General features: G+C 40.9%; 2 protein-coding genes across 6 annotated transcripts; both read left to right on the top strand.

Moving 5' to 3' along the window:
- The first annotated feature begins 40365 nt into the window (after positions 1-40365).
- LOC146555078 (uncharacterized) lies at positions 40366-133488 on the top strand. Of its 5 annotated transcripts, XM_085253009.1 has the most exons (8): positions 40366-40992; positions 87214-87515; positions 93764-93857; positions 114382-114454; positions 121475-121608; positions 122923-122989; positions 128045-128132; positions 132479-133488. In XM_085253009.1, the coding sequence occupies exons 1-4, from the start codon at positions 40985-40987 to the stop codon at positions 114398-114400; spliced, it is 423 nt and encodes a 140-aa protein (XP_085109135.1). In that variant the 5' UTR covers positions 40366-40984; the 3' UTR covers positions 114401-114454; positions 121475-121608; positions 122923-122989; positions 128045-128132; positions 132479-133488. The 5 variants fall into 5 exon arrangements, with proteins under 5 accessions (XP_085109135.1, XP_085109134.1, XP_085109137.1 ...); XM_085253008.1 differs by lacking the exon at positions 122923-122989; XM_085253011.1 differs by lacking the exons at positions 93764-93857; positions 122923-122989.
- On the top strand, positions 90941-93517 carry sox2 (SRY-box transcription factor 2). Its single transcript, XM_085253007.1, has one exon. It carries the CDS (start codon positions 91456-91458, stop codon positions 92416-92418), a length of 963 nt encoding a protein of 320 aa, XP_085109133.1. The 5' UTR covers positions 90941-91455; the 3' UTR covers positions 92419-93517.
- Positions 133489-144179: the final 10691 nt, after the last annotated feature.

Below are 144179 nucleotides of genomic sequence, written 5' to 3'. Positions count from 1 at the left end.
GTTTGGTTGGCTTTAAAAATGTTTCCATCATCACTGTAAGAAAAGTGGGGAAAAAGTGGATTTGATATTGATACAAAGACATCATATCACCACATTTGAAAAACATTTTAGATAGTAACATTCCAATAAACAAGATTGGGACACTGTCCAAAAAGTCTGTTGAGACACATTACAAGTAAATAATAATAATTTTAATAAAGTTTTATTAATTATCGATGACCTAGAACTTCTCTCTGTGCTTGTTGTTCCTAGGTTACAAATCGGTATTCTTGTTTATTAAATGAGTGGCTTATTTCTGAGAGTAAGAATAGTTTGTTTCTTCACTACAGTTGAAATACTCTCACTTTGCTAGGTACATCTGTTTAACTGCATTAAAGTAGAAATCCAACCAGCCAATCACATGGCAGCGACTCAATGCATTTAGACATGTAGACATGACCAAAACAACCCGCTGAAGTTCAACCTGAGCATCAAAATGGGGAAGAAAGGCGATCCATATTGGACAGACTGTTTTGAAATGATAGGAAAACAACAGCAATTCAAGTAACCACTCATTAAACCAAGATATGAAGAGCATCAACACATTAAACCTTGAAGTGGATGGGCTTGAAGAAGACCACCCTGGGTGCTGCTCCTGTCCGCTACAGGACAACACAACACAACAACAGGAAACTGAGACTACAGTTTACACAGCCTCACCAATACTGGGCAAACATTTCCTGGTGTGATACTACACCATTCAGATGGTAGGGTGGGATTTGGTATAAACAACACGAATGCATAAATCCATCCTGCCTTGTATCAGCAGTTCAGGCTGTTGGTGGTGGTGTAACGGTTTGAAGGATATTTTCTTGGCAAACTTTGGGCCCTTTAATGCCAACTGAACATTGTTTAAATACCACAGCTATGAATTTATTTATGAATAAGTTCACTGTACTCACATGGCCTCCACAGCCACCAGGTCTCAATCCAAGAGAGCACATTTTACAGGTAAATGAGCGAGAGGTTTGCATCATGGATGTGCAGCTGACGAATGTGCAGCTAGTGTGTGATGCCATCATGCCAATATGGATGTGCACAAAGTACTCTGAAGGAAAGCGGGTCAAACCGGACAATATTGAGGTGTACCAGAGAGTGTCCAGCAAGTGTATATGATTTTGATTGGTTGATGAAATGTGCCATTGATGAGTGCAGCTGTGTTGAATAATTACACAGTGAGAATGAAGGAAGCTTAGAAAATGCAGCTTTCTGTGGATACAGACTCTAAAAAATGTACATTTTATAATCCCTAGGTACGATTCCTTGCCATAGACACACACACACACACACACACACACACACACACACACACACACACACACACACACACACACACACACACACACACAGATATACTCTACCACATCTAGTTTAAATATTGAAGTTATCTCCATACTCCATATGATTGACCCAGAGGAGTTAGGTGATGTGGATAATTGCTTTGAGACAAACCAGCTGATTGTCTCCTGCCTAGTCTTGAGGCTTCAGTGTAAACCCATGCAGCGGCAGCAGATGTCTGCTGTTTGTATTCACTTTCGTGCCAGAAGCTTAATTATTCTATTGTCACGATAGTGAAGGCATATCTGGTATATTACTACAACAAGAGGCTCGTGCGGCACACATAGGGATGCTTAAGTTGAAAGTGTTGATGGATGATTACTGTGTGTCTTTATTGGTTGAGGAAGTAACTAATGGGGGGTGTTTAGCGGACTCTGTGATATCCTGGAACTTCGGTCTTGAGTGAGGATCTCAGTGGACTGGGTGGACCTACTTCTCATGTCTGCGAGAAAAAGCAAGCAGGAAGGTCAAGTTTCAGTCACGGTTCCACTTAAATTTTCAAAATGAAGAAATTCTGCACAGAAACTCCGGTGAATTTCTGTCCTATGAGTCTTGAGCAAAACAGCTGGTGGTGGAGTTTCTCCTTGCAGAGTCCATTAAAAGGATCACTGGAGAAAAGGCTGCAGTGAGATGTAATTAAGAGTGCCAGTCAAACATAAGGTGGTAGAAAACCACATAGAAAACCTGGTTTTGTGCCTTGACTGAAGAAGTTAATGTTTTTATCAGTCCACACACATCACATGTATTTGTTTGTCACTATTTTTTTTAATCCCTCCATTCGAGCAGGAAGTCGTGCATGTATTCTGCAAACACTGGTTTCCAGGTTGACCCATGACTCATTAGTGGAACATCAAGAAAGTATGTCCTTGTCGACTGTGTTACTTTCTGAGAAAGGCGTCACTCCAATGTCAAATTATATATATATAAAAAAAAAATCACTGATTATTTTATTTAATATTTGTTAATAAAATAAAAACAAACAAACAAAGCATTTTGTCAAAGAAACGTGATCTGGCATGAGTAGTTTTCTAGATACTTTGCACATTAGTTTATTCTCTCTGTTTGCATGCACAGGGGGTTTCTTAATAGTACAAACTGGATTTTTTTCTTCTTCTTCTTTTGTTATCTGGGTGGAAGAACCATTTTTGTTTAAAGGTCACCGGTTTTCTCAAATGTAGTAAGCAATTATCTGTGTCACAATGGGTTTATAACTAGGTGGGTGAGAGAGGTGTAGCCTCTTCAGTCCTGCTGTTAATTCGAAACCTTACACACCGCGTGGATAAAGAAGGTAAAAGAGAAGAAAAGTACGGAGAGGTTTTTTTTCTGTTCACAGACAAAGCAATTTTTGTCAAATTATGTATTTTGTCATTAAGTTCAGTCTCATGTGGATTTTTATGTACTATGAGTAAACAAGAGCATTGTTGGAGAGAAGCAGTGAAATTATGCTCATTGATCTGAGGCATGAGCACAGATTAAACTAATTAAACTCGTTCTTGTGAATTCTCAGTACAAAACCCTTGTTTTGGGGTTGTATTTATAAAGCCGAGGAGATATTCAAAACCAGCTTATGTATTCTTTGATTTTTTTTCTTTGACAACATTAAATTAGTTATTTTTTACGTCTTCCTGTGTTTTGTGTGTTTGTGTTTTTGAAATGTGTGATATTAAAGTAAACTATGGTGGTTAAATGATGTCAGGTCCTTGGTTGGCATGATAAATTGTGATTTTTTTGTAGTGTGCTTGTTTGTTTTCTGTGATCCAACATTAATTGGACTTCACAGGAGAGTAAAGGTACGAGCTGTTAATGTTAACGAACCAAGTGGAACAGCTATTGATGAGCTTTTTTCCCCCGTGTTTGTCCAGCCTTGGTCTAATTTTGATCTTTAGGTAATTATTTAGTTCAGCAAAGTACAAAAGATCATCTGTTTCTTTGGACTCTGATCCACTTTCTTTAGTTTCTTGAGCACATGCGCACACTGTGTGTAAAGCTTGGAATTTCCTTCCCTCTCTCCCTCAGTCTTTCCGTTTTCCACACTGGCTAATCTCTGCTCTTTCTCTCACTGCAGCCCTTACCATTACCCTCCCCTCGCCTCCCTCCAGTCGTGTCATCTTGTCCATACCCCACCTATCTGTTCGGCTACATCTCCAAGATGCTGTAATTTCCTTGGCCCGGCTTGATGTTTATTGTGAGGCTGAAATTGAAAATGGCCTGTAATGGAGCGAGCCTCGCAGCCCCGGGACCAATTCACAATCTAAATGACTTGCTTCTTTTCAATGGCATCGACTGGAGGGCTCTTTGTGCAGCCTCGTACCTAATCAACCTCCGGTGTGACCCCGAGCTCTCGGGGGCCGCTGTTGGATTAATGATAAAATCATTGGTTCAAACAATTATTCGACCTGAAATGGCTGGCCATTTTATTCTGAAAATTAAAGAATGTGAAATTAATTTTTTTTCCCTCTGCGCCGCGTTATAGCCGCGCCACTTATGGCTGAACTCTGCCCTCTAAACTCTTGATTTCAAATGAAAGAGTGCTGTTACTTTATCTAGTTTCTCTCTTTTAGCTTTTTTTTTTTTCAAATCCCCTCTCTGCGTATGTTGTTGCAAATAGCTTCCCGGGTGTCAGAGTAGCAAGGCTTCAGCTATGTGTTTGTCTTTCCGTCCTTCTGTCTCCCTGTCTAACTTTCTTTTCTATCTGTGCTAACCAACCTGTCTGCCTGAGTGTCTTTCCGCCTGGGTGTGTGCTTAATAGCTATTCTCAATAAATGACTGTATTAGTTGTTTAATCAGGAAAAATAGCAGATAGCATTGAATAATACCATGAATCAGAATCAAGTCTTCAAATGGAGGGTGAAATATGTTATTTTACTGACTGCGACTAACAGTCAGTAAAGTGAGATATATGAAACTATTTAATCTCGAGAGAGACCACTTCTTGGTCCCAAAATACATCAGAGATAATCTGTGAAGAGAAATGCAAAAACTATGGGGAAGGATGCAGTTCTTTGGTAACTCTTGCCTCTTGGGGGCACTCTGTCTGAGTACAGGCTCTTTGGAGCATCCAATGCAGGGGTGTTGCATTGACAAATAGAATTGCCTTTTGAGGAACTGAGACAATTCATCCATCCATCCATGCTCTGCTGTAGATTTTTTTGAACTTCGATTTAATTCTTTGCTTTAAAAAACTGTCTGAAATGAAACGACACAACAGAAAAAGAGATATTACATCTTAAGTTTGACATGAATAGCTGGATCTTTTTCTCATTTTCAGTTCTTTGCCTCAAAATACCTCCAGTGTGTCACTGAAACGTAACATTTTGGACTGCGGAAGTGTGACTTTTTGGAAGTGGTTGATAATGTGCGTTTCATCTCTGTTTTCCTGCTGGTCTGTCGAGTGTGTGCTGGGATAGTGAGTCCAACTGGATGGAAGCTGGATGGATTATAGATCGCCTGCCCGCGTGCAACTAAACTCTGATGAGCCCTGCTGTGCACTTGTGTCCGTCAAACACCACTTGATTACTGGCTGTGTATTTATCATCATCATCGTCGTCGTCATCATTATCATTATCAGTCTGCTCCCCTCTCTTAAGTCTGAGACAATGGCTTCTCCTTAAAGGCTCTTATTGAACTGGAGCTCGCTAGCCTTCACAGCCCCATCCCAGTCCTGCTCCTCCTCAGCAGTCTGCAGTGTGGCTAGGTAATTACCCGAGGATTGATTCCCCTTACAGAGACCATTTCTTCACCTCCTGCAGAATCACTAAGAGGCTTATAATAAGCCCTGCTCACCTCCATAGCTTCCTAGCTAATGTCTCGGTGAGCCAGAGGCTCTATTGACTTGTTGATGGAGATGCTAAATGCAGCCGAGAGAGGGGAGGAGACTGTTCGCTGTAGAGACTTGATTATTAAAAAGCCACCAAGTTCTGTTTTCATCACACCTAAGACGATACGTGTGTGTGTGTGTGTGTGTGTGTGTGTGTGCGTGTGTGTGTGTGTGTGTGTGTGTGTGTGTGTGTGTTTGTGTGTGTGTGTGTGGAGATGGGAAATTCACTAAAATACATCAATGGAAGGTTTTAGGGGACTTAAAACAATCCTACACCTTTTTGGCCCGTGGTTCACAGTAGATGTTGGTGATTTACTGAAGGGCAGCATGAGAGATAGCTGACAGATCTGTATGCATTTTATACTTGACAACAAAAGCCAAAGTTTCAGTCCAAAGTGAAGTTTTATTTGTGAAGTTTAAGGGTATCAGAAGTCAGTGAGGTGACTAGAAAGTTTGGCTTCATTACGTCCCTTTAAACAAAACCGCCTTCATGGCTTTGCTAATTATCATTCTGGGAACGCAGCAATTTGTTACTTCCAATCTGCCAGTCAGCAGCGGGGCATGAAGAGGGCTGTGAGCCAGCGAGAACAAAGACTTTCATTCATTCAGTGGAAACAGGAACCTCTGGCACAGAAGTTTCTTTTTTCTTCAGTGTGTCCGTGTGTGTATATGTCCACTAGAGATAAAGCTATCTTCTTGTACATCTTCATCACTCATATCAGTCAGTTGTTAGCCACTGAATCCTTGTAGCACCTGTAGTAAAATGCTGCAACTAATTATTATTTCCTTATTGATCAAGTTCTTAGTAGACTAATTGTTCACTAATTCTTCATCTGTCATGTTGCTTACTGAGCTGAACAATGATCCACAACCCAAATATTTTTATTCTATCTTAAAAGTCTATGAAAACTAGCAGATATTCACATTTGCAACCATAGTTCAAGTTTGAGCTGGTTGATTGCAGGTCAGTCGATGTCATCTGTGGTTACTATGCCTTCAGACCGTAGACTGTTTATAAATGATGACACGTGTCACTGTGACATCACCTACCTTTGAATCCTCAATTATAACATATTAGATGCCACCATGGTGTTTATTTGGAGTCAGAAGGAAAATGAGAATTAGATGAGAGGTTGGTGTTATCTACTAATTGCATTAAAAACCTGAGTTGCTTTAATCTTGTTTAGTGAGTCAACTGACTCCTGACCGGTCATGGCAAATGGCAGCCCCACACTGAGCCTGGTTCTGTTGGAGGTTTCTTCCTGTTAAAAGGAGAAAGGTGAGGCCATCTGATTTTGGGGGTTTTCTTTGTATTATTGTAGGGTCTTTACCTTACAGTATAAAGCTATACAGTATAATGCTCCCACAAAGAACCCAGAGTGATGTTAAAGTTGAGTGAATGCCCAGCAGCCAGACCCTGAACTTAAAGAGGTGACAAAGTGATGAGAAGTCAGGCAGTAGCCTTCGTTTCTATCTGTGTTTAGTAGCATGACTGTGGCAACTGCTTTGAAGTCTCTTTGTGCTGGTTTTCAACTTTGCTTTGTGCTGTTAGCCTTGTGCTCTACTCAGAGTTACTTTGTGTAATACTGACAGCATGATCATATGTGTGTCCTCATTAGGTTAGGTGTCCTCAAGTAACAGCAATGTTAAAGCAAGGTAATGAGTAGTATATTTTCCTGGGAGTAATTAAGTAACAACTTTTACTTACTTGTAAGAAAGGTGTTCTGTGTAATATGTGTAACAATAACAATTTTTTTTTAGAGGAACGAGCCCAACACTGTTCACAGCGAAGAGGGCAAATACTTCCAACGTGCACAAACTTTGGACCACAGAGCATGCAGTCAATTTGCACTAATATAATACTTTGATATGCTGCTTAGTGGTGGTGGTGACTCTGAAAGCGGAGCCAGTGAGAATCGATAAGGCATTGAATTGATAAGTGACATCAATAATGGAATCGGTATCACTCAATTCTTGTTAATTCCCATCCCTGACTGAGCACATGAACTCAGCAGGACAATCAAGACAGAGCGGCATTTTCCCATAGACTGCTGTACAGATATAACGCCCTTTTGCACTGGCTTTATTTTACTGACCCAGAAGAGCCCCCCCACCCCCCAATAAAGTCATCTAAATAGCTAAGTATTCACAAGAATGGGTGGACAAAATCCTTCCTTTGTTTGTTCCCTTCTCTGAGGACAGCAGACCAGCATTTCTGTACGACTTTTACAACTCACGAACTGCTCCCATCCACCTAAAGATGAAGACTCATGAATAACACTTTCATTAAATCGTTTACTTTGAAATTGCGAAAATGCAAATGATGCGTGCATCCATACAAGCTTTTAAAGTGTTTTCATTCCTGCATTTGGCTCTGCTGTATTCTGAAAGGTAAACACTTTTTTGCCAAGCTCACCCCAATTTTGCGAGCACACTGCAAACTGCTGACTGTCAGTTTGTTTGTGTGTGTGGCTGCGTGGTTGTGATGAATATGACTGAGCACAAACATGGTGCGCCTTAGAAATAAGACTTGTTAACCACAGTTGTAGTCTTTGTGTGGGAGAGAACTTGAATTTTCATGAGATTTCTTTCTCACTGCTTAAAAGTCTATAACCTCTTGTGGAAGCTTGAAGTGACAAAATTTGGCAAGAAAGTAGGCAGCTGCAATTACTCATTGAAGTCTCTAACTCTTCAGTGCCCTCCCTGTCTTTTTTCATTTGCTGTTTCTCACCCTTCCCACCTTCCCAACTGGGACAAACATTTCCCTAATGAGGAGATTGATTGGGAAAGCTGTGGGGAGTGGAGCGTGGATGTGACCTCTGGCATAGTTGGACACTTATTATTCATGGGACCGTGTGCTGTAGAAATGTGTCAGCGAGTGTTGGAACATGGTGTTACAATCTGTGTGTGAGGCTGCATTTATTATATAACTAACTGGAATCATATATTCATATTTAGCTTTTTTGTGTTTGAATGGAAGAGTGGTAGTGGGTTAGGAGTGGGTTGAAACTGGCTGGGAAGTGTGTGTGTGCGCTGTGTGTCTGTGTGTGCGTTCAGGGCACCCAGTTTCTAAGGCGGCTCTGTCTCTCTCTCTCTCTCTGACTGAAGCACATTGTTCCAGATCAAGGGATGGGAATGGGGCCTTTGGCATCAGGCGAAAGATGAACACACATGCACTAAAGACACACATACAGTGTGAACAAGAGGAGCAACTCTTTGTGACACTGCCCAGAGTCTATTAATAGTGTGTGATAGTTCAGTCAGACCCAGTGTTTGTAGAAAACACTGATTTTCTGACTGACTCTCCCAGCTCCACAGACTGCTCTCAAACTGTAAGCTCAAGAGCACAAAATCCAAAGCCTCACTTCTTTCCTCACAGCTCCTTACTTTAACTCCCAAAGCTTATTCATAATAAAATAAGGTTCAAAATTCAAAGGATAGCTTTTGCCGTTGTAATTCACAGATACACCTGCTCAAATGGTTGTTAATGCGGTTGCCTAATGAGTCAGTCATTTGCCAGCAAATCTGCACATGGACATGGTCAGGACAACCTGCTATTATTCAAACTGAGCATCACAATGGGAAAGAAAGGTGATTTTAGCACTGTTGTTCAAGTAATCCAGTAACTCCTCCAGCCAACCTTACAAGCAAGGTATGCAGAAGAGCATCTCTGAATGCACAGCAGAAGACAACAGTTGGTACCACTTATGTCATCTCCAGGAAGGAACAGGATACTGAGGCTCTGCCCCCTCCACCTTTATGAAAGCACTTTACCAAGTGTTGTTAAGTGTTAAGTGTTGCGTTGTTTTCTTTCATTGCGGTCTTTAGATTGTTTTTCTTTGTCTTTTTATTTTAAACTTAAAAAATAGAAAGATGGGGCTAAATAACCGCTCTAGTTTTGGAGACAACCATAATTTTTTTTGCATGTTTTAGCACTACAACAAAATCCTGCCAAACTTTGAAAAACGTTTAACAACCTATGATGAGCTATAAAGTTTACACTTTATTATGTCACAGACTACCAGGTAATACTTGCTCAAATTTAGCATAAATTATTCGTTATGGTTACAAACCTGTAACATGTAGCTACCATACCATGTCAAAAGCAAGAGTTTAATAACATCATTGTATGTAATCACTGGCTCTCTGCTCTGGTCTGCTCTATTGAAGTCAATGTGGAATAAAACCGTATAAAAGATGGACAAAACCTCCCAATGTGAAAAGTAAAGCCATGTCCAGCATGTCCAGCAGAGGGACAACTGCCCAGGGTGCGATAAGAATTATTTGTATAAAAGGCTAGGGAAAAATTATCCCACTGCTCACGTAATTTATTACTTCAATAAGCACTCTAATGATGAATTTGTGATCTTAAATGCTAGACTCAAATCTGCTTCGATAAAGCATGGCTTTCATTTAGTGAATTATGGTTCCATGTAAAGTAAAATAGATGATAAAGCAAGATATGATGCTTCAAACAACACTTCAATTTGGGACTTCACATACTGAGCGTCTGGGTGAAGTCACAGCGGCTACGTCCATCTTTTAAATAATAGTTCCAAATCATTTTCTAAGTGCACTACAGAGTTTTTAAAATAGCTCACAAGATCCTGAGATATGTTTGCCATCTAAAATAGCTTTGATATGATTATGTGTGAGCTCAGGGGTTGTGTATGTGTCTAGTAGATTTGGCCACCTACTGCATCACATGGTGGTGGACTGGTCATCTGTGGGCGGCCTGTGTAAAGGTCAGCTGGCTTAGCAAGTAACCAGGATGCGTGTGTGTGTGTGTCAGAGCTTGGAACACAGTGCTTCCTTTCTCCTCCTGGAGCTGCAGGGGTTTCTGGGTAAAGCCTGACTCAACACACACACACACACACACACACACACACACACACACACACACACACACACACACACACACACACACACACACTTCCTTTCCAGTAAACCATCTCTCACAGCTACCACGACTACCACCATGGCAGCGAATTCAGTGTTGCCATGGGAATGCCAGTGTTTTAATGGCACCCCCTCTGACCTGTGACATCACCAGAGGAACCGTTATTTCATTGACGCGCCAGTGACCATGACGCATGATGAACAAGGTTGACTTTAACTAGTTTGGGTAGGACTGGATCATTAACTGTGGGAATGACACATCGAAGTGGAATTACAGGACATTAAAGCAGATAAAAACACAAAGAATACACACAGTTCACTGCTTGTTACAAGAAAAATTTTAAATGTTAATTCTTAAAATATTAGAACTGACTTTACTGTCTATTACTTTAGAAATCTAGTCAAGGATCATTGCAACTGGTACCTGATTGTTTTTTGATCCAGACAAGCTAATATCACTTTGTATCTTAGTAATACGATTTCCTACAACCATAAACATCACATTTATTTCTGTGGCAGCCAGTAAGATTAACTAAACTAAATAAGATTAACAAAAATTTGTCTTGTGTTTAAAACCAGACACATCAAGAAGTGTTAGATTTGAAGATTAATAATAAAATTAGTAATAAAATGATCAAAGTAGTAGTTGTTATGGAGGACAAGCGAGCATCAGTGACATTTTTAAAGAGCCTACAAGTTTCTGGAACTTTACCAGAGGGATGGAGGGAGCATCGTTCTTCTAAAAGGTTTTCCTTTCGTTTGTCGACCATCTGTAGGCAGCATGCAGCGCAGAGACACGCTGTCATTTTCAAGCCCTCAGTTTTCATCCCTCTCACCATCTTTTCCCAAACCCGATCAACATGGCTGTGCCTTCCCTCTCCCTGAATCTGTTTGTCTGACTCTGCCTGTCTCCTTGGCTGTGTTGATGGCGACAGGAGACAGTGGCGTGCTGGCAGGTGCATGCCACTAAATTACCATCCGCACACGTACACACAAACACGCACACATACACACACGCACACACAAAGCAGGCCTCTCCTGTGCTGAGAAGGCTGCCATTATCATATCAAAGCGTCTCTCAGAGAGACGTGGCAGCGCTTCAATTTAAGCAATTAATGCAGAGAGAGACTCTGTCACACAGCCCAGCATCCCCCCACTCCCCACGTACTCTCCCCCCAACCACACACACACACGCATACACATGTACACATGCAGGGCTCTCTTGTGGCACTCTGAGACAAACAAAGGTGTTGGGAAGCGAGGATCCATTTTCTCAAGGCCATCGTGCTGCTGTTCTCCTCTAGATGCCCCCCACCCCTCAGTCTGCCTTAAAATGAAAGAGTGTTTTTCATACTTTGTTCTGGGTTTCTCCACCTGTAATCGTAAAACATGTTTGCTAAGGTGTGCTTGATTTTAGTATGTGCTTTGTGTAGAGATTCTTTCAGGAATGGACACATATAACATGCATGCTTTGACCGGGAGTTGAACAGCAAGCAAGTAATCGTCCAGTTTGTTTTAAAGTTGTTGTTGTTGTTGTGTTTTTTTGGGGGGGTTTTTGATAAATTTGGGCAAAGTCTGATTTGTGGGGAAATATATAAAGGTATGGTAGCCTTTCAGGAGGGCTGTTAAAAGCCTAAATGATTTCAGAATGGGATGTTATGACAAGGCCAGCAGTGCACAGGGTCTTAAAGGAAAAAAAATACTAGCAATGGTGTGTCCTTGTGTCAAGAATAATAAAATAACGAGTCTTTAATTGAAATATATAACTCAGCCCATTTATTTCTATTGATGAATAGAAATAATCTAGATTCAGTGTTCTTGACTTGTGCATTGGGGCAGAAGGCATTAATTGTACTGGCTGTTTGAAATAGAAATAAAAAGAGTAGAAAAGAATCAAGTGCGCCTTTTTACAAGATATTTACAATGTTGTGCAAGAGGGACAGACCCATCCATCTATGTAAACTCACCCTGCAACATCCTGAACGGAAAACAAACCCATAAAAATCACGTGACCCATGATTAAAGAATTGTAAATCTAATGACTATAAGAAGGTATTGATTTGTAAATAACTCGACATGAATATCCTGATCATATTATTTAATATTATAGCCCAGTATATTTGTAACTTATTAGGCAGCTTATTGTAACAATATAATGCATTTTGGGGTCAACGTAAAAGAAAGGCAGATGCGAAATGTAAAAGTGAGGTCAGAGGTCATATGTGACATAGATGCAAACTACAATGTGATATTTAGGATCCCCGAACACCAGCATCATGTCCTACATGTGGCCAATACAAACAAAGGCAAAGGCAGCAGTTTAAATCAGTTTTAAAGATAAGAGACATTTCACGAAAGTTTGACCTTTGACCTTGAAGAAGAGGTCGAACATCCAAAGTAAGGTGATATTTAGAATCCCTATATAACATTCGCTATATGCCAATATGTTACAATACAAGCTATGGCCGTAAGAAACATTTTAAATAGCTTGCGATATAACCTTATTATACCTTCAGATCAATCTATTGAATGAGAGGTCAGAGGTCAAATGTAACATATTTTATGTCTTTATACAGTACTTCCTATAGGCTGATGATACAAACCACACTTGTAAGAATCATAGTTTCTAACTATAAGGCTTTTTGTCCATACTTTCATTAATTACAGAAATTCTATCATACATAAAAAAGATATGCTTGTTCTGAAAGGGTCAGGTGGGGACTTTTTTTGTATATAGAACGAAGTAACATACAAACCATTAATAATTACCTTGAATTTATTTAGCAGGTTCCAGTTTCCAAGGAGAGCAGGTTGATTTTGCAGCTATTCCACACAGAAAGATTTGTATTTTTAAATGCCTCTTTTCCCAGTCCAGCACTGGCTTTAGGCAATATATAGGTTACTTTTTTTACATTGAGATGATTTTTATGTTTAATGTTATTAATATGTTCATTATAACAATTTTCCGTCTGGCATCCTTTGTTGTCTTCATCCATGTCAGTATGACCTTCTGAGATACAGGGCCCACCACCAGCATACTTCTGCATTAAAAGGCGAATACAGAATACAAACGCACATGTTTGTATGGATCTGCATTTTACACACAGCAGATTAAAAACCTTTTTTTACAGCATGTAGAGCTCTTCATTGCGGTGATCTGTGGCTTAAAAGGATCCACCTTCAGCAGCACACTGCTTTCTGCGACAAATGCTACAGTCTCGGTACACGACGCATGAGGGACAGATGCAGTTTGGAAGGACTTTCAATGTGCTATCGATCTAAACAGGCACAGGCGGATCCTCTTCAAATCAAACAGTCTGCTCTTAAACCTGAGTATCCACCAATCAGTGGACTCATTGTACCTTATCCCCCTGTCATTTAAGCTTTTATCAAAATCTCTTCATCATCCATCCCCCTCTTCCTCCTCTGCTGCCTTTCTCTTAGTGTTGGATTGTTGTGAAGTACTCCGTTTCCCCCCCCGTTTTTCTTTGAGGCGAGACACTTTATTAGACACAGCTGTTCAACCGAACCCAGCAAGGCCTGGATTCACTGCCAAGTGCCTCTCTGTGCCTCTGTGCCTGGTCTGTGCTTCTCTCTCTCTCTCACTCTCTCTGTCAGGTGGGATGCAGAGGGATGAATAGGCAGTGATGGGGAGCAGCTATATGAGGCTGTTTGCTCTGGAAACCTTGGCTCTGGGCCCTGATTCTCTCCACAGCAACCCTACTGATGAGCCATGGTTTTGCCGTGAATGAAGAGACTTACAGAGTCTTTGCTGATCATGGTCAGTACTCTAGTATTTTTTTTATGTGACAAATCATCGATAGACAAAACCAATAGTTACTTCAGCTTTAAAGTAGAAGATGTCCAGCTACCAGTTGCTACCCTTGACTTTGTCTCAGCTGCCAATTTCTCAGTGCCGTAATGTTTCAACCAAACGCTTGTCAGTGAAAACAGAATATCCTGTTCATATCTGGTCATATCCACCAATGATTCATAGATACTGAAGATCCCATTCTTATAGCTTTTGTGGCATCTTGTCATTTTACATCATCAGACATGACTTGTTCACAACAAACATACAGAAAACCTGTTTTTGCAAAATACTGAGCAAGCTCTCCTGCAGCTTAACTGAGCCACATGTGGGTACTGTGTGACTCTGGGCTGTTCATTATGATAGATGACCTGTGTGAATGTGTCAACAACTATACACACTCAAAGAGGTTCAAAGTTGGCTGTAATGGTCTTGTGATCAATGTTTGTTAATGCTAATTGCACACTAAGGAAAACAGTGACCAGAGAACATGGTACAACCAAAAAAAACCCCAAAAAATGTGACCATGCACACTGAACTTGCACTCTTGTTGCCTTTGAACTGGTTGCTTCACAGACAGGGACCCTGTGACCACTTGCAGCTCTTGCTATCTTGAGAGGAACTTTGGTGTGTCAAGACGGCCATAAAACAGATTCAGCCTGCTCTCAGTTTGTGAATAAACGGGGTCAAGCCTGCATTTACAGGCAGTCTACTTATATACTATAATCTACAGATAATATGTCCCTTAACTGAGATAAATTGATGAAAATTGCAAACTTTGCCAAATTCAATTTAGCAAGTTCAGCCAGAAGCTCACAGATTTTGTTTCTTGTGTCATTTTGCACAAACATTAGCAAAATATCACAAGCAGTCTGCAATTCTTCTTTTATGCAGCAATAAAAACAGAATACTACAACTTGGCAACCACTTAATCTCATCAGCACAAACTAACTCAGACTGACTGCAACATGCTACCATTTAGATTTGAGAGGGCAGTTATTTACAAGCTTTCTTCAATCTGTCTGCAAGTGATTGCAGCCAGTCTGAGTTAAACCGTGATAGCTTGGAGACAGTTTGCCTTCTGAGAAATGATCTGTTCAGTTGCCAGGTGATTGAAAAAGGTCGCCCAGGGTTTGAGCTTGCATCACCCTCAACCCCTGGGCGACCTTTTGGTCAACACAACTGTTTGGAAAAAACAAACAAACAAAGCCTTACAAACTCATTAATACATACACAACACAATATTTAATCTACATACATGAAAGTTGACAACAGAGGTTCTGCTCAGTTTGGCAGCTCGAATGTTCACTTGTTACCATTCAAGATTATTGAAAGTGAAGACCACTGTGAGCAATTTAAAGACTAATAAGTAGTGATTTTCTCCTTTTTATTAAGGCTGATTGATACTGTGATCTAACAAAGGCTACAAAATGAAATATTTAAAAACACAACTTGAAGGTCAGTGTGACAAGAGTCATCTTTCAATGAAATGAAATTCAGTAAAAACATTCAGTTCAATTCAATTTTATTCATATTGTACCTAATCACAACAACCATGCGTCAAGGTACTTGATATTGTAAGAAAAATATTCTACAATAACACAGAGATAAAGCCCCAAATAAGACAACCCCCTCTAAGAAAGCACTTGGCAACAGTGGGAAGGAAAACTCCCTTTTAACAGGAAGACGCCTCCAGCAGAACCAGGCTCAGGGAGGGGCGGGGCCATCTGCCGCGACCGGTTGGTGATGAGAAAGAAAAAAACTCCAAAAGCTGCTCAGACGTGTGTCATCAACACTCCTCTGCCTCAGTCGAACATGTTTTATACGTATCATTGTGATGACTTTCTCCCTGCTGTCTTTAAGAGGTTACACTTGTAACTGACTTTCACCCCATAGTGCTTCATTGGTGCTGGAGCGCCAAATCCAACAAACCATGAGGTCTGAACCTTCACTTGACCCTTGTGACCCTTGTAGCTCTTTGCCAATCATGAAAGTCTGACTCTGCAGTCATTCGCCGAAAATCAACGATGTGAAACAATAAATGTGAAAAATCGTTTTTAAACTGATGCTGCTTAAATAAGGGTAAGTAGGGCTGGTGAGTGCTTGACAGCTGCAGATCAGGTGGTGAAACAGACTTCATGTTTCTCATTCCTTGACCTTTTCCACGCCTGCCACTCTCTCTCTCTCTCTTTTATATTACTACTTAATGGTAATCCATTTGTTGTTTTTCTTCCTTTATTTGGGATTAGCTGTATCTGTCTCCTCACCACTTGTCTGTCCTTTGGCCTGTCTCCCTTTCTCTATCTCCATCTCTGTCTAAGTCGCTCTCTGGTCGCTACAGCTGCTTGATGTTTGTGACAGGCAGTGCGATAGCGCTGACAGGCTGGAGACGGTTATCAGGGGGGCGAGAGGCTCCGTCTGGATAAATTGAAAATTGCAAATGAAAATCCTGCTCAGCACGTTTTTTCTTTTTTTTTTTTAATTCATCAGCCATTATGTCAGATGACCTTTTGGGCATCAGGCTCTGCAGATAAAACTCCAAATGACAACACTCGGCTCTGATCCAATTTCCGACACTGTCCCCTTCCTCCCGTCCTTCATCCCTCCTCCTCCTCCTCCCTCGCTCCGTCACCGTTCGACCCAGTGCCAGTGAAAATGATAGGCTTTCGGGAGAGCCTCCTTTGTGCTATAGATGAAGAGGTTTTGTTTGGAGGAGATGGCTTTGCAGTCTTTGTGTGTGTGTGTGTGTGTGTGTGTGTGTGTGCGCGCGCTGAAGGGAGTGTGAGAGTATGGGGGCACTGAGCATGACCTGGCCTGGCCTTGTTTTGGTCTCACTGTTGTTGTCCAATCACAGTGGAGATCACAGGCCAGGAACCTGCAAGCATTTAGAAACACATCCGGGCTATGAGGACAGAGAGAAAGGTGTAAGGGTATAATAGACACTGAGAGTAGATGTCACTCTAAATGGCTTTTCCTGGGTGGGTCAATGTGTGCCAATATTGACTGACACATATGTGTGTGTGTGTGTGTGTGTGTGTGTGTGTGTGTGTGTGTGTGTGTGTGTGATCTCAGGAAAAGGAAGGAATAGAGCTGATCCTTTATCTGTCTGTAATTGAATTCTCTCTCTTCCATTGTTGTTGTCTTTGTCTCTGGGGAGTGGCTGGTCAGATTTTTCTTATTCTTGCTCAGGTGGTGCTATATTACATCGTCTATGCCTTCCCTTACAGACACATCATTTAAAATGATCTGTGGCCTTTTCTTTTTAACATTAGTGCAAAGGTCAAGTGACCCTAAAATTTCAGCTCCATGCAGACACTTTAACGATACACATAGATGTTTTCAGGTTTGCTAACACCACTACATTTTTCCATCTAAGCTGTGGATGTTAATTTGCTTTATTCCTGCTACATAACAATTTTGGCATTGTGTGATTCTGTAGCGTGTCTTATCCAGTAGTAGAAGAAGAAGTGCAAAGAGGATAGTCCACATTAAGATGAGGTTGTAGTGGATGAAATCTGAATCAGGAAGACTTTATTGATCCCAAAGGAAAAACTTTCACCCACAAAACTGGAGTTAGTGTCCTGACACCACCATTAGAGTCACCGATAATTCTACCAAATTTGATGCAGGTGTGAATGTGACTGTGTTTTTGTTATACTAGTTGGCTTTCTGTGCTAGCCCCATGAGAGTCTGGCAACCTACCCAGTGGGTACCCCACTTCTCACCCTGTGACAGCTGGGATAGGCTCCAGCAACCCTGTCAGTGAAACTTTCTTTAAAGCGAATCTCAGTTTGCTGAACTGGGACACTTGGCAAATAAACTTGCCCATAGTATTTGAGAACATTATCAAAGTTTATTGGAGCATTTTCAGGACACACGGGCCTAATATTACCTGTTATAACGTTAGCTTATAACCAGCTATTGTTGGTATTAACTGGCTTGTTGTCCAAACAGCTGACATCTAATCTGCTGACAGTAAGTAAGTGCATTTGGGAATAAATAACCATGTTTGTGAGCATTTAGTTGTTCATAAACATGGTTTAGTTCAGGAGAGGTTTGAGGTGAAGAGGAAGACGATAATGTGGAAATGTGATGAATATACTGAAAGAACTATTTGTATCCATTAAATTAAAAGTACTGCATATGTGTCTGTCTGCCACTGTATTCAAAATGGCGCGGCAACATGGTGGCTTCCACAAACTAGCACCTGCTTCCCTGCATTTTCGATAAGTAAGCATAGGTTTGGACGACAGTTACACATGAGTCAATATATATTAATGAGCAAAATGTTCTCTATTTCTGTTAAATGAACTCAAAAACAACTGGCTGCACCTTTAAAGTATCATGTATGACATAACATTATAACATGAAATTCATAATAGTACAGTTTAACTAATGAACCAGGGTGTGTACCTGTGCTGTTCACATAATGGGTAAACATTTTTTAAAAAGGCATAAAAATGTTTCTCTTGTTCTAATTGATGAAACTTAAAATTCTTTTCTAACATGGAAGTTGCTTTTCTGAAATTTGTGGGATTCTTTTTGGAGTTTGGCTCCAAATTCACAATCTGAATGCATATAATTGTGTGTGTGTGCATGCAGAGGGTAAGTGCAATCATCAGCATGTGCGAGTACTTGCATATGCATTGATGATGTGTTGGCTCTTTCTCTGTTTACAAGTGTGTCTCAGCATGTGCCTACATCTGCGTGTGAGAGTGTGTGTATGCCTGTGTGTGTGTGTGTGTGTGTGCAGCTGTCCCAGGTGTGCGTTATTAATCAGTTATCAGGGCAGTTTATTTGCTGGGTGACAAGTTGCAATTTCCCCCCTGATTCAAGGCCTTTTTGTCAGGTGGGAATTATGCTGAGAGCACATGACAAAACACTTCACCTCTCTGCTCCATTCTCTCGCTTCTTCTCTCTCCCTCTGGATTTTGCTGTCTTTTCCTCTCTTTCTCTCCACTCTTCCCTCCCCTCATATTAGCATCCCTTCCTCTGCTCACCACCTCTCACTTCTTCATCTCCATCTGTTTTTCCCTCTCTTTTCCTCGTCTGATCTCCCTCCATCTTTGTCCCCCCCCTTTTTCATCTTCTATATTTATTTCTCCTCCCATCAACAACACCATCCTCAGGCCTTGGAGTAAAAAAGGCGGACTGTATAATTAATCACACAGCTTGGTCTAATTAGAGATGAATACACGCTGTCCCTCTAGTGACACACACACACACACACACTCACCTCTCAGTTTCCCGGACCTAATAGCAGCTGATGCTGTATTAACGGCAAATGGTGCAATCCCCATGAGAGCCCCTCTTGCCTTGATGAATCTGATGAATGTGACAATAATTAGTGAAGACAGATGAGAGTTAAATTACCACTGACAATGTAATGCTATCCTGTCTGCAACTAGAGAGAGAGAGAGCACGAGAGAGGGGGACAGATTGCCAGGACATGACACAGACGTGAGAGGGAGTAACAGACAGTGAGAGATGCAGAGCATAGTTTAGTTTCATGCAAATTTAGCTTAATGGACAGCCTAATAGAAAAATGTGTAAATGCCTTCAACATGCAAAAAGTTTTTTTTAAAATATGGATCCTAAATAGGTGCTAAAAGATTACAAAGATTACATTAAATAGGTGTTAAAAGATGTAGTAGAAATGACATCCAGGCCTTTTTGAGACCTGTTAACAGTTTGTGTCTGTATGTCTTAGATAACAGCACCATAATGTAAGACATGAACCATTCAGACTGTGGTTTGAATTGTGACAAGGTCACAGCCAGGTGTAAATGGAAGCTGTAAAACTTGGCCTTATCCTTAAGAAACTAACCTTAATTTCAGTATTGTTGAAAGGCTGGTTTCTGTTATGTCTCCCTAAACGGTGCGCACAGTCCTTTTTGACATATATTGAAATAATGCCATCACCCACCTTTATGACTGGAGTAGACAAAAGAAAAAAAAGGGCTCAGGAATAGTTGCAATGCAGGAAGCCTTTGTTTTCGTTGCCTTGTGACATGTGCAATAACAATAAAGTCGAATTCTGTTCTATTCTATTCGAATTCTAATGTTCTTTTATGTATGTATATATATAAAAATGCATTAAATCCAGAGGAAAATGTATTAGAACGGAGATATATTACTAAAACGTGTTTGTTTTAATCCCACAAACTGTCTTTGGTCTTGACTTTTTCTCACCTCAGAAGATCTTACAGAGTCTTGATAGTTAGATAGTAATGTTGAAAGCCTCTAAGAGAGGCAGAACGACACATAGGAAGTGTAGCAGCAGCAAAGCCTCAGGACTAATTAGTGCTCTCTGCCAAAAGAGAAAGAGCAAGGATGATGAGGGAGAGGAGAGAAAGAGGTGGAGGGGGAAGAGATGGTAATTGTTTTTGTCAGAGGCAGTGGGGAGCTATCAGGGTAATAAAGTTAATTAGCAGAACAAACAAGGAGAGAGAGAGAGAGAGAGGGTTGGAGCGAAGGAGAAGGACAGAGAGATAGATTTGATGATGATAAACGGAGCAGATCTGACACCAGAAGAAAACAGTGAAATCAATTATTCTTATTTTCTCCCTGCGGTGGGGAAGAACACACAAGAGCCACTGTAGAGCTCAACTGAATGGAACCAAAACTCCTCCTCCTCCTCACTTATCTGAAGCTCATTTACCCTTCATACTCTGCAGCTCTGTGTGATCAGTTCCCTTTGTTGTGTCTGTATTTACTACACATTTCCTATCAGAGCAGCATAAATATTAACATATATACACGTGCGTATGTCTTTTTTTTCTTTCAGAGACTACACGTTTCATCTTGTGACCTTTAGCCAAGTGAAATCGGAAATTCATTTTCTGTAAATTATTTTTGCATTACACCTCTGAGAAACAAATAATTTTACTGTTACCACAATTTTACTCACTTATCACAATAATCTCAGCAATTCATAAGGACAGAGCACACCCGTGGAGCACATCAGATTAGCCATTCTCAAAAAAACCCACTTTCCATTAAATAACAGTAAAGTTCTGCCAGCTAGATTTGCTAACAGTGTACCTACTCTGATCTTAATTGTTTTTCTTACTGTAAAAGTATTGTAAGCTGTGCTTTACAGAACAATACTGGCAGCTGTGTTGTTGCAGTTATACTGGGAAATAAATGTTCTACTGTAATATCCTCAATCTGTTTTAAACTGTAGTTTTATCTGAAAACAACATTTCTCATGCTCTTGTCCTTGCACGCTGGATTAATTTCCTTTTTTTTCCTTCAGCTATAAAAATATATCAGGTTTGTTATTATTCCTTTAACCCTTGCGTTTTATGGTTATGGAAATGTGCTTGATCAGCCATCATGAAGATGAAAGCCAAGCCTCAATCATGGTTCTCCATTGCTAGCTTTTTGGATGTTACATTTATCATTGAAAGTGAATCATAAACGCACAACAACAAATTGTAAGTGCAAAAGAATTTAAATAACATCAAAGAATCATACTGAATTGAATTTTTTTAATTCGTGCATATACTTGCACAGTGCTATTATAACTTTGTACTGACAATATTGTGAACACATTATTATGATTATATATTTTTTTAGTATTATAATTGTAGTAATATTGCTGTAGTTGTAATGCATACTTCTTACGTCCTGCATGAGGTAGTGAGACCTGCGCCAATATAATTCTGCTCAGCAGTCTTACTTGATGGAAAAAAACTGTCTAAAAAACATAAAATTGTGCAGTGTCTTTCTGTGAGCAGAGGCATTTATCTCCTTTATCTCCTTACAGTATTCAGCCATAATGGTACTGATACAGCAAGTACACTATACTTATAAACGCAAGGAATAGTAGTTGTTAGTTTTTCAGTAGCTTTTAAGGTCCAAAAAACAGTAAACTACTGTATAAAATACTCTGTGCTTTTGAAGTTAGTTTATAATAAAAAACTCAAATTCAGCTCTCATAGCCTGAAATATGAGAAGAATAAAAGTTCAAATACTGCCGTGCTTGGGAATAGGCATCATTTCCCAAAAGCTAAACCAATCAGTGTTGTATTATTGAATCATGTGGATTCCTGTGCCTCTCCTCATAGCAACCAAACAGTATCTGACAGGCTGTCACCACGGCAATGTGGTGACAGGTCAGGTAATGGAACCTGTGTCACTGACATCACACGCACGGGAGACACTTCATTATGGGATGGCACTGTACGTGTGTGCGTGTGAGTGTCAGAGAGAGAGAGAGCTGAGTGAAAGAAAACAGCTCTCTACATTACTAGCATCCTTACTCTGTCATGTCTCATTTCCAAGATGCTGTAATTCTGTAATTGTACATGGTGCGCTTTCTCTCTCTCTCTCCCTCTCTCTCTCTCTGTGTGTGTGTGTGTGTGTGTGTGTGTGTGTGTGTGTGTGTGTGTGTGTGTATGAGAGAGACAGAGAGACCCTGAACTACACTGAATGTTCATTTGATTTCCTGTTTGTGTGGATGCCAGCTACATTGGGAGGCAATTACAAAACTTGTGAAAATCAATTTAATTCTTTAATTTTCATTTCAGCTCTACTTTAAGAGCTTAACTGCCAATCTAAATCCCTTCATTACTGTGTATTTTACTATGTAATGCTATGTTGTTATGACCAGAGATGGGCAGTAACGCGTTACTTGTAACGCGTTACTGTAATCTGATTACTTTTTTCAAGTAACGAGTAAAGTAAGGGATTACTATTGCAAAATCGGTAATTAGATTACCGTTACTTTCCCGTAGGAACGCTGCGTTACTGCGTTACTAAAACCGTGATTTTTTTTTGCGAGAATGTCTCATGACAGTGACGTAAGCAAGTGCGACGTTGGTGACAGCAGCTGTGTGCAGATCAACAATGGATAATATATCGAGTGCGGGAGAGAGTATGAGCGTGCAGCGTTTAAAGTGTGGAAGTACTGACCTTACTTTGAGTTTGATTCCATAAAAAGTGACAAAAACATTAGCGTCCATCGTGCGTGGGAAGAAAACTTCTTTTTACAGCGAAAAAAACCCCTAAACTTCCGAGCAAGCACCGAGTAGCTACGACGTGATGGGAAACTCACAGAGACACTCGCGCGGATTCTTCAACTGACCGCAGCACACCTACACCAGGGTAACCCTCCGCCTACCCTGCTCCTGCTTTACAGGTGAAAATAGAGCAAAAGGACCGCTGAGTCTTTGACTTTATTTATTTTCTGCTGTGTTTTACTTGCATCTGTTTGAAAGAGTGAGTGAAAACACAAAAAATATTTTATTTTATGTGCTGGAATGTGTAGAAAATAGGTTTAAATGTTAAACTAATTTATTCAAGTCAGAGAATGTTGCATATAATTAAATGTTTTGCTTGATGCATAAAGTTAAAAGATTAAAACTGATAAAACAAGTTAAAAAAAGAGACTTTTCCATTTGATTACATTTTGTATGATGGATTATGTAGAAAAAGTAGAATTGGGTTGAAAGATCTATCACTTTATCACCTCTTCAGGTTGTAAATCGTGTTTTAAAAAGTAACTAAGTAACTAAGTAACTAAGTAATTAATTACTTTTGAAAATAAGTAATCAGTAAAGTAACGGGATTACTTTTTGGGGGGAGTAATCAGTAATTAATTACTGATTACTTTTTTCAAGTAACTTGACCAACACTGGTTATGACAAGTGTAGATTCAGGTTGTAAAATATAACACAACTTTCAGTTGAGTTTCAACAGCCAACCAACTTTGCACAATGTCAGTCTTAGTTTGTACTCTTATTTAACTAACTTCATTTTTATTTTGTATTTTCTTTGTTATTTTTTCATCACTGCTGTAAATGTAAAACTTTTCTCTCGTTATACGTCTGTGGCACTTTAACTATGTTGTTTATTTATTGTGGACTGTACTATTGTTAATCTTTATCCTGATGCTGTAACCCAATAATTTCCCTTGTGGAGGCTATCTATTATCTGTATTATAATACATAATACATTATGTATTATGTATTATTGCTTAGGCAATGATCGGGATGTTTTTTATTTCATCAGATACCGGATCAGCAAATAAAAGCTATTAGTTCCTGTAACTACAGGACATGTTTTCTTTATCAATACAATGCAGATCTGCACATTTGCTCCCTTAGAAACCTTTCACAGGTGGAAGCTTGACAATCACTTCCATTATTTTTGCTGGGAGTTTCCACAAAAACAAACTCAAGCCTCCCAATATCTAGATCTATGGTACTATAACCATACACAGCCCAACTATTTTTATACCCCCTTTGACAACAGTTATGCATTTACCTCCATATTTATGGAGACCGAAGGAGCAGCCTCAACAAAATGAACAGAAATCACTGCCAGCACAAACACATCCACAGCACAGTTTTTAATAACAAACTGCTAGCCTTGGCTTTGTCTGCTTTCTTCTTCTACAGTAGCCTTCATGTGAGCTTGCTCTAGAGTAATCTACAGTGCCCACTATAGTGTCAGAGTAAAATGGCAACAAGCACATTAAGTAGCCTACATTTGCTGCACTGAAAGTACACATGCACATACAAATGCAGATTAGTTGGGTTGCTGCAGTGACAGATTTTTTTGGATTTTTAAGGATATGTATAAAATGCTAAATTGTTTTAGAGGTTTGTTTATTTATCCGTCCACTGTTGCGCCCTCTGTCTGGCAAGACTGATTCGAAATGTTCTTTAGAAACTGCACTGTAGTAACACCGCAGAGCTGAAAGCGTGGTCTCAAAGTGGCGTACTGTGCTTTAAGGCCCTCCAGTGGCTCTCTGGGCCAACATGGTGAACCACCTGTGGGTTCCTAAAATATACTTTCTTATCAGGGATCCTGTTTCCCTTTTTGAGAAACTAGTCGCAAATAAAAGCCTCTCCTTTTTGTTAGTGTGTTTCAAGGAAACGTATGTATGATGTATATTGTCGGGTTTGGTTTGTTTGATTTGGGTTGCTAGGATGTCTGGTCTGGGTGCAGTTGATTTGGTTGTCAGGCAGTGCCTTTGGACTGATGTGCTGTTAGAGACCATCACCTGGGACATGTGATAGCTTATCAAAGTCTGAGCAGCCCTTCGGCTACACACACACACACACACACACGCGCACACCTTTCACCTACCACTAGAAAAGGGTGTATTTAGTGTGTGTTCACTATGTGTCTTTGTGTGATAGTGTGTGTGTGTGTGTGTGTGTGTGTGTGTGTGTGTGTGTGTGTGTGTGTTTTTCTAGTCGTCAAGGGAACCCTGGTTGGAAAGACAGTTTGACGTCTCGCTTGGCATCATGGGATACGACTGTCACCTGACGATGCTGCCACCACGGAGATAACCTTCAGGGTGACAGTCGAGACAAAGACACACACACACACACACACACACACACAACACACACAACACACACACACACACACACACACACAAGAATGTATATGGACAAACACACACACAAACGGAGGCACATACATGCATGACTGCACAAATGCGTATAGCAGACTCCACCTGCTGAGCTAACCACAGTGGGACTGTTCCTAATTAGTGCTAATCAATATGTTGATTGATACTTTCTCTTGAAAGAAATTGTTCAACCTCCAACAAAGAGAGGGCGGGGCAGCATCTTTTAATTCATTTCATAATCTGAATCAGGGGCACGATAAAAAAGGTTTCTATCATCCTGCAGCATCTCTTTGAATGAAGTCAGGACAGGATGATTTTAATGTGGAAACCCTGGAAAAATTATTTGTTTTGACATGGGAAAATGTGACATTTTCATAGCTTTTGTAGTTTTGCAGGGACTGTGTAAAACCACATATATAAGGTACCAGTGATTTTAAAAGCAATTTTTAAATAAAGGAGCTTTTATAGGATAAATGTTTGTTTTGGCATCAACTAGAGTATCAAGTATTTCAACTAGTATTGATACCAACCACTAAATTTCTAGTATTATGATGTTCCTACTGCGAAATACTGAGTATGAGTGTCTGGCACTGGAACATTGGCAGCATATTCTTTGGGTTCTGTGTGTTATTAAGTGGGGTTGTCATTTATCAGATTTGCTCCATCACATCCTGCAAATTCTCCACTGGATTGGGAGCTGTTGGGTTTGGAGGTCAGGCTGGTTGTTGTGTCCTTCTGACTGCCCCTGAATAGTTTTTGTGGTGTGTCCCAGAGATGAAAAAAATGAAGGTGATGCGTCAAAACCACTGTTGCTCTAATGGCCACAAGGGATTTAATCCCTTTATAATGCCCATGTTAAAATGTTACTGTATTAAAAAGCATGCTAATAGCCTAATACATTGGACATTTTTGGGCAGTAAAGATAGCTTTCTCTTTTTTAACTCTGAGTGGGGTAATTTAAAATATCTCTTTTTAATTTAGATACTGGCTGACTGGTTTCCTGTCTGGTGGGCCTCTGCTTCATTAATTTGGGTCATTAAATTCAATTGTTGTGTTTGTGTTGTTTGTGTTTTGGGGATACTTAAATTTAGTGCATTTTCTGCCGAATATTATGGCTTGCTGTTTGGTACAGAGGTACGGAGCCCCGCAGGGGACATGGGAGAAAAAAATAATTAAGACGGACAAAAGTTTTGCGAGATCTCGCAAAACAAACTCGGGATCTCGCAAAAGTTTTGGTCGCATTCTTCAGAGGCCGCCGGCTTGAAGCTGACCGGGAGGTCGAGGCACGATGTGCCGGGAAAGCGGTGTTCCTCCTGGCTGTAGTAGGTCTCGACCTCCCGTTAGCGTCAAGATAGTGGGTGTAGATCTCCGAAAAATGTCGGAGCACTTTTGCAAATATGTGATGTCTTGTTAACCGAGCAGGTATCTGACGTTTACACAACTACATTCACGCCTCAAACTATCTTAAAAGTGTATTTTGTGACCCAGAAAGAGTAATATTACAACTAAGTAGCTGCCGCCATTGTTGGAATTCAACTTTTGCGAGATCTCGAGTTTGTTTTGCGAGATCCCGAGTTTGTTTTGCGAGATCTCGCAAAACTTTTGCAAGATCTCGCAAAAGTCCGTCTTAATTTTTTTTTCTCCCATGTCCCCTGCGGGGCTCCGTACAGAGGATCCAAGAAGTCTGTGCTTTAGTGAGTAAAATTCAGTTTTTTTAGTCCATTACTAGTTCAAATAGATATGTGCATGTGTATTTGTGAGTGTGTGTTTGTGTCACACACTTTATATTTGCATCTTGCTAACCAACTTAGCTAGCATTAGCTAACAACTTAGAGTGTCACCATTTCACCAAAATAAAAAATGGCCTAATAACCAGTGGGTTATATGACAGTGGCCAAGTTCTGTCTGTGGTTTCAGCCCATTGTCCTATTGGTAAGACAACTGTTGCCATGGATGAGGGGTATGCTTTGTCTGCTGTAATGTTTACGTGGGTGGTACGACTCAAAATAACAACAACAAAATGAAGAAGATGCGGGAAGTTTCCTAGCAATCTTATTAATGTTAGCCTGGTTTTAATCTTGTAGTTCAATACTGAATTAAAGTATTAGTGCAGATAGAGACCAGAAAGATACTTTAAGATACTTCCTTGTTTCCCAAAGGGTCGCCACAGCGTGTGACCAGCATATTCACACACTATGAATATGTGGGTATTTTATATTATTGTCATTGTCATGTGTTCAGACTCCTGCTGAGCTTTCTTGTTACTTTAGAAAATCAGCAATGAAACAACTTAAATATGGAAAGCGTTTGCATTACCCACTAAAGGTGCTTACAAAGTTAAATGGTAATAATGATCGTTCCCTCGCACAAATCCCTCGCACAGGCGACTGTCCCACTCTGCCTGAAGTCCTCCACCATAGTCCCCTTGCCTAAGAAGCCCCACATCACCGGCCTGAATGACTACAGACCGGTGGCACTCACCCCAGTGGTAATGAAATGCTTTGAGAAGCTGGTCCGCAGACACATCACAGCAGCCCTGCCCCGCAGCCTGGATCCACACCAGTTTGCCTACAGAGCAAACCGATCCACGGAAGACGCTGTAGCCACAGCACTCCATGCTGCATTAACTCACCTGGAAGAGCATGGTAGCTATGTGCGGATGCTCTTCGTGGATTACTGCTCAGCTTTTAACACCATCCTTCCACACAAACTGGTGGCCAAGCTACAAGACCTGGGGCTTCCATACAGCACCTGCATGTGGATCAATAGCTTCCTCTCGGGCCGTAGACAGAGAGTCAGAGTTGGCCATCACACATCCTCAGCCCTGAGTCTCAGCACTGGCTCACCCCAGGGCTGTGTACTCAGTCCACTGCTCTACTCTCTCTACACACACGACTGCACTCCTCGCCACCACAGCAACATCTTTGTGAAATTTGCAGATGACACCACAGTGGTGGGGCTCATTTCCAAGGGAGACGAGTCTACGTACAGAGACGAGGTGGAGCAGCTGACGTCATGGTGTAAGGCCAATAACCTCCTCCTCAACACTTCAAAAACCAAAGAACTCATAATAGACTTCAGAAGGAAAAAGGCAGAGATCCAACCACTATTCATAAATGGGGACTGTGTAGAAAGGGTGGCAAGCTTCCGCTTCCTGGGAGTCAATATAGAGGAGAACCTTTCCTGGAGTGTGAACACCTCCGAGCTGCTGAAAAAGGCCCAACAGAGACTGTACTTCCTGAGAATTCTCAGGAGGAATAACATCACACAGAGACTGCTGGTGTCCTTCTACAGAGCCACCATTGAGAGTGTTCTAACTTACTGCATATGCATCTGGTACACTAGCTGCACAGGGGCTCAGAGGAAAGCACTCCAAGGGATCATTAACACCGCCCAAAAGATCACTGGCTGCCCTCTCCCCACACTGGAAGTTCTACACAACGCCCACTGTTTTAAAAAGGCCCAAAACATCATAAAAGACACCTCACATCCTGGCCACTCCCTGTTCGAACTGTTGCCCTCAGGCAGACGGTACAGGGCAATCAGAGCAAGGACTAATAGACTCAAACACAGCTGTTATCCAACTGCAATAACACATCTGAATACTACAAAAAAAATGTCCATCACGCCACTCTTGTGTTAATCTATGCACGGTCTGAAGCATGTGTGTGGGAATGTATGTGAATGTTTTACTGTTATATCTTATTAGTATTTTAAGTATTCTATCTATTTTATTTATTGAATTTTATTGTTTTATTTATATTTTGATATTGCTAGGGATGATGCAATGATCGGGGACCATTCTTAATTTCGTTGTTCTCATGACAATGACAATAAAGTTTCTGATTCTGATTCTGATATGATGAGCTGACTTGTCTTAAAATTCTTAAGCACGGGTCTGTGGTTTCCTGTATCCACTTTTTACACTGGTGTCAGCTCTTGGTTCTCCAATAATGGCTATGTTTTTGCTAACCTGTCTGTGTGGCTGAAGCCACTAGCAGCTGCCTGGGAAGAAGCAGGTTAACCACATCTGCGTGAGTGTATATGTGGATGCATGTGAACGTAGACGTTGCTACTGAGAACAGTTAGTTGTTTCTTAGGCAATCCAACTGTTCATACTCTTTGTCCAATTGCAGTCTTTATAAAAAGGAGTTTGATCCTGAAAATGCAGATGCACGTCCCCTCAGATGGTGAGGGGCAGACTGATTCAGAGGCAAAAAAAAGTTGTTGTAAGAGTTTCAATTCGATTACACATGATCTTTGACTACCCTCTTGTTTTCTTATCACATCATATTAGACTTTAAGTTTCCTCTTTCGTTTTTTTGTTCTGTCAAGCTGTGATGAATTTTCTTCTTGTCTCGTGTGTTTAGTTCCATCTGTCTGCGTATATTTCTGTCATGTGGATTTTCCCGTCACGCTGACAGGTTATCATCTGACCTTTTGTCCCAAACTCTGATAATTTCCCCTTTTCGCACCATTTATGACAGAACAATCAGTACAGTAGGAGTTCTTTAATTGGCACAACTGGGTTTTTGAACAAGCAGCTTTTATTTCAGTATTACTGTGCCTGTGAGGAGCTGACTGACTTTTTCAACCAGCATTGTTTAATTGATGCTAAAAATTGACATTCTCACCCTTGAATTTGCATGAACTCTGTTTCACCGAATGATTTAGCAGATAATAAACATTATTAGTTATATTTCTCACTATATTCATGTCAGATAACCGCAGAATCCTAAACAAAGCATCAATGCATTTGTTTGAATCTCTTACAGCTGCAGTCAATTCATTTTAAACAGTTAAAGTTTCATCAGGTGTTAATGTAACTGATTTATGCGCTGTTAATTTTAGCAGCTAGGATAATTAGAATTGTAAATGTGTTATTCTTTAGCTAACACACACGCACACACACACACACACACTCTCACACATGGGTTATTGTCCCGAGGGGCGAACAGAAGTCCTTAAACAGAAGGTTTAGGAAGCCCCGTCGTTTTCCTGCAGAGCTGCACTGTCATGTAGATGCACCCCAATGATCATCTCTCCCATTCAGCACGCTGTCTTTGTTTTAAGTCCCCGGCCTTTGTGTTCACACGTGCATATGTGTGTGTGCCTGTGTGTGAGAGAGAGAGAGTGAGTCAGTGTGGGTGAGTAAGTAGGTAAGTATCCCTCCCAGCATTTCCTGTCTTAGAAGCTCAGGCAGCGTTAACCAGGGTTAGCTGCAGCTTTAGCACCTGCTGTCACTGCTGCAGTCCCACTCACTTGTCCAGACACAATGCGTTTAGCTTGGAGATTTGTGCTAGTAATCTGTGTTAAGAGCATTAGCTTGGCCCTGGGTGGGGTAATAGATTGCTAGAAAGTAGCAGACAATAACCAGGAACTGCCATTAATTGAGTTGGTAAGACCAAGTAAAGCAAAGCCTGAGGTTTTCTGGATAAAACTCACGTAGGACAAGGAATGTTTGTCTAGGTGAAAAATTCATGAAACTTGGAGCCTGCGTTGTAAGTGAATGTCACGGTCTTAATCAGTGAAACAACGGAAGAAAGTGGACTTCATCAGCTTATCCAAAACCCCGGAAACAGAGGTCATTAACAGAGATTTTGATGACTGTGGTTTTTCTTTAATAATGTGGACATGTGTTACTCAAATGTGCGTTTCATCAGTTTTGACAATGATGTTTTTAGCTTGTTTGCATGCACTGCAAAAGCTGTACAGTTAAATAATCCCGTAATTATTCAGAGTGAATAACATCATCTACTCATCATAATATCATAACACTGTAATCATGATATATCTTCCTCTTCAGTTGACCACATATAGTGTGAAAAAGTATTTGCTCACTTTCTAATTCAAATTTTTTTGTGGCATATTTGGCATGCTTAAATGTTTCTGATTATCAAACAATTTTCAATATTAGAGAAAGACAACCTGAGTAAACAGTAAATGCAGTTTTAAATGGTGATTTTACTTTAGGGAAAAGCTATCCAAACCTACCCGACCCTATATTAAAAAGTAATACCTCCCTTGTTAAATCATAAATGAACTGAGGCTAACCACAGTTTTTGGAGAGCCGAGTTCATTTCCAGTAGCCAAACGCAGGTCTGATTATTGCCAGACCGGTTGAATCAAGAAATTACTTCAATAGAACCTGTCTGACAAAATAGGCTGAAAGATCTCAAAATGCAGCACATCCTGCCACGATCTAAATAAAGTCAAGAACAGATGAGAAACAAAGTCACTGGCATCTATCAGTCTGGAAAGCGTTACAAAGCCATTTCTAAGGCTTTGGGCCTCCAGTGAACCAAGATGAGAACCATTACCCACAAAATGAGAAAACTTGAAACAGTGGTGAACCCTCCCAGCAGTGGACAGACTACCAAAATTACTCTAAGACTGCATCAATGAGGCCACAAAAGAACCTAGAACAAAACCTACAGAACTGCAGACCTCACTTGCCTGCAGTTGGTCAGAGTTCATGACACAACAATAAGAAAGAGACTGGGCACAAATAGCTTCCATTGAAGAATTCCAAGTGTTATTATTATTATTATTAGTGGCACAGTGGCAAACATTATAATTGGGTGGTGGTCTCATAAACATTAAGGATTGTATTAAAATATTATCAGGGCTCGCAAAATTTCAAAATCCCTGGTAGCCCTTTGGGCAGGGACTCTTCAGTTTTTGGTAGCCCAAAATAAATTTAAGTAGCCCAAATAAAAAAGAGAGTGATTTGATTGATGTTTTGTTTCCTGTTTTGTTTCCGTTACAATATTATACATTAAAGTATAATATTGTAACGGAAACAAAACACTAATCAAAAAATTGTTGAAAAACAAATTACAACATTGTACAAAAATTACAATCATCAACTCAAATACTTGGTTCTAATTGAACAGAAATTTCTATGAACTTGTAAGAACTGTGTAGGACATGAATCAGTCTGTGTCAGATCCTGAATTTGAAATTTCCACTGAAGTCACGAGTAAGAGGCAAGTGGAACCAAGATCTAGGCCATTTGCTTTTTGAAGCTTGCAAAGACTGCTAAATTTTACCAGTGGTAGTTCACTCTTTGCAACATAGTACGCTGTTCTAAACAGATTTTTCAGGTTTATTTTTAGTATGTTATTTGCAATTGGTGTTTGTTCTGGGAAAGATATTGCAGACTGAGCAATAATGCATTTCTAATGGGGGCCTTTCTTAAAATTACTGGTCCCAGTAACAAAGGCGCTTGTTGACTCAGAAATCGAGGGAAAACCAACAACACACCTGGCAGAACATTATGTTATTTACACGGGTGCACATAAGTGGTCCGCATGCGCGCATTCACTGTCAAAATAAAAGACGCGCACCAGATAAGAAGTTGCAACGCACGTTTGCGTCCATATAAAAAGCACTGTTTTTGTCCGCTAGAGTGGGATTTTCACGGCACATTCTGCACCACATCTCTGTGCGTTCATCATTTGTTTGAAGCCAGCTCACTTCTTGCAACCACTTTTCCGAGAATACATGCTTCTTTTGTGGTTCGGACTCCTTCTGATATTTCTTTGGAGGTGGAGGAACACCAAAGTAATTGGTTAAAGGAGCTTGCTTCTTCGACATCTTTAAGAGTTCTAAACAAATGTCTGTCCTCCTCCAGAAAATCTTATGTACGCAAACACGTGTTGCAACTTCTTATCTTGCGCGCTCTTTTTATTTTGACAGCGACTGCGCACCTGCGGACCACTTATGTGCAGCCCTGGTTATTTAGCTCGTCATATTGCAGCCACAGAAATTCTTTTGTTCATGAAACCATAAAGCTGCACTTTCTTTTTGCCGTATAGTCTGATTTGTCATAACTTTTCTGTTTTGTGGTCACTTCTTCACCCTGACCTGTCTTATTTGGCTCAGCAGAACTAAAATATATATCCTGCTGCTTTTACACACGCACTCACATAAGCTCAGCGATTCTCTGCGCTATCAACCTCTCACATGTTTAAGTTTGCTGCGGTAGATTTCACTTGTCATGTTTGCATAGTAAGCTAACGATTGATAAGACGATGTCAGAGGAATTGGTGCGCAAATTATCGTCACTCACCAGTCAGTGCTGTCGCTCTCTATACACAGTTCGCGCGATTGCAAAGTGAAAGCAAAAAACAAGCGTAAATTCAAACGCGATTTCAATATGTCACATATTGACAGTGGCTCACAGATGCCAATGACATAATTACCCAGCTACATTTCCGAAAGAATGCAAAAGCATTGACATATATTTTCCCTTCCTATAACAGCCTGACGGGCAGGGCAGAGATAGATTTTGGTAGCCCGACTGGGGCTAAGGAGTATGCTAAGAGGCATCGCACATACACCACTCTGGCTGGTGAGCACTGGTCTTCAAACCTTCTGTTTGTTTGGGGCAGCCAATCTGAAGAAAGTAAGGGGTGGAAAGAGCTTAAATCGTAACTTCAGCCAGTGCAGGAACTGGGTGCCAAGCTGAGACCCAGTATAAGGTAAAGAAGGATCATTCCAAACTGTGAGTCATGGAGAGCTACTCTAATAGTCCAAGAATAAAAACATGTAGTTGGAAATGAGGATAATTGGTCCCCTTTAATCCAAGTGCTTTTGTTGCCTAAATCAAGCTAAAAGGTAGAATAAAGGATCCAATGCTCTCAGTGTACCACAGCTATCTTCCTTTAAAATTTTCACAGTAACTATATAGTCTTTGATCAAACAAAAACTGGCACATTAAAGTAGACAATTTTCCCATCAAAGGTGAGCATTTGTTTGGCCTTGACTGTGGCCTTTCAGTAAATGGTATGTTAATTTCATCGGGAAAATGAAACTCTGTACACTCAGTGCAGTAGTGCAACCTTGAGTTGTTTTTATACATTTTTAAAAACACTTTATAACCTACAGTGAAAGCTGTATGTGTTTGTAGGATGAATCATATTGTTCTTCCACTGATTAGCATCCGTCCTGCTCTAGTAAGAAATATTATGATCACTGGTCTTCTGCGGTCCACTGATTTGACTGACATGCACACATACACAGACCTCTCAGCGGGTGCCAACAGCGGGACCAGGTAATGATGGCTATTTCAGTTTCTCTACTCCTGATGTTCACTGGCAGCGTCACACTGAGACAGATTATCTCCTCTCCTCTCCTTGGTTTGGTATCAGTTGTATGCCACTCAGCTCTATAGGATCCTCACATATACACAGATATACACACATGCAGCAGCATAGACGAGTACAGGAGGCAGTGCAGGAAAAGAACAAACACAATTTTGGGGAAACTGGGCAGTGAACTTAAAAAAGCAGAAAAAAGGGATAACGTAAAGAAAGTAAACACAACAAAAAAGATACAAAGATACAAAGCCAAATAAGCAAATAAAAAAGAAAAAAAGAGAGAGATATAAACTAACTGGCATCAGCTTGCAGCAAATCTCCACAAAGACAAATGAACTCTTTGGCTCAGTGAAGGAAAGAAGAAGCATCAGCAAAAGATGCCTTGGTGACTGAAAAGGTTGTCATAGAAACTTGTGGTGAGAGAGAAGCATCTGAGAGCATCTGTTGGTGTAGCAAACAAAAGTAAACTAAAGATGAAACTGATATCTTTTCTGACAGCTATAAATATCTCCTTATCGGGCTTGTACCTGAAAGGGTTCACTGCCCATTCAGATAAGAAAAAGAGTAACGAAAAAACCGCCTTGATACATAATCACTGTTAATTATACCCGAGGATGCTCTTTGTACTGTTACTCCTACTGTAATAAAATACTATTTGACGTGAGGCTGACGGAGAAAGAGGGAACGAAAGAGGCTTTCCATGTTTCCCGCTGAACTGGAGGAACTGCACCGTGTCTCGGTGTGTAAAAGACACAAGACTAATCACTCTCATTGTGGCCTATTTCCATGGTAACTCTGCACCCAGTGGTAATTTAGCCTCACTAGCTAAAGACACAGAGCGAGTCATTATCTTAGCGCCAGGCTAGGGCCCCCCATTTAAAGATTCACACCATGAATGAACAATTAGAGACCAGATTGCTGGCCCAAGTGGCGGCGAAAGGAGACCAGGCCAGTATGTGGTCACCCCTTTGGTTGTCTGTTCATCCATCCTTCCTGCTATCCAGCAAAGGTCTTGTTACTTCAACAGTATATGACACAAGCATTCATTTTCTCATCCTCCGAACGTCTGAGCTCAAGGACAAACAATCATCCTTGCTCAGAGTAGATAAACGGTGCAGACAATAATATATATAATACGTAGCGCAGAAGAAGAAGTAGAAAATGGGGCACTCATGGCCTGAGTGATAGAATAACTATGCATTCCTCTCTGGCCAATGCGTTATGACATTCACCTTTTTACGTGGATTTAATTATTGAAGCGCTCCGTGCTGTAGGCTCTCTGCCTGAGAACACTGCTTTCATTAAAATGAATAAGACGGTAGCATTTACTTATTCATTGGTAAAGTGGTGTTCTCGTGAAAAATGTGTACGTGGTTGTTGAATCAAAAAAGGGTGGATGCTGAAAAGGAAGACTGCTGTTTGTATCTCGTGTTGACTGTGATCTTCTCCTAACCTCAGCCGAGCGCTTAAAAGCCCGAGTTTGCTTGAAGCTTGTTTGTGTAAAGTGTTGAGCAAACGCGTCTGAGGGGTCACGGTGGCAGGACAACATGAATCATAGTAATGTGAATATCGCTGCAGAGGTTTCAAACTTACTCACATTTTCGAGCATCTTTATCTCCTCTCATCTACATATTTTTATGTGAAACAGAATATGTGAGGCTTGTTCGGCTGCCTGGGATTTAAATCAAGCCTTTCAGGTATGATTGAATTGCTGACAAGCAGATGTGGCTTAGCAGACCTTCCTCACCTGTGTGGTTAGAGCAGCAGGAGGATAATGCTTAAATTAAAAAGTTTTAGCTTTTGAAATCCAAGAACATTCTCCTAAATTGCTGTCAATTTGCTAGCAACCCATGTGTAAAGCTTGTTTTTAATACCTAGTTAGCAATTTTTATTTTATTGTTTTTAATTCTTCAACCATCTTGGAAACACCTCTGAGCAGTTTTGGACATCCATCCATCTGCTTCATCTTATCCTTTTCTTGGGGGTGGTGGAGACTACCCTAGCTGAGAGGCGGGGTACACCCTGGACAAGTCGCTAACACACAGGGACAGACAACCATTCGCACTCACAGCAATTTAGATTCAAATAACATATTCAATTAACAAAGTGCATGTCTTTGGACTGTGGGAGGAAGCCGGAGTACCCAGGGAGAACACAGCACAGGGGAGAACACAGAAAGACTCTGCCCTGATGGTGGAATTGAACTCAGGACCTTCTTGCTGTGAGGCAACAGTGCTAACCACCGTTCCACCGTGCCGCCCCAGTTCTGGATAGGTCTGACCAAATTCTGAGTGAATGCAATGACAATCCAAACAGATCTAAAAATACTTTAGACATCTTCGACATTACAGAACTATCCAATAAACTCAGTATCACTGAATATTATTCTAATATTATTCTAACACTGTGGGGTCAAATGTATAAGGCCCCAGTCACAAAGACTTAGAGACCAGTTGGAGACCAACTAGAAACCACAAGTCAGGAGGGAAAAAATATATATTCCCCAACTAGTTGGTGAGAGGTTGCTGGCAGTCGTTGGGAAACTGATTGCTAAAGACCGAGTCATACTCACTGACTGGCAACCACCAGTCACCAGTGTTTATTCCCTGACCAGTTGGTGAGTGGTTGCAGGAAGTTGTTTACTGTCACTGAGAGAAATTGGCTGGTCGTTTTTGTTCTTCTTCTTCTTTTTCTGCTCTGACCTTTAGCACAGCAGATTACCTGCCTCCATCTCACCCTATCTTTATCCTCTTTTGTCACACCAACCCTCATCTTTAACCATGAACCTTCCCCTTTTCTTCCTCCATCTTCAACATCCTGAATACTAAATACGAGAAACCTGAATAGTGTCTGTGGCTGAGATGGAGATCAGTTCAGAAAAAACTAACATGGAAGGAAAGTGCAAAGTTTTGGGCACCGGTAGCTTGAATTAGATTTCAGATGAAGAATATCTTAAACACTTAGAACAAGGCTGTGGTCTGAATGCTGGCAATCAATTTACAGTTCACACTCCTCAACTAGACATACATTGTGAGAGCCATCCCAAACAACAGCACACACAAACCCTCACCAAGGTCAATGTCTTATTCACATTGTACTGTGCTGTTTCTCTTTCAGCCTCTCTCTCTCTCTCACTGTCAGGCCTTTTGTGTGCCTCCTTCTAAAGAAGCTGTCAAGCTGCACTGTTTAAGGGCTCACACGAGGGACAAAAAGCATACTTTGTTTTGTTTTGTTTGCCTGCCGTAGTGTTGGGCTGAATGAGTGAGTGGAGTGGGAGAGGGAGAGAGTGAGAGTGAGGGAGAGGTACAGAGAAGGGAGTGAGAGCTGAGTGGGGGGTAACATGTAATTTACTGTTTGCCCCACTCTACTGTACATTGCTTTAGTTATGCTAATGCTACTCATTGTCAGGCTGAAGAGATAGCCATCAATCACCTGTCAATTGGTCAATTGGAAGAAAAGAGAGAGAAAGAAAGCGAGAGTGAGAGAGAGAGAGAGGGCCCCTGTCCCCTCCCTCCTCGTCCTCCTCTTCTTCTCCTTCTTCTCCTCTGCTACCTAGCGGACTTGGGGGTCCAGGGAAAGCCCGGCAGCTGGATCTGGATCTGGATTTGGAGTCCAGGTGGAAAGCAGAAGGAAGACCTGTGACAGCGCCATGAGAAAAATAAACATTTAAAAAATACATTTGAGAATCTGTTTTCAGGTCTTTGCATTTAGTCGTCTGCGTGACAAAAAGTCCTCCGAGTCTTTGTTTTCCTGTTGTTGTTGACATCTGAAGGCTTTTTCTAAAAAGCGTCTAATTCTAATGTGACACCTCCAGAAACTTGCAGTGCCACTCACAGTCGTCAGCCGCTGTCAGCAGAAGACAAACCCTTTATTATGCTAGCTGATGTTAGCGCTAAGATAAGCTAACGGGCCCATTAGTGCCAGTTCATTTAGCTCGTTAGCCGGAGCCTCGGGGCTGATGACATTCATTACATATCATTAGTGCACAATTAACATGTCTCACTCTGACACCGTTGCTCCCAGTGTTACATGACACTTTTAATCATGTTTTATGAAATGTTTCCGCCGGCGTGACTTGATTTATGAGTTTTACATGACATGGCATTCATTACATTAACCAGCTGTAATCATAAATGCTTGTTCAGACTGATTCCATGCTCAGAGTTGGAATCCAGCAGCTGTCCTTGTGGCTGAAAATTGGGCAGTGCTTTATTTTTTAAAAAATGTCCTCTTTCATTCTCACACTTCAGTACCTCCTTGCTGTTCATCTTTAAGGAATGCAGTTAAAATTCTCTGCAGCGTTCCACTGTGTCAAGGTAAAAAAATTTAAAGCTGGCCCAGCTCTCACCGTTGGAAGATATTTATAACCCAGTTATGTTGTGATTAGTTGGACTGAAGACCCAGAGATTCTAGCTCAAGTGTGTCTCCCACATGTGGATTTTTAAAAGGGTGTTATGTCTATTAAAGGGCTGCTCTCTCATCAGATTCAGGTCACTTGTTGCTGGGAGCACCACCTGGTTTCTTTAAAACTATTGATTATTTGGGATGGTAAGTTGCACTAGAATAAAAGTCTGGGTTCTTTGATGTTTACAGGTTTAAACCACTGAAATAGCCTTTTATTCATCAACTGTGAGGCCATAGACTGTATGTAAAAAATGGACATGTACTTAAAGCAAATTTTATGCCCAGAGTCATTGCTGTCATTTCATTACAGGCAAATTTTCCATGTAATCTTATTACGTAAGTACATGCGAAATGTTAAATTCAAAGGATTCTACTTAAATGACATTTACCTGATTTTTTAATGAGGAATTATTATCATTTTATATACTTCATTTGCATTTTTCTCCAAATTATCGCTTCATTTTTATTGAGGATTAAAAGTAATTTATTTGAGTGCAGTGATCATGACCCATTAGTAAGCGAAGTCCAAAGTCCAGTGGCCAGTCATACAGCATATCCTGCTTTATCCTACTTTTCATTTTCATGTGAACCATAAATCATGATATCAATACAATTTTGTGTTAAATAAGATATAAAAGTAGCAAATGATAGAGAGATGTAAAAAAACATAGTGGCCTTGTTTTTAAGTCAGAAGTGATTTCTTGAATAAAGCCATATCTACATTAAAGTTAGATTTCACTTTAATTCATATGAAAATGGTGTTTGTTACTATAATGCTTAAAGTTCGGCCAAGTTTGCAGAATTTGCAGAGTGGATAGATACTGTTTTTTAACATGAGGTGTGCTGTATTGTTTTATTTTATTGATGAAATTAACCCATTTTGGTCCTTTGTGAGGCACTTAAACAGCAGGATTGTGTTGTGACCATACAATTCCACTGAGAGTTGACTGTATTGACTGTATTTTAGGTAGAAATCTTTCTCGGGTTTAAATTAGGTGGCTGCTTAACAGATCTCTAAATGTTTTGTGTCAGTTTCATTAAAAAACAACAATCTTTACTGTTTTAAATTAGTTTGTAGTACAGTTGTCATCACATTGCTTCAGTTAGTTCCTGTGCAAGAAAACCTTGAGAAATCTTATATCTTATACAAAGATCTAAGAATGCTCAAGACAGTCCGACACCACCCACACACACAGACACACACACGCTCACACAAACAGTATACTCTTTTTTCTTCCTATCACACTCATCCACCCACTGATCCACACTCGGACAGAGACAGAGCGAGCAGTATTGATTTTGCTGTCTCCAGTCTGTTGAGAGTGTGTACACTTGCGTGAGTGTGTGTGTGTGTATAAAAGGGATTAAGGCCTCGCTCAGCTGAGATACCATCAGCCATCAGCCCTGCTAGTCCGCTTCGGGCTTTCCCGGCTGCCGCATTGTCTATTCTGCTCCGCTATGTGAAAAATGTTGAATATCAACAATGGCTTTCAGTGGTGTATTGTTGAGTTTTTGTATGAACTAATCTTGCCTCAGTGAAAGAGACCTAGGGCTTGGACAAAACGTCTAGAGCCACAGCATTCCTAGCTGGCTCTCCCCTTGAACACTGAGCAGAAGGCTGGGGCTCAGGGAGGCAGAGTGGAGGGGAAGGCAGGCTGGAGGCGAGGCAGGGAGAGGGAGAGCTGAGGCCGGGCTACGAGCTCCAAGGCTGGGGGGGATAAGGGGACGGCAAGCCAGGGGATGCTGGGTGGAGGGAGGCGGGGGAGAAAGTGAGAAGGTGGGAGGGCAGGGGATGCAGCCCAGCCCCAGCTAAGGTGAGAAAAGGTAAGGCAGTGGTGACTGATAACAGGCCGCACTGAATGCTAGTAGAATTAGGTGACCAGGTAGGGAAGATGGAGTGTTAGTGAAGAAATAAATGACTTGTCACAGAAATAGTGCAGGTCATAGTGTAGGAGGACATTTAATCTGCAGAAGTGTGAAGCCTGTTAGGAGGCTAGGCTGGAGGATGGAGCGAAAAAAGAGAAACAAGACGCTTGCAACAAGACCAAAAGAAAAAAAAAGGAGAGCCAGAAAATCAGTATTAGAGTTTTGTGAGTGTGGAGTCTCCTTTCCTTTCCCTGCCATGGATGTAATGCTGGTTTGGATTACATCCAATCAGATGAGAGGACTGTGGCCCTTGTCATAATGACAAGCATGACATCATGGCAAGGTAAGCTGACTGAAAAGATCGGGCTGGATGATTTACTGACTCCCTGATTCCCTGTTACCGGCTGGCTGAGCGATGCGGAGTTGTACGATTGGCTGTGCGAATATCTTCATATCCTTTCTCCTTCGTTTTTTTGTCTTCTTCCTCTTTCTCTCTCACTCTTATTAAAAGCTGGCTATGCCATGAGAGAGCCCAGGTGCGGGTGCAGATGTAGAGGGAGTGAGGAATAAGTGTCTCTAAAGCAGGCCTTCCTGGCTGTGCTAGTGTTTTCATGCAGGTTTATCTGGTAGCAAAACGCTGGCGCTGCTGTGTGTGTCTCTGTGTGTGTTGCCATCTCTCTCGGCATGCATCCTTCCTGTCCTGCTGTGTCTGAGGGTCCCCCTGCGGGGAGAGGAAGACAGCTAGACGTGGGTTGCAGGAAATGGTTATTTTTTTCTGTTTTTTGGCTCTGTTTGGAGCTGTGTGTGTTCATTTCAGAGTTGTGGTAGAGTAACATTATAGTGAATTATCAGCTGAACACAGCAGCTGTACAGAAGTCCTGCAGGCATTCTCTCAAGCAGCTGACCAGGACTTCCATACATGTCTCAAGAGCAGATACCTTGCTAAAGGGCACTGCAGAAGATTGTGTCCCAGTTCTTTTCTGCTCTGTTAGTGTTTTTGCAGTTAGTTTAAGATTATGAGTATTCTTGTATGCTAACATTTGTTATGCTGTTACCATAAAGCTGTAATTTTTACGGTAACTCACCGCAATCTCAAAACCTACTTAAATTGTGGATTTTAGGCTGCAGCGACCATATGCACTTTTCCTGCTCACATTTGACAAAAGGTCAAAGCTCAAAGGTGAAAAGTCTCTCTTGCTCTTGTCTTTATCCTCTAACTTGAAGCCTGCATTTCTGTGCACGTTAAGATGTATTACACAATGCACACAAGCATGAAGAAGATATGAGAAGTTGTAAAAAAAGTTCAATTTTTCTCATTTTTCTGTCATTTCCTTTCAGAGAGATAAATGCATCCAGCAGAGCTGTAGTTTTCTCTTTTGTAGTAAATCGCAAGTAGGCTCTCAAATTATTCTCAACAGCCTGGTGTGTAGCACCGTGGAGTCTGCAGGGGTCAACTTGGTGTGCCTGTGTGTCTGTGTGTGTGCACGTGTGCCTCTTTGGGGTCACTGCCACAGAAACTTGGAAGTGAGAGATGGTTGGCTTAACCCCTCACCCCCAATACATACATAGTCTCTCTCTCTCTCTCTCACACACACACACACACAGATATGTGAACATTGGTGCAGTCTAATCGCTGGCCTCTGGTGATTTGTCCTCTCAGCTTGAAGCCATGTCATTCCTCCCAGCTCTCCTCACAATTACAGCCCTGAACTGAACTAGAAAATCTGCTCCAATCTAGCAATTAGTCCTGAGGCCACTGACTGTGTGTGTGTCTGTCTGTGTGTGTGTGTGTGTGTGTCCTGAAGACCGAGCAGGATCACTGAAGTTGACGACAGGCCAAATAGCGATTCTTTTCATCTGAGTCGGAGACATGTGTGGGCAAGTTAATATTCCTACCTTTTCTTGTAATTGTTGTAAACAAATCGGTGCAAGATGATTGTTGGGCTCACACCAATGACAGTATTCCTCAAAATTAAGACCGCTTTCATTCCCGAGACCCTTTTAAAAGATGCTGCTGCAAGTTATTAGTCACCTTCTTTGTGTCTCTGCCTGCTGCGAAATTAAGCAACTTTTAATTTGAGCTCCATTTGTACTCAATGAACTGATCCACCTTCACAATGTGTGCCTCTAAAGCGCCACAGAGTGTTTTGTCACAGGACGTTAAAAGATACATTAGCATGACCCATTGGGTTGTGAAAGAAGGTGTTGACTCGGTGTACTTTTCGGGAAGATTTTGAAACTTTTCCATCTTTGAAAATCTCTTTTCCACCTTTTAGATTGCCTTTAATACCCTCTTCAGATTTTCTTCATACAAAGAAATTGCTCCAAAGAAATGTGCAGTGCAGAGACTGCTGCTCTTTTTATGAGTTTATCTTCATTGATAATTGTTTTAATTTTTCAACTGCATTATGGTGGAGTTCAAATGGGGCCTTTTAAACCGTCTGCCCTCTGGGTGCACACTACAGAAAAACACAATCTTCTACAGTTCTTCACATGCTATTTTGGATATGAAAAGTATTTTTATTTTCACATACTTTGTCATTAAAATAGCCTAGAGCTTGTACGGTACTCTGACCTCACAGAGACATGTAGTGACCATGTTGTAAGTGTCTGAACCGAATGAGAGATGGCCTCGGGTTCATAGGGGTAAAGCATGGAGCTGGAAAGTCCTTATAAGAGTAGCAAATCTGAATGAAAGTGGGAGTGTGTGAGGTGGAATGAGAAGAGGAAGTGGGCAAAGGAGGAGAGGAGGAGGCTGCGGCCAGAGAGGGATGTGGTGCGGGGGAAGGAGGTGGGGATGGAAAGGTTTTCATTGCCAGGGGGGCAGGCAGGCCTGACTGCTCAGCAACAGAGATGCTTAGTGCCGCCTGGCTTCCTCCTAAAGACTCGGCCTCCTTTCCCCCCAACCCACCACCCCCTTCTGTCCATCTCGCTCCTGTGTCCCCTCTTTCTGCTCTGCCACCACTTTTCCCATCACTTCCCTCTCTCCTCCTTTTGTACCTTCTCTCCTTCACCCTCCAGTTGCTCCTGCTCGGTCTCTTTTTCTTCCTCCATTTCTCTCACTTCCTTAGTTTCTCTCCCGCCTCCCCACCTACCCCACTCCACGTCTGGGCCATTACAGACACTCAGCAATGGGCTGAGGAGGGGTGGGGGTGGTTGTGGCGGTTGGATGGAGAGATTGAGGGGGGCACAAAAGGCCTGAGATGCAGCGGCCCGACGAGAGTGGCTGGCTTTGAAAAGAAGCCGGGCAGCTTCTTAATGCAGCGAGTGGATGGACAGACTCGGGCAGACAGACAGAGCGGACTCAGCCCTTTATTCCCGTCCTTTAGTTGATGCCTGTTTTCGGCCAAAAAAGCACATCATCTGCTGTGTGCCCTTCCCTCTGCGCCTGATGTTTTATCAAACACATTAAGATGAGATGGAGGGATAGGAGGGAGGGAGGAGGAAACGAGGGTAATATAGCTGAAGGCCAGCCACTTAAGAGGCTGACAGAGAAAAACTTTTTTTCCGCTCCCTGAAGCAGAGGAGAGGCGCACGCACGTGTATGGGATAGAAGTGCGTGTGTTCGCTTCTTTTAGAGGTCGCTCCTCTTTTATTGTACATTAAGACATTACGCATTAGTGTCTGTGTGTTTTTAGGGTTAATGCTGAGGAGGAAAATATTGACAGTGCAGCACAGTAAGAGAGCTGAAAGCGCTGCTCGATGTTTTTCTTTTTTTAATTTGTTCCAAAAACAGCTTTTGAAGATGGAGCTTAACTGACAGACCAACTGCAGTAAAATGCTAACATAATCAAACATATCTTGGTATGACGTTGGTGATGGGGTTTTTTCAGTCAGAAACCTAAAGCTTTTCACTTTTTTTTTCTTTTTTTTCTTGCTGTTAAGAGATCAATGAACAATAAATACAAAATAAATACAAACGCACAACTCTTTGAGACACTTATCTTTGTGACACACTATCAAACCAGAACAACAGTTTTGTTTAAAAGGCTTCGGCAGTAAACAGATGAGCTGAATGGATTTAGTGTCCAGGTTCCATCTTTTATCAACCTAATTCTTCAACCAATTATGGAGGTTTGTATTCGGCAGTATTATTTCACTGAGATGGGAGGGGTCCTCAAATGATATTTTCTGCCTGCATTTATTTACTTGCGTTGGCTGTCTCTTTGTTGTGGGTGGTGTAGGAGTGTTATTATGGATTTGGCTCTAAGAGCTTAGCTGCTCCGTGATTCTGATATCAGCTGGACTTTGATCAAATGCAACGAGCTTGAAATCCACTTTAATCGGCACTGCTGTGTTGGTTTAGCAACAAGGAGACTTCACAGCAACATTTCTGAGGAGCTGAGGAATAAATGCACGCTTGTTGACACTTGTTTGTGCTCAAAACTTTAAGCTAAGTCGCACTAAAGACACATTTTGATGATCAAGGTTGTAATCTGGATGCAAGGGCTAGGATGACAAGCAGTAAGTAAGTGAATCATATATTTTTCCTTGCAGTTTGGCTTTCATGATGAAGTTAGGGTTTCGTTTGGGTTCTATCAGTCAAAGTGACTGCCTATTAATTAAGTCAGAGTTGGGCTGCTGCAGTTTTTCTGGTATTTAACTTATATGAAACTCCATCAACATTTTGGTATGGTCAGGTTTTTTTAAAATGTTTATTTAATAGAAAGAAAGAATGTTGTACTCATAACCATACATTGTGTGTAATTGTGTGTGTCATTCAACAACTGATGCAGTCACATGTAATTGTAATTAATCTGTTAGAAATGCATAAGAATAAGCACGGGTCTGTGGAAGCTGCTTTATTGCTCCGCCATATTTGAATACCGTTACTGGAAAGGACATCTCCCTTTTTACTAGTTTTAGATATGTAGCAAGACACCGGCTACATAGGTGGAGGAGAAGAGAATTCATAGGCATTAATGTGCCGTGGAGGGACATTTTAATCTGCGTCTGCACCTTCAGACTCGAAATATGAAGAATAATATCTAAGTTTTGTCATCTAATAAGAGGTGTCCTTCAACAAAGAAGTGACAACACAAAGGAAAGACGCAACGCCACCGACATCTTAATAAAATGTCGCCCTTCTTTCATGCTCATTTATTCCTGATATTGCGACAGTTATTCTCTGTCAGCAGATGACGTGTGACCTTCCTGTCTCCGGACAATGAACTGGGTAAGCAGCTAAGTTAGCTTTTTGAAAGCTATCATTAGGCTTCAGTGTCTGACAAATCACATTTTCCCTATGATAAACAATTTGAATAAATGAGTTTATTCACTAAGTGTCACTTCAAAGAGGGTTTCACTACATTAGCTAACAGCAGCTAACAGAGTCTAACAGCGACCTTTATCAAAGGAAAAGTTTATCCTAACAGTTCACTTCAGCATCACTGTCGTCAGACAAAAGTGAACTTCAGTGACTCACTGACTTGTATTGGATTCCTTTTGCAACGTTTTTTCCTCCAGAGTAAATAGACACACATGCTCCTCAGCATTCACCATGTCGACAGCAGAGGTAAACAGTGAACTGACAGTCTACCCAGACAGAAAAAGACCCGAGGGTGGGTCCAGTCCAGAGTCAATTTGCAATCTGAGTAGACTCACCACAGATGGAGCAGTGGCCAGATATTTTGATGTGATTTGGGGGTAAAAACATAAAATGCCACAGAGTATTCTGTTGACACGTTTTTTTATTCCACATTTATTTATAGTTTATTATTGTTAAGTGTTGATGTGATTCAAATATGTTCAAATGTATTTCAATTCAATACAATTCAGTTTTATTTATACAGCACCAAATCACAACAACAGCTGCCCCAAGGCACTTTATATTGTAAGATAGACCCTACAATAATACATAATAATACATTGGGAAAACCCAACAATCATATGACCACCTATGAGCAAGCACTTTGGCGACAGTGGGAAGGAAAAACTTCCTTTTAACAGGAAGAAACCTCCGTCAGAACCATGCTCAGGGAGGGGCGGCCATCTGCTGGGTGAGAGAAGGAAGACAGGATATATAATGCGTTTCTTACACAATCAGTAGTAGAAACATGCTGGCTGGCAGTCTAAATCTAATGTTTTCTCTCTCTTGGCTGACTAAAAATGTTTGGCCCACGGCAGCCACAGTAGCTAGGGTTATGCACATAAATTGGGAGGATAGGAAAAGAGAACTCATTTGACTGAAGTCTACAATCTACGGACTTCTTCTGAAAATATCACACACTATAACTTTAAAATTTCCCATTTGTTTTTGTTTTCACTACAAGACACCCAAAGAATGAGTCGTGAGTTACTATACAAAATTAATATGTATACTTAATCATGGGAGCCATTCCTGAATTAAAGAAACGGGCTGATTTCTTTGACCTTTGGACCCTGAATTCATTGTCTACCCACTCACATTTGTGGCACTTGAACTGACACTGACCTTCAATTTAACTGACGTCAGTGGGATGTCAGTGGGATCTGTGACCTGTATTGACAAGTGTGTTGTATTCACTTCTTGAAGCTCCCTGTTGGAAGAATAGCTACGCAAGTCAAACATCATAATTGATCTTTGGAACAACATGCTGTAAAACCGTATTCCAACCTGAAGTGTCCTAGAAATTGCTGAAAAATAAATCTGTTCATACTTGATTTGATACTTTTTGGTATGAAATTACTATCTTATGCACCTTATGAACATGCACATTAGTTTGGTCAGTGTTGGGTTAAAAAAAGCACATCGTGATATCATAACAAAGAAAGAAAAAAAAAGGCTTTGGGGAACACCCATAATCCATTTTTAAAAAGTCATACCTTTTGAGTGGGCTCTCCTACACTCTAAAAATATTCGTGGTGTTTGTCGGTAGAACTTAACAAAAAAGCAATTTTCTGCTTAAAAAAAAGTAAGTTGTCTACATGTACATGTTTCAGTGAGTTGACTAATCAATGTTAAAGTCAGTGCAACACAAAAATTAAAAAACAGCTCCTTAAATGTTTGAGTATATTGAACAAAATACTTTTGTAATCAATCAACAACAGAAAATATTAAGTTTGTGTAACATGTAAAAATGAGTTTCAACATCCTTCCTGTTTGAATTTCCCGTACACTGGACCATAACGAAAAAACAATTATAACTGCCATAAATAACAGAAGAAGAAACAGAAAAAAAAACAGAGTTTGGCAACACCACCTGGTAAGTTCCTTATTTTATTGTCTTTTATTAATATATACTGGCTATATAAGTTTACTATGCAAAATATATTCGTCACGCTACAAAGAATTTGTATTAATGCAATTCAGCATTATAAAATTAATTTTAAAAATGAGATATCTGGTCATTTTAGCCAGCTAATACAGTGCTTAATATTGTTTTTCTCTATATCTGTGTAGATTTTTATTTTTTTATTTTTTTAGTCTGAAAATGGCAGCTACATGCTGTGAATTGGCTGTGTCTCTCCGTGTGTTATGCTAGTTGTTATGCTACAAAAGAAAAAGGGATGTATTTTTTTCTGCTGTTATTTAAATATGTCACTCTGGTCGTTACTTTGGTTAGACATAGGTGTGTGTGAGACCATGCAGAAAGCAGAGGGCAACCCCGTAGCATATGTTCGTATCGTACGCAACAGTTTCTGGATTCTTGTGGCCTCGTGGGAGAAGAGGTGTGTTTGCCCTGGTCAGTAGCTGCCTGCATTTTTATCATGGTGTCAGAGTAAATTCGTGTTTCCACAAGATGGTCTCGGGTGAGGTAACTAATTACTGACAAAGTAAAATGTGGTGAATTTATCCCTGACTAAAAGTATTTTTATCAATCGTGTTGATGTTCTAAGCTTGACTGCGAACTCTGCCTGAGGTTAAAGTTGGTTGACCTAGACTAGCAACAAAAAAACAATATTGTGTGTGCATACGTCTTCCATTTGCTTTCTGTAAATGTAAGCATAATGTAAAGTGTGGGATTGTGGCATAACCACAGTTGTATTTAAACAGTTAAAAAGAAATTTCTCTTACAGATTTGGATTTGACACCTTATTGCAAGTTTAAACTGCAGTCTGTAGATGTACACTTAAAATTTCAATTTTGTTCAGTCTTTATGATTCATCTTTTAAGTGTTGCATTGTAGTGTTTTAGAGAAGGTTTTATACTTAAAATAGCTTGTTAACTCAAAAGCTTCAATAATTCTTTGCAAATATGAAAAGGTGGACAGTAAAAATTTGCTAAAATGCACATCACTCAAAACATGTTTTTTTGTTGTTGTTGTTGTTGTTGTTGTTTTTTGGGTTGTCCAAGTCAAAATTACAGTGATATACTTGTAACTTAATGGGTAACTGAGCTTCGAGAGAAAAAATAAAACTTCAGAAATCAGAAAGGGTTTTATTGCCAAATGTTGAGCAGGTTTACAACATTAGGAAATTGCTGCGGTACTTAGTGCAAAACATACTGTCAGATAACGCTGACCTCCTCATAAGTGTGTTAAAAGGCCAGTAATATAACTTTTGGTCACATTGTTGCAAACTGAGGTTGGTAAATTTAAATAGGTACTTTTCATGTAAGGTAACTTGAGAATACATTAATGTAAGTATTGGTCATGTTGCAGATAACCTGAGGAGACTAACCTGAGTTGTCTGTGAAGGTTCTCAGTCATCCAGGTCATCGTAGTCAAAGGAGCTTGCAAAGAAAAGCGTCTGGACTTCTTTAAGTTGCTTGAAGACGTTTCACCTCTCATCCGAGAAGCTTCTTCAGTTCTAAGGTCAAATGGTGGAGAGTCCCAGATATAACCTAGTGGGTTACTCCCACTAGGTTATATCTGGGACTCTAAAATGAATGTGAATGAATGTGAATTGGAATTGGAGTGTAGCATTCTGATATGCCTCTTGTGTATGCAGTCCACTCATGTAGGACTGTATGCAGTCCTACATGAGTGTAGTTTTGAGAGAAGTTCGTATTACATATAACCTTTGCTTTGGATTGTTCCGTTGTTGAACATTAAAATCTTTTGTCATTTCCTTGATTCTGTGACAAGTTGACTAAGTTAATACCAATTTAAGTTAATGTTAATGTACATGAAGTACTTTTTTTTTGCTTAGTCATTTGGTGGTCCCCTGCAGTTTACTTTGGTTAAAGTTTTGTTCACTTCGTGAATATAGCTATGAGTATGTGTGTGACTATTTGCCTGGTCCGGTGTGGGTGTGTTGTACATGCATGAAACGGACGGGCTCATAACTGGACATATGGGGGGCTGACAAGCCTGACTCCAGTAAGGACCAAGAACACTGGAATGATTCCTGGGCGGTCAGCTGGTGAATGTCTTTTTAATTTAATTTAATTTTGTCATTTAAGATATTTAGATTATGTTTTTGATATTTGTGATCAGTTCAATGAAAAGAAATTCTGTTTAATCCCCTTCAAACTAACTCTGTTTTCATCATTCTCCCATTTTCTCATTTCTGTCCTGCATAGTGGATCCATGTTTCATGACAAAATGTCATTGCTTGGTCCCGACTGATATATTATATACTATTAGTCCAAAGTGTGTTTGCATATTAACAGGAACATGGATAGAATATCAAACAAAGGGGTTATGACAAATCAAAAAGGATGGTTTTATTTCACAACAATGGGTTTATAAGGCTTAAACTGATCTGCTGCATACCTATGCCAACTGCCAAGCATACACACACGCACACACACACACACACACACACACACACACAGATGCAGCCATGCACATGTATGCATACTGCAGCCCAATTCAATATAAGTGCCAACAAGTTACACAGACAATGTGAATGACAAAATCCGGCTAGACCTCTCCCAAGTCTGGCCAAGTTCATCATCTGTAGCCATAAAAACACACACACACACACACACACACACACACACACACACGGCCAAAACCCAGTGACACCCAGGCCAACTCACAATTTAACACACACACATGTAAAATGTGACCACACAGCTAAGCCCCCCACTAAGACCCACAGAGCCGACCATAGCTCTGTGTGTTTGTGTATGTGTTTATGTGGCGGTCAGTACTGAGGCCTTTTCTGTGTGGTTGGGGAGAGCGTATGGAGGGATGGAGAGGCAGAAAAAGAGAAAGAGGATTAGAGCGATATGGAGACAAAGAACAACAATAGTTTGTCACATTTTGTCAGAGAGGATTTTATGGAAAAGCTGATTTAGAGTCTGCCACCAACAAACAATGATCGGAAATATGGGATTTATTACTAAATCAGTTTTGAGAATTTGCATGAAGTTTAACAGTGCTTAGGCGATAATTTCCAAACATAACTGTGCACGCAAACTCGATCAAAATCTTATCCAAATTCAATTTTAGCTGTAAAACGTGACATAAGAGTTATTTTAGTTTTCATTTGTTGGTATTTAGTAGATACTGTGGATACTGTGCTAATGTGATCTTTGTTCATTAATATTTTCTGCTGTGTGAAGATAATTTTCAATTAACAAGTCTTCAGTTAGTGTTAGAAGTACATGAAATGCTTTCTCAGACTGAAAGCGCCAACAAAAACAAGCTGCTGAGCTGGATACTTCCCACCCAAGCAAAACATGTGATTTAATATGGCTGTTTCATTTTAAATCAAGCAAAGTCAACTCAGTATTTCACTTATATTGTTAAGATTATGTCCTTATTGTTAGAAAGAAGCAAATTAAAACAAGTTTGAACAGTAGAAAGCATGATCTCCAGCCCATACAGTCTCTATAAATTAAAGTCTGCTTCAGAGTGGAGATGTTGAATTCAGTTTAGGAATGTCCTGTAAGTACTTGTGTTTAAATCAAGAATAAGGTCCACATACAAAAATAGTTACTCACACTTTGAACTGTGACCTAACCATCCATTTCAGTGGCATTAAAAGCTGTTAACTGTATTTAACAGTCACATATATTATAGTTTTTAAAAAAACAAAAAAAAAACAAAACCTTGTCAGGACACCAACAGTGAGACACCTGGTGCGCTGAACATTTTACAATATGCTAAATAAAACTGAACGAAGAGGTTCCAGCTGTGAGGTTATATATATTCTTCTGAATGTAACTAAAGCACTAGCAGAGTCATCCATAGTGATGATGAGGTTGACTATATGAAACTTTATGGGAGTTGAAGACTTCAGTATTGGATTACCATGCCTGCTGTAACGTGTGTTCACTTTGTCCTGCTGATATCAAGTGATGTTCCATAAGAAATATTAAATGCTAAAGTATATGCTATTCTGCACCACCTGGACAATTATTTCTCCATATGGTAAAACCTGATCTTAATCATCATAACTTCCATTTCCACTTGAGACAAAGCAAAAGTCTCCATGATTAGGATCCTAAGAGGTCATTTATACCACCATCATACCTTTGCAGTGTAAATTTCGGCTCAAAAATATATGTAAAAGAAACTTGTGGTTTAAAATGTATTTCATTCCTGCTGTTCCTTGAATTAAGCAAACAAGAAGGTTCACCCAATATCTGATAACTAAAACAGCCTTTCTTTTGGTCTTTTACCTCGTTGCCTTCTAAATGAGGCACCACTGCAGTATCACAGCCTCCGAGATCCGAGCTGCTTTCATCCAATCCACAGTTTAGTGAAAATGTCGCCAAAGCAGCAGGCAGTGGGAGATTTCGGGCACACAGGCAATGCTTGGGGGGGTGGGGGCAGCAGGATCGGTTTGAAGTGAATGAAATGATTTAATGTTTCAGAGTCGGCCTCGCCCCCAGGGAATGGAACGATATGGGCTCCTAATTGACACCAGGTCAACTGCCTCCCTCTCTCGCACTCTCACACTGCTTTCTGTTTCACACTGTTTCTGTTTCAGCTGTCTTTCTCTCAGACTCTCTCATACACACACATTACAGTCTCTCTGTTAGCCAGGCCAGTCCAGCGCTGGCCGGTGCTGGACAAACAAAGGCCTGTGCTGTCTGACTATAATGATGGATGACCACCAGTCTCGCATTTTATAGGGATTTCACAGGAGTCACTACATTCCCAGGCTAAGCTACAAGTCAATAGTCTTCTATCATGCTTCCCCAAATCTCTAAAACCATGTTTCTGAGTTCTTTGGCAAAAAAAAAAGATGATGAAGAAGAAATATTTCATGATTTTATTAGGCCTGAATTAGTCTTTGACAGAGCAGTGGTTAATGATGGCTGAATGTGATTAGCAGAGAGTGGAATGTTTTATAAGTGTCACTGTCAGCTGATTGACAGAGCCCTGGTGGTCATTATTGTTCGCTTTTGGAGTGTGTGGACATATTGTGCACAGTAGTTGTCATGTGAGAGCGTGTTTTTTGTGCTTTTAGTGGGACTGAATTGCCACGATACCTTTTATGAAGTAAATCTCTGTCTTAACAAGTCATTTAGTCTTTTATTGAGTCCTGAGATCTTGTTTTCCTAAACAGGCTACTAATGGATTGGCATTATTGCACTTTTGATTTGAACAATCTCATTTGAATCATTTTCACAAATGAAATGGAATTCGTCTTGATGCTAATGGACCGACCTCATTGCCTTCTCGATGTGTATTCTGATGAATACATATCGAGTCTTTTGGAACTAAAAACTTTCAAGATGGACCTTTTAAAGTGTACCGCACCAAAGAAACAGTTGATAACCATTATAAAATGCATCACAGAACACCAGTAAAAAGCAGTGATTGGCTTGTTTTTTTTCTTATCTGCTGCAGGTTTTAAAAACTATTCAAAATAGTATTTATATTGAATGAACTGAGTTCAGTAGATGACATTCAGGGACACTTAATTACACTATTAATTGATTGTGGCTCCACTCTATAGCTATTGCAGAAGCAGTTATTTGCAAAAAATGGTTCATGTTGAACTAAAGAGCAATGCAAAGACATATTCAGCCTGTCATGAGCAGTGGTGTCTTACCAAACCTACTGAAAAAGAAAGAAAGTGAAGTAGACAATGGTGTAAAACCTTATTACACTGAAGGATGTCAACAATATTTTGGAATAGCAGCTGCAAAAGGTTTTGGAACGAATGTGGTTGTGCCAGATATGCTATGAATGTGGTCTGATTAGGGTTAAACCACTTGATTACGGTCAGAGAAAATTGTGGATTGTTGTTAATAAAAACAGAATTAATTGCATGCCGGTTAATTACATGTCTGTAGTAAGACGGAAACTCTGTTCTACTGAATGAAAGTCACACGCACTTCATGCTCATCCACCCTGACCTATACGTCCCACATAGTATTCTACACTGGTAGTGCTGGAGGCACTTAAAAATTGGAGGTAGCCTCTGGGTCTGAATCAGGGGTATCATTTTTAAAAAAGAACTCTCTCCCTAATGACCAGCAGGGGGAAGTCTTTCTTTTTTCTTTCTTTCTTTAAAAAAGTTACATTTGTATAAAAATCTATGGGGAAACAATCCTTCTGCTCCCTTGAATTATGACCTCATGAAAAAAAATGCTGATAAGTTTATGAGGACAAAAATAATTATTCCCTGACTAGTTGGTGAGTGGTTGTGAAAGGTTACTTGTTGTCACTAAGTGAAAGTGGTCACAGTGAGGTATACTGTGTCTATAGCAGATTGCCAGAGTGGCTTGCAGGTTGCATGGAGGATGCTGATTTGTCTGCAAACACCCTCAGAGTAAAGGTTGTGCCTTAGAGCTGCATTCAACACATTTCAGCAAGTGCAACTCTCAGTTTTTGGACCAAAACGCTCTCTGTTACTGACTTTGTGTTGGCGGTGAAACTGGAATCTCCCATGCAAACTGCATTGCATGGCAATCCTCTGATAACCACAGCAATCCCAAGGAGTTTTCTTGGTACGGCACCCTTTTTGTGACTGATTTCACCTGGCAAAAACCACCAACCCCCAACGACCAATCACCAACCAATCAGGGAATACAAATCAGCGACTGGTCTCTAGGCCTGTGTGCCTAAAGCCTGACTTGCACTGAGATTTGACTTAAAACACAAATATAGGTTATACAAAGGTTATACAAGTATAATCTGTGTGGCGACTTTACTTTAAATCAAGGTTGAATAGGTTCAGTTCAGTTCAGTTTTATTTATATGGCGGCAAATAACAATAACAGTCGCCTCAAGGCGCTTGACCCCTTGGCGTCAGTTGGAAGGAAAAACTTCCCTTTTAACAGGAAGAAACCTCCAGCAGAACTAGGCTCAAAGCAGTGCCTGTGCTGTGTTTGATGAAGCCATTGTAACAGTGGCTGGATGTTCAGTTGTTTTCTATAATGGCCTTTGAATGCAATGTTTAGAACTCTGAATGAAACGTTAAATTTGGAGCTCTTCTTGGATTCACTCAGTTGTTAGATTTGACCTGACCTTGGTAAAGTTATACATAGCTCAGTCTGGGTGCTGCAAGCGTCTATATGTTTAATACCTGATTTATCTTTTAGCAGATGATAGTCATTATGGAAAAATGTGCTTTTTGACATGACAAAAAGAGTGCAAACAGGTAAAACAACAAATATTATTACTTTTTTTCTCTTCACTGGTAGCCAGCGCTCTTTCTATTGAGATCAGTTTGATCTGATACAGTCTGACTGGCTCTAATTATCCTTGGCTCTAATAGTATTTTAAGTCTTATGTAAACTGGGAGCTGACCGATACAGCCGGCAGCTCCACCTGCAGTTTGCTTATTTTATTATTATTATTATTTTTGTCAGTGGAAGATGACTTTGAAAGACTGCGGCGATTCACTGTTATATTACAACATTTTTTTAATTACCCTATGAATTCTGAAGCCAGCTCATAGGTGACCTTATAAACGTTTGTAGAGGTAGAAAGAGAAAACATGGTGCAAAAAAAATCAAATCTGCTCAAGTTAACAGACCCGCAGATGGAAGCAGAGAGAAAGGAGTGCAGGTGTCAGAGGCGACGCCAGCAGATGATCAGCTCCCTCCATGACATTTTCAACCCCTCTGATTTTGTAGCGTGCGAGCAAGAAAACACGTCTCGCGCATCTGAACAGCTCCGCAATGACATCTAATCAGATGCCAGAGGAGACGATTGGTGTCAGAGCTTAGAGAAAACACGCTGATTCCCCACCGGCTGTATTGTCACTAAACGCCGCTTCTCTCTATGGACTGTAAATGATTTAATTTGAGCGCCAGATGTGGTGTTTAGATGCTTCTAGCGCTCGTTGAGAGAGAGACAGAGGGAGGAAGAGAGCGTGAGAGAGGGAGGGAAAGAGAATGAGGAAATGACAGGAAGGAGAGAAACAGCTTGGCAGACCGACAGCCAACAGCAGCCCAGGCACTTGACAGAGCTCTCAAACACCATGATTGTGTGTGTGTGCTCGCCAGCGTGTGTATTTTCTTCCTCCACTTGTGTATCATGACAGCTGAATGAAAATCAATCTGCTTCTACATCTGCCATCTTGAGTGTCGGAGAGTGCAGATGGGCCTTCCCTGTTACACTGAGCTTGCTGGCAGCCGACCAACTCAGGTTTTCCACCTCTTCTTTGCTCTCTTTTCTAATCTCAATCTCTTCTTCTCTTGCCCCCTTCTACCCTCTCCTCTCCTCTCCTCTCCTCTCCTCTCCTCTCCTCTCCTCTCCTCTCCTCTCCTCTCCTCTCCTCTCCTCTCCTCTCCTCTCCTCTCTAATCAGATGCCAGCCTCTGAAGTGGAGTTTTTTCCTGCGTTGACATCTCCAAGTCACTCTGACAGCAGCTGTTTGGGACCTTTTCGAAGCTGCAATCGGGGGCTCTAATCACCCTCATTGACGGCTCCGAGGGCCCCTGTTGCAGCTCTGAATGGCAAATTAAAGCGTTTTTAGATAACGTTGGTAATTGGCTAAATCGTTTATAAGCCCGGAGATCACACTTTTAATCTTCAGCCTAACATGACGGATCATGAAACCGCGGGACAGATCTGGTCCGGGTGTCCTTGGCCCTGCATCCCCGTTTCGGTTTCTTTCCTCACGACGTGCTGCGGTAATGTTTGATGCTTAATGATTTGCCCATCAGATTAACAAACACTAATCGTTCTCTCTGCTGCGGCTTGTCTCACTGTCAGGATCCCCCCCCCCCCTCCACCACCACCACCACGCTATCCTTTCTCTCCTCTCATCTCCCAAGCTCATCTCATCTCTGGCATTAACTCCATTAGCCTGGTAATTGGCTCTCTTAAAGCAGCGGCCACAGACTCCGAAGGCCACTTAATGTCCATCTCCTTCCCTCCCTTCTCCTCTCTGCTCCGCAGTCGATCATCTACCTTCCTCAGTAAATAGCATTAACTAGTCCTGCATAGAAATCTGAGGCCACATTAGTGTTATCCTCCCCTCTCAGCCTATTGCCAGGCTTATGAGTCCCGATCGCTGGAGGTGATATGGCTAAGTGGATATTTTCTTTCTCACATCACTCCCAAATGGGACCCAAAATAACCCCCAACTGTCAAAGATGAATATGTAAATTCTGCATATGGAGATCTCCTTCCATTTTCTAACAGAGCCTAAGAAACTAAATCTGTATTTAAAAGATGTGGATGTGGAAACTCAGCTCATCATCACAGTCTGGGCCCCTCTGTGACGTGTAGGCCCCGCTTTCATTTCCACTTAGAAGATAAAATGTGTGGACTTTTCGAGCCAACGGTAAATAGTTTTCATTTGCATTTTTTTTTCTTTGTTGATTTTGTGTTCTCAAAATCAGGTTAAAGTCATCTGCACTTGCTTGATTTTACTTATTTAATACAAAGCACAGAAGTCAATCATTTCTTGGTTATTGTATGGTTTTTGTTGAATTTAATAGAGCCCTTACTTTACTTTTTATGTCTATGCATGGATAAAATAAATAGACACTAATCTTCCAACGTCCAGCTGGGTTCTTGATTGATTTTGAAACTTTCTGAGCCATTCTCAGGTCTTGATAGAGGCATTTACAGTAAGTGATGGATTTTGAGAAGTTTAGTAAAGTTTGGTGTAGAAACACAACCCATCATAAGTCTAACACCTCTAATAGTTGTTTACAGTCAGATCAACTGAAGCGGGTCATTGCAGAAGAGTGTTTGGTACTTTTGAATGTGACACGATTGTCTGTGTCAGATGGGCTGGACTGAGCATTTGAGAGAAACTAGGATTTTCCAACACAAGCACCTCTATACTTTACAGAGAATGATCAGAAAAAGGGAAAATAACCAGTGAGTGGCAGTTCTCTGCAGAGAAAATACCTTGTTGTTGGCAGAGGTGAGAAGAGAATGGCGAGACTGCTTCAAGCTGTTCCAAGGATGGGAACAATAACTTAAATTAATCATCATGTATTAAAACCAAGATATGCAGAAGAGCATCTTTGATCACACAACACGTTGAACCTTGAAGCAATTAGGCTACAGTAGCAAAATATCATACTGGGTTGCGCTTCTGTTAGGTAAGAAGAATAGGAAACTGAGGCTACAGTTTGCACAGGATCATTAAAGATGGACAACAGATTAGAGCAGGGCGATATGACCAAAAATATTTATCACGATATACATTTGAAAATACAAATCATTTAGCTTTTGTTTGAAAAAAAACCCCTGTGTAATTGTTTTAGGTCAATAAAAGTTTTAGCGCAGAAAACTACAATGTCATAAATAAAGGTAAGAATTCTGTTTCTGAGATCATAAAGAGAAACCTCGAGGTGGTAAAAGGTTATCGTACGTTTTGCAGCTGAGCACAAAATTAGTCAGCCAATATAAACACCAGACCACACCAGAAAAATGTGTCACATAAAAAGTTTCATTTATTATAGCGTGACTATTGAGAGCATGGTGTTTAATGTTGGTAACTGTCTTTCTCACGCTGGTTTATAGCCCTTTTTTTTAAGCTTTGGTGAGGAAGCTGTTCTAATTTTTTAAGTTAAGTTTAGAAGGTAAATGGTAAATGGCCTGTATTTATATAGCGCTTTTACTAGTCCCTAAGGACCCCAAAGCGCTTTACATATCCAGTCATCCACCCATTCACGCACACATTCACACACTGGTGATGGCAAGCTACATTGTAGCCACAGCCACCCTGGGGCGCACTGACAGAGGCGAGGCTGCCGGACACTGGCGCCACCGGGCCCTCTGACCACCACCAGTAGGCAACGGGTGAAGTGTCTTGCCCAAGGACACAACGACCGAGACTGTCCAAGCCGGGGCTCGAACTGGCAACCTTCCGATTACAAGGCGAACTCCCAACTCTTGAGCCACGATCGCCCCAAGGTTTATAGTGTAATGATGTATGAAACAGATGGGTTGAAATTACAGAGAAATTCCTGATTAGGCTCATTACGAATTGGTGGATCACGGATGAACGTATAGTAGTGCTTTCTTTACTTGTAAAAGCAACAGACACACAAATGCTTAATTTTGACCTTGAATAAAAAAACTTTGGTAATTTTAGACCTGCTGATGGAAGTGTGGACCGCGTTTTTCAGTTTTTACGTGGTATTACATTACATTATAATATTATGCTGTGATGCTTTTTCTCTTCTCTTTTTTCTTTGCCACTGAGTGGCAGTTTCTGTTTTTTGTGTTCAAGTATTTTTGTATTGCATGTTTTCTTTTTCTTTTTCTAGGAGTTTTCCTGAGAACAGCCAAACAAATGGAAGTAAGGTGAAATCAGTAAATCTTTTTCTTTGTACCACTGGTGCTCTGATCATGAAAGATCCTTATCATACAAGCATCCAGATTTCTCCTTGTGCTTACTTTGTGTCAGCTACGTTGTTTATATCTGCACATGCTCATTAACTGTGTGGCTTTGCTAGTCATTCATTCCTGTTGTATTTATAGACCTATTGCCCTGCAGCTTCTCTGGGCTGCTATGTGAGTATTGCTCAGATCAGTGGCTTTAAGACATTCTAAGAATTTCCACACCAACATGCATGAAAGCAACATCAGGCCCAACACCATAAAATCCTGTCGCTTGTTGCATGTGAAACGCTGAAGCTAACCAGCTTCTCTTGTTCTTTACACTCTCTGATGATTCCCTTCAGCCTTCAGATCTGTGCTTGTCCCTTTGCTTTTTCAAAGCTCTCCTGTTTGTTGTACGAAACCTCGGTGGCTCATCTGAGGGATTTAAAAACTAGAGTAATTAGTGACAGAGAAGCCATTGGCGTGGAATGATAGCTGCCGTCGCCCTCCAATGTACCCCACAACAAGAGGGAAGCAAATCAATCAATAAACTATTTCACGTCCTTATCATCTAATTTAAGTGCTTGGTCTTTTTGTATCTGTGGAGTCTGGAGAGGATGTTGATGGAGGGAAAAATGGAAGTGGTGAGCGGTTTTTTTTGTTTGTTTGCTTATTTTGTTTTTTCGGGAGGGGGGAGGTTATTTCATGTTCTTGTGTTTTTCGCCCATGCATGGCAGCAATTCGTGTTTTTCTGAAGCCACACCGTTCAGCAGCCTCTGCAGTCTATTCACTGCTGCAACACTGCCTCCGTTGGTTCACAACTCGCGAAGAAGCAAACACACGTGGGAGGGGAGGAAGGAGAGAGAAAAGCAATCCTTCCAATACAAATTATCAGAAAGAAAAAATTTAATTAGCAATATAAATGCCGGGCGGGCTACATTATGTGCAATTGTCTTGCTATCTTTCCAGAAATTAGTCTTTTAAAATGAATTTGCTGTATTAATCATCTCCTGAAATATTTTTGATCACTGAATTAATAGTTTTGCGTTGGGGGGCTGTGTTTTTTTTTTTAGGTATTCATTGACATAGGTGATTGCCTCTTAATTATGACAGCGTCCTCCTCCTATCCGCGCCTATTAATTCCTGTGTTGTGGCGTCGCCGCAGCCCGCTGCCTGGCCCTGTATCTACTAATTACTTCTCTAATTGAATTTGCTCTCTGTTGCCAGGCTGTTTTTTAAGTGGCTGTTTGTTGCCGGGCCTCATTGTGTCTTTGTGTGACAGCTAGCTGCTCGCTGCCATGCTGATGGGAGCGGGATGCACTCCCTCTCTCTCCCTCTCGTCTTTCTCCGTGTCTCTTCCCGCTCTCAGTATTCATGTCGCTCCTTCTGTATCATTGCCTATACCTCCCAGACCTATGTAGCATTTTCAGTTTAAATGAAGGAGGGAAATTAATTAATGAGAGCCGCCTGAAACAATTACACGCCCCTCCCAACCCGCTACTGTCTGCCCCTGCTGTCGTTGGTTCAAACCTCTGTAGGATTGTTGTGACTAAGAGCAACCGGCGTTTTAGCCTCCAGTTCAGGCTGGCATGTGTTTGGCAAGATGATAAGTTGCATAGAGGCTAGTTGTGTACTTTTCCATCAAAAGCACAGCTCATCAGGCATCAGGTGTGTATCCACTAGTAGTGTGCCATACTGCAGGTTTTGGTATCAATACCAAATAAATACCGATACCATTACTTTCAACCTATAAAGGCAGCATATGTAGGGTAGAGCAGTGTGTCATGACTCATGAGTTGAACTATCTTAAATTTGCTCTAAGTCACTGTGATTATTAGTGTCCACAATAATTAGTTAACGCAACAAAACACACCTTTCAGTTTTCTGTGAAACTGGGTTGTTTTTTGGAGACCTGAAATGAAAATGCGCCGGTTTCTAAAGCACTTTGGATCAACTTCTGTTGTTTACATGCCCTATTGGCTATACATACATAAAATAGATGTGACAACACAAAAATATATTTATTTAAACACAATTCAATGGGTTACATACTAAAGTTAGACGATAGAAACAAAGTACCAAAAGAAAAATTCAAATCCTGTCTATGACAGTAATGTTTTGGAGTATTTTAGGTAAACTACGTAGTGTCAGTTTATGTCTTCAAATTCTTTAAAAGGTCACCAAGAGATCAGAGTCCTTAACCAGTCCCAATGTCATATTATGCAATTTTGAATTAAGCCATCTGGATCCACCACATACATGCTCAAGCTTCATCAGGTTTTAATGAAGCTTGACCTGATCCTCAAAACAATCTTGCCTTAGTGCCATTTACAGTTTCATTACTTCCTTTATGATGAGCCATATTTGTAATATGAACGTCAACAACACGAAAAATACACTAACCTTTTTTTTTAACCACTTTAGCAATCATCGCGCTTTTGGCGGGGGGGGGGGTAATCCATGTTCCACGTTGCTTGGTGGTGTGCTGTTATGAAGTGGGGTACATCCTGGCTAGATCAAGGCTAACTCATAGAGACAGACAAGCATTCACACCTAACTTTGAATTACCAATTAAGCTGGCATGTCGTTGGACTGTGGGAGTGTGCAGAGAACCCACAAAGGCACAGGAAAACATGCAGACTCCACACAGAAAGACTCCAGCCCTGCAGTGCAGTCAAACACAGGACCTTCTTACTCCTTCTTTGCTAGTGTGCCAACCTGTTCAGAAACTACTTGTGATAAAATAATTCCTTTGCGTTGCATTGCCCGAGCAAAACTTGGCTGCAAAACTTAAGTGATTTTTACAGCACAGAAAGACAAACAGAGCTAAAAGTAAACACAGTAAAAGTAACACACATAGATATTTTGGTCATTAATGTTGAATGTTGGTGCTTTTGTCAGCTTTCTTAGCAAAAAAACCAAATACAAATATTCTTCTTTTTTTTGTTTTCACACCATTTTTCCTGTTAAACCTTGCTGTTAAATCTGTTGTGACATTGACAAAGTCTGTAAATTCACCAATTTCAAATTTCACATTTTAGAATGACCAAAATGTGACTGACTGACAAAACAGACCTTAATTCAAACACTGACTTCTTTTGGTGTTGGAGGAATATTTAAAGAGTTTTGTTGAGTTCTCAAAAAAACATGAATAATTTTTAGTAAAATACGACTGTAATATGTAAAATCAAGTTGATTTATTCAAATATTAAATCATTAAGGAAAATATGGTGGTATAAATTGAATGTATCAATAATTGGATGAGGTTTCATAAAATGCAACAATTTACATTATGTAACAAAATAAGAAAAAATTCACATGTATTCAAACTACGTAATGTCAGCATACTGGGCATAAATTACGGAAGCGTAGAGCTGCCACCCAGGCAAAAGAAAAATACAAGTGTATCACGTTATAAGGTGAAAGGTTTATTGTTCTAACAAGATACTTTTCCTGTTTGTACAATATACTATCATGTTTGTACAATATACTTTTCACGTTTGAACAACATAATATCACGTTATTACAATATACATAATTATCACGTTCGTACAATATAGGATCACGTTCGTACAATATAGGATCACGTTCGTACAATATAGGATCACGTTCGTACAATATAGGATCACGTTCGTACAATATAAATATTATATTGTACGAACGTGATAATTATGTATATTGTAATAACGTGATATTATGTTGTTCAAACGTGAAAAGTATATTGTACAAACATGATAGTATATTGTACAAACAGGAAAAGTATCTTGTTAGAACAATAAACCTTTCACCTTATAACGTGATACACTTGTATTTTTCTTTTGCCTGGGTGGCAGCTCTACGCTTCCGTAATAAATAGTTTTTGGAGAGTTGATTGAAAGTTTTTCAGGAGCGTTGAAATCTGCTAGATATTCTGCCCATTTTATTGTACCTTTCAGTGGGTGTTTGGGATAATTAGGAAATATATCAGGCATGCAGACCTGCATGGAATACATAGAGAAATCTAAAAATCTGAAAACTGTACTTGTTTGAGTTCCACGTAATGTTGCTGATACCACCACTGCTTGGTCTTAGTGGAACAAACTGGTGATGGACTAAATTAGGACCCTGGATCGTCTGCTGGGTTGCACACACTATAGATTGGGCCAAATTTTGTTCCTTTTCCTTTTATTTAGGCACCAGTTCCCAGTGTTCTGGAAAGGTTCTTCTTGTTAAAGGATTAGGGTTACAGGATTCTTTCAAAACCTGACAGACACGAATAGAAGGACACAATTTCACAAGGAAGTGAAAACATCTTTGGGTTATTTCTTAGTTTTATCAGTGGAATTGAAGTGACAGTAGAAATACAGATTCTTAGGCAGCCAAGCTCATAAAGACTAATCAACAACCTCACATCGAGCATTGACAGCCTCTCGTCAGTAAAAATGCTCAAAATAGCCTCAGATGTTTAGCTGCAGCAGGATGTAATACAACATTGCTGCTATCTTTATCGACCCGTCTGTCAATCTCTGCTTCCTACCTACATTCCACCTCTCAGCATCCTCTCCTGCATCCTCTCTCTCTGTCCTCACCCAACTCCACCCCTCCCTCGGTCTTTGTGCAAACTTTCTCCTCCTGCCTCTCTTGATATTGATCCTCTCTCTCTTTTCCTCTTAATCCATCCTTCTCTTTCTCATCCTCTTCTCTCTCTTCCTCTATCGATCCCTCCTTTACTCCATCTCTCTCTCTCTCACTCTCTGCTTGCTGCTATCTGGCTCGGCCTTTGTCTTCTTATCGAGGTTTTGGGGTTTATTCTGACTGCTGTTATTGACAGGCCTCTCGCTCCACGGCCAACTAATGCATCCCTAATCCCACCTTTGTTACTCTGGAATGTTCTCTCTCACACATACACATCCATACGTAGCACTATAAACCACACAAGCATGTGTAAGGTGAAAAAAAAACAAAAATGGGGGGGGGGCATTGATGTTGATCCCAGCCTTCTATTTGTTGGGGAAAGCCATCTATCAATCAAACAAGGCCCAGCTGTCTGTGTGCACTTTTGTGTTTGTGCGTGCGCACATGCGTGTGTGTGAGCGTGCACGCGGGTCTTGAGTGACAAGCCGAATCGTGGCTGAGGACGTTTGATAAGCTTGTATTGTCGGTCGTCTCTCTCCCCCCGCACACACCCCTCCGTTCCACCTCCCTCCACACCTCCACCTCGATAAGAAATACATTCGACTAGAGCTGATAACGGTGTCAGGAGCAGCAAAGCCCCACTCTGAAGAGACACACACACACTGTGCCATGGGAGAGGTGTCTTTCTTCAAACACCTTGGCTGTAAATGATACTCTCAACAAACAGCAATGACAACACCACTCAGGAAAAAAAAAAGATTCAGATATCGTTTGTGTCTGTGTGCGTGTTTGTGTGTGTTTGCAGTTTGATGTGTGGTACGGCTGGAGGATATCCAAGACTTATTGAATAAAGTCTTAGTGATAGCACTGGCATATGTGTGTGTATGTTGTGAACAGCGCAGAAAGAATATAGTAATAGGCTTAAAGCGGCTAAGGCAGAGTGTCAGACTTAACAAACAACACACTGATCTCAAAGACTGACTGACAGCTGTCTCTGTGTGTTTGATACGTGCGTGTCTCCCCGTAAACAGTTCACGTGATTCAGTGTGCAACAAGCTGTTTTTAACACGAGCGTGTCTTGTTGTACATTTGTCCCAGTCCACAGCAGGTTTTAAAATGAGATCAAGACCTTTGTGAACATCAGCTCTTCTGTTCAAAACGGCCCTCAATGAGTTTAAAAATGCCATCACCTGACCTAAAAAGGCCATCACCGGGCAACAAATGCTGGCACAAGTAACAGATGATTACATTAGAACAGGGGTCAGCAACCTTTAACACCCAAAGAGCTATTTGGACCCAAATGAAAACACTGGGAGCCGCAAATACTTTTTGACATCTAAAATGAAGATAACACTGTATATATTGTTTTTTTTACCTTTATGCTTTGTGTGAACAACTAAGGTGTGTTGCTTATGAAATCCTTGAAGTGCTACAGAGAAAATTACATTTTATTTATGTAATTAACACATTTTGAACTCTTAAAGAAATATAACAAAAGGAAAGACACCAACCTGAACTAAAATGATCCAGCAAACAAAAACTGTTGTGAGCCGCCATCTTTATATCGCCTTTGGGCTTTTGGAGCCTTGACCTGACTTTTAAAAAATAATTGGGAAAAAAAGCACTATGCTGCTGAAAAATGAAAAATTGATATTTGCAAAATTCTGCCTACATATGTATTTTACCTGGTTAATGTGTGTGACGGGGCATGGTCTGCAGCGCCGCTGCAGGGGAGGCGGACGCACCTGAGCGGCACCCGCAATCACGCCTCACCGCCTTAATGTCTGTGCTATCTATGCTCTTGTGTTGGCATGTGTCGGGCTGTGAGCTGAAAAGCTACAGCGGCTGTATGCGTACAGCAACCGTGTGTGAAAAGTGGTCAATAAAGAGATGCTGAAAAGCATGTTCATGCAAACAGCGTCGGGTCTGCTGTGGTATGTTTACAATGGGACTTCTGGTCCTGAACCTCTGCGCACAGCGTCTGCAAACAGCTGCTGACATAATGTGGATCCGAAGGTCCATAATTGGCCTACCTGGTGTCTCGATAAATGCACGGCGTTTCGGCGGGTACACCGGATTCCGCGAGTGTGACGCTTATTTTGAGCGATGAAAAAATAATAGAATATAATTGTATTTTTATATTTCAATATCACAATAATCTTCCAATTTAGAACTACAAGTTAAAAAAGAACTAACATAAATAAAATACACTTCAGCTAAATACTTCTAATTTATTTTCCCAAACCACGCGGAGCCGCACTATAAGGACTAAAGAGCCCCAGGTTGCCGACCCCTGCATTAGAAACATCACCAAGTGATGGAATGTCATCGATGTGGCCAGACACGTCATTGCTGGGTTTTGAAAGGTCATCGCTCTAAGCAGAAGCATCATCACAGAGATGTCACTGCCATGAGTGGAAACATCATCAGCTATGACAAAAATCTAAATGCAAAGAAATAATCAAAACAGACAGGTGTCACTCCCAACTTGTCACATAATGATGAGAACTATTCACAGATTCTTGAATATTCAAATAGTCACTAAGAGTGACTTTGTTTATGACACACTTCTTTTTCTTTTTGACCTAAAATATATATATATCTCACTTAGGAGGAGATATATATACTTAGAGGATTAAGGCCACTGGAAAAAAAAAGGGGGGCACTTTTTTTTCCTTCTTTTCCTGAATTCTGAGAAAAAAGTCAGAATTCTAACTTTAATCTCAGACTTCTGAATTTTTTCTCAGAATTCTGAGAAAAAAGTCAGAATTCTAACTTTAATCTCAGAATTCTGACTTTTTTCTCAGATTTTTTTTTCCAATGGCCCTAATCCTCTTCCGTACACTTGAGTACGGTCAAATAATCTAAAATATTACCCCCTTGTTGTCCTAATCACTTTTCTTTGTTCTTAGTGGAAAACTCAAAGCAATGTGTGAAGTACATTTTTTCAACAGCTTAAAAAAGGAAAGCTTGGTGCAGAGTGTTTGACTGCATCAACTGAACAGAAAGGGCCAAAAAAATATAATTTAATTATAGAGGTTTAATTTTAAAGGAAAAGGTATGTGGAGGCTTATGGAAAAGGAAAATACACTTATATTTCCACATTGTCTTGTCAAAAGTTGCTGTTTTGTAGTGGTCCAACATAAACAGATGCATGTGGCCACCATGATGTTACCCAATGGCTTTTGAACCCTGGTAGTGTGAAGTCTCAATGTTAGCATTTTTGATGTGCTGTCTTTTTTGGAGCTGAAGTGGCTGTGTTTTCATAGGAAGATGAAGTATTTTCAGCTAATGCTAGCAAGCCTGGCTAACAAGTTTGGCTGGCAAGCTGGATCTATAAACTGTTTGGGCAAAACATTTGGGCACATGTACCTGCTAGTTAGGGGGAAGTAACAGTCCACGTAAATGCTAAAAATTTCACTGACAAGCCTGGTTCCACTTTTCTGCTCAGAAAGACATCAACATCACAAACATGACAGAGAGGTGGAGATTAGCGCATTGAATTAGCCCAGGTGAGGACTAGCAGACAGTTACCGCCTAACCGCTATCTTTATGCCCTGTTATGCAGAGGAGGTTAGCTATAGACAGTGTTGGGCAAGTTACTCTGAAGAAGTAATTAATTATAGTTACTAGTTACTTCTTCAAAAAAGTAACTGCGTTAGTAACTGAGTTAGAAGAGTCTAAAAGTAATTAATTACTTGAAAAGTAACTATTGCGTTACTTAAAAAAAAATGTTTAACCCTCTGTGGTCCAGGGTATAATTGGTATAATTGGCCATTTTTAACTACTTTTGATTTTACCTCTACATTTCACCTTTAAAAACTATTTACTTTGCCTTGTTTGGTATCATCCTTTTCAGCACAACCTCACATGTCTGAATTTACAGTTATGTTTTCAGTTTGACATATTGTATTAACACAATTGATCTAAAATCAGACATTTTTCTGACACAAAACACAAAACTATCCACAACACTACACACTAACTACACAAGACAACACATTAACTACATACTCCAAACATGCTAAATGTCACAAATCTCTCACATCTCAAAACTCACTCTCTATCTTTTTCTGCTGTCTCTCTCTTTCTCTCTCCCTCTCTCTCTCTCTCTTTCTCGCCGTCACTCCTAAAACTTCCCCCTCTTCCTAAACAGCCAAATGTCATGTCACCTTATTATTTTTTGATTGGTCGACATGGTGCATTTTTCCACCAAAACGAACGGGCTGTTTTTTTGGGGGTTTTTTTGCTCATAAGCAGAGAGTGCTTGGTAGCACTGTCCTTAGACAGTAAACATGACAAAACTATTGAGGAAAAAACACTGCGTATATATTGTTTATCATGACTCTGGTTTTACGTGGCCTATCAACACAATTTAAAAACTGGTATCACCTTGTTGCTTTGTCATCTTGAAGTGGTCGTGTGATTGACTTACCACGACTACTTCTACTACTTCACGACTACTACTTCCTCAGTCAAACAGCAGCACTCCTGCGATTGTTTTGCCCCCTTAGCTCCAGGTGTTGTGCCAAAAAGCGATCCCTGCCAGAAAGCGATTGCCGTCCGCGAGAGCGTGCGCAGCTGCTTAAAGCTGTAGCGCCCAGATTACTTACAGCTACTTCCGTGCAACTGATATAAGATGCAGTGAGCTGAAGACCGCTTCCACCGTCTGTTTGTTGAAAAATAGTAACGCGACCGCACCGCATTTTCTTGTAGAAGTAGTAATTAGTTAAATCACTCGTTACTGAAAAATGTAATGCCGTTAGTAACGCCGTTACTTGTAACACCGTTATTCCCATGACTGGCTATAGACACCCAAAAAGAGTTGAGTTTTTTAATAAGGGAGTCCATGAAGCTGAAACTGTGCTTGGAGCTAATCTGAAGGGCTCAGATTAAATTTTGTGTTGGCCTAATTTTTATCCCTGGACATTGCGCTTGGTTTTATTACATTACAAACTTATAGACAGTCATAAATTACTACCTTAAAATGTTGCAGTGACATAAAGGATGGAAATGAAAGCTCAGACTTTAAACAGATGTGAAAAATGATATATTTTGAAGCTTAGTAAAAGGTTGTGGGCTGCATATTGCTTACAAGATATAGACGTGCTTAGAAGTGGTTGACAACATGTGGGACATTCACTTCAACAAAAGAAGAGAAGTAAAGAAATGAAAATAAAAGTAATAAAAAAATCAGATTGAAAACACACAGACACACACATACACAAACACACACATTTGTACAAGTCCATTATGGCAAAGAACAGTGACCTGTGAAGAGAGTTCAGCAGTAGGGCCGGAGCACAGAGTGCTGTGGACGAAGGAGATAAAGGAGGAAGGAGAGAGAAAGTGAAAAAGATAATGAAAGAGTGAAATTACCAGAGGGCAGGAGAAAAGAGGGTTATTGTGCATGTGCATTAACGGGGTGTATGATGAAGTTAGTTTTTTTGTGTTGTGTGCAGTGACTAGGGGCTAAGGAGTCGGTAAGGGAGTGAGAGGAGGGGGGAAATCAATGGCAAATTACATGCGCTCGGCTGGCCCATTGTACAGTATGGCTGCTATATTCTAAAGAAGGCACTTCCAAGATGATGCAGCCAAATGGTGGATGGACTCCAAGATCATTTTTATTGATTTTGAAGAGCCGTCAATAGAGGAGAATGAGGGGAGGGAAGGAGGAAGGAGTGTGTGTGTGTGTTTCGAGGTTCGGATGTGTGTCACATGGCCAATACAATACCCCGGCTTTTTGTCCCTGTCCAGACATTAGCAGCACACCCACTCCCACTGCTTTTCATTTACATTAGTGCCTGGATGGGCGAGCGAAGGACACTGACAGAGAGTGAGAGAGAGGGTTTTCCATAAAAGAATTGGTGTGGTAGCAGATGCCGGCATTGTTTGGGTTCGGGAACCAAGAAATATTTGGTATTGGGACTCCATCAGTGTGGTCATCCAGTTTTCCACATCAGAGCTAATAGGTGTGTAGCTGGTTGTCTGTCAGGGAAAGAAGAGGAGAGGGGTTTTGGGTAAGTGATAAAGTAAGGATTGTAGTCTAAAGCCCTTTAAATGGGCAAAAAGAGAAGTATTTCAGAATGACTCCTGACTGAGAGAATCTGTATGAAAAGGTTTGTTACATACGTGAACCTCCTGGAAAAACTCCAGCATCATAACAAATTTGAACTGAAAGAAAAAGAACGAAAAGCAATATCTAATGCTATATAATGACATCAATATTCACGCTTGCTGTTATTGAAATATTTAAGTATTGAAGAGGTAAAAATCCTTCGCTGCTATGCAACAGGTTTCAGTGTTTAAAAGGACAAGCAGCATGTGTGCGATACACTGGCGGACAGAATAATGAGGCTGTGTGTTGGTGTTACATGATAAACCTTGGCAGTGTGTGATCATTTGATTCTATCAGAGAGTGTGTGTGTCACAGAGCAGCATGGCAGCACTAAATGCAGCAGATGTTAGCTGCAGGAGGCCAAAGCATGACAGCTTGGAACTCTTTGGTGGATGGTGAACACACACACACACACACACACACACACACACACACACACACGCACACACACAGGCATACACTTGACTTACATGTACAATGATAATTAGCGGCAAAAAGCAAGTCGTGATGAGAAATATTAATATGTTCTACCCTAATAATGTGTCTGCTGGTGAACTCACACACAGACAGAAATGCATGCAGGACAGATTTCAACATCACAGGTGTTTCCAGCAACAGAGACTTGAATTACCTGAATGAAAATGGCTGTGAAATGAAAAATACAATTTTAAAAGTGATAGCACTGCAATTTCCCAAGAACAAAACTACTGATATATTTGTTGAAGTAGGCACAAAATTACAAAGTAGAAATATAAAGTATAATGTAGCCCAACTAAATGTATTTTTGCCAAAAACTGAGAGGATCAGAATGAAGAAAATACAATCACCTGGCCAGGTTTGTGCCAGCTGCAGGCCATCTGTAGGTCAGAATTTATGATGGTTTAGGTCGTGTGCAAGGACAGTTTACCTAGACCACACATGCAAATGAACACATGCTGCATCTCTGTGGAGAACCTAATGCACTCTGTCTCTGCTTTCACTTCAGATTATATATTGCTCTTGAATCAACTTGTACCAAGGCTTTTACAGTTTTTTACAGACGCTAGGACACATTTCTCAATACTTAGGTCACGTTTGCAAAACTCCTCACACAGTGAGCACAACAGAAGTCTATGTGGGCTAAACTGAGGACCAGTTATCATTGTTTTGGCACAAAATGCATTCAATGACTACATCTCTCAAATTTCATGAATTATCTTCTCACTCAGACACAACAACTGCCAAAAATCTTTGTATGGACAGGACATTTTGCATGTGCTTACATACTGTTGTCAAAACTGTTAAACTTATGGCCAAAACAATAACACAATGCAAAACTTAAAAAGACAGCAAAATCCAACAGCAATATTTTATTGAAACATATTTTAAATCTAAAAATGCAGTTTAACCAGCCACAGCTGATTCTCATTGTAGATGAACATCTACACAGGTGTTACTCCTTCAATTGTTCAACTCCTTCAATTCTGGCAGCCAGAAGATTCTTTCCTAGGTGTGTTGCCCTAGATGACATAAGATGTGATGTGGATGAGAACCTGTGGCCAAATGGAGAAGACCGAGTAGAATAGCATTACTATTGTATGTGTATCAGTGGATGGTGTGTATACAAATTCTTGTATTTTGGGATTACTTAGTGCAAAAAACTAAAAATACATAAACAAATATTAACGAATTCTGCATGTCTGATCCATTCCAGTAACATATATTGAAATTATAAACAGAGATGTGTCCTTGTTTTACACAAGAAAACACTGTGTAATGCTACATGTTGTTAGTGTTTTTTAGGTCATTGTTTTGTGGGTGACAAAGTGTGTTTGTCGGCTGTCAACCTTTGCTAGTGTTCTGGAAGAATGAGTTTATTTGAGACCTGAATGAAGTGTTTTGGTAGTTGTAGTGCATTTTGAATGTGAAATGAACTGCTTTGCCAAGCTGACGGTCAGTTAGGAGGATTGTGTGAAGAGTTTTGCAAAAGTGACCTAAGTATTGTGAAATGTGTCCTAGCGTCTGTAAAAAACTGTAAATAAAACTTAAGATGAAACTAAACAACATTTTTATATTAAAAGGTAACTGAAAAGTAACTCAAGGGAACACTCACAAATTGCAATACTATTGCAGTACTTTACCTGTCTAGCGGAAAATGTCGAATCTTTTAAATTTTTGGTTGATATTCTGTCTCTCTCCATCAAAGTAAAACTACCATAAAAATTAAAGACTGTTCAGTTCTTTGTAAGTGAGCAACCACACAAAGCAGCAGGGGATGAAATAATTATTTCCACCTGACTGTAGATATATACATTTATAGGGTAGATTAGAAAGAATTATCATTTCAAAAGGCTTTACTTTTTAAAGTGATTGTAAACTTTAAGTGTTCAACATCATTGGTCCATACTCATCCCATGCTTTTGTGATTATGTCTGAAGTTACTGCAGCCACTGCTGTTGCTATGCAACCTACCATCAACCACATGGAACTTACCAATACGCGCTTTCTAACAGTATGTGTTCCGTTAGTTATTAGTGAACAGCTGCAGAATTAAAGAACTTTGAAATCTGATGATTCTTTTTTACACCTTGTATATTGCATGAGCAAAAAGCCTATCTTGGAAGTGACACAAAGCAAAAGCCATACCGACTCAGACGTCACCCAGCTTAATAAGGTCCAGGTCAGGTCCTGGAGAACTAGGACATACTGATGAGATGTGGGCTACTGGAACCAGGCATACATGGAGAAGGACTGAGAACATGGAGTTGATGGAATGCTACGATGCACACTGACCAGGAAGCACCGTGTAGCTCAGTGCTATAATATCAAAAGAGCCAGAGGCTACAGCAAAATAAAAACACCAGTGAGCATTAGGGCCATATGCCAACCCTGGTTGAAGAGTGTAGTGGAACTGAAGCAGATGATGCCCAGCCACCTGCATTACTGACAGATGCATTACTGAGCTGAGGAGGAACATCATGGGTGAACACCTAAGGTAGCCACCCAGCCCAGAGCATGACTCTCCGAGCTTGCTGACAAGGTCCTGTCAGAGGAGATACTTCCAGACATGAACACAGCGCTGTTCATCATATCGCTGAAACCAATGAGTTCATGGACGCCACAGTAATCCTAGAAGCACTTGGATATGAGATCAAGAGAAAATCCCCCACGGAGACAAAGACCAGGAAGCAAAATCAAGGAAAGCCAGAAGAATGTTAGTGAGAGACAGGTCCAAACCCCGTCCACTAACCTGTCATTGAAATTGAAGGCAGAACGTGAATATTTATACGTAGTTATAATCTAGTTAGTCTATTTAGTTACTGATATAAAAATGTTGATTTCTAAAATATACCAATACTGCATAAGAAGTATGTCAATATACTCATAGACGCTAAGACATAATAGGCCTTATTTAGGCGGAAACAATAGTTCATACCCTAACGGGGTCTTAGGCCAATCAGAGATCTTTACCTTTCACACACTCTTTCATATATGTACACACGCATGTACACAAGAAGTGAGGCAAACAGTCCGGATTTATTTTCCCGCGGATCTTAACACATTTTTGCGTCCTTTATGAGCTGGTTGTGAAATTCAACAGATCCTGTTTAAACAGGACGGAGACAAACCAAGTGTACGCGTGTGAGCTCAGGGCACGTTAAGTCACGACTCGCTAAGACCGCAGTGTTTGAGTCTTTCCCGAAACGCACACATTATCAGTGAGGTGTGAGGTTTCTCAGCCTGAAGTTAAACACTGAGCGTTTATGGCTTTTACACTTTACAGCTTGTTGACTCTGTGATTCAAACTTAGACTGTCTGTAGGCCTGTCGTAGACACTGTAGGATGAAATGCCTGCGTCTGTGGACAGGCGTTACACAAGGAGCAAATACGCCTGTTCAATCAGTAACTTTGTGTGCTGTTCTTTTTTTATGCACTATATTTATGCCCAAAATGCTAACTTTAAGTATTTGGATTATATATAAATTTTCCATCTAATTTTGTTACAAAAGTACAACGTAAACTGTAAATTTAAAACTGTAAACTGTAATTAAATGGTTAAAAAAACCTTTTATTTGACATGTTTAAGTTGCATTTTTTTTTTCAAATTGATTGCTTTATATTTCTTATGTCATTGGTGTTTGTTACTTTACGTCTTCATGAGGACAAAGAATCACTTTTTTGAGTGTCAGTAAATGGTTCCTCGACTGTTGTTTCCAGCCTTGGTTAGTGTCATGGTCTTTACATCATTTCTTTAATAAAAACCAGGCTAATTTAGGAGGGGGGGAATCAATGGCACGTTAATTTTATTTCGTAGACTCGGTTTTAAAATGGTGTGCAGGTGGAGACAGGAAGTCTGAACCTGTCTGTGGTGGACTCAGGACTCAGTGGTGAGTCCTTATTCATTTTATAAGTAGCTGCTAAGCAGACAGGAAAAGATCTAGAAGAGATCAAACTTTCAACATTGACATGTGTGTGTGTGTGTGTGTGTGTGTGTGTGTGTGTGTGTGTGTGTGTGTGTGTGTGTGTGTGTGTGTGTGTGTAGGGACTATTAGTTTGTCAAGCTGCGTTGTGCCGAAAAGAAGACCCCTCCCTGTGAGCACTGACTGCCGTGTCCCACACCTGATAGGTGGCGAAGAAGTACCACATTGTGTTTTTGTTTCTTTTGTGTTTCTATATTTAATACCAGATTATTCCGTGTTTTCCCTTTTTGTCATTTGCAAATTAGAGCCGCAGTGATAAGCTGATTAACTGATTGGTAGATGAACAGAAATTATTTTGTGCAAAAATACAGAACGAGAGTGAGAGAGAGAATTAGATGTCTTTTCATGTCCTTTCAACACGGGTGGATTTAGGACTTCTTATTGTCATCTGTTGATGTTTCTTTTTGTTTGAGTAAGTAAGTAAAGTTTATTTATTAAGCGCTTTTCATAGACAGGTAGTCACAAAGCGCTGCACACAGAGATTAAAATAAACAGTACGATAAATAGCAAAATGCACAGTATACACAATATAGAGTTTAAATGTAAATTAAAAATATAAAAATGTAAAAAGCATTAGTCAATAGAAAACTTGTTTAAGCCAGAGACGGCGAGCAGTAGTGTATTTTGTGAGAAGCTTGGATAAATAATCTGGGGCTTGGCCATTTAGTGCTCTGTACGTTAAAACAATAATTTTAAAACAAATTCTAAAATCTATTGGGAGCCAATGTAAAGAACATAAAATAGGAGTGATGTGAGCTCGCTTGCTAGAGCGAGTTAGTAGTCTGGCTGCTGCGTTTTGTATAGGACAATTGAGGACAATCTGCTTCTTCCCCTTCACACACATACACACACAAACACACACACATTTTAAACTTTTTATTCGCCAAATCCATCAATGAATAAATCAAGAAAATAAACCCAAGAGCAAACACTTTTGAACAAGATAGCTTCAAGTGTGCACTATGTAGACGACAACAGAGTGATTATTGTGATCAAGAGTGCTAAATGTCATCAGAAGAGAGCAAATTAAATAAACATTACCACGCATGTTCTTCCTCTTCCCTTCATTAACCTTTGTTTAACCTTGCATGTGTTTGTGTGTGCGTGTGTTTGAGTGTGTACCCATACGTGTCACATATACCAGTGTGTAAGTAAAGGCCAGGGGAATGTCCTGGTATGTGACCAACATCGGGCCATTCCCTCGCTCACCATCCAAGTCAATCACAGAGCTCTGATCCTGCCATGCTCATCCACAAACCTGGATAAACATCAAAACTCTCCTCTCCACTCGGTCTCTGTCTCTCTCCTCACCTCTCTCTCTCTCTGCTAATCAGATGCCAGGCTCAGTCACTTTGTCAGAAGACACGCCAACATGCTCTCAGTGTGGACCGCTGCTATCTCTGTGTGTTTGTGCCAGGCTTAAATCTTCCTGATTCTCCTGTTGCCTTGACGCCTCTCTACCCTGGTGACCATGGCTTACCCCTCACCACACACACAAATACCAGTCAGTAAGCGTGAGCATAAATGTGTGTGTTTTGCATGTTTTACAGCAGTTACTGTGTGTTTGTTTGTTTTTTAAGGGAATGCTTCAGTTAGATTTCCAAATGTGTCAATGTACAGTCAGACTGAAAACAAGGTATAAGATAAGTTGAAGATAGCAAGTTATAGCATGTAATATGTACATGAATTAGAAAGCTTATCAGACAACAGCAAGAGACGGCATTAGTTAAAAAGGAATATAAGGCATGAAAGTATTCAGTTGTCTTAAATTCAATGTCTTTAGTTCATTTCCACCATAAATTTAAACCATCCCCTAAAATCTTTCATCACCCTGAAGATGAGAATGACGAAGAACATGTTGCTAGCTGGCCTGCTCATTAAGCTTCATCTGTAGAGCTGCAGTAAATATTAAATAATAATTACTTTGAATGAAACATAGGATAGAAAGAAGACTTCAGAGTGGCTGTACATGTATTGTCAGAGCTGTGAAAATATGAAATATCGTGCAGTTGTGCAGTCAGCAGGTTCCTAATCATTCTTTTACAAATGCTTGTAACGGTGAACTGCATGGCTAGGTGCTTATTGTTACACACCAATGATGATGAGAATAAAAACACTTGAACTCAAAGATTAGAAGTGTGGCCCACGTTTGTGCACGATCTGCACTGTCAAAATGCTATCCACTATATTAGCATAATGAGCATGCCAAGTGCAATTAAAGCCTAAAACATTCAGTTTTTACAGAGTGCTAACCAATATACTGAGTTTACGCTGCATATTAAAATCAAGCCATTAGTGGCAGTTGTTGAGGTCTGTGTTGCTGTGACATGCAGTTTGCAGTTATTGTCTGGGGGATATTGGAGAGATTTAATGCGTAACTATACAGCAAGTATTATGGGTGTCTGTGCCTTGTTGCATCCTTCCAAGGCACACTGGGAGAGTTTCTAAATTAAAGTGTGGATTAGAGTCTCTTATTTTGAAAATTGGTATGCCATTCTTGCATCTGATTTTCTGCCATGCAGCCATGCCCAGTATATTTCAGGAGGTTAGTCTATGGAAAGGGGAAGATGCAGGGCCTTGAAAATAATAATTATGCCTGGAATTGAAAGCCGTGTGGCCACAAACTTGAAGTGATGCCATATTGTTTAAATCAGCACATTTGGACTGTGTTTGAACAACGTTCACTGTTCATTTTGAGCTGACATAAAGCACATTTCTTTGCTGTTAAATTTTATTTAATATGGTTTGAAAATTCTCAAACTTATCTTGCAAATATATTGTGAAAGCATGAAACAAAGGTAGAACCCATAAATAGAAATAGAATTTTAGGTTCATATTGCAAACATAGAATAGGGTACAAAACAGGCCCAAAATCTTTAAAGAGATTCAGCATATTTTACTGAACTAATATTAAAATTGGCAAACCGCAAACAATTGTTGTCGCAACAGTGCAAAAACAGACATCTTAGGTTAGAACAATGAAAGCTTCATATAGCCTTGAACATATACATATGATCGAGGCTATGCATGGAAATTGTCAGAGAAGTTGTAGTCATGTCCTTTGTCGCACTTTCTAAATACTTCACAGTATTTAAGGTCAACACTTGAGATCGAGAGGCTCAGCGTGTGACCGAGGAACAAAAGCAAAGTGTCAACAGTTAGTGTCCTCACATGTGTAGAAATACAAATGCGTATATGTATCTGCGTGAGTGTGTGTGCGTGCAGGCACGTGTGAAGGTATCATCCTGGCTCGGTAGCAGCTAGCTACCGGCTAAATGACTCTCCACACTTCATTAGCAGAGATGAGGTGAGCTGCTCATCTCCTCATTGTTAGCTAGCGCTAAGCTGCAGTAATCCCAAACAAAGGGCCAGGGCCTCGCAGCAGCCGGCGTGGATTAGAGAGATTCATTCTCATTCAAATTGGCCTGTAAACAAAACCAGCGGTGGCTGGGAGTGAGATGAGAGTGGAGAGAGGAGAGAGATGAGTGTATGATGGAGTGAGCGTGAAGCATCTTATATGTATACATCTGTAATATAGCTGCAGTTTGTGTGTGTGTGTGTGTGTGTGTGTGTGTATGTGTGCGATATTACAGACAAATCTGTATTTTGCGTCTGTGAATATTTCAGTGTACAAAAGAGGCCAAGAAATTGTTGGAGTTTGAACTGGAGCCCATTGTGCATGCAAAGTGTGGAGAGCTTATTTTCTTAGTTCCCTTGACTGGTGTTCTTGCCATGCACTCATGTTGATTTGTACAGGTGAGGGAATGTCAATATGAGACGTTTGAAGTTAAGCCAATACACGGGAAGTCAGGTGTATTTCCGGTCTGTTCCCAAAAGCAATCATAAATCAGATTTAAACCAAGAGCACAGGTAAATTTCAATAATGGTGAGTGGTCTTATAGCACCTTTTACACTTCCCAGTATAAGAGAGTGCTTAACTGTATTTGTCACACACTCACCATGTGAGGTCCCTGCTGTTATCGGCCTTACTTCCCTCCTTTGCCTGAGCCTAATAACACACAGTGTGTATTTTTTGCCTACTTTTAATGAAGCTTTAATAAACTTCAGATTGCAATAGTCATTTGAGATGTGGCTCCACTTTTGGTTGGCTGGTGCAACCTACACCTTTAGCATTTTAGCATGAAGATGTCATGGACATTTTGACACATGGAGACAGACCAGGATTCATCTCTTTCCCCTTGTTGGGTTTTGTAATGCACAAGACATAATCTCAGTGTTTGTTTAAGAGTGGTGTCGTTGACATATATGCACTGAATTTACATTGACTGATATTAGAGCTTATATCAGTATGTATTGTACCTGCTTTAGTGTGACTGGATTTTCTGTTAACTTCAATCCTCTGGCTCTCCATGAGGCAGATGGCCCTAAAGCAGATTCCTATGATTTTATTTTCAGCTCCTTTCAGCATGCTGAAGTACATTTTTAACTGCAACTCAAACCATGGGAGTTGTCCTTTCACTCTGCCTGCTAATCTGACTTGATCACTAATAATCGTCAATCAGCTCAAGTTATTTCAAAGTAAAGTGTCCTTCCTCTGGCTTGATCCGTGACTGATGTTTGGGTTAGATTATCTTTTAGCTTAATGGTGAACTGCAGTCCCACCAGACGCCCTGACATATCAGATCAGCTGCATTTCCTGACACGCATCAATTTTTGCAAACGCCAATTTTGGCTGGGTGTGATCATTATTAGCTGTCAATCAAGCAAACTAGTTGGTTATTATAAAATCATAATTTTAATATGATGCCAGTAACTGAATATCTTACTTCACTTTTCCTCAGGCATTTGAATTTGATGCTTCTAATTTATGATATCGGTCATGTAGTCCTGTAATTCAAATGACGTTTGAGCATTTGTAACCAGCTGTTGTGGTTTGTTTAACATGATGAAGCCTTTAAGTTGTGCAAGTTAGCAATAAAAACATTATGAAAACTATCCATAAACACTAAATGAGCTAAAATGCCATTTTAATCATCATCCAGATAATTTGTAGTGGTGACAGCATTCACTTGTGCAGCCAGGCAAATGTCATGTTTAATCTGAAATCTAACCCTGTTTGGGTTTGTCATTCCTACACAGTGACATTTAACTGCTCGTTTAATTGGAGTTTTTATGTCATGCTGATCTCGGTATGTAGAGATGTAATCCACAGATAGCTTGTTCTAAATTCAGAGCGGTGTTGGTTTTTGTCAGGTCAGGCCATCCCCTGCACACAGATGCTTCTTTAATTCAGGAAAAGACGAACCACAGCAATTAAAAAGAACACAAAGAAATCTTAGATTATCTTTATCTCATTTTGCTGTTTGACATACTTGATCAACTTGACTTTGATCACTGTTATAAATAAATGTTATAAATATCTCTATCTATCTATCTATCTATCTATCTATCTATCTATCTATCTATCTATCTATCTATCTATCTATCTATCTATCTATCTATCTATATATATATATATATATATATATATATAGATGAATATATATATAGAGATGAATCCTATTCGGAGCACTAGGTGCGGTGACTCCCAAGATAGGCGAGTGGCTCCAGCAGATCCCGGGAACAACATCGGAGATCTCTGTCCAGAAGAGCGCAGTCCTGGGAACAGCTAAGATACTGCGCAGGACCCTCAAGCTCCCAGGCCTCTGGTAGAGGACCCGAGCTTGAAGGATAAACCGCCCGCAGGGGCGTGCTGGGTGTTGTTTATATATATATATATATATATATATATATATATATATATATATATATATATATATATGCATTATATATCGTGCTCCTTGGTGCAGACGGATTGCAACATGATGAAAATCTGTCTGCTTTTAGACAGCAAATATTTGCAAAGCTTTGTCATTCTGTCTGAGAGTGATTGCCATCACTCCAAGTGTAACCACGATTGTTTGGAGACAGGTTCCCTCACTACATGGCGACCTGTACAATCTCCTTGCAAACAAAAGTGGTCACCCAGAGGTTGAGCATGCAACACCCTCAACCCCTGGGAGACATGTTGGCCACTGTTTCAGTCGGTGTCAGGGAACAACAAAATTAAATGCAGCCAACTTTTTTTTTTTTACAAGAATGTGGTAGTCTTATTTTTGCATTGGTGTGATTGAGCCTTAACTTGTGTTGAAGAACAGGAAAGAAACTTATAAAGGGGAAATGGTGGACAGTGGGAAGAAAGCTAAAAAAACTGGACTGGCACATTATTAAAATGGATAGTAATGATAGCTCACACCAAAGTCCTTTTAGAGGCAAAACTCACAACTTAGTCACCAGCTTGGGTAATCCTAGGCTCATTTGAGCAGTTATCCACTTGTTAAGTGATGATGTAAGAACCCTGGGTCCAAATTACACTGTTTTTATTAAGGTTCTGTTTTTAACATGTTTTAATGCTTTTGTATCTTGTTCTATTTAATCTGCACAAAGTCAGTGATCACTGTCGGTCTCTATCGGTTTTTATTACACTATTCATCGACAGCATGTTTTAAAGCTCAGTTTTTAAAACTTTACGGTGTAACTACAGCCCAGCCCATGCAGCAGTATATTAATGACTAACCTTGCATTGTAAATAGATTATCTCAGTTGTTCTCCCGATTGAAGTTCAGTCCGTTTACAGCATCCTACCATGCAATTGCATTTGTCCCTAACCATCGGAAACCCTCATGTGGGTGGAAAAAACATTAGTGTTCATCCTCCAGCTTCACTGTGCTAATGTGTTTACATTATGCTAACCCTAGCTGTGGCGCTAGCAATGACGTAGCACATCATTATATACCAGCTAGTCCAACTTCAGTAACCCCACAAACGTCACTGCTGTTTAGTTTTCTGTCTGCATTTATGTCGAAAGTGATATCAGAGGTGTACATTTTAATTTTTCAGAAATCCTTCAGTCAGAACATGGAATATCATCTTTAGATGGAAAGTAGCGAGCTAACTCCCTGCTAACGTCAAACTAAAACATATCATTTTATTAAAGATTTCATTTTAGACAGTTTATAACTCACCGTGATGCCGCAGTGTTTGTTTGACTTTGGGACCAGAAGCGGAGTTTGGATGTTGACTTAATGATGTCAGACTTAAAGAGTGGATTGGGTAGTTAAGCGTCATCTAAATGAACTCTAATAATGCCAGTAACTAGGGCATGGAAACTATATAGACTCACCCATCTGTACAGTTTAGAATTTGTGACTTAAAATACAAAACAAGGTTTAAGAAACTTTTTTAACTGAAAGTTGACTTTTGAATATCGTCTTTGCTATGTAAGAATTCTCCAACAGGTATTATAATTCAGGTTTTTGTGAGTGTTTCCCTCGTATAATGAAACCATTTCTATGTTTTGCCTTCTTAGGGGTGTTTGTAATTTCTTCAGTGAAGTATTGTAATATAGCATAGACGATTGTTTTTCAGTGCATAGTTATTGCAGAATCATTGTCATGTCATGTCATGCACTCTGTCATTATCACCTCCATTTTCTGGATTAGCTTCTTGGCCATAGTTGGAACAACATTTCCAGCGTTTTCTACATCAGTGAAAGAGCCAGTGGGAGGCGAAAAATGAGCTTGGTGGTTTTGTTCAGAACAGTGATAATCATATAGGATAGTCTGTGACTGTAGAGAAACAAAACATGATCAGAATGAATAAACAGCAACGTTTCGGAAGTGAGTTTACAGCTGTACAAACTTGAGGCTAAGCTCAGCCTGCACAGCAGTGATTAGTGTTAATGCTAACACTGGTATGGTAATATGTTAGAGTGCGTAACTTATTCTAATAGTTTTGTTGCATTTTTAATTAGCTCCAAACAACCAGAGATTTAACATAAAGTCATTGGTTTGCACTGCTAGATCATGACTTTAAGAATCTAACTAGTGTTTTGGTTATCTTGTTTGACATCTGTTGCAATGCTTTTATTTATGTTAGAATGTTTACCTGTATGCACCCTGTTAAAGAAAAAATCTCAAATGAAGGTATTTGTTAATTAGCAGAGAATTATAGATTTTTAAAAAGTCTGTGACTCTCCAAAGTTATTATTATTCTTAGAATAGATATAATTGTGTTACATTTATTAAAATTGGCTGAAAGATATTTCATTCAAAACTGTGAGTGCAAACTGTCTTTCATGGTGGTTTAAGAGGAAGAGTCAGTTAATTACTAAATATCTAGAATACATCGTCTTAGAAACGACGATTTAGTGTTAAGAAGTCATTTCCTTGCTACCTCGAAGATATTAGCTGTCCAGTACTTTGACATGAACTCACTGACTCTAAACCTTTTATGCAGCTACAGAAGGCATTTTAACACCATCGCCATCCAGGTAACAAGGAAATGATGTCCTTCACAGACCTTCCTGATTGGCTGCTAGCTAGCTCAAAATTTCAACCCACTACCTGAAAAGCTGTTTTTTTTCAAATTTTTGACTTATTAACTCAAAATTTTTGTTATGGAAGCCTTTTTTTCCTTTCAGTGGGGGAAACGAGCTTCCACTGAGACTGCATTAATGCTGACACAGTCCTGTAACATGAGCTATAGCTAAAGAGCGTGGTGGCCTACAAAAGGACGCTCTTTGTGCTTCTGTGTTTAAACAGTTTGTGTTGCATTCTTCATTAATGAGATGCCACTATATTGTGTTGCTCAGCAAATATCTGACAGCTGTGTCCGTATGTGTTCCTGCCTGCCTCCTGAACAAACAGCTGCAGGACTGACCAGCCACCTCCCTTCTTCTGGCGGTCAGCATTTTAGTATCTTCAAAGCTTTAATCCTCAAACTCCACAGCTTCGTGCCCTGCGCTTCTCAAAGTCCGACCATGTCCACATTGTGGCAGATAACTTTTAAAATGCTGTCCGCATATGGAAATTTATGTCCACTCTAGCATTTTCAGACCTCTTCTTCTTATTCTTCTTTTTTTTTTTTTATTTCTTTTTTGAAAAGTTGTCTGTCCACTCTCAAACTTGAAAGCAACATCAAAGCTGGGCATTACATCATGCGGAGGAGCGGGACAGCCACAGGCCGGTTACTCTGCAGAGTCTGCTGCAGAAACCTTCAATCACCTTCTGTTCTCTGGCACCACAGAGGTGGATTTGTCACTCAAAATGCTGTGCAATAGATGAGTGTGGTTCTTTTAAGAGACCCAACTGTAACGTGAGGCTTTGTGACATCGTTAATAAACAAGTGTGGGAGCGCCTTTTTTAGTAACGAGAGAGATGTTGTTTCTAACTCGTCTCTTTTTACGTGCCTTGCTGATTTCACAAAATGTAACAATTTCAATGTTTTTAACTGTTTGTTTAGTAAAATTGAGGATTTTGCTATTTTTGGCATGCTTCTTCGTGTCTGGTGATGTCGCCACAGCCGACAGCTCTTTTGCTGAAGTTGGTTCAATCTGTCGAGCCCCGTCAAATTCTACTTTCAACTTCTTGTGCTTTCTTTCGGTCAATTTCAGGTAAACATGAAAGTGTTAAAATGGCATCATCATATAAAGAGATTTATAGCAAAGGAGGCTTAGATTTGCCTTTGAATGTGGCGTAAATTGCCTTGCTGATACCTTTTGAGGTTATAAGTATCATGGCATGATACTCGATGATGAGAGGCAGGAAGGAGAATGGCTTAAACTGAGAAAAAAAAAGACTTGAACTCGTAATACTGAACGTAGTTTAGGTAGTCCTGAAAACATTGCGCAGTGACCCATGATCCTCAAAAAAAAAAGGAGAAAAAAAAAGCCTTCCAGCGATGTTACTATTTCTTCTCAAGGACGAGTTTATTGGTGCTAATGAATGGGTATTTGTGCTGTAATGTTTGTGTTTGTAGCGTGATTGACAGCTGGTTGGCCACGTCTCCTTCATCCAGGGCCTTCCCTTTTCACTGATTACTGTGTCAGTGTGTCTGCATCACACAGACACAAACACACACATGTTATGCAGACACATGAGGGGCTGGGGGTTGGGGGCAGCACCGTGGTTCTCCCATTAGGCCGAGCTGGAAAAAAACCCAACAAAACACACACAAACAAAACAGCACCACATACGCGCTCATGCATATTGAAATGCAGGCATGTATGTGTAATATGCATCTGATTGAATGTCTTTGAGAGCATAAATATGTGTCTGTGTGTGGCCGTTTGCTTTGTGTATGTTAATGGTCAGCCTCAAGGTAAAATGCATTAGTATTCAGTGATGATGCTGGTCGTTCTAAAAAGCTCTCATGGTGCCAGTGAACTCTCCCGCTCTCTCTGTCTCTCGCTCTCTCTGGTTCCAGTTTTTCAAACATGCTATCATATTCTCCGGCCCCTGTGGATGGGTTTATAATTAAAAGTGCTCCGGCTCTTCTAATATGAGTGGTATGGCTGTGATTTAGACTACATGGCACAGACTGATCAGATAAAGCCAGAGAGTTGTGCTTCGTTGCAGCTAAGCTTATTCACACTGAGAGCGCTGATCCCCTCTCGCTTTCTCTCCGCCATGTTTTCCTCTTTAAATCTTGCTCTTGTGCTTTTCTCTTCTTTTTTCCTCTCTCTCTCTGGATGCCTTTTAGGCCTTTGCTCCTATTGGTCATCACTTTGTGTTTGGTTTTTCTTTTACACCTTTTGAGTAAAACTCCACCTCTTTTTATACCTAAATGCAGATGTAATTGTGTTACGAGCTCAGTGACGCGCAGACAGTGTTTGCGGTGCATGCACACTAGGTGCATTTCAGATTTTCTGATGCTTGAGTTTCTGTCTTTTCAAGCAAAGTTCTAGAGAATCGCTTAGCCTGTGTGCAAGTGATTTTACGAGGGCATAAAAATGCTACTGGGTTATTGTTTTCAAATAAAAGACACACAAAATGAAAGTAACTAGGTATTTATTTCTTTAAAATAAGAATACAAATGAGTTCATGCAGAACCTGTTGTTAAACAAACCCCCACCCCCACCCACTTCCTGTCACAGCTGATCGTAGATTCAACAAGCACACTAACTGTGTGCACACATTGCGTTTCTACTTTGGAGAGAAACTCATTTAGTTCATACAAATGTAAAAAAAGGAAAAAAGTTTGAGCTCTTGCTTTTGAAATTAAGGCATTTGAAGAAGATGGTGCTTGTAGCAAAACAGTCCTGCTTCACAGTGAAAGAATACCAGCAGACTGAGAAAAGCTTGTGCTGATGACACCAAACTTTCCAAATGCTCTCATCTTGTTTGTTATTATCAGCCTTAATAGCATTTTTCTCATCTTATGAACTGATGAATGAATGAACTTTGTCAGGAGGCATGAGTGAAGCCTTCTTCTTAATCCATTATTCACTGATGTCATTGATAAGTACATATCATATATGTATGTGTGTGTGTGTGTGTGTGTGTGTGTGTGTGTGTGTGTGTGTGTTGGGGGGCTGATTCGGTGAGTTTGAAATGTGATTCTCTCCTTGCATCTCCTTCTCACCTTTTCATCCCTCTATACCCCTCATCCCCTCTCTGCCCTTCTCTCCATCCTGCCATTCATGCCCCCTCTCCTCTCCTTTGCAATCTTCTCCAGCTGCCCCCACCCTCACCCTCCAACCCTGTGTGACAGACAGGGTGTCCTCACCTTGTAACGATCAGTGACATCCAATATGTTTGGCTTGGGGATCATCCCCTGTGTGTCCATTGTGCGTTGTGTTAAACGCTTTATTGATTAGCCATGAGTTAATTACGAATTACATCAAGACTGTGTGTGTGTGTGTGTGTGTGTGTGTGTGTGTGTGTGTGTGTGTGTGCAGGGGGTCTTGCACACTTCTGCAAGAACCATCCTATAGGCCTATAGGCAAGCATCTCAACATTACCATGTTACATGAGTCACCCCCGCCCCTTTTCCCATTAACACCCATGCATTTATGACATTTCCCAGTTATAGTTATAAGCACTTTAAGGTCATGCAATATTATTATTATTTATTTATCTTTGCTCTGTGATTGTGTAGTGAGAAGTGAGAAGGGTTTGCTGCTATTTTGCACCCTGGACACTTAATTGTGTGGAGTCCAGAAGTTGACACACCCTGTGCAAAATCCACAGCAGACCTCTGGAAGCTAATGTATTCTGGATTTAAGCTCCATTGTAAAAAAAAAAAAGAAAAAAGAAAAAAAAAAGGAACATGCACCTGACCTGCTCTGCTGCAGCTCTGCAACACAGCCCCTCACATCTGACTTCTGCCAGTTATAATCCAGTTATCATAATAATAATAATAATAATAATAATAATAATAATAATAATAATAATAATAATAATAATAATAATAATATCTTTGCAATCTGCAACTGCAAGCACTTTTTCCAGCCTTTTCCCCCCTCCTTTTTATCCCGTGTCAGTTTCTCTTTGACATTGCCGTGTACTTTGCAAAAAGAAAAAAAAAGAAGAAGAAGAAGGAAAAAAGGAGCGAAAAAAAATCTTTATCAAATCCCCATTCTGAGGCTTTCAATAAGGCAGGCCATTACCTCACTGGCGCTTTTGTTCGGCCTATACAAGAGAGAACAAAATGGTTATTCAGGAGGACGCTTTAGATTTTTATTGTGGGCTCGCTATTCACAAAGAGCACCGTTATTGTATTAAAAAGAACCATCTGTGGCAGAAACAATGGCTTCAAATTATCTGTGAATACCCAGTGAACAAAATATAAAGCTTTTTCCTGCTCATTATGTGGGCTAAGCTAGGGGGTGGAAGATAGGAGAGGAGAGGCACAGACTTTGCTATAACTGACTTTTGTTGTTCTTGCTTGCATTCTTCTCCTTTTTAAATCGGCCCCCTTTTCACATTGTGTGTCGCCATAAACGGCTTTTTCTTGTTGCAGGGCTAGCGGAGAGGAGACAGCGGAGAGCTCCAGACAGACGACGGGGCTGCACGCCGGGATCTGCACGCCGACAATCGCGCACCGAAAGCGCACGGACTACCAGGTGTTGGTGGTTGGTGGCTCGGGTCGGGGGGGATACGAACGGAAAGTGCGGGCTGGGTGCCGGCGACTGGAGCTCTGCCCCGGACAGGCTGAGGCTCCATCAGCGGTGGGAGAGATAGACACGAAGGAGGCTGAGCGACATGGCAACTTGTTTAATTTCTGCCAATCAAGACGAGAGGAAGACAACTCCCAAACTGGCAGTAAGTTGGAGTGCGGCGGAGTGGAGAAGCCCTGTGCGTGTTGGTGTGTGCGTGTGCGTGTGTGTGTCAGTGTGTGTGTGTATAAAACAGTGTTGTGGAATGACACTGCCTGGAATCATGAGCTTGACTGACTGTCTGTGTTGTTGTCGGCCGGTTTGGTTTTCGTGTAGCTCAAAAATCATTTACATTTAAAAATTATTTAAATTGATTTAGCTTGATAAAAATATAAAAACACATTCTAATTTTTTATTTTAAAAACTCACGAGTATCATAGTATTTGCTCTGAGCTGTGTTCCAAACCAACCCCGGCTTATTGTTGTTACTTACAGGCTTAATTTACGCGCCTCTGTGCTTACTGTATTCGGACCGCCATAAATTTACAGTAAATCCACGTTTACATTTTACTTACATTTCACATTTTCTTACATTGTATCTTCTTTTTTTCATAATTCCTCGATGTCTTTTATGTTTAATGACATCAGTTCAGTTTTGCAATGTCTTTAAACTTTAGAAGCTTGACCATATAATCGAATTTATTTAATTCACTTTGACATTTTTAGTTCTGTCATTTAAAAAATCAACAGCAAATCGTGTTTAAATATTTAACCTGCTTGATCTTATATATATATATATATATATATATATATATATATATATATATATATATATGTGTGTGTGTGTGTGTGTGTGTGTGTGTGTGTGTGTGTGTGTGTGTGTGTGTGTGTAAAACAATCTCTTCATGTATTTTGTATTATTCGCGTTATTAATTATGGTGAAGATTCTGCTTAGATTATTTCTTGTTTGCTTCTTTAGCCCTTGTGGCAAAAAACAAAAAACAAAAACAAAAAAAAGAAGTTTATTTCACCTGAAACAACAAATGTGGTTTTTATTTTGTTTCACTGTAACGGGAGTAAATCCCTTCATAGATTTTGCCATGTGTTGCATTTGAAAATTGTCACCGGTAAACTCTGATCATTGAGATCCTCTGTAGAAGGATTCTGACAGGAGATACTTGAATCATTTTCCACCCATACTTGTTTTTAAAAAATACTCTTGCAGAGATTACGTCACCTAAATTGGTGCAACCACATAAACAGCATTTTTAGCTTCACAGCCCGCTGCGTGTTTGCAGTTTTTCACCCCAAACCTGGTGAATATACCATGGGGGCTTACAAGTGGTCCGAGGGGGCCGCCCCACTGGTTTCTCCCTTTTTTTCCTTCTTCTTCTTCTTCTTCTTCTTTTTTTTTTTTTTTGTTAAACAAATTCAGGATGATTGCGGATGCATGGGGCCATTCCCGACTGGCTGGGGCCTGCTTTCAGAGAACCGCAGAGCCCCGCTGTTCCTTTATTATCATAAGCAGATTAGAGGTAGGGGGAACACACTCAGATGCAGATAGCAGCCGAGCGGCCCATTTCAACCTTGCATTAGAATGGACCGAGCTGCATGTGTCGCCTCTCGCAGCCTTTTAAGCACAAGATGAATCTTATGTAAGGTTGCCGGGGGCCGGCATAATGAGTGCACGAGGGAAGGGGTGGGTGCGTGGGGGATCCGCTCCTCTATTTATTATCAAATGATTAAAAACAAAAACAACAGAAAATCGTCATAATAAGGCCCGATATGTTGACTTTCAGTTGGGATTTCATCTGGTTGAAACGGAATTTTTTCAGGTGTGTGGACTTCATCTCTCTTTAATTATCGTGACTCTCTGGCTTAGCGATCCAGGCCAGGAGATGTGTGACAGGTGACTCGGGTTTTTCGGAGCTTTTTTATTACAATATATTCAGTATATATTTTTTTGTCTAAGGGCGGTTTTTGTGATAAAAAAAAATACTGAGGTTTTTAGACTCTTCTTTTTTAAGCATTTCCTTGGCGTTGAACTGAACTTCTAACTCATCCTCTACTCCCCTCAAGTTTTGCAGTCGCGTGTAGGTCCCGTGTTCTCCACTAGGCGGCACTGGTGTCACGCAGCACAGAGGCTCTGGGCACCTCAAATGCAGTTTGAGCGCGGGGGGCGGAGAGAAAGAACTAAAACAAGTGAAACTAACACTTCCAGCACAGACCCCCTCCCCACAACAAAAACTTTTTTTTTCCTCCCAGAGACTCTAAAGCCTGATAGTTTCGCACTCTGCGGCATGTGTTTCCCTACACGGTAATCTCGGCCTGCTTCGGCCTGAGGTGAAGCAGGTGGAGGCCGCTCTTTCCTCTCTCTCTCTCTCTCTCTCTCTCTCTCTCTCTCTCTACCCCCCCCCCCCCCCGCCCCCCCCCCCCCCCCCCCTCTGTCTCTCACACACTCACACACACTTTATTTGGCTGACACGCTCGTTCGGGCTCACTGAATGAGCTGCGCCTTTTGTGCAAACACACTTTATCTTAAAATATTCCTCACCTTTATTTCTCCCCCTCCTCGCGTCCCCCGGTAAGGCCTTACTTCGCCCTCTCTCTCTCTCGCTCTCTCTTACACACACTACAAAGCCCTAACAACAACAGCAGCACTCGCAGTGGAAGTGACGTGGAGTAGGGTCTTTGTCCGGACAGATGTAGCGACAACATCCCAAACAAAAAAGCGCTTATTTGTGCTGAGATGAGCCCGTCTGCCTTCTGTGTGTTGGCATTCAACTTCACTAAAAGGGACAAAAAGGGGGGGAAACATCTTGGATTACCTTTCCTCTTTTCAACGCTAAAAACCAGCTCATAACCCCCCGGCCCTCCCTCCTTCATACGCACACACACTCACAAACGCACACACACACTCAGACACACAGTCATTCGATGCTTTGAGTTAACTAACAAAGTTTATTTAAGTGTTGTTGTGCTTTTGTTCTGATGGATGTGGGTGGTGGTGTTGGTGAGCGATTGTTGTAAGCGGAGGGGAATGAGTGACTTTTCGATTTTGGGGACGAGGGTTAGCTCCCGCAGGCTGTGGCTTGTGTCGGACGCTGTCTCCACCTTTAGGGTCGAATGATGCTGAACATGTTTGATAGTTGCGCATGTGCGTTTGACTCCCAGCTGTGGATTTGTTGTTAGAAGTAAAGTCTAAAGGCTCTAAAAATCATTTCCTGAACGTTTATACTGTCATTTATTCTGTTTAGTTTTTTATCCAACTTTAACTTTCTGTGTGGGGCTAAAAGTTTGCAAGCAGCCACTTTCTCGCTTCTGCATCACGCGCTCTCTCAGTATGAAGTGTGGAAATAATCATCAAGTGCTCCCATTAACATGTTCCCACAGAAAAATCCCCATCAGCCTGGAAATAGTAAATATGTACTTGGTATTGGCCATATGGGCACCCTGTGTATGTGTGTGTGGCTCTCTCTGTGTGTGTCTGGGGCAGGCAGACTCCGCCCCTTTATGCTAATTAAGGTCTCCCATTGGCGTGTCGCTGGGAAAAAGGCCGGCTCTGATTGGCCGAGTCGAACCCATTTATACGCTGACAGCCCCCGGTCGCATGAATGGTTGTCTATTAACTTGTTTCACAAACTATCCGGAGTTGTCACGGCTCGGCTCGGGCGGACAGAGGCGAAAAAGTGCGGGTTTGTTGACGCTCGTTTTCGGAGAAGCGACGGGAGAAGTTTTGTGGACACAACATTAGCGGGGAGCTGTTTTGGAAGAAGGCTCTCTCTCTGCGCGCTGAGAGGGAGAGAGAGAGGAAAACAGAGCGAGTGTCTGTGTGTGTGCGTGAGCCTGTGTGTGCGTGTCTCTGTGTGTGTGTGCGTGTGTGTGTATATGCGTGTGTGTGTGTGGAGAGAAGCGGCTTGATGCTTGTTGTTTTTGTCCAGAGAAAAGTTGCATAGAGAAATCCCGGCAGGTAACTTTTCGCTGCAGCCCTGCTCGCTCCTCACTGTCCGCTCCTTTGGCTGCTGGAGTTTTTCTCTTGGCTTCTTTGTTTTTTAACATTTTTTTTTCTGGGATTCAACTTTTTTGAAATTAAAAATCTGTTCCCGATGTATAACATGATGGAGACTGAACTGAAGCCCCCAGCTCCCCAGACCAACACGGGGGGCACGGGCAACACCAACACGTCCGGCACCGGCAACAACCAGAAAAACAGCCCCGAGCGGGTCAAGAGACCCATGAACGCCTTCATGGTGTGGTCCCGGGGACAGAGGAGGAAGATGGCGCAAGAAAACCCCAAAATGCACAACTCGGAGATAAGTAAGAGGCTGGGCGCAGAGTGGAAACTCCTGTCGGAGAGCGAGAAAAGACCTTTCATCGACGAAGCCAAGAGACTGCGGGCCCTGCACATGAAGGAGCACCCGGATTACAAATACCGGCCCCGGCGGAAAACCAAGACCCTCATGAAGAAGGACAAGTACACCTTGCCCGGTGGGCTGCTGGCTCCGGGAGGCAACGGGATGGGGACCGGGGTCGGGGTCGGGGCCGGGCTGGGCGGCGGAGTGAACCAGCGCATGGACAGCTACGCCGCGCACATGAACGGCTGGACCAACGGGGGCTACGGCATGATGCAGGACCAGCTGGGTTACCAGCACCCGGGGCTGAACGCGCACAACCCGAGCCAGATGCAGTCCATGCACCGCTACGATATGAGCGCCCTGCAGTACAACTCCATGACCAGCTCCCAGAGCTATATGAACGGCTCCCCGACATACTCCATGTCCTATTCCCAGCAAACCACGCCAGGGATGACCGCCCTGGGCTCCATGGGGCCATCCTCGGTGGTGAAGTCCGAGTCCAGCAGCTCCAGCCCGCCCGTTGTCACCTCGTCATCCCACAGGGCCGCCCCGGGCTGCCAAAGCGGGGATCTGAGAGACATGATCAGCATGTACCTGCCCGGGGCGGAGGTCAGCGAACCGACCGCCCAGACCAGGCTACACATGTCCGGGCACTACCAGAGCGCCGTGCCCGGGACGACGATCAACGGCACGCTGCCGTTAACACACATGTAAGAGACATGAAAGCAAGAAAGAAAAGGAGAGAGAAAGAGAAAGAACTTTTATAAGAGAAACTGTGGACTACTTAACGTTGGACTATTTTTGTACAGAAAAATTTCGGGGTGGGAAAAGTTGTATAGAAGTCTCCAAGAAAAAGAAAAAAGGGACACACGACTCTTTTTTATTTTGTCTTTTTTTTTGTCTCACATTTTATTCTAAGGAAGCTCTAGAGGAACGGTAGGAGATCCCCCACCACCGCCACAGCCACCATCCCCACCCCCTTTCACTGACGGATGAAGTTTGGAAGACTTTAGAAAGTGGGAGTCGCAATCAAAAAATGTTTTATTATTGCAATCACCCTTTTGTACAGTATTTATCAAAGAAACATTACAATCAGACGAAATTTGTTTGTTAAACTGCAAAAGGTTGCATATTTCTTTTTCTATTTCTCTTTTTTTTCTTCGATTTGTTTCATTTTTCCTGTTTTATATAAAGCAACGCCAGTTCTGCAGGTAAAAATATAAAAAAAACAAAAAAAGTGAAAGATAGCAGAGCTGAAATTCTTATGGGAGCTCATTTAACACTTCACAACACTGGAAAGAAAAAGGGGACATGAAACGAAGCAGGTAAAACTGCTCTTTTTGTTGTTGTTGTTGTTTTCATTTTTAAAGGCAGCATTACTAAACATTTTATTTCTTGGAAAAAATATATATATATTAAAAAAACGACGCCTTTTTTGTTTTTCCTCTCAATGCAGCTTAAAATATAGGTTCTTAATTTATATTTCCGTCTCCCACTTTTCATCTGTTAGAGGTATATGACGCTTGTACTTTTTATTTTTTATTTTCTAATTGATTTGTACAATTTCTGTATATTTCCTGTGATATTTTAAGTTTTTATTTCAAAAAGAAGAAAAATTGTTTTGGGTTTTTTTTTTCATTCCCGTAGTTGTATTTTAAGAATTGTGGCCTGTACGCAGAACAGCCAACCACTCCATGTATATATACTGGAACTAATACCATCCTTATAACAGTTACAATTTCAGCTGAGTATATATTTTTTTTTCAATATGCAGTTTGAAATGAATAAATTTTGGAAATTTGGATACTTGAAATTGTTTGAGTTTTGATTTGATTCATCACTGGGTTTTCTTTATCTTGTTGTAGTTGTTGTGTGCCAGGCAGTCATCACATGTTAAGTTGTCATCTGTCTTCTTCGTCTTCTTTTAAATGTGTACTGTAAATTCTAGTATTCTTAGTATTCTACTAAGTGCTTACAGAGTACAGCTTTGGGGCGACATGCCTCCTTTAAAGTCCACAAATAACTGTGCGTCGTGGTTAACCACGTTTCTATTTTCTAGTTCCTGCGGATGGCCACATCAAGCCCAAAGTTTGTTGCCTGTTTCCTAAAAAGTGGGGGGAAGATTTTTCCACCAAAATACCCATCATCCCCAGGTATAGACTGTCATTTCTCCTCTTTTATAATTATTACTATTAAGAGCCGGTTTACGGTTTGATGTTTTTTCTTTCTCTTTTTAAAAATGTAATATACAAACTACATTTTTTCCCTTTCTTTCTTTTGTTCTTCTTGGATTACTGGGCCTTCTTTTGTAAGGCTGATAGATGACTGATCATGCAGGAGCGCTAATGCCAGGCGCAGATCTGATTCCAGGTTATTTTAGATTAGAGAAGAGAATGTGTGTCATCCGTGGGTTTTTATTGTCTGCTGACACCGTGTTGCAGTGTTTTTTGTGTTTGTTAAGGAGTATTTTCAGCAGCTTAAACCTTTGAGTTCAGGCTTTATTTCCTCTCGTTCATTGAGTTTATCCAATAATAATGATAATACTAATGATAATAATAATAACAGCAACAATAATATCTATTAGTTTTGGAAGCTTTCTCTGTGTTTCTCTCACTCCTTTCAAAACACGGAGCTGGCTTATCAGGCTGAAATAGACCAATTAGGTGGAAATTGAAGGTGGAGCCCTCTTGAAGGGAGCCTGGCCGGGATGCTTTTTCCTCGGCCGTGTAATAGCTCCACGCCGATACTCGAGTGTGGTCATTTTAATTTTAATGTTTAATCAAACGGGCCCTGCTGTTTCCCGTTAACCCCGCTTCTCATGGTTCAAGCTCTCCGGTGACTTGCTGCACACCACCACCACCACCATCCACCCTTATCCACCCTCATCCACCCTCTGCCTTAATAAACAAAAAACAAAAAAACAAACGCATACAGAACAGACTCCAAAATAATCCACCCATGCACCTTTCTGCCAACCAGGCGGATTCCTCCCAATCATAATCATAATAATAATAATAATGATGATCCTTATGATGAGCTAACAGCTCGCCCTGAATTTAACAAACGGTTTTAAATCTGTGGGGGGAGAGTGTGTGTGTGCGCGCGCGCGCATTGGGCCGTTGTGTCTTGCAGGCTGTGTCCCGGGGGAGCGGCAGATGAAGAGGCCCCTCGGTATTCATCCGTCCAGTTCTCCATCTCCCTCCCTCTCTCGCTTCCTCCTAATCGGACCTTTCGCAGGTCAGGGGATCGTTGGGAGTCCCATTAATTATTGATGTAAACAGTTGAATCGGTTGTAATAGCCGAGAGCGCTGGTGATAAACAATTTGTTTTATTAATTAATTTATTCCTGCTTAAAAAAAGAAAGAAAAAAAAGCAGACGCGTAAAGATCTCCTGTTATGTTTCCAGGAGCGCCGTGGGCCCCTGCAGGCCCACGGGGCCCCGCAAAATGATCGTTTTTTTTCCCGGCTGAGCGTGGCACCTTTGATGTGATGGAGGGGAAAAACCTTTAAAAGGCAAAGAACACCAAACATGCTCGATGGGCAACTTATATTTTCCGTGGCGTGTCATAAGACCTGTGGCTGACTGGTAAAGACTTCCATGTGGACACAGGATGCTTGACTTGAGGCCGTGGGCAGCTTTTATTATATTATTATATTAATGCTCCTATTTTCTATTACTGCCCCATACCCAGCCACTTTTTTTTGTTTGTAACCCTTCTGTAAATGGTTTGCTCTCTGTGTGAGCGAGGCAGTCACAAACTAGGACACTGTGAATGTTCACTCGGAAAACACTGATATCGCGCTATCTCGGTAGAAAAATATTAGCCCCGCATTTAACCCCGCGTGCTTTCCAAAATCTGAGCTGGTCTGAGAGGCTCTGAGCTCCGAGCCCGGCGTTCCTGTTCAAACAGCACAGCTGATAGCGGGAATTAAGTGGCCTGCCTAAAACGTTACACCCCACATGTGGTGTTATTAGTCCACGGGGACGCTTTGAACGCGTCTCAGTGTTCAGATGTATGTTTGCTGCACTTTACGCAGTCAGGTGTGTTTTGTTTGGCCCGTGTAGGTTGAAGCTGGGAGGCCCGGTTGAGGTGTTCCCCTTCATCCTTTCGTTCACCCATTACTCCCCCATCCGACCGTTCATCCATCCATCCATCCATCCATCCATCCATCCATCCACCCACCCATCCTTCTGTTCCTCGCGTGCAGAGTCTGGCTGCCCCAGCTCGAGGATATTTGGCCTGCAACAGGTGGTAAGCGCGCGCCTCCTGTTTTTTTTACGCCTCGGGTTAAAAAAAAAAGAAAGAAAAGAAAAGCAATAAGCTCTCAGATGTTATCTGTGATAACCTGGTGTGCGTCTGTGCCCATATTGACGTGCGTGTTCCGTTACAAAGGTGTTTCTATTAAATGCAATTAAAAATATATAAATTAATGACTGTAAAAAATAAAAAGCAGCGCAGCTTCTAACAGGACATCAAAGTGGAGCCGAGCATTTTGTGTAAACGCTGTGAAGTGAGCTCAGATTAAACTGGCTCAGCGAGGCCTGCTGGAATTTCAATGTAAATAAATGAAGAAACGGTGGATCGAGTCAGACCTGTCATTTATCCTGGACAAAATCCAAATCCCGTGTTTGTTGTTCAGATTATATTATTATTTATTATTTAATTAGGTCAAATGACCCACCTACCAAACGCGCGTGCACACACACGCAAACACAACGAGCTTAGTGGCCTGTAATCCCACGAGAGCCACTTTCCCTTTTCACCCACCACGCAAATAATAAGGGGGGGGGGGGGGGGGGGGGGGGGGCGCTGACGTCACCCGCACATGAAGCGTCTATCTCCGTTTTCATAAAATCGCTGTATGATTTTTTTTTCTTGCAGGTTTTTTACAACATAAAAACTCTACCAAGTGTACACGCGCTGGCTTTGAAACCAAGCCGTTATTATTATTATATAGTTAATAACAATTATTATTATTTTTATTGTTATTTTTATTATTTTAACAAAAGGCAGACACAAGACTAAATGGGAAACATGTTTAGTAATAAACGAGCCGTGATGAGACAAAACAAACAGCCATGGATCTGTGTGTGTTTTTATCATTCTGTCTGTGTAACTGACGCCATGTTTAAATGTCGGTCAGAGCACGATCACGGTTCCCTAAATAAGGGGGAACCCGGCCATCCCCTTGTTCTCGGGCCGGGTGCGGGGTACGTGAAAAAAATTGGACCGCTTCTATAAATAATCCCAAACGCCCTGTTTAGATCCGTCCTCTCGTGTCGCGTCGTTATTCTGCATCCCTCAAGTCTTTTTGTTTTTTAAGGCTGCCTGACATCTCTGCCTGCATCACAGCGCAGAGAAGAGTTGAATAGCAAAACTGTCAGAGCAGAGAGCTGTCGTGTGTTTCAGCTGCCCGTGTGTGTGTGTGTGTGTGTGGAGCGCAGAGGGACTGAATGGCAGCCAGTAGCCTGCTGATCCAGCGCAGGTGCAGGGGTTCTCTCTCTCTCTCTCTCTCCCTCTCTCTCCCGCTACTGCAGTGAATAGGACCACACACTGACACAGACCAGCATGCCATCAGCCTCGCGCTGCTCTCGGCCTGCATTCTCAGAGGCTCGAGGCCTCTGCGACAGCCCCCACCCACCACCCCTCACTCCCTCTCCCACCACTTCTCCCCCTCCTCCCCCACCCCGTCACTCGTAGCTCCAGCTCCCGTTTATCATCTCCGCTCATTGATGCTGACAGCTTTATAGAGCGCCATCATTAAGGACATGCACAGTTTGAAGGGGGATCACGACTCTTTAGTAAAAAGCAAAGAAAAAATCCCCACAACCAAAACACCAGTGTCTCTGTTTCACCGTGCGGTGCCTCAGGTGTCCGCGTTTTGTTCTTTTCGTGTCCTCCATCGGCCGTGAACGCGCACGTACAAAACTTTGGAATTCACTCCCGTTTGCAGTAACATTAAAGTTGCTTGATTGTTGTTGTTGTTTTGGGGGTTTTTTTGCTTTACTTTCCATTGTGCCTAAACTCTTTTTTAAATATCCATCACTAACTGCATGTCATTACGAAATCTGCATTCCGTGTTCCCGAATGACACTTGTAAAACTCGTGTTTCACACCCACGCGGTTGCATAAACGTGATGTAGCCTACTCCTGCACTCTACTTACTTTGTTACTTTTTTAAGGCCTTTTAGAAATTAGCGCTGCAGGCCTCGCTTAAAGGCCTCCCGGGCTTCCTGAACCTCAGTGGAACATAATGTAAGGGCTGCAGATCGATTAAATTTTCTTGATTAAAGCTGATCATGGAACTGATCATATACGCCTCATTTTGCTTCTTGTATAAAAACTGAAGCCAGGATAAAGAAGGCTGGGAGAGGGATGGATACAGAGGGATGTGAATATTTTTTTCCCCTCTGGCTAAAACAACGTAAGGCCTGGCGCAGGTTGCTGTAGCCTGGTAGGAAACCTCTCTTGCCATGCGCTAAAACGGACCCGAGCTTTGCCACAAAAACGAGTAGAGTCGATAAATTAGAGGGCTCATTAGAGGAAACAAATCTTTACTGTTCACGGGCCACTTACAATATATTTGGAATGAATTCTAAACTCCATATATTTATATATATATATCGAATCGAATTTAATAATTAAGGATAACTTTAATTATTTTAATCTTTGTTTCCTTGCATGCCGGTTTAATGTAGCTGTACTTTCAGTCTTCATTTCTGTCATACACTCATTAAAAAATCTAGAAATAAAAAAACACACACACACATACAAAATGCAAGTATCAAAAAGCACATTGTCTTATAACTAATTCGAGTTAATACAGCCATAATGACAGTATAACGGCATGCTAATTGGCCTTTTCCCTTCACAACAATGCTACCAGATCAGCATCTCTTTATTATTTAATAACGTCAAACGCTTGGCTGGCTGTGCTGGCTGCTGAGCCTGCTGGCTGCTGTTGGGGAGAGGACAATGCAGCTCCAATTCAGGAGTTTCACTCAAGAGCTATATGATCGCTAAAAAAAAAAAAGAAAAGAAAGGAAAAAAAATCAAAGCGATTAGAGGAAAGCCAGAGATTACGCACTGCTAGTGACGCTGGCGGTGCGCAAAGGTGTCTTAATCAAACCAGTGTCGCGCATATTTATGCTTTTTCGTCTCTTTAGAGCAACAGGTGACCGGTGTGAGGTCCGTTCCTGCAGTTACAAGTGAAAATCGGTCCTTTCTTGTCCGGAAATTAGGAGACCGGTGAGGGCGGTGAGCGTGCACTAAAGCATCCTCTACATATACTAGTTTGTCGGGAAAGTCCACCCAATGTCCGATTATAAATAAAGAGTGGACATCGGAAGTGATTCAAAGGCAGAAAGGTATAAACTCAGTCAATAATCTCAATTAAAAATAAATAAATAAATAAATAATAATAATAATAATGATAATAATAATAATAATAATAATAATAATAATATGCATTTTTCTTCTGTAGACTTTATAAAACAGAGCGACAATTTCCCGACTCCCACAGCATGTCGTTTGTCTGGAACAACATGAGCGGGTTTCTAGGCTGACTGCCACCCCAAGGCCGGCTCAGGCAACTCAAGGAGACCCGGGGGGGGGGGGGGGGGGGAGGGGAAAAGGAGAGGGAAAGTGGACGGGTGGGGTGTTCTGCTGAGACACAGAAAGGGCCGATCTGTGCTGCAGTGACTGGCTTTTTCTTTCATTATAACCCACCACACCCACCCATCGACCGCCACCACCCCCCACCGGTGAAAGTTTCGATCCACTTGGCTGAGGTGTCGTACTTTTGATTTTCGACAGCGTCACTTTTCGAATTAGGGCGAATTTGAAACCGAGGTCTCGATTTCTTTGCTCCCAGAGTCAGTCTTTGGATACATTTAGTGTTCGTTAGTCTACACAGCCGAGAGCATCACCGAAGCTCTCAAGCCCTTTATTCATGTTCCACATGGAGAAAACCGATGTTTTTTAAGCATTTATTTCTTTTTTCTTTTTTTTCCGGCACTCTTTATTTTCCAAACTGTTAAAAGTCAAACAATAAAATACCGATTGCACAGGAAACACGTGGCAGACAAATTTTGATTGATTTGAATTTTTGCACCAGATTTCCGCGCATGAAGCCAAAGATGAGTGTGACAGCGACATATTGTTTCATGTTAGAATGAGTGTAGCTGACAGGTTTACTGTCAGGAGCCTGTTTCTGTCGGGGCACCATAGCTGGAGGTGGTTTGCAGGCATTCGGAGACTCTTTGATAGAGAAGGCTGTTGAGCTGATGGGACTGAATCATCATTAACAAGCCAACAGACACAGGAACCCCCACCACCACCACCCTCCCTCCTCTGGTCTCATTTCCCAGCATAGACACTAACCTCTTTCACTCTGTCATCAGCCCGACTCTCTCCCTCTCTCTCCACCGAGTCCAGCACAACAGCACAGTCCATTGTTCCCGGGCCCCCCTCCCTCTGCCTGGCCCCCCGACCCAACTGTTGACCAACAACTACACTCGCACATTAAATCGGGAGGGGGCGGCGGGTGCTGTCCTATTTTAGAATATGACACATCTAGAAATGCATGCTGAGAAAAAAAGTGGGGCTAAATGGGTGAAAAGGTGTGGTTTTAGTGTTTTAGTACAGCAGAAAGTCCGGCCAAATGATACTAAAGAGCATACACCCATTATGAAGACCGTTCTAGAACAGATAAAATATATTTAAAACAGTCTGATATTTTGCAGACTGGTCCAACGCAGTTAGCTCATCTGATTGCTTTTCAAAATAAAAGCAAAGACGCACACTCTTAAAAAAGGAAAAAACTCTAGCCTTTTTGTTTTTCTCAAACTGAGATTTTTACCTATTTCTTTTTTGCTTATTTATGGATTATACAAAGTTCGTAAATGATAAATGTTAAAGCAGGCTTCAGTCTTTTCAAACCCAAGAACAATCATACATCAAACCTGGACAATATCCAAACAGTACAGACAGAAAAACCACGATAACTCTGATCACTTTTTCCAAACCCAAACAAGTGAAACAGGCTTGATCATGTCTGTTTATAGTGTTTGAATGGATGTTTCTAAACTGGGCCACCTTTTAGTAGTGTATCTACAGTTTTAACAACATTGTTATACACTTTAAACAAAGTATACAACTTTTACCACCCAGTGCTACTAATATTTAATTAAACCAGTGTAATTTCAGAGGGATTCTGCTGTCATTGTTGTGGAGATTGTGGCACATGTCATCAGTCAACACTGGGTTTCGTTTTTAAGGAACACTTGGAAGAAAATGTGTTCATGTGGGGTTTATAAGGTTAGACTTGTATTACAACATGTCACAGAGATGGTGCAGTTCCTGAAAGCCTGCTGAGATATCAGCACGACACTTTCCTCTGCTACAAGCGCAGTGTATACATACACATAGGGCCCGCTTCTGTCTTCCCTCACTTTCCCCTTATTTTCTCTGGTCTCTAACTATCAGATAAAGGCTGAAAACATCCTCCATGTGTCATTTGCCAAATGGTTTTATGGTTTGGGCCTCAGCAGCAGCAGGCACATTTTGATTTGCGGCGATACTGTTTTGATAACTCGTGTCGACACGCAGATCACTTTCTGTCACGTAGAAATGCCATAACTCTTCCAGTATTGAATTATTTATCTGACCTTCTCTTTGTTTACTTACATTGTATTCTGCATCCTTAGCGAGTTTAAACATTTTGCATTGAAGCAAGGAACTAGAGAAGCTACAAATGTGCTGGTTTAAACTGACTGAAATTTGTCAGACAGTTCAGAGTTCAGGGAATTTATGACTCTTTATTTGGCCCAAAACAAAATCCTACTAGTGTTTTCTCCCCCTTTTTTTCAAGAATTGAAAACATAGAGTCTTAAAGGAAGGCAAACACGGCGTGGCATGGAGCCTTCCCTCTTTAAAATTTCTGCATTTACTCAGCTCCGAGCGAGAGCAATTTCCTTTTATTATGCGTAAAATCTGGCTCGCTGGACGATGGTGCGGACTGTAGTGTAGATTTCGATTGATTGCATCAGTCACTATCAGGCTATTCTGGAGCTGGTGACTCTGAGGTCTCCCTCTCTTCGTGTCTCTGACAGAAGCTGTTGTTGAATGGAAGAGTGGCCTCTTTCAGTGTGGGTGTCCCCTCGGGGCCAACTGGGAGAGATAATCAGACAGGACAGTTACAGACAGACGGACGGATGGACGGATGGGCAAGCAGATGCAGTAGACTGAAGTTGTTTCTCCCAGACTCACAAGAATTTGAGACTGGGGGTTGTAATGGTGGGCAGGGTTATTATTTTCTACACGTTAAATGTTTCAGATGGTGTTTTAATTCGCTGTTTTCATTCTTCTACCTTTAAAAGTCACTCAGCGAGGTCTGAAATCCCGTCTGCAGATCTGTAGTGGATATGCAGCAAAATCTTCTGTTTTATCTCACAAGTGGGTGCAGATTAGCTCAGATTGGACTGGATTAGATTAGAGTCTTGCTGCTTCTTGTAGCACAGCACACACACGAAACAGGAAGAAACTAAGATTACTGTAATGATTATAAAAATATAGAAATCAGCTCTACTCATAAATGATGATATGAAAACGTTAATTATTTCTGAAAATCTGATGTTAAGAAAAAAGATGTCACCTTGTCTTTGATTATATTTACCTCAATTCATCCTAGTTTCTCATTTCATCCATAAAGATACAGACTTAGAAACCAGGCTTTAGTGTAACATACTATATGCTCTTCATCTTCTTTTTATCCAATCGGGAAAAGCATTTCTCTCTAGGGAACCATAGTTCTGTAGCTGAAGAAAGTGTGTCCCTTAATGTAACTCTGCACCCAGATATATTTGAGCTTTAAAGTGTTCATTGTGCGCTGTTAGGCTACAATACTGACATTTTTTTTACTACAGTTGTTCATTTATTATGATTTGCTTCACTGATAGTGCCGGCGTATATTTTCCAGAAAAAAAATACATCAAAACAAAAAATCTTCTTGTACACTGAAGCATTAACTATTTGATTGAGTGGCTTAATCACTAATATGTGATCTTACAAATGTGATAAATGTATTAATATGAAAAAATAATCGCAACCCACCCCCTTTACTCGAGCTCATATTTCAAAAGATTGCATGATCATTACAGTGCAGCTCATTGCTGGAAGTTTCCATCACAGGTTTATGAGTACACCTGTATGTGTGTGGGTGGGTGTGCGTGCGTGCGTGAGGGAGGGAGGGAGAGGGACATGGCAAATATAGGGCAGAAAGTGAGAGAGAGAAAGAGAGAGAGAGAGAGAGAGAGGGAGAGAGAGATGTCTGCAATAGGTTGGGTTGGGCAGGTCAGTGCTGCAGCATTTGATTGTAAATAAGCGAGGAGTCAGTTCACACGCCGATCAAGTGACTGCCGGGAACAAGCGAGCCATTTGAATCAGGTGGCTATCTCCCTATCTGAGAGATCAGAGCCCTGTCACCCCCCCCCCCCCCCCCCAACACACACACACACACACACACAACCTGCCTCCTCCCTGTGCTCTCGTCATTGTGTGTTGCACAGTAAAGGGACACACACGCACACACACATGCACACAAATGAAATGACATGTCCCTCCCTGCTGGCTGTAAGGGCAGGCAGAGTGGCTGGATGAGATTTCACTGTCTCACGTTAGAAGAGGAGAGGAGGCAAGAGGAGAGAAAAGGAAAGGAGGAAAAAGAAAAGGAGAGGCGGTGAAAGGAAAGGAGAGAGAAAGAGGGGGACCCCCCCCCCCCACCAAAAAATAAATAAATAAATCATCCAGAAATCTTTCCTGTTACCGGCTTTGTCGTCTCTCAGAGTCCCTGCAAGGAGAAAGTGGTTGAAATCATGTTTCTGTTAAACTCGTGGCACAAAAAAATCACTACAAGTCAAAGAGACCTCATGGTTACACTGTAAACTTGTTCAGTCTTTAAAATGTGAAGTAAAAAAACAGATTAAAAAAATGAACGGCAACACTGAAACCACAAGACAGTTACAATATTTTGAATCCAGTAATGACTCCAGATATTGTCTTTATAGGGAAATATAATAAAACATGAGAAGATGAACTAACAATTAATTTTCAAAAGGGCTGGCAGTCGATTTCCATCAACAAATCACTAAATTTGTTCCTTCAGGGCAAAATTCATCAACAGCCAGTACTCTCTTTGCACTGACCATACAACCCTGAGAAGCCAGAGGATGCTCTGCAGCTACACTGCTTGTCACAATAAATACCTGTGAAAAATGGATCCGACACACACACACACTGCATTCACACGCGTTCTCTTTTAGTGCTGCGTCTCAACAACGGCCCCCAGGGGAGTCGATGATGTGCGACAGCTGCTCCCTGTTCATATTGATTAAATGACAGCCGGGATCATTTACCGATTTACAGACTGACGGAGCTCAAACGTACAGCGCCGCCCCGAGGGAGCGTTTCGGACTGTTAGTCCAGACAGCCTGCGGTTTATGTTCACAGCCGCCGCTTTAATGCGAACATCATCCTCTACCCCACTGTGTCCCTCAGGACACACTTAAAAGATTATGCTGTTCATTTTCGATGTTGAGATCATCACTACAGTGACTTCTAAACAAGCGCAGATTAAGTCATGATGACACGGTGGCATTGCAATGTAGTGATAAAAAGGTGATTTAAAGGAGGTTTAGTAACTGTTTGTGTTTGTTTCACAGTCAAAATTTCAGTTTCCTACCAAAAGGACTTTTAGGATTCCACAATCACTGTATGCATGAGAGGCATGACAGGAAGGGAGGAGGATAGCTGGAATTTAAGACAGCAAAAGAAAGGATGGGACAAGACTGGGATGGACTTGGCAGGACAAGGAAGGACAAGACAGGTCAGCCTGGGCAATATGTAGCAGCTATATTTAATGTGATAGGATAAAAAGATGCAAAATAAATCAGGGGAATACAAGACGAGACATGAATGGCTATAAAAAGTGAGGACAGGACAAGAGAGAAGAAACCAGACAGCGGGATGGAGAAGCAGGGCCGGCTGTCCCATTACTGGGAGTTTTGAGTCTCTTTGTAGACTGTGTCGCCCTGGGAATGAGCCAGGTGAAGCTGTTGAGCACAGATTAAGGCAAAGATGGATCAATCGCCTTAATATTAGGGCGCGTGAGTGACAGCAAGCCCGGGGACACAAACACCCAGACTATTGATTTTGATCTCTCTTGAATTGCTTTTCTCAAGGCATACGCATGCCGTCAAACATTTACAGTTGCACACACATAAAATCATGACAGGCCTCATTGCTTTACTTCCGTCTGTCATTCTTTCACTATTACTGTCTAAATCAGACACAGTCCAGTTGACTTTTGTTTGAGACTCGATGGGCAGGAACCCTCTGGCTGTGCTTCTTAATGAGCTTATAAGATATTTAAACAGTAGGAGGGAGGTGACTTTAAGGAAGCCATTAGCAATAAATTGTTGCCTACTAAGATGGTTACAGCGTGTGAAGCCTGAAAAAGTTCAAACGTGCCGATCAATGCGCGTATTAGAAATTGCAAAGTAACGGCAAATTATCCAATAACAGTAAAAAAGCAGAAGGAGGTGCGAATCCATACATCGTTTTCACCAGTCCAGTCTTCAGTGCTCTCAAACAAAGAAGCGTGGAAAACTCTCGAATAGTTAAAAGTATTATGGATTCATATAAAGGCTACTATTACAACTTTCTTCCATTTACTTTGGTATGCCTGATTGCTTGAAATACTACAATATCTATTAGCCTTGGATGTGGTTGCTATGGAGAAGAAGCCATTCAGGGGCACAAATTAGAGCTGTGGCAAATTTAACATACTGCATTATTATTATCATTATTATTTTTAATTAACTTGCTTATTTCTAACTTTTGGATCATCAACAAAAACTGGCATAGATGCTTTCCTTTAAAAAAACAAACAGTGTGGCTCAGGTGGGAGAGCAGGTTGTCTACGAATGGCAAGGTCGGTGGATCGATGCCTGCCTGACTCCTCATAATCTCCTTCAGCCCGTGTGCCAAAGTGTCTTCGGGAAAGCTGAGTTGTTCCTGATGCAACTGTGTGAATGTGTGCGCGATTGGGTGATTGCACGAGTGACTGAGACCTGCAGAAGAAAGCGCCTTGAGCACTCAACTGAGTAGAAAGGCAGCATGTAAGTGCCAGTCCATTTACAGTCACAGTCCTCAGATGAAGGAGGTCATGGTTGTTGCGTGGATGGGTAGTAAATTAAAAGAAATGTTGATTACACGATGTAGTGGCTATAAATTAAGTGCATTATCTGCACTGAAATTAGTCACAAGCCTTGCTTTACATGGGGTCAGAGAAGAGTAAGAAAGAGCTTTTGTTTTTTCCCCGGTAGTTATTGGTCGCTTTCCCCCGTTAGCTGGGATAGATGCTCGAACAACTCTGTAACTGTGGACTGGACTAGGAAAGTGTCAAAGTGTCGACCGGTAGAGAGAAACCTGCCCACTTATTGTCATGATACATTTTTTTAAACCAAAACCTCTCCCCAACTGTATTAAGTGTTTAAACCTTGATTACAAAGGTTACTGCCTCTAATTAAGCAATCATTTAACAACCGTGATCCAAAATCTGCAGCTGGACTGATTTCAACCTTTTGCTGTAGGCTCTGTGATTGGATTTATCTCAGCACAATGCTTCCTGAAAGTTACTCTTCCAGGTTTTGTTTACACAAATGTGTGCCTTTGACAAACCTGCTCATCTTTTGTTCTGACAATTCAATCAGTCGCTTTTTTTTCTCCCCAAGCTCTGGGAGTGCTCCAACTGCCTAACGCTATCCAATGAAAACCAACAGGACTTTTCCTTCCAGATCCCCGCACAACCCACCCTGAATTATTTCTTCCGTTTAAAGAGGGGAAAAAAGTGCAAACTGTGCATTTACTAAAAGTTGAATGTACACAAAGGTGAAGGAAATGTGAAACAAGCAAATAAATATATAAAAAAATCTCCAATGTGGCAGTGGATGATGGGAGGGAAGTCTGCATTGGGAGCAGTGGCCTAATAAGGCTAAATACCAGACTGTGAATAATCTCCCAGTAAACTGTCTACTCATGAAAAACACAGAGATGCAACAGCAGCAACTCTCGCTTTCTGCCTGGCTGTCCTCCCTGCCTCCCTCTTTGCCCCCCCACCCCCCCACCAGTATCTTTCTCTCTGTCCACACCGCTCTCTCTCTCTCTTTCTCTGTCGCTCTTCTCCTTCTTTACCTCCCTCGCTCCTGCTCTCCTTCCTCCCACCTCTTCCTCGCTCCTCGTCTCGTCTCGGTAAGTAGGATAAGGCTTGGAGAGCTCTGTCGTCGTGGTAACTGCCAGAAGTATTCAGTTTGAAGTTTGAGGAGGTCAGTTTGCGGGTCAGACTAACCCCCCTCCCCAACCACACACACACCGACACACACAGAGCCAAAGACAGAGTAGGGGTGTTGAGGGGACCCCCGTATGGGCCTGGGCCCTTATACATGAGGGGATCCGGAGGGGGAATTGATGTATTTGGAGGGGCAAGGGCCACTGCAAAGCTCTGCTACTAAAACAGTTGTGGTGTCAGAACTTTTAGAGATTTTTCGGATCGAAATTAAGCTGATTATGAGTGATATCGGACATTGTTGTGCTGGGATTTTCTGCAGCTCACTGACTTCAATCACTTTCAGTCCTTTAGTATGATGATCAGCAAACCCACACCTCAATGCTGATTTATGCTAATGGGTGTTTCAAAGCTTTTACGTCTGAAAAGTGGAAGAAATCGAAGGGAGTAAACATAAAGAAAGTGTCTGCTTTCATCTCTTATCCTTCTCTTTTTTCTGAAGGAAATTTTACCTGACAGCGGATTTTGATGTCCTAACTTGTTGAAAAGTACCACCATTGTACTGACAGGAAAAATAAAAGTGCATCTAAAGCTGTTAAAGCTCAAGTCTTCCCCGTCCACGTATCAGAGGAGCTGGTACAGTACTAGCAGCATACAGACACCACCCCCAAAAAACAAAACCATTAATTCTGGCCCAGCGAGGCTCAACGGTCACCAAAGCCTTGTCAATGAAACTTTGTTGTCCCGTTGACTGTAAGCCAAAGTCTCCCCGTGCACACTAACAGCTCTGGCAGTGTGTCCACTCACACCTTAAACAATCTGGCTATTGGGCAAGAGTTTCAGCCCATCAGTCTCCGACAAATGCTTGCACTCCGAGCAGGCGCAGAAGCCCTCGACTGCTTCCACACTGCCGCTGCAGGTTTGGACTCCTCATCATAAACTATTGTAAAACAAAAGTGAGTGAACAGGTTGTAAAGCTGAATCGGTATTAGTTAAACAACCGCTACTGGAACCTGCGCTGTACGCGATAAACTGATTTATTCTCTTGTGGCACAACAGTCATCTGTAAAAACAAGAGATGAGTCAGGTTAACTGAGCAGATGACGAGTAAAGTTTCCATGAATAGTGCTTCTTGTCTCAACTTCCTCCGTCTCTTAGTTTTACTTTCTTTTTTTTCTTTCCCCTCTCTTTCTCTTTCCCTATCCTGGGTGGTTTCTGATGTAAATGTTTTTAGTCAGTTGGCGGCTGAGGCTCAGCAGGTGGTCCACCAAATCCACCGTAACCCCCGGTAACCCCTGTCCAGCCAATCCAAATGCTGCCCTGCCCGCCACTGCGCTTAGTTAGCCCTGACAGGACCTTCTGTGTGTGTGCGTGGGTGAGAGAAAGAGAAGCAGCACTCAAAGGACGGGCTGTGTGCGCGGAGTGGTCATTAAAAGTTTATTAGAAGGTTTTCACATGTTGCGAAATTTGGTTTAAGGCAGATGAAGGCAGATGTGCGCACTGCGTGAGTGTCTGCTGTTTGTTAGATTATCTGTGTCTCACATCCATCCATCCTTTTTTGACTGAAACAAAAAAGTTACCCTTTAATCGTTCTGATGTGATTAATACAGCATTTCTGAAATATTTTGAAGAAAAACAGGTTAACCTGGAAGTGAATTCTCTATATGTGTATTTTCTTTTGTAAAAGAAAACAGATAGAAAAATTACTAACCAATATCTATGAAGGAAAAGTGTGCCTTGAGCAAATTTTTCCCAACTAATATTTGATCGTATTCAAATTTGGGACATTTTAAACTCCTAAACCTGTAAAGTCTTCAAAAACTGTCAGCTTTAAAATTATGACATGTTTTTTTTGGTGTAAAGTAGATTCTTTTTTTCCCCAAAATCATAAAAAAATATGATTTTGTTTATCAGAATTTACAAAATAAAAAAAAATGAAGTAGACTTTTTTAACCCTCGTGTAGAAAACCTTGAATCATGAGACTAAACAATTTTTGGAAAGGGACAACTAAAAATTAAACTTTTTGAATGAAATAAAACAGCCCATTCATCATTCAAGGTTCTTTGAAATGAGTGCAATTAATAAGATTTAGCTCATTAATAAGACTGTTTTTCCACCAGGGTAAATAAACCCAGAGTAAACTGCTTCTTTGTGAGTGAGAAATCTAAAGTGCAGGATTAAATGAGTCCAATAAAGTGAGTCTGTTGAAATGGACAGCTAGAAAGATAGATATAGATAGAGAAGTTGATTTAAAACTTTTAAAGGAATAAAGTAAACATATATGGACATTCAACAAAACAACCTTGCCAGTATATTAATCATCTGCATGTAAGTTTTATCCTCATAAAGAACAAAGAAAAAGACAGCTATCATTTGATTATCTTTAAAGATTAAAGATGTGACAGCAGCAACAAAAAATCTTGTGAGCTTACGTCAAAGGCTAGTCGTTTTCAGAAATGCAGTGATTTTTAATTTTATTGGAAAATATTTCATAAAGCTAAGATCTGAACTACAATCTGTAGACTGCATCTATATCGTATAACACACATAAGTTACTGTAATCAACACCAGGCAGGAAGACGTTTATCTGTTCAGAACCATGTATTGTTTCGCAGATTAAAAAATGCTGCTGTGTTCTATTCAATTTTTTATTCAGTATTCCTTACATATGTTTATGGGGACATAATAACATTTATTTATAAAAGAAGAGTGTCTTGTAGCAGTGTGTCGGTGTAGTGCTTATCACATTTACCCAGCAAATTAAAGATCACCAGTTTTCCTGAAGGAAACACAAACCCAGGCTCAGGGAACATGCCGCTGAGCAAGAATTTTATTATTAACCTCAAGAGAGTAATTAGGTGAGCGAGGACATTCAGGTTCCCAGAAGTGTTGTCTAAAATCAAAGTAAAGTCAACAACACTAAAAGGAACTGAATCGTGTTGCCTTGAAAGTTTGAGTCCTCTTCACTTTTTCTTTTCCACAGTGCCGTATGAACAGAAGCACAGTAAAACTCAGTAAAACTATGACTTCAGTGCTAATCAGATTCCCCGTGCGTCACATGTAGAGAATGGCAACCCAGGCTTCAACCCATCTACTCACTTTGAGTTCCTTTTACAAATACATTTCACCCACTGTTCATCAGAGGACAGAGCGCAGAGCCTTCCTCTGATATATTCAGAATTCACCTAAACACTTCAGGACATTGTGTTTCACCTGTAAGCCAGCATCTCCGCAGAAAGCTCACCCTGCCAAATGAATGTTTGATCAATCTTTTATGAGTTAGTCTTTCACTTCTCCGGTAGTACAAATGCACCATTGGCATCATTGTGCTCACATTTTCTCCGTTACCATGATAACCCTTTACCTCCTCAGTGATATGTGGATGGAGATCACTTGAAGAAGGCAGTTTTCAAAAATGCTTTTGTGTGTGTGTGTGTGTGTGTGTGTGTGTGTGAGAGAGAGAGAGAGAGAGAGAGAGAGAGAGAGGCAGTGGATTGATGGATAGTATAAACGTCTGTGCTATCATCAGCTTTGATTGGCTTTGAGTGGCTCTGAGTGCTGGGTCCATCCCAATCGCTTTCTGGGGTTCTTAGGAGCAGTGTGTGCGTGTGTGTGTGTGCTTGATGTTCATGCTTTTTTTCTCGTGGTATTTCTGTGTGTAGATATTAAGCCCTTGTATGACCTGCAAAGTACAAAACCACACGAGGGCATCAAGCAGGATGAGTGGTTTTTAGAGACTGCTATTCAAACAGAGGATGTAGGGTGAATCTGCGTCAGCAGGCAGCTGCTACCCTGAAGTGTCCCTTGAGCAAGACACTGTATCCCTATCCAAGAATGAAATGGAAAACAAATTCACAATGGGATCTTTAGGAAACATAGCTCCGGTTCTCTTTTTTTTTCTTAAATATGTTCATATCAACACTTTGAATGCATTAAAATGTAACATTTCTTCCCATTTGAGAAGAACTCATCCTGCTGCAGCTTCAGACTCTCAGTTGAAATCTCAAGGCAACCTGTTTGGTATCATCATTTATCACCTTGAAACTTTTTTCCCCTGGTAAACACTTTTTTCTGGCACGTTGACGCTGGCCTCGTTTCTCTCTATCGAACAAATTAAAGCAACCAATAAACAATTTAGCGATGTACTTTTTACAAAACCAATTACCAATTTCCTCTAGGCTGAGGGGGAAGTGTTGTCACCGTCATTACCCGACGCCTCCCGCCCTCCTGCTAGCTGCATACATACCAAAGACAGCACTAGAGGGAAGAGAAAGGCTCTCAGTTAATATTTAACCAGGCTATGTAAAGACGCAGTCAGATAGTTGAGCTTAGAAGCAAATAGACTCGTGTGTGGCACAAGCTGCTGAGAGGAAACAGTGAAATACTCAGTATGTAGGAAAACATGTAAATACCATGAATATCATAATATCCTTGTGCGTGCATGTTTTAATGTTGTCTTGGATGAATCTGAAAAAGTCAGTGTGGAAAACTTTAAGGAATTATTGAAATTTATCTTTAACTGGTGACTGAATGTCAGTTTGGTGATCATTAGTTTGAAAACAAGCTGTCATTGCTTTATAAAAATCTACAGGTCGACGACAGCGTCAAATATCTGCTAAAAAGCTCACGGTATGATGGCATAGCCGCATCATGGATGTCTGGATGTGTGTCAAAAAGAGAAAGCGCATTTTTTTCTTTTTTTTTTGGCTAAGTTGGCATTACTTGTACCATGTGTCCGCATGTGTGAGAATGTGTGTTTGTATTTGTGTTTTGTATAGAAAGTGCTGCGTGCAGTAGAACAGGGATTTGGTGCCATCAGCACAGTGATGTCAGCACACAGAGACAGACAAAGCCAGAATCCAAACCCTCTCCCAGCTACCCACAATCCTGCTGGAAACTGTGGGGGGCCCAGCCCTGGGGGCCCACTGCCATTACACACACACACACACACACACACACACACACACACTTACACGGACGTGCATTAATGTGCGCATCCACACACAGATACCCAGAAATGAACACGTATGCATTTGTGCTCACAGGTCAATAGATGCATACATACCTGCATACGTGACAAACTTACATGTTCACTCAGTGTATATTAGTAGAAGTAATCTCACAGGGACGGGGCCCATGACTGTAGAACTACACTGCAAAAACTGGTGGTCGTGATTTTTTAAGCTAATTTTTACCAATTCAAACGTGATTAAACTAAAACCAACTGCACACCTTCTTTTATAGCATGCTCCTGTAACTCCCTTTTAAGGAAGTTACCCTATGACTTTTTAGGAAATGACAGCTTACACCAGCTTTGTGATAAAATTCAATTCAGTTATATCTATATAGCAAACCCCAACAATCAAACGACCCGCTACGAGCAAGCACTTGGCGACAGTGGGAAGGAATATCGAGGGGTGCAAGATTTCTTTACTTCACTTTCCAAAAATACCACCGCTGATTGGTGGTAGCCACACTGCATTATGTGAGCGTCTGTATTAACTCTGTAACGGCACTGAGCGAGCAGTCAAATCAGAAACACACCTCTGTTTGCTTTGGCCTGGTCCTGTGCCACGCTGTACCAGCCTCAGTCATATGCCTTGCAAATGGGGAATGACATTACTGTTTTTGTGGTGTAATTTACATTAATGTTCTGTCACTGTGCTGATGCAGGTGTTAATAATGATGCAATAACAAGTTTAGATAGCAAAATGTGAGACTGATGAAAGACTAAGAGATGCTGCAAACAGCTATAAATTATTGACAGCTTAAATTCAAGCTAAAGCTATCTTGTTTAGCTAGCAGCAAAGTAAATCTTACAGTTTTCCAGCCTGTCCTCTTTCATTTTCCATTGCTCTACCTGTCCAGTCATACGAGCGCATGAGAGCACTTAGTGAGAGCACTTAAAGAGGGGATTACACACAGATTACCATTTATCCACAGCACATTTTTATGCAGTTGGAAAAAATTTTAATTAGTTTTTTGTCTGTGCATCACATATCCTGGCTTGTATAGTTTTGATTTATTATTATTATTGTTATTTTAAATGTTCAATGATATCTTTCTGCCTGTTTAGGTGGTGGCTCAATATGGTTGTAAAACTAAACATCTCAATCCCATTTTAATTCCATATGATCGATGTCTGGATAAAAAGGATTCTGTCTTCTTCATGAGAAAAAAAAAGCAGAAAATCGCCATGTATATTCGCAAATGTATCGCCTTAAAAACGTGGTCAAACCCAGTGTCAAGAGACAGCCTTGAATCCCAAATCAAAATGAAACTGTAAGACTTTCTGTTTTAGCGCTGCTCTGTCCTTGTCGAGTTGTTACGCAACAATTAGCAACTGTTGCTGTTTATCTCGCCTCTTTAAATGCCCCTCTGTCCCAAACAGTAAGAGCCAGACTGGGCCTGGTAGTATGTGTGTGTGTTCGTGTTTGCGCATGTTTGAGGCTTATTTTGGGCAGTGAAATCGGCGTAACTCGGCGTACTGGACCCAAACAGTTCTTCATTATGCTGCGAGGAAGAGTCCGCTCGTACTGCCCCCTATTCAGCCAAGACAGGGTCTGAAAGGGGAGCACTATGTACGTGTTTATGTACGTGCTTTTTGTTTGCACGGGTGTGCTTGTGTGTGCGTGTGTACAGTTGTATAGAGCGACTGCAGGGAGCCATATAAAGATATGTGTTGAGTGATTTCTGTCTGAGTTGTGCCCTCATCCCGCCTCCTCCTCATGCTGTCTGTCTGTGAGTGTGTGTTGTAGTGGAGTGATAACAATAGTTTCCTCTGACCCGCATAATGAGGGAGTTCCTCATATTCAGACAGCTGGGAGTGGATCTGCTGTGACGTTAGTTTTAGGCAAAGTTTGCAGTCGTTTTAACCAAAGTCACCTTTAACTTTCTGAATCTAAACTTTATTGAAGTGCACAGGGGGGGAGTCAGCAAGTTACTAGCCCCCGAACACTACTCGTTGCCTGGTAACACAGCCTTGCATCAGGAAACACTGGGAACTATTGTGGGTATACATGGATTCACTGTGAACTCTGACCTTATAGTCTCAGCAGCTTTTCACCAAGCCAGAGTGTTTTCATAAATCTGCCTTCTATGAATTCACCCACATCTGCTCTGCTAAACACACAGAATGAATGATTTTATCGTGTTTCTGTACTCTGCTGATCATCCATTAAATATATCTGAGCATCTGTATGTGGCAATCTTCCTTCTGGGTCTGCTCCTAAACAGATCTCCAAGTGAATACTGAAACAAGGCAGAATACATGCTGATTTCCCTTAAAAACAACACTCCATTTTTTTCACCCCTTCTTCTTCTTCTTCTAGTGATGTAACGAGAGAGTGAAGACGCGAGTGAGAGAGCGGGACAATGGGAAAAGGGATGGGAAAATGACAAATGGTAAGTTTAGGGAACACACCCAAATACACACTCTCAAACACGTACACGCACTCATGCACACAAACACACACAGAGTCCCATAGAAAAAGACAGCAATGCCTTGGAGGGTGCCAGTCATGCCCAGCTTCCGCTGCGCTCCAAATTGAGCGTGGCACAGAGTGTATGAAGTCAGCCGTCTGGAAGAGAGCCAAGCATTGTTCCTGCAAGCAGCTGGATGGTAATTACTAGAGAAGGAGAGAGTGAGTGTGAGAGAGAGAGAAGCTTTGCATCCTCACTGCTGTTGACAGATTTATATAGTAAAAGTTGCACACAAACACACTTGAGAGTACATTGCCGGGCATTGATTTTTATTTATTAACAACCTAAAATCAGTCACATAAAAATTGTATTCAATATAGTGGGCAGAAAGCCCCCCCAACCCCCGAACCCAACTGCTCATTTGAAGTGAAAAGAAAATGAACCAACATCCCTCAAATAGCTTTTACTTGTTTCAGGCAGCACATAATTTTAGTAGCAAACGTTATGATGTGGTACGCTGATATCTCTATAAAAAGTGAGCAACTCCATCTGCACGAGGAGTGGCTAAAAGCTACTGAAAATAATTTGAGGAAATACACTAGTATTGGTACCAGAGCAACAGCACATTCTTGTTTTGTTTATTAAATGATTTATTAAATGGCATTAAAATAGTGTCCCAAATAGCACTTACGGGAGTGGTTAGTTTTACGAGTGATTTTACTCGGTTTTACTGTTTTCTAAACACAGGCGCAGTTTGTTCTTTTTCATATCAAGCGTAAAAAATAAGACATGCTGTTTTCCTAGCATTAAATATTGGTGTGGTCAGCAGTAAACTGCATGTCAGTGTTAGTAAATTACTTCCAGAAATACTTCCAGGAACTTCCAGAAATATATATGCAACATGGTCAGTCGCAAACATCTCTGAGTTCCTCTTACACACAGTCTTGTCACTGCAGTTTCTTTGTCAGTACCAACGGTACTTTGTCTTTAACACTAAAACCTGGCCCTTAATGATTTGTGGAGTACCTTTCAAAGGCTGCCAGTTTGGGGGGCGGGTAGATCTAGGGAAAGGCTAGCTAATGGTAGCACTAGCTTCGTTAGCTTGCTAATTTTGACTAGCCTTAAAGAAATATGCTTAAGCAGAGAAACTGACCAGCTCTACTAGTGAAAAAACACATGCCTGTTACTCAAAGCTGCCAGACCTCTACTATTGCCTTCATCCAAATTAAACAGCAGCGGTATAAAGAATCAACATGTCACAAAGTGAGAAATTAGCTTTGTGAGAGCGAAACCCATCTTGGAGCCAAGCTGTATAAAAGACAACAAATGTCTTTTGTTTTTAAAAGAAGCTTTAAAATGCCCTGTCCTCAACTACTATAAATTTCCTGTATGGGCTTACCTAACACCAACTATACTACTAGCAGTTTTAATCTTCCACTGCATCGCTGCATACATACCATTGTGTGTTTATCAGTTCCAAGCATGTGTGTTGTGCACATTTATCTGATATATTTTTTTAAAGCTTCAGATATAACCTACATACAGTGAAGCCTCTCATGCTGTAAGAAGATTAGAAGAGTAGTAGGGCAGTTAGTCAGAGAGGAGGCCGGGCTGGAGGAATGTGTCAACTTACTGTCAACTATGTGCTGCTTTGTCATGAGACCGCAGAGCACTGAAAACACGTAAAGTTGCCTTTTTCACACCTTCGACTTCTCCCGCCCTCTTCCTCCTCCTGCACCATCACCCCCCCCCTCTTCCCTCCCCACGCACACAGTGGCAGCAGTAGCCAGGCCAGTGCTAGTGCAGCTGTGACCAGAACAATAGCATTCCTCAGGTTTTAAACGCCTGGCACTTAGATTCCTAACAGTCAAATTCCTAGCAGGGAGAAGCTGGGGGTTGCTATAGGACGCCGAGAGCTGTAAGAAGCCTTGCAAGGAGATGTACAGCTGTAAAGCACTGTGTGATTTGGGGGTTTTATGAGAGGGATATGTTTGGGGTGGGGGGACATCTCTGTCGTCTCACCTCGTGTTCTCTCCCCCCCCCCCCCCCCAGATGTGGCACTTTCAACACTCTAGTTTTAGCAGTTTAGGTTGAGAGGCGTCCCGCTGCTTTGCCAGGGCGTCATGTGTTGATAGAGGCACCTGTTAAGTCAACACGTTCACCGGCTTGTTTTTGGCACATGCGGCGCTGAAAACCACACAGATGCGTTGAGAGTGACACATTAGTTTTAAGAGTGTTAAATTAGGTGTTAACAAAGGACACAAACACACGGCGGTTGTTTTTCCTCCCTAATTTTGTTCACATTTTCATACAGAAAACATTTTAGAAGCTTAGATCCAAGTGATGTTCTAAAGTTAAAGAATAAACGGTGATGCCAAGGTGCTTGTACATTCTACCGTTTTCATTAACAACGTGCCTCAAAATATATATCTAATTTAAACATGTTTAATTTTTTTTGTGTTAGAGAAAACGTTAAGCCCAACATCACGTGTGCCTCTACTCTGATGGTTTTAGTTCAGCACAGCACTGAGCTGCCCCGGCTATCGGCCCAATCTGAAATAACCCCCCAAAATAACGACTCTCTCATTAACCACGCCTGTTTCACAATTTAAATATAAATGAATCCAATTTACAAACCCTTGGCTGCGATGAAGGAGACTCATTTAGAGCCAATCTAAAATTAATGAGGGCATCTGGAGAGAGAGAGTGGAGAAGGGGCCCAGTGTGGCTTAACAGATACTGGAGTTAACAAGCTACTGTACTTTAAACACTGGAAAATCCCCATTAATTTTAAAGTTAACACAGCACTGTAGCGTGAATGGTGGAGAAGAGCTTTAATGTTACTTCAAGCACATTACGGTGACATTTTCAGACTGACTCTTGGCCTCTCGCTGTCTTAACCTCCTTTATGTTGTCATACATCAGCGTTTGTCGGTCTCTCCGTAGTCGTGCAGTATTAAATTTTCTAGACGTTTTTTAATATAATGGTCGTGAAAGTGTTCCTGTGTGTACGTGCATTCAACTCTGACACCTCCATCCTGTCGGATTTACAATGAAAAATCAAAGCCCTGAATAGAATAACTCACAGGAATTGAAGGAGGTAGTTCTCCTCAAGATACGTTTAGTTTAGTAAAACTTTGAAACATTTGTATTATTATTGTTATTTGTTGTTGTTGTTTTTTTTGTTGTTTTTTTTTACTTGATGTCCTGGCTACTTAATGGCACAACAGGTTTGGCAATAAATCTACCCAGGTCGTGGATTTTAGTCCATTAAAACAGCACAGTTCTCGCGCCATTTGCAACGTTCCTTTCCCCTCAGCAGCCGATGGAGTGGCCCCAGCAGATGCCAGCCAGCTCCCAGCCAGCTCCCACAGTGACTGTTTGGTTTTGCAGGTTTAATTCCCGATGGGTTCGGGTCTAGAGTGATTAGGCTGAGCCCTAAAGGCCAGCAGGCTTGTCAGGTGTCTCCACACATTAACGTTGTTCTGCTCACACCCTGAGCTGACAGCACAGCGAGGCAGAGGAGGGGTGGAGAGAAACGCTGATCCGGTGCGGTGGATGGGACAGAAGGATGGAGAGAAAGGGACAGACTGTATTGTTTGGATTGGATTGTTAGAACTTTTTTTTTTTTTTTTAATTTAAAAAGAAGTTTTATTTTCATAATTTCCATGATTGGGTGGAACTTTCCTGACATTTAGGAAGTGACTTTAGCAGATAATCAGTTATGTTAAAGGAGAAAATGACGATTGAAGGCTGGGAGCTCATTCATAGTAAGATAAACAATTTCTGGGTCACTTTAAAAGCATCAGTGCCTTGAATTGTTACTATTAAAACTACACCATCATTTATAAAGTGAATCTTTTAGTTTAAATTGACAAAGACTCAATTTAACCTGACTCCCCGAAGAGTTGTTCATACAGATATGAATATTTCTGTTGCTGCGTGTAAAGAAACACTTTTTTTCCCCTGACTTTTAGTTTCATTTTTCTTTTTGCCAGTGAAGGCAACACACTGGTGGGTGCTACCTCAACATTTTCTTTAACCTTTGACCTTAAAACCAGCTGAGTGACAACATTGCTCACTGTTCCCTGCTGGATTCAAATAAACTTGCATTGTGTCTGTGCACAAACAACTTCCTGCATGCACACGTGCAGCTTGTTAAAAAAAGAAAAAAACTCTTCCTGCTTCTGACCTCCAACCCCATCCTACTCCACCCACCTCCACCACTTATACAGCATGGGAGGGGGTGAAGGTGGCGGTGGATGGGGAGGTGGCATTAGACACAAGGTTTTGAAGTAGGGGGGAAACTTGTGTCCTCGTCTTAAGGAGTGGAGGAGGTGGACAGGGTGGCGGGAAGAGGTTGGATGAGGAGACCTGCTGAGAGGGCAGCTTGTATGCGCTCCACCTTCTTCCTGCCATAATGCTCCCTCCATTTTTTTTCACTGCCTCCTCTAACACCCCCCTGTACCTCCCCCCGCCTTTAGCTTCAGGGCAAAGTACATTACATGCTTGCTAATCAAACCTCCATTACAAGTTTGGAGGGAGTGGAGCAAGAATCTTCTTCTTCTTTCCCCTTTCTGCTCACTTCAGTAAACCACCTTCATCTTCACTCGCAAAGCTCTTCTTCACTTGTGTGTTATGTAAGTGTCCTTGAAGTATACCAGTGATGTGCTAGCATTTAAACAAGATACAGTTTATTTTCTGGATATTTATTTGAGAAAAAAAAATACAAGAAGCCAAAATCATGTTGTCTGACTACACGTTGATCACAAGTAGCATGACAAGCATTCCCTGTAGCGCTAGTTACAGGTGAGGGCGAAGAGCACAAACAAGCTCACTAGCATAGACAGGCAGTTGGTCACAACAATATTACAAAGCAGTAGAAAAGTAATTAAGATCAGAACTCCCAAGTTTTTATTTGAGTTTACGATTTCATTTGGGGATTTTCTCACATTCTGACAGTGCTGAAATAAAGATGCCAAAAATTGAATGGTACTTTAACAGGGTTAAAAGCCCACCAAGCAATGCCGTATACCTTATATTGCCAGTAAATAAATATATCAACAAACATATTTAGAATATTGGTAAAATAATGCAGGTAATTTATAAATCTGACATACAATGAATTCTGTTTTTATTTTCCTTTCCCATGATGCACTTTTTGTTTCTTCTTCACTCACCTCTATGCACTCTCTATATGTTCATACACCACTCTGCATTAAATCATTTATTATTATTACTCTTCACTGTCTTCACACACAGCAGTTTATTCATATAAAAAGGGAGCTTTTCCTTGCCACTGTCACCAAGTGCTTGCTCATAGACGGTCATTTTAAATATTGGGGTTTTCTCTCTATTAACGTGGCCTCTTCACCTTACATGCACTATGAGGTGTAATGATGTAATTTGGTTTAATATAAAGGAAATAAATTGAATTCATTTGCATTATTTACATTATTTTGGTGCATTTATTTGATTAACTTTTTTCCACACTGCACACCTCCATAGTTTAGGATGAGCATGTCAGGTATATGTTCATTATAATAGTTACTATTATTATTATTATGGGATGTTCAGTTGAAGAAGTTTAATACTTTGCATGTTTATTTAAAAAATAACTCTATTATTTTTTCAGTCAGGTCATGTCTTATTTTGGTTAGAATTTGATTGTACAAATCAGGTGAAAGCAATTTTCGACATAAAATCATTAACAGTTTTATGCTGACTACTTTGTGCTGTTTAGAAGAGTCTTGCCCATGCTTACTGTGTAACAGAATGACTGCCTTTGTTTCTAATCTCATCTCATTTCAGTTACAATTAAGCTAAACTAACAGAAGCTTTGATGGAGTAGTGCTCTGATTTGAATAAGCTGCAAAAGCCTGCTCAGAGCTCTGTGGTCTGCTTAACCATACAGGGGATCAGAGGATGAGGTCTGCACAATACCACAGTGACACATACTGGATCTACTGTACACAATATCTGGACTTGCATATTAAAACCGATACACGGGAATACAAAAGAAATAGCAGAGACAGTCTTAAAGAGGTAATTATGCATGTGCTGTACCAAAGCTCAATTACCATTTTTAAGAGCATGAGCTCTCCTGACATAAATAGGCAGCTTTTGAAATATAATGCCTCGTCTTTGTTGCGCTCTGTAAACATAGGGGCAGTCATATGAGTCCACTATATTATCAGCTATTGTTATGTATAAGCTCCATGTTGGTAGTGCTATTGACCTTATTTAAAAGACAGAAATCTATAAACACAAAGTCATTTATGAAAAAGTAAACTACAAACTCAAAGTCTGACTGAAGTGTAGATGCTCTGCTAATATTTTCATTTGCATATCCGTCTCCCCGAGTGACTGGAAAATGCATTTTGAAGGTGCAACATACAACTTTATTATTTGGCAACCCCCCAAAAACGTTTCAGTATTATTTAATGCTAAAATAATTTAGCCTTCTCCTCTCCACTGCCTCTTCTGTTGGTAATTGGATTTAGTGAACACCTGTATGAGTGTAGATTGTTCAGAGGATTATGGTCAGGGAAACCTTGAGTCACAACTAATTACCATCTTTTTCTTGCTCTTACTCTTTACTCTCTCACCCCCCCCCCCCCTTCCCACACACACACACACACACACACACACACACACACACACACATATTAATACACTCACTGATTTTTTTTCTGTAAACGAAACTCAGTTGATGTAATTGCTATTTTAAGGCTTTAGTTAAACCTTTATAGCGGTAGTTTATGAGGCGTGTTGTTATTTTATGATTCTGGTTTCCCTTTACTCTGTCCTGGGTTTACATGACAGATCGTCATGTTAAAGCAATCCACAAAAAAAAGATTGGCCTGAACTTGTTTTTTGTTTTGAGGAATGTAAATTATTGCTGCTCTGCAATTTTTGTTAATCTCAATGTTTTGGCTTCTGCGGTGTTTATGGAAGAGCACTTATTTTCCTGTACTAAACATTGCCCGTGTTTCTCTTTAGAGCTAAGTTGTTGGTCCGCTGTTCCTGCAGAGCCACCCGTGGTGTTGGGGGTCTCACAACATTTCCTCTGTGTGTCCTCTTGAGCTGAGATTGCTGCTTTGAACCAGCAAAGAAACAAATCGAAATTTTTCTAGGTGAGAACAAGACTTTCATGCTGTTGATTCTCTGTTGAAACATGTGCAATGTCAGTGAGGTAACAGTAAGCACCTTTAGCTCTGAGATTAGCTTTCTGAAAAAATTATGGCACAAGGTGAAAATGTCAGTTTTGTCCCCCGACTGAGGCACTTTTTTTTGGACTCTTGTGGGAAATGTTACTTTATTTATATATTAATCTGTGTTCACAAAATGTGGGTTGTGTCCGAACCTAGTAATATACTGCGGTTCAGCTCCAGGCGGTATGTCAAAGACGTGTATTTTTGTGTCTATACTCAAAAAATGTTTCATTTGCTTCACTTGAATTAGATGAGTATTCAGTGCTTCTCTCAAAAGGCTCTTCGGCTGCAAAGGAAGTCTACTGTGGTTTCAGAACCACTGCGGAGGAGGTTAAGGTGGATGGAGGGTTTCATCAGCCTCAAAGACATGAACCAATAGTTCTGAGTTAAATGCAACTGGAATATAGAAAATCAAATTTTTTTTTAAATTCCAATAATTAATCAACAATGAAAGTATGTTTGGTATAAACATACTTTCATATACATGTCAAGTACATTTTATTTGTCCAGATTCAATGATGTTGTGATGTACCAAAATTTCATGGAAAATTTACAGACTATATAATAATAGAGCGAAAACCTCAAAAATCAGACGGCCCCATACCCAGGAACTGGAATTTGTTCACTTGGCAACAGTGGGAAGGAAACACAGTAACACTCAAAATCTTGGACATCTAACGATGATTTAAACAAGGGTTTTTCCTCTAACCTAACAAAAATTCTAACAGTTTATTGTTGCCTGTTTCCTGTTGCCAGTATGCTCCTATGCTCCATTTAGTTGGAGAACTTGTTGAGTGCCATTGGACACAGGAAAGAAGTCTCCCCTCTCAAGACGCTTCTCAAGCTCTTTAGACCTGTCTTTGAAAGTGGGAACGGAAACAAGCACACAGCCTAATTATGTGGCGTAACATGAATTTAGGTCAGTAAGTAGACGATGCTGATGACCTAGAGCTAAATTGTCGGACAGCAGAGGAGGACTGAGGACGGGCCAGGGGTGTGTGATAAGTCAGGTGAAGCAAGAAATGAGCTAAAGGAAGAGAGAGTGACATATATAGGGAGGATATTCTCTGTCCCACAATGAAATTTAAGACAGCCGTGTAGCTCTTGACTGAACAGAGACAGAGACTGTGTGTGTGTGTGTGTGTGTGTGTGTGTGTGTGTGTGTGTGTGTGTGTGGGTGTGTGTGTGGGTGTATGTGTATACATGAGCAATGAGCAGGCTATGCTTGTCCTCAAGGCAAAGAGGTCCAGCGGCTTAAGCTTCATCGGGCATCAAGACAGAGAGACACACTCCATGTGAACAGGTGAGATTTCATGAACAGTGAAGACTTGAAGGAGGGAGAAAGTAGATGGGAAGGAGGTGAAGCGGTGGAGCAGTGGGGGGGGGGGGAACATGAGGGTAGAGAGGCATCCAGCAGGTGACAGGGGAGGAGCACTAAAGGGCAGCGGACAGTTCACTCAGTCCAGCTTACTGATGTGTATAAGTAACACTGAAAGTGAAAGATAATCTAAAAAAATAACTCTTCAGTTTTTCTTTACTTTGCGTTACTGCACTGAACTTTCATTAATCTCTGTAAAGACAACCCGCCAAACAAACAGGGCTGTGTAAACTGAGATTGTTTTCTTGGACTTTGCACTGATACTGAACCCAGTAGGCTACTTGTCAGCGAGGGCAACATTTTCCTCTTAACTTAACTCAATGTCCAAAAGAGAAAATTTGTCTCGAGGCAAGTGATACACACAAAGACATAAATTATGAAAAGAAAGACAAAAAAAAAAAAGAAACAAACAAACTGATTGTCACAAAGAACAATTGGAAATTCAGTTTTGTCTTTTTAAAAGAGAGAAGTAGTCATCATCAGTTGACTCATGCTAAACACGTGAACGTGAGACAAAAGAAAGTGTTGTTGTTGATGTTGTGAAGAAAAGCTCAATCTCTGAAGAGGACGCCTTAAATCATTCACAAATAAAATGACTAATTATTGGTCTGCACACTATTCCAACCCCCAGGTTTTTTTCTTTACTATTACAATACGTTACTTAATAAATCCCGCTGAAATCATACAGCCAGGAGTTTGACAGTATAGATGACTGTATCCCCAGATGACAGTGACATTACGGCAATATGTGTTCACAGAATGTTCACCAGCTATTAAACAAGTCATGATAGTTAAACTGTTAAAGCATAACAACCATAGCCTGGTTTAAAAAAAAAGATTCTCTTACAAGATCTGCGTTAGATATTTTTTAACTTCGTCAGCAGATAAAATAAGCATACAACATCCTGCCTACTGTATTGTAAGTGCTCGTGTTTGAAAAAAGAAGGAAAAAAAGACCTGAAAAGCAGTGGGAAGTTTCACTTTAAACTTTTACTTTTTCAGCCTTGTGTTAGGGTGGAGGAGTCCCGCTTTTGTTGTCGCTAAATTCAGTTGAAAAGACTTTGTGATTTGCACAGAGAATCCGTTCCTGTCGCAAAATCGCTTCATTCCAGCTCCGAAAATAATGACGCTAATCATCGCAGCAAATATCTGTGACTGTGAGGACTTTAGAACAAAGCGCTGTTGTTTTTCTGCTCCACTGCTGCATCGCTTTCTGATGTAGCCACTGAAGCAGGTGCAGTTTTATTTTAAAATTGTGGCCGGTCCAAGGGTTGGTGAGATGAGGATAGGGGGAGGAAGTGAGTGATGGACAGCTAGAGGGGGGGTGAGGTGGTGGTGGTGGAGGGGGTGATGGAGGGCAGCAGAAACTTCCCATGCTGGCCTCCCAGTGTGGCTACGTAATGAGGGCAAGGGACACACACACACACACACGCACGCACACTCGCAGACACACACTCGAGGCTGAGCATGGCCCCACGGCTGATTAGCGGCACACAAAGGCCCCAAACAGAAGTAGCAGAGAAAACACAATGGGAGCAGGGCCTCAAGGCGTGGTCTACTTCTGCCCCGAGGGAGGGGGCGAGAGAGGTAGAGAGAGAGAGAGGGGAGAAGAGAGAGAGAGAGACATGGTCCCACTGTGCTGGATAGGCAACAAGAGGCAGGGAGGAGGGGGTTCAGTGGGGTTAGAAAAGTGACAGAAGCAGAGAGGAGTTTTGTTTTTGTCCTGATAAAGACATGACGAGTTTTTGCTGAGTTCTGTTCAGTGACTTCGGCATCAGGTGACTTAAAAAACATGAATCCTGCGATAGTGAGTTAGCAAATATTGACGCACGGGTGGGGAAGGCTGATCAGTGCAGTTCACAGAGAGAAAGAGTGCGCATGCCTCAATATTTTCCCCACTCCAATTAAATCATTTCTGGCCAGTACTTGTGCTTTTTTTCCAAGTTGTAATTTACACAACTTACAAAAGTATGATTTACACTAGAAAATCAATTTTACTGCTTTAAATGCTGAGCAGGGGCCACAATTTGAGTTTTAAAGCTATCAGACAAAAAAACACCAAGACAAAAAAAGTTCAAAAGTTGTGTGTTATTAGATCCTAAATATAATTCCTTTAAGACTGCACGCTAACATATATTTGAGTAATTTTATTACTCACTGTGACTGTGAGGTGGGCCGTGCTAGTCTTTTAGTGCTTCTTTCTCGCCTTTTACTAACTTGCAACACATTCCTGCTTCTGTCCTTCCCAGAAGAAAGTTAGAAGAAAACTATAACGTTAGACCATCCAAACTTTCCTGCTTAACTCTAAAATCTTTTGTCTGCCTACTTTCACTCCCACCTCTGCAGGTCGTGCCCACTGCCTCCTGTTTCTCTCTGTCTGTCAATACACGCACGCAGAGGATGCACCGCACACACATGGACACACCTGCAGTCTGTATAACTCCATAAACTAGTTAAGATGAGTAATTGGTGTGTTTGTCATAAATTCACAGTAATGGCTGTGAGTATAATAAACTCTGCTCTCACTGGACGTTCTTGATTATTATTTTTTCATTCATTTATTCACAACTGTCTCCATTACTGATTCACAAACCCTTCAACGATATACTTCAGTTAACTTTATTTATTAAACAATCATCCATCCATTTTCTAAACTGTTACACCCACAGGACACCTGACATTAAACATCCCTAGTATGTTTTGAAGGTTATTTTATGCTTTTATGTAAAGTATTTTTTTCTATTTAATGGTAGTGTGTTTTTAGTTGAGTAACATTTCAGTTATGTAACAGTAATTCTGCTTTAGTAGCAATTTTCATTACACTTTCCACCATTATTAATAGAGATTTCCCCTCAGAAAAAGGCTCATGCTGTCATTTATACTTGATGTTATTAAATCCTACACTGCAAAAAATATGCATAAAAACATGGAAAATGTCCTTGCAAATTTCTGATAGTACGTTAGCGGTTTTTTAAATGGAGGTTTCTGTAAATGGTAAATTTGTTGTGTTTATAAATTTATTTATGTATTTATTTTATTGTATGTTCACTTCAAACCAAAAGTCTTTTCCTTACATTAACCAAGAAGTGCTGCTAGCTAAACCTAACCAAATGGTGAATGACAATAGAAGTTACTGGGGAGTCAAAGTCCATTCATTTTCTTCTGTTTGCCCTCATCAGGGTGTTTTGGGGGTGCTGGAGTCTATCCCCACTGCCATAGGGTGATAGGCAGGGTACACCCTGGACAGATCACCAGTCTGTCATTAGGCTAATGTCTAGAGCCGGGAGCCCATTCACACTCATATTCACACCTATAGCCAGTTTAGAATCACCAGTTAACCTCACCCCATATATATCATTGGGAGGAAACCAGAGTTTTCAGAGAGAAACCATGCAGACATGGGGAGAACATGCGAGCTCCACACAGTAAGGCCCCAGCTGCTGGACCTACAGGACCTCCTTGCTTTTACCAAGGGAGTAAAAGTGAAACTCAAAAATGGTAGAAAGCCGCGAGACTGGAGCCGGGTGTGTTTGTGAAACCACAAGCCCACCTGCTTCCTGATGTGGACTCTCTGGGTCCTTTGGAGTGAAACAGCACTGTATGTCATTTTAGGAAGGCTTACTCACGTGGGCCTTTTCAGACAGTAGAAACAAATGACCGAGACGGTCGTTTTAGTCACACAACTCACTGTACATGTAAGAAAAGCTTATAGCATGTTGCTCGTTTATCACAGGACCGCACTACAAAATCAAAGCCTAACAACCTGTCACATGAGCGTGAAATTCGTGAACATAACACAACAAACCAGAGACATTAATCAACCTCACGGTTACACGAGTGTCATTGCTGCAGCTTTTAATTATGTAACATTGCTTTGTACACACATTCCCTTAATCTTTGTACATGGGTACAAAGACATACCTTGTAATTAGCAGCATCAATTTTCTCATGCACAGAATAGGTTGGATGACAATGGCCGTAATTTCTATTCCAGAATGACTGAAAATAGAAGAATGCTGGTAATGACAAATAAACATTTTATTATTACAAATGTGGTGGAAAGGCTTTTGAAGAAGTGCATTAAAAAAAGGCCAAGATTATAATGTGAGACAAGTCCATTGACAACTGGTTTCAGGTTTTTGGTGACTAAAGACTGCCTGTTTTAAAATCGGGACAACTCTCTGATGGCCACAACTCCAGTTTATACACCATCAATTTGAATACAACAGGACGCCGCATAGTGCTACCTGTTATCTCAAACTCAGGGCTGCTCCTGAGTTTCTTGCTACCTTACCTGCCTGATTATTGGGGTCTTCTTTATTATTGTAGGCTTTTGACCCTACTATACAAAGCGCCTTGAGGTGACTGCTGCTGTGATTTGTCTCTATATAAATAAAGCTGAATTAAACTGAGCCTTTCATGACTAGCTTTGCCATCTTGTCTTGCTTTCTTGAGGATTTTAAATTGACACATATTCCAGCTAGGGGGTTCAATGACTCTCCGTCCATAGACTTTGTTTTACTTAGGGCAGCCTAGAGTTGCACTGACATGCCTCAGTGAAGTCTGTCACAGTGTTACCAAGACTATCAACCATTATTACTAGCTGCGCAGGAGTTATTGCTCTCTAAAGCCATTCAAATAATTCAAATAACACTCAGATACTGATATACTTTAGGTTTACTGTTTTTACTGGTTTGTTAAATGTCAAAATTAATACATTGCCCTACATAAATATTAATAGATTCTTCTGAGTATACGTCTAATTGATAAAGGCCCATAAATTCAGTGCGAAGCAATAAAGTTAAACATAGACACATGCAGTATTTTAAATCATGGTTGTTTGAGTTATTGCTACCAGAGAACGTGCTGAGAGCTTTATAATCATACCAGCAGCTCTTTGCATAGATTACTATCTACATATTTCTACAGAGAATGAATATTATATGGCAACGACTAATGAACACGGCCCTCTTTTCACAGAGGGGAGCGACGGCTGCTGTAATCTCCACTGTTCAATTAGCTGAAGTGACCGGGACGCCACCTACACTTCATTAGCTGGAAGGCGAAGGTATGGAATTAACCTCTTTCTCTCTGTGACTGTTTCTTTCCTTTCCCTGTTTCTCTATATCCCAATTTTCCTCATTCCTTGAGAAATATTGTGAAATATTGTCACAGCACAAGAATGAAACTATTTCAGATTAGCTTCTATCAGTTAAAACACAATTTTCTCTTATTTTACGTTTAAAATAGAAGCTTTTTGGGTATTTACTCAGAAGCAACAGAGAGAAAAGGAAAAGGAGAGTGTGTGTGTGTGTGTGTGTGTGTGTGTGTGTGTGTGTGTGTGTGTGTGTGTGTGTGTGTGTTTGAATGGGGGGTATAAATCCACAAAGACAATTTAGATTTTCCAGCTTCTCGACCTGTTTTTCCAATTACTTAATGCTATTTAAATACACCAGAGCTGACACACACACACACACACACACACACACACACACACACACACACACACACACGTGCACACATTAATGGTCCTAAAATAAGTCATGCAGTAATTGTATTTGATAAATCATAAAGGGAGCCCATCAGAGGAAAGCTAGCTGTAATAAAATGATAAACTAGACAATTATGAAAAAAATCCCCGGCCTTTAATTTCCTAAACACACTCTGGAGAGAGACCGTTTAAGCCGGAGCGATTCGACGAGATGCTCACCACATTATTTCCTCTTGTATCTGACACACTGAATTACGCCACAGGGCTCTGAAATGTCTGTAGCATTGGCAGAGCACTGCAGATCCATACAGACAGACAGACACCCACACAAAGCTTGTTCACATCTTCGCAGTCGGGTGTTTTCCAGTTTCATATGACATTTGTCCAGCAAAGACCTCAATACAGTATGTAAGCAGCAGTAGTGCCCAGATACTTTATACAGTTTTTATGTTTCAAAAGCAGTCGTTTACAACAGACTACTTCATATTACAAACACAATTTTAGAGCAAGAACATTCAGACGGTCTTTTGTGAGCAAGCACTTGGCAACAGTGAGGAGGAAGAAGTTCCTTTGAACTGGAACTTCTTCCCTGAGCCAGGTTCAGAGAGGGGCAGCCATCTGGCATGAGGGGATTGAAAAAGAGCAAAAGGAAGAAACCATGAAAAACAACATAAACGATGGGAAAGAATAGATAAAAGTTAATTACATTCAAAAGTGCCATAATTCAGATTGTGTAACCTTACTTTAAACTTTAGTTCTAAAAGTGGATGTGTACTCTAAAACAAATATTTAACAAATATTTATTTATATTTTTATGTAAATTTCCCCAATATGACCAATATGGTGTTGTAACATATACAAAAACTTTATGCTGGGTTCAGGTTTCAGTATATTTTCAGCAAAGCAGGGAAAAAATAAAGCAAAAATGGCACTTTCCCCATTGTTTAAAAAGATCTTAAAATGTCTAATTGCTCTTATTGTAACAGTTAATACACTCAAATTCTTTATCTTGACAATAAGAAAAGCCTGAGCTGTTTGACAAAATAGAAAACTTTCTTTTAAGAAGTGTACAGATCACTTTTGTCCTTTGTTTTTTACATCTTGCTACAGACAATAGACTTCATTGTCTGCAGACTACTGTGAATTTATTTTGTCAGCAACGGTAAAATATTTAACAAGAGATTACAAGTACGACATTATGACAAGCATTTTGCAAGCTGACAAAACTTCTGGTGCAGATTAGCTCTGAAAGGTTTGCTGCTAATTTAGCATTAGCTTTTTTTTTTTTTTTTTTTTTTTTTTAGCTACCTCTTCTTTTAAAAAGGTTTCTAGAAAAACTTGACAAACCCCAGTTTTGTTCGGCGCAGCCCTTCAGTTTCTAATGGCGATGGACTCTAAAATGACTTTATCGTTAACTTATTTAGCTTATGTGCTACATGAAAATGGGCAATTAGCGCTACAGAAAAAAAACTTAAGCTAACCTTACTAGCACACCATACCTGATGGACAGCTACTGGTGAACTGCCAAAATTTCAGGGTGGAGCATTTGGGGAGTGCGAGTATGTGACCATTAATAGATCCGTGGCAGTTTAGTTCCCAGGGCGTACTGCTCTGAGGACATTTCATACCAAACTTAACATTGTGTTCTTCATGCTTCAGGACAAATACGACTACTGATACACCCATAATTTCTGTTCCTCCTGGGAAGTGACCACAGAAAACAATATTTACTACTCTCAACAGTTGCTCTACTTTGTCTGTGGCACTTTAATTTTGTTATGAAATTTTGAGATCCGGTGATATTTGTTTAACCGTTAATGGACAATAATGGACCACTATGACATCTAAAAAAGCTATAGCTAACACGTAATGATTACTGGATTACACTGACACATGGGATTTGTTGAAAGCAACGGCAGAACAGAACATGACAGGACTTATCCTTTAAGTCAGAAGCAACTCTGTAGTAAAGTTCTTTCATGTAAGGTGTTATTATGTTTCTACTTCACATATAATATTCACCATCTGCTTGTAATGTGGTTGGTTGATGAGAGGGTTCCTTGTAGCACAAACTGTGTGTGTATGTGTGTGTCAATGGCTTATGAACAAATGTTGCTCAGGTGAAGTTTAATTATATATAAATACTGTATCTTAGACCCTCACATGATGCCATTTCATTGTCAGGCTATCCAACAGGAGCACAGGGATATTTCTTAGTGGCCCGAGGATATTTTGGACGCCATGAGCAATCAACATGACGAATTCTGACAGACCATCTAGAATCCATGCAACAAGCACCATGTTCTTGCTCTTGGCCCTCAGTTTGATCGCTCTCCCTGCGATATCCATAGCATGAGGGTGCACACAAATTGCTAGGAAGGGATCATGCCATTCAAAAATGTTTAAAATTCCCTGTCAGAATGTTATAGAGAGAAAAATCAGTATAGGAAGTTACAAAGTATACAGGCATTCGCCAATTACTGTGTGACAAGTGTGCCACAAACTTGAAATGCAGAACATTTGCGTTCAAAGTAAAATCGTGCTGGTTACAGCAGTAAGGCACAACTTTTACTATGAAGGCTCTCCGTTTCCAAATTCTGTTGCATTTTTTAGTATCACTGCTGCTCAAAGAGTAGTTGGCAAGTGTTTGCAGACAAGCTAGCATCTTCCATGTAAACCATGGGCAACTGTGGCAATCTGCTAGCAACCAAATTGATCACAAGAAGGCTTTGTGGCCAGTTTCACCCAGAGGCAGCCAGCAACCTCTCGCCAGCTGGTCGGGAATTGCACATTTTTCCCATTGACAACTGGTTGTTGTCAGCGTGTCTCTGACTGGTCCCTACACCTGTGTAACTCAGGCCTTAGATGGAATTTTGGTTGCTGTACTGTTGTTCTTCTTCTACTCTCTGAGCTAAATAAGGTTCCCATGTCAGTGTCAACATCAGCACTACCAGCACTACTACTAACAATAAATATATATTTATATGTAAAATAAAAGTATTGATTGTTTGACCACAGTAATTAATAAAAGACAGATTTTTTGATATTGTGGATAGTCTACAAAATTAACTGCCCCCTGCTCTTTATTCCTCATTCATTGCCAAATAACTTTATAGAGAAAAGTGTCTGTATATAAGTATATTCAGGATTCCGCGATTCAACATGGCCACTCAAGATAAGGTCACGTATCAGGTTGATGCAACCTTAGCTAAGCACGCTTACAGCAACAAACCCTGTATTGTCACAGGATGACATTAACTCTCTGAGGCACGTTTTTTTTCTTCATGGCTGAATAAAAATCTCATTCCTCGCTGACTTCTGGCTGAGACAGGCATGACGGTGTGAGATCAGCACCACAAAGAGTTAAAAAAAAAATCAGATCTTTTGGGTTCCTCGTGTAAATGCAGACAGACTGTGTAGGTGTGTGTCTGCGAGTGTGTGGCGTAGGTGCTGCTGTGTAAAATAACATGGAAAAGGTGATTTTCCACTATAGTGAGGTTTCCACAGTGAGTTCCCCCAGGCAGCAGCAGAAACATGATTGAATTTTGTGTGTGTTTGTGTGTGTGTGTATGTGTGTGTCTGTGTGTGTGAGAGCGAGAACAGCGGCTTGACTCGACTAAGACGCCTCACCCCTCCGCTGCACCTCCACCACAGTCTAATAGTATTTGAATTCATTAAGTATGAGAAAAATGTTTTTATTATTTTTTACAAATACACGTCATCTTTATTGTTTAACAGTAAGAAACACAAGCTTATCTCCATAATTCCTCAAAAGCAGAATTTCCAGAGCTGTGATTTCTTCATATTACATCACACTGATGATGCTAGACAAGAGAGAGCGAGGAAGAACGAGGCATTATTTTTACACAGTCCGATTTGTTGCTGACAACACGCCACAATCCTGTTTCTCTGTCTCCTTGTAGGTGATGCTGACGGTGTAACATCAGGCGAGTACGAGAGATGGAGAAGATGCTGACGTTTCCCAAAAAACCCCACACAAACACACACGGACACACACATGCAGGCAGACAGTAAATGGGAGTCTTCTGTCAGGAGTGTGAGTCATTCCCCAGTGTAGAAAACTGAATTAAAGTGAATCAGGCTGAACTGAAATGACCTGAGCTGAAAAGAAGGCTTCAGCTGGACAGCTCTCTGAAGGTGCTGAGGGAAAAAAATTAGATGACAAATAATTTGGAAATAATGCAGATGGCACACTGTGGTTTCTCGAGGGGGCCTCGCTAGATTTCCTGTTCGGCATTCACTTATTTCCTTTTTTCATTTTCATGTTTACATTACGTTCTATAACACTTATTAAACTGTACGTCTCTGGACTCTCAGCATTTGTGTCCTATCTGTTTTTGTATTTGAGCTTGTGCCATAACCATCAAAAGTGTACATTAGTGTACTGTGACATTTCCTTTTTTGTCTGTGTGCCAACAGTCTGTTCATTATTGTGGAATTAAATATTAGACACAGAATTAGATTTTTAAAAATAAATCTAGAGGCTATTTTCAGCTAGCTGGTGCCGTTTCATTTCAAATCGTTTGTTTTTCTTTTTAACCACAACTGCACAAAATTAGTCTTGCTTAATATTTTGTAATGATGGCAAATTATTGTTTTCCATCTGAGCTTCACACTTGATTCGATTAAAGATAACCGGTACAGCAGATCTGGTCTCTAAGCAACTCCAGATTCAGTGACCTTTGCATTTTGAGTTTAACTGAGACATGACAAGAAAAAAAACCAAGTATGTGTTCAGTGTGATCGTGCCAGTCATAAGTTACTTCATCATAAGACCTGGGCAGCTGATTTTGATGTGGTTTAAATGTGGGTTTAATCACAAACTCTTCTTTTTTTATTGTACTTTCTTGTTCTTGAAGCTTGCGCTCCACTGTTTAAAAGATAAAACAAAAATAAAAACATTGTGAAAGACTCCTAATGTATTAGTGTTTCATTTATATGTATATGGCGTGTAAAAACATATACACTAATACATCCAAGCAAGTGTTGTGAATTCAGACACTAAATCACTGCACACTAGTACAGAGGGACAGTAGCTTCTGGCTATCTCCTGCACTGAGTGTAAATGATCGCATAGCTGTGGTTATAAGTCACAGTCATACATGCTGCTGATGGAAGCTGACACCCAGGGTGTGTGTGTGTGTGTGTGTGTGTGTGTGTGTGTGTGTGTGTGTGTGTGTGTGTGTGTGTGTGTGTGTGTGTGTGTGTGAGAGAGACAGAGAGACAGTCATTTTAGACTCATCGTGTCACTTCCTTTCCCTTCTGTGCATTCTCTCTTTCCTGCTCATCCTCGATGCCTCGGGTGATGAAACTGACTCTGTTACATCAGAACAAATGACTCCTACCCCCACCTATCGTCCTGCCTGGTCCACACACACACACACACACACACACACACACACACACACACACACACACACACATACACACGTATTTGTTCTCTCTTTAGACCCACATTAGTGTGTTTAACCTTATTGATAAGGTTTTGCCCATTGATACAAATCAGGATGATCCATCACTGATGCCTCTGTTTAAGGGGCGGAGAGGAGTTGATAGTGATGGATGGCAGACCAATCAGTAAACACAGTGATCTGAAGAGCACTGACACACACACACACACACACACACACACACACACACACACACACACACACACACACACCACACACACACACACACACACACACAGTGCCACAAACATAGTGACAATGGCTTTAGTTTCACAAAACCCTTTGATTAACAATGTGTTTTCTTATATGACAAGGCAGTAATATTTATAGAGAATTACACTGGTGCACAAGAATCAAAAGGAAGTAGCAAAATGTCAGAAATATAAAATTCCCATTAAGGAAAACCAGCCAATAATCAAATAGGTCTCAGAGACTACTGTAAACTTCTGTTTTTAATGTTTATATAGTTGGAGGACATGGAAACCTGATGACCAGTGAAGTGAGAGCAAACCAGACTGATTGTATGAAAGTAGCTGTTTGATAAATAACAGCCGAAGTCGAGTCGATTTTGATCATAAATCCCCAATTTTAGCCTTACAGTGCACACGTGGACATGAACAACGTCAGTGTAACAACGTCAGTGTAACAACGTCAGTGTAACAACGTCAGTGTAACAACATCAGTGTAACAATGACATTTCCACATTTTTGTGTGTGGAGTTATTATCAAAAGCATGCCATGATTTATACTTGCAGCCTTCTCGGAATAAAAGGAGCAAATTAAGACAAATAGAAACTCTTACTCCTGCTATCAATCAAAATTCTAATTTGAATTCAGTTTTGAATTTCTAATGCAAATTATTCATATTAAGCAAAATAAAAGTTCATTAAAAATATCTCTGTTAAACATTTTATGGGCAATACCTTCATTAGAGGACTAGAAACAATCATTTCTGATCAGTTTTTATTTTTATTGCACTGTTTTTGCTTTTAATTCAGTTTAGTTTCAATCTTGGTTTTAATTCAGTTCAATTTTATTTATATAGCTCCAAATCACAACAACAGTCACCTCAAGGCGGTTTCTCTTGTGAGGTACAAACTCTACAATAATAGGTCCTAATTAATTATTATTTTATGGAGAAGGGATTTAGGAAAATCAGTACAGGTGTTACAATAAAGACACAGAACGTTCTGAAAGCAGTTGACTCGCAGTCATCTAAAGTGTCGATAAACTTTTCTATGTATTTTAATTAAACTTTTATCAAATCAAAACACTGTATTTTTACTTTATTTGAATTAGTTTTGCAAGTTCACAAAATTGTTTCAATTAGTTTTCAAAAATCTAGCTTTTATTCTTATTTAAGTTGTAACTGAAATGTTTGGGTTTTTTTGTTTTTCACATCTAAATTTAGTTTCAGTTAACTATAATAACCTTGGTGTCTACTGTTATGCATTAACCCCCATAAATCTCATATTAATGCACTGATGGTTTTGCATAAAGTAAGCATCTAAGTGTTAACAATAGAAGAGCTAAAGGACCAAAAGTTGAACATTTGCTTTTGACCTTTGTAGCTGGCCTGATGGGATAATCTGGTGTGTGTGAGTGTTTGTTGGAGAGTGTGTTTGCTGGTTTCCAGAGCATCCTTTGTGATGCTGGAATTAACTCTGACTTGTCACGTGCATGCGGCTGCTGACCTCCGGCCCCATTCAGGAACCATCCCCTGTGTGTGTGTGTCTGTGTGTGCGCGCGTGTGTTTTGTCAGAGGTAAAGATCAAGCTCAAACACAAGCAAAAATCATTGTTCCTGATGGAAAAAAACTACAAATGCACTAGCAGAAACTAGCTTACTGTGGCTTTCACCTGCTTTGGGTGGATGACTTTGATAAAACCTCAAATAAAAAATATAAATGGTCTTTATTTATATCTAGATCTATGCAAAAAGCACATTTTCTCATTCAACTTTAGCCTGCATGAGGCTCTCCTATTGGACGAATACTGCCTAAATGGATGGGAAAAGGACTGGTTGTTACACAGTGTTTTTTTACTTGTGCAATCAATGTACTTTGCACCACACCTCATTCGCCCATTCATACAATAACTTATTTTCTACGTCTAAGAGCTTTCTATCTGTCATTCACACTCCAATGAACACACCCAAGGATACTTTGGCATGCAGAAAGAAGCTGCCTGGGATTGAACCAAAAACTCTGTGATTATCTCTACCTCCTAAGCCACAGCCACTTTGTGATTTTGTGAGGTTGTAAGACAAGTTGCAGTGTAACGATGCTGAACAATGAATGAAGGGTGCGCTTTATCGTCCACATGCAGCATTGTTTGTTTTTAGTGTTGTTGTTTTTTTTCGATCTTCAGCCTTTAATGTCACTGTAGTTACATATTTAGAGCTTCCCCAAGAGTTCTCCAAGTTTGTCCCGTAAAACACTTTCTCACTTTTTCCATTTCAATGAGAATATATTTATGTTTTTTTTTTTTCATTTTCATTCGATAGAAGAAAAAAAAACGAGTCGATGAGCCTGTATTTGCTTTCATCCTTGATTTCAGCTCCTTGCAACTCCTCCGCTCTTCTCTCTTGTTACTGAAGAGTGACATGATTGCTGAAGCCTGATAATGTCATGAAAATACAGCGTTTACTGCAGTACATGACAGTGAAATTCAACATCTCTGACTTGCTCTGCAACAGTCAAGTGCAATTGCAGCAGTGACAGTAACTAACTTAGTAACTTCACATAACTTGTGAAGACTGTATCCATTTCTTAGTCACATATCTGTCCAAAAGGCTTGTTTTTCAAGAAATACATGGAAGGTTTGATTTCTTTGTGAGTGTAACCGCTCTCTCTTGTCTCTCCAATATCGTCATAGATCCAGAATGACACTTTAAAAGTATTTTACTTGAGACACAAACAAAAAAGTGGCAGTTTCAGCCATAATGGCCTTGCGTTATATTTAAACGTTCAAAAATCAAGTGTGAAATCCAGACAGAGAGGCCACATTCCAACGCTTGATCACTTCATTTTTGGTATATTCTGAAAAAAAAATCGTAACAAAGAATTTGAGGCTTCAGACCACAAATCCGTAAAGTCTCACAATATAAACGGCAATGCAGACATATCTGTTGAGTAAAACTTTATAGAGCAATTATTTCTACATCTTTTAAAAAAATGTCTTGAAAGGTCTTAACAGCAGCATTGTATCAGGTCTGCAGATGACAAACATCTTATTGAGTACAGCTAGCTATTAATACAGAGGCCTGGAACTGCAAATTTACGTTCCCATTTAGCAGATTGAGGTGGGGATTGCATCAGGAGGACATTTGGCACAAAATTCTGCTGATTAAAACATGCAGAGCTGCATCACCTGCTGTGATGAAAAAGGCAGAACTCGAAAAGCAGTGTCTTCATTTAGCGGCCTTTAAGTTTTTCTACGTTTTCTTTGACCTTTCATTCGTTCCCTTGAGCCACTTGCTGTATGTGGAACAGATTAGATAACCTAACATAACATAGAAAACATTTCTCCTGTACAATCAAAACTTGAAGTGAAAATTTTTACCTGCATCCCACATACAATGCCACAACTTTGTTGCCCTTATGTTTTTCTTTGATGCTGCACAAGGTGTCTGGTAAACTGTCAGGAACAGATGCCACAGCTGTGGAATGTGACTCTGTGAGTTTTTGGACTTGTGAACAAAGATACTGAAGGTTAGTGCTTCTGAAACAATTTCCCCAAGCTAAATTCTTCAGCAGCCATTTGTCCTGATGTGTGACCTTCGAATGAATTTGGTTCAGCACGACTACATGTGGCAGAACCGAGATAAAAAAAAACAAAAAAAACAATGACTGGATGATTAAATCAATGAATCAACCAATCATATTACCACCGATTGAATCAAAACACAAAATGAGTGACTTAATTTCAACTGATATGTCACCTTTTGTCCTGTCTCCCCCCCCACCCCTGCATATATACAGTGGGGCAAAAAAGTATTTAGTCAGCCACCGATTGTGCAAGTTCCCCCACTTAAAATGATGACAGAGGTCAGTAATTTGCACCAGAGGTACACTTCAACTGTGAGAGACAGAATGTGAAAAAAAAAATCCATGAATCCACATGGTAGGATTTGTAAAGAATTTATTCGTAAATCAGGGTGGAAAATAAGTATTTGGTCACCTCAAACAAGGAAAATCTCTGGCTCTCACAGACCTGTAACGTCTTCTGTAAGAAGCTTTTCTGTCCCCCACTCGTTACCTGTATGAATGGCACCTGTTTGAACTCATCATCTGTATAAAAGACACCTGTCCACAGCCTCAAACAGTCAGACTCCAAACTCCGCCATGGCCAAGACCAAAGAGCTTTCGAAGGACACCAGGAAAAGTATTGTAGACCTGCACCAGACTGGGAAGAGTGAATCTACAATAGGCAAGCAGCTTGGTGTGAAAAAATCAACTGTGGGAGCAATCATCAGAAAATGGAAGACATACAAGACCACTGATAATCTCCCTCGATCTGGGGCTCCACGCAAGATCTCATCCCGTGGGGTCAAAATGATCATGAGAACGGTGAGCAAAGATCCCAGAACCACACGGGGGGACCTGGTGAATGACCTGCAGAGAGCTGGGACCAAAGTAACAAAGGTCACCATCAGTAACACACTACAACGGCAGGGAATCAAATCCCGCAGTGCCAGACGTGTTCCGCTGCTGAAGCCAGTGCATGTCCAGGCCCGTCTGAAGTTTGCCAGAGAGCACATGGATGATACAGCAGAGGATTGGGAGAATGTCATGTGGTCAGATGAAACCAAAGTAGAACTTTTTGGTATAAACTCAACTCGTCGTGTTTGGAGGAAGAAGAATACTGAGTTGCATCCCAAGAACACCATACCTACTGTGAAGCATGGGGGTGGAAACATCATGCTATGGGGCTGTTTTTCTGCCAAGGGGACAGGACGACTGATCCGTGTTAAGGACAGAATGAATGGGGCCATGTATCGTGAGATTTTGAGCCAAAACCTCCTTCCATCAGTGAGAACTTTGAAGATGAAACGAGGCTGGGTCTTCCAACATGACAATGATCCAAAACACACCGCCCGGGCAACAAAGGAGTGGCTCCGTAAGAAGCATTTGAAAGTCCTGGAGTGGCCTAGCCAGTCTCCAGACCTCAACCCCATAGAAAATCTGTGGCGGGAGTTGAAAGTCCGTGTTGCTCGGCGACAGCCCCAAAACATCACTGCTCTCGAGAAGATCTGCATGGAGGAATGGGCCAAAATACCAGCTACTGTGTGTGCAAACCTGGTAAAGACCTATAGTAAACGTTTGACCTCTGTTATTGCCAACAAAGGTTATGTTACAAAGTATTGAGTTGTATTTTTGTTATTGACCAAATACTTATTTTCCACCCTGATTTACGAATAAATTCTTTACAAATCCTACCATGTGGATTCATGGATTTTTTTTTCACATTCTGTCTCTCACAGTTGAAGTGTACCTCTGGTGCAAATTACTGACCTCTGTCATCATTTTAAGTGGGGGAACTTGCACAATCGGTGGCTGACTAAATACTTTTTTGCCCCACTGTATAAGTAAGCTCCTAGCTTTGAGTGACTTTCTGCAGTTTCAAGTGTAGTCCCTAAAGCTAATTTTCATCACCATACTTTGAATTTTTGACTCAACTAAAGTCAAGGTTTACACGATTTCTCGTCTGCTCCTTATAAACAGAAAGTTTGAACCACAGGTGGGTGAAGCTGCTGTGCCTGTGATGGTTATATTAAGGATACCGCAGTCGGGGATCGGGCTTTTCAAGCGGTGCCACCAAGATTGAGGATTTCTCTTTCGCTGTCTTTCCATGGTACAGACTCCACTGACTCATTCAAACAGCAAGTGAAGACATTTTTCATCCAAATTGTTGCTAAATAACTTAGTATTGTATGTTATAGCCTATTATGTTGTATCAAGTCAATTAAACTTCTGTGGTATTGATCTGATCAACTAAGTAGCAAAGGGGGTTGTTAGTCAGTTTCAGCTGCTTTGCTGTTGATGAACAGGTGCACAAGAGGGCCAACAACGAGACAACCCCCAAAACAGGAGTGTTTGTTTCCACTAGTTTTGCATTTGGCCCGGGTCGACTTCACTACCGGTAGCATAAGGCGATACTTGGATCATACAGAGGTTGCACAGGTAGCTCCTGTTCCAGGAAGACACATTAATACAGGCCATTGCCACAAGGTTTACTGTCTCAGTACAGTTTCAATAGCATGGAGGAGATTCCAGGACTCAAGTTACTCTGGGAGAGCTGGACAGGGCCGTAGAATGTCTTTTACTCAATAACAGTACACGTATGTACTCCTTAGCGCAAGGAGCAACAGGATGAGAACTGCCAGAGCTACAACATGACCTCCAGCAAGAGGCTGGTGTGAGAGAGCTATGACCAAACAAAGACTTCACGAGGGTGGTCTGAAGACCCACTGTCCTCCAAGGGGCCATAGAATACCAGACTGGGCAGGTCCACCTCTGGTGCCCTGTGCTTTTCACACATGAAAGCAGGTTCACCCTAATAACGTGACAGACATAAAAGTGTGTGTTGATGCCATGGAGAATGTTATGCTGCCTGTAAGGCATCTCCACAGAGGGACGCACAGTGCTCTACAGGCTACGCAATGGCACCCTGATTGCCATTAGGTATCAGGATGAACTCTTTGAACCCATTGCCAGATCCAAAGCTAATGCACTAGGTCCTGCTGGTGATACCACTGCCATAGCACTGAGAGTTACTGGTATGTGGGCACCGGTCGTCCCCACATACACCTCAGGAACATCGTGCACCTCAGACTGTCCAGGACTTCAGTGATATCCTGATTGAGATCTGGCAAGTGAGATCTCCTACGACACCCTCCTTTGTCTCATTAGGAGATGCGGGATGTTGTCAGGCATGAATACAAGCATGTGGGGGACAATCAAACTCCTGAGTACCATTTTGAGTTGCTGCAAGGATTTTTTTGTTAATGTGTTCCTACACATTACACAGTCCATGACAGTATGGATATCCAGCATTATTTTTTTCCTACTGAGATCTGACAAATTTTCAAAGTGTCACTTAAATTTTTTTTTGAGCAGTGTACATAGCTCTCTCATTTGAGGTGTAATTGCGTGATAATATGAAAATTGTGAAAGACTTTGATACAAGATTATTTCAAAAGTGATTCAACTGACAGTTAATTTGGGTTTGGTCTAAAAACACAGTCACGACTGTGTGTGTTTACAAAAGAAAACAAGTTATGTATGTTGCTAGGAAACAAGATGTGAACTGCAGCGTCCCATGTCAAACATTTTGTGTGCTTTAAGTGAAATACGTTTTTCAGCAAAGGTTTTGCACCATTATAAACTCTAGCCTTTGCATATCAGAGGAATAGCTAAAATATGATATGTTTTTAGAGACTTTCATAATGAAGTGCTGCCATTTTTTGTTTCAAGAAAATTGTCTGTGAATCATCAACGTCTCAATCTAGTGACAGAGAAACTATAATGCAGAGTAGTTGACATGCATTTACTCTAAGCACGCTAATGTCTCAGGCCTGCCAGATCACACTTATAAGAAAAACAAACAGAAGGTATTTTATCCTGTCAATTATGGTGTCAAAGAGTTGTATTACAGTGGGTTGGCTCAGAGCTAGCTGGCTCAGAGATATGTCATGTGAACACACACACATACACACATATACTGTAATTGAAATCCTACCTCTTAACACTGTGAAATGCCCTTAAGCTCTCTGGAATATACTCTTCATCTCATCCCCCTCCACCTCTCTCACACACACACACACACACACACACACACACACACACACACACACACACACACACACACACACAGTAGAACGAAACAGAGCAAACTGGTTTAACACTATTGGAGTTCAGACATATTCAGTAAGAAGACATCCGTCTTACCAGTGCTTCACCTTTCTGTCTATCTGGCCCAAGATTATAAAATTGATTTCACCCTTTGAAGGAGACCTCAGGTAATTATCTGTTTGGAGGAAGAAGACAGGCAGGGACATAGACAGGTTACAATGATGTAAAAAAAAAAAAAAAAGGAAGAAAAACAAACACTAATGTATTATTATGGAAGCCCATTTCCGCCACTAAAAAAACAAACAAAACAAAAAAACCAGGTATCCATAACTCTCAAAATTTCGAGTTAATAACTCAAATTTTCGAGTTAGCTCTGCCAATCAGTAATCTATGTGAATGAGGTCACTTTCTTGTTACCCGGAAGCATATGGCGCAGAGTAACACGCACTCAAAACCATATCGCAACAAACTGGCGCTTTCGCGAGTACGTTTGCTGATAGTAACGCCATGTGATTCAGCTAATAACACAAGGATTTCATCATTTTTGAAGCCACGCTGAAAATACTCAGCAATCTGTGCATTCATGACTGGATGTAATACTGCTAGCTTAGCTGTAGCATTTGTACCTGAGGGCTTCAGCTTCCGGGTAATAAGGAAATTATGTCATTCACGTAGATTACTGATTGGCAGTGCTAACTCGAAAGTTCTAGCTAATAAGTCAAAATTTCGAGAAAATAACTAAAATAATTTCGAGCTATGGATCCTTTTTTTTTCTAAGTGGCGGAAATGGGCTTCTATTTATTATAGGTAATATGTCTTTCATTTGAAATGATAGACAGATGACAAATTAACAGATACACCAGGGTATCACCAAAACAGCTTCAATCCATCTTCTCTTCACAGCTTCAGACCTCTACCTGAGTATGAAGCGTCATTCTTCTACAAGATATTTCCTCATTTGGGGCTTTGGTGGTGGTGAGACTTGTTTAACATGATGATTAATTTGGGATGAGATCTGGTAACTGTGATGGTCAGAGCAATATGAGTCACATAATGAGTGACATAACTTTCATCCTCTTCAAACCTTGAACCCCATGTATTGATGGGGGTACTGGTACTGGTTCAGTTCACTAGCTGGGCCCACGTCCTCATTTTATGTTTGACAGCGTTTTAGTAGGTAAAGGTGAATGCTTGGACATGAATTGCGCTGCGGTTTGGGGAAGGCCTCGAAAGGGACTGGCGGCGGCTCCCAGGACTGGCAGATCCCGATGTACTAAATAGAAGTGAAGAAGTTAAGGAATTGAAAAGGGGAAGTAGGGAGGCTCACGTAAACGAGAGTGACAGCTTGCAGAACTGGGAGAACCTATGTAGATGATAGCTGGAAGGAAAGTGTTTGGAGGCGTGGTCCCGCTCCTGAAATTCTGATACATAATCTCCAATACAATTTAAGATTGACTTTATTACCTAAATGAGCTGAGCTGTGCAACATGCTTTGTAATGATCAATGATGTATATTTATTGTTTGTTGATTTTCAGTGTTATGTCACACTTCTGGGTACAAATAAGCTAAATGAGAAACTAAAGAGTAGGATTACACGTGAGAAATAAATATTGAACTCATTAAAAAAAGAAATGACAAGAAATGAGCACAAAAAATATTGTGTACTTGAAATATCGCTCGTATATTTGGTGTCATGCTGTCCCCTCTCTCCTCACCTTATTTCACTCCTTTCTTCCACCTCACTCATTGCTTCATCTCTTAACCCCGTGAAGCTTCTTCTCTCATGTTCTCATAATAGGTGTAAACTAATGTGATTCCACATCGTGTCATGACATTTACCCTGTGCGCCTCTTTACTTCTTGCTGAATGAACGACTGAACAGAGCTCTAATGAAGTGCAGGCAGTGACTGGAGTTGATGGCAATGACTGCCGCAAACACAAAACACAATACAGTCTCAGTGTGAGAGACACAACAGACAAGACTTTTTCTCCCCATCACACGTCTGTCTTTCTGTACTTCTCCTTCCATTGTCCCATCCAAATACCCCTCCCAATGTTTGGCCGATTCTGCCTTGTTGTCTTTTAAGAACCTGCCCAATTATAACATTTTTAAATGTAAATAAGTCCCTAAAAATAATAAGTGTTCCTTCTTTCTTTTTATTAGCACCCTTCATGTGCAGCAGATTTTTAAGCTCAGTTTTAGGATGTAACAACAGCCCATGGGCTCACAGTTTGACAGACATCAAGTATCTGAACACTTCAGAAAAGGATCACTGAGGATAAGGTTTCAGTGTGGA

This window comes from Mchenga conophoros, linkage group LG17, assembly GCF_057382185.1.
Source record: "Mchenga conophoros isolate Kocher_MC1m ecotype Shallow Benthic linkage group LG17, M_conophoros_male_GT1.1, whole genome shotgun sequence".
Classification (NCBI taxonomy): Eukaryota; Metazoa; Chordata; class Actinopteri; order Cichliformes; family Cichlidae; genus Mchenga; species Mchenga conophoros.
Note: the sequence above shows the minus strand (reverse complement) of the source record. Positions and strands in the feature narration are given on the sequence as shown.

Bases quoted from the DNA above. Each gene is read 5' to 3' on its own strand.
- LOC146555078 (XM_085253010.1), top strand. The intron at 87,516-93,763 runs GTAAGTTGGAGT...TCTATTTTCTAG, and splicing joins AGACAACTCCCAAACTGGCA to TTCCTGCGGATGGCCACATC.
- sox2 (XM_085253007.1), top strand. From the start codon at position 91,456: ATGTATAACATGATGGAGACTGAACTGAAGCCCCCAGCTCCCCAGACC.